Raw genomic sequence first — 144,179 nt, forward strand, 5'->3', positions numbered from 1 at the left:
AGATTTCTAGCTATTTTTACATGCTAATTTTGACTCCTCTGCTTGCTAGGGTCTTTATACTAGATAAAGTATACTAGTATAGTATACTAGTCTTTATACTAGTCTTTATACTAGATAAAGTATACTAGTATACTTTATACTAGTATAAAGATGGTCTTTATACTAGTAGGAAAAGGGTTAATGAAGGAAAAAAGGTAATGACTCAAAGAGGGAAGGTCTATAACAAATGTATTGATATAATATATAGAAGATAAAAAATAAGAATTAGGGTCGTCAGCAATTTCTCAATTTCAATATCTTTCTAGTTCAATGAACCCCATTAGATCAGTATGTGGGAGACTACACTCGCAGTACCCCTCTGTTGTTGTTTTCATTATTATTATTATTATTATTATTATTATTTATTTATTTATTTATTTATTTATTGTTATCCCTAGGGAGTTACAGAAGCTCAAAATATAACTTTTAAGTCACTCACATGACAAAGCTCACTGATTATTCGCACCCCTCTCCCCTCTGCTAACCCACTGAAGTCCATAGATAATCCCTGTCAAGATCAAACACCAACAATATGAAGTAGAGAAGAGTTGAAAGGGAAGGTAGGATTCACGTTTATGAAGGAAAAAGCAATGGCAATGAATCTCTGGACTGAAAAAAAAAAAAAAAATCACAAGGAGCAGCTGTAAGCTTCTCTGTCTGAGAAGGTAAAGAGGACACAGCTGTCCACCTCCAACCTCTGGATATCATCTCCCACTCAAAGTGGGACTCTTGCTCACACATATAGAGCATGTCAACTTTGTACAGGTGAGTCTTGAAACCCTTGAAGGATGGGGGTATCCTGAGACGCTTTCATGCATTGCCACTGATTTCAACAGAATTTGGAAGTCTAAACACATACAAAAATCTGTGTGTCAAACATAAGGTTAAACAGTTCTTCCACTAGTGGTAAAAAAGGTCACTGCTCTTTGAACCCCTGATAATTAAACTTAATCTGTATTACAAGGGTATCTTGTGTTGCTTATTTTGTGCAGGCTAGCTTATACCTTCTTCCCAGTGTGAGCAGTATAATCTTCTGTAGGTGCTCCTGTGCATCTGTCTTGTCCCTCATAAGCAACTGAAGAATAGTGAGAGGAGAACATCCACTGCAGGCTTATTGTGTGTAACGGTGTATCTGCAGTGCATAAATGTGTTTAAATGGATCCCTTCTTACGATATTTGCAAAAGCTAGCAAGCAAGCAGTCATTCACTTCCTATGGAGACAAGTTTAGCCCACCCAGGAGTTGCTTTTGAACACTGCTACTGATCGTTACCTGTAGTGAGCCAGCTAGCAAAAGTATTAAACATTAATGTATTTCAGTTGTGCCTATCGACGGTGCATTTTAAATAGACTCTGCTATACTCTCCCAGTGGAAAGATTTATTTTACTTTAAGAATATATAGGACTGTGCTTTCAGTACTTTTTCTTTGTTTAACAAGAAGCTCTCTTACTGAAAACCCAGCAGACCATAAAACCAGTCAGGGGTTTTTATCCAGGATGTCTGACCCATCGCCTGACAATAATTAGTTCAGGTTAATTACAGCAAATCTGTAGATTTGCAGCCTGAAATCATCTCATCCCCTAAGCTGAACCCTCCAGAGGTTTCTTTTATGAGCTCTGCATCCTAAGGGTGGACTTAAAGTAATGAATTTGTCTCTAATAAGATTCATAGGTTTGTTCCCTAAGCAATGGTGTCAATTATAGAATCTAACACTGATGGCTTATTTTGCTGAAAATAGAGAAATTGAGAGTTTTTAATGAAGCATACAGGATTTTTAACATTTTTGTTTAACTCTTTGCTTTGTCGAAAAGAATAAAAATGCAATTATGTGAAATATCGTACCACTTTCTATGGGTTTCTGTGTGCGCTGGTAGCTAATTTCCTTCTGCTCTGTAATGGAAAAGGTTAATGTAATGACTCTGAGATTTCATTTGGAAATGTTCCAGAAGAGTGTCTGAGTATTTGCTGCACTTAATGGCAGGAAGTAATAAGTGAGGTTATGTATTGGTGAAAAATGTTTCATGTACTGAGAAGATTAATACTGGAGAGAGGCACAGGGGACACAAGCCTGAGGCTTCCTCCTCAATTCTGACACAATATAATATGTCCATACTTGGTACGTGCCCTTCTGTAGTTAGCTCTTCATCATTAACAAAGCAGACAGGAAGTCTCTGGGGGATATGTTATCAGCAGAAGAGAAGGAACCAGAGAGGAGAAGGATGCCCCTCCGTTCTACAGATGAGTGGCAGGCACCTCCAACTGGGAACACTGGACCAGACGGTACTGGTACCAGCACGGTATCTACACAGCAAGAGGACGCTGTAACACCTTTCAAGGGTTTGGCTTTATTTCAATGTTTATACTTTTTTTTTTTTTTTTTTTTTTTTTTTTTTTTTTTGTGCATTGGTATTGTTCTTACGGTTTCTGGATTTGGCTCCATCACAAATATTTCAATGTTTATACTAATTTTTGTGCATAGATATTGTACTTACGGTTTCTGAAAGATGAGTCACTATGTCACAATTTAGCAAAGTGAGAATACCCCCCACCAAAACAGAATTTATTGAAAGAAGAACTAACCCTCCGCTCTTGATAGGCTGCCGCAAGCCCTGCCCAGAGCAGGACTTGCTCTGTCCCTCAGCACTGCCAGGCTGCTGGTTTTAACTTGGAGACCCAATGAGGATAAACGGGACAGACACCAGGCAGGACAGACTGCCACTTTCACTGGTGGTCCAGCTCACATAGGGAGTGCGGACTGAGGGCTGTTTGTCTCTCTGCCTATCCCAAGTCAGTTAGTTCACCAAATTCTCACTTTTTATTGTGTGTCACTCATAATTTTACACTGAGCTCTTCTTTGAAGGCTGATTATCTAATGAAGTCTATTTCAATGCACACTTGAAACAATAAGGGCATCTATTAGGCAGAATAAAGTTTAGAAAAGGGGAAAAATGCACTGGAGATGCAGGTTTGGTGATGCTTAAGCACTGCTCAGATGTTTATAAGTGACATCCCTTTTTAAGCTGGAAAACACCGATGTACCAAGATCTAACATTTTAATGGAAAAAAATACTGTATTTAATATTTTCCCAACAGGACTGAGAAGCGGTATTAGTTGCTCAGATAACTATTTTGACCACCTCTCTGAGAACCTTTCTGTTATGAAATCATCAAGCAGGGGTATGGCCAGGAGAGGCACTTACTGGACGTAGCGCTATTAACCTGGTTAACCCAGCGTCGCAGCATATTTTGCCATGCAGCAAGAAGGACCACGGAAAGGCTCAGGTGCCCAGAATATCCGTCCTGCAATCCTGTATTGCAGTCTAACTCCCCTCACTTGGAACCTGTAACCTGCTAATTGCCTTATCCTCATTTATATGATAAGTGGTTCATTTCCTTTATTGTGATTGAATCCCCTCCCTATATTACAAGAAAACTGGAGCTGCAGAGAGTGCTTGATTGGATTTCATTGCTGTAGGCCATTTCTTAAACAGGTTACGGGTTGACAAACATAGAAGGGGGATCAATATCCATCTTTTGCCTCATTGACAAGCTAATCTTTTCAGTAAACATTTCATCAGTACCTGCCATTTGTATACACACCTGCCTCATGAGGACGGAGAAAGCTCTGCTTTATAAGGTTTAGGTAACTAATAAATGAAAAGACAAGAATATAAATGGGGCAAATCACTGAGAGAGCATTTTTTAGGAAAAATAGCCTTTCATTGCCTGCAGAATCTAGCCAAGCACGTTTTCAACCGTTCTTAATTTTAATTAGGTTGCATTACGTTCAGGCCCGGTGTCAGCTTCGGTTTCTGTAGCTCAGCTCATCCTGCGCCGAGAGGCCTGCCCCTCAGCCTCCAATCACCAGCCCTGCTACAAACGCCTTCAAAGATCCCACTTGCCCAAACTGGGGATGCTGAATGAGCTCAGAAGTTGTGAACAGGGGAACGAAACTGCCCCCCTCTGACACCCTGGGCCTGCTCACTTTTCTCCTGCTTTTTCACAGCAGCGTGGATGAGGAGGGGCCACCGCCGGCAATGAAGTCGCCTCCTCCTCTCTCATCAGAGGTAGAAGGATGGTTTTGATCAGGGTTTTACTGAAGCTGTGGCTCTGCTAATCACTTAGAAACCGTGAGTCATACTCCAAAAGAAACCAAAAGAGTTTTGTTAAGTGTTTTTGGAGACATCTTTCCTGTTTGCTTTTGTGCCACACGTTGAAGGCTCCTTCCCCCACGGCTGTGTGGGCTAGAAACTGGCATTGTCTCTTACAGAAGTGAGGGCCAAGATTATCACTATATTTAGGCTTCTCTTACGGTCCTGCATATTAGAATTACATAGTTGAATGACGAATGCTGCAAAAATTAGCAATGCTGAATTTCAGTCCAACCTGAGAGAGAGCATGAAGGCATTCACTGCAGAGTCTGGGGTGAAGGAAAGTGGACGGCAAACACAAAACTTTGGGGTCACAAACAAAGAAAGCAACATTGCTGCTGATAATTCAGCAATAGGCTTATTATAATCTTCCTGTCTTCGATGCCAAAGAAAAATAGAAACTTTCTTATTTCATTTCTTCTGCAAAGTAAAGAAGCTCTCACAGAGCACACAGCAATGCTGACCAGTCAAACCAACTTTGCAGACAGTAGAGAACATCAGAGTTGAAAACTACCCAAGATGAAACTTTGCTGACACCACTGAAGTAACATAAGAAATATTTCAGTCCTGCATTTTGCTAGGAAAAAATGAGGTGATATGATTAAGTCAGTGTCTGAGGAATGAGAATAGAGAAAAAGTGGTGTAGTGTGAAGATCAGGGAACACATACACATTTCCTTTTCTTCCCAGGTGAGTCTTTGAATAAGTTTTTTTAAAAAATAAACATTAACCAACTGCACCTCAAATGTCTGTTCTGTCATCTACATGACCTCAGGAAGAGCAAATGAAAAGGAAGAGCTCAGTTAATATTCAGCAGCCTGGGAAAGGATTCAGTGTAAGACATTTTCAGTGTGTCGGATGCCTTCTTTTTTCTGGTCTATGTAGGTCTCAGAACTTTTCTTTCAGAGCCTTTTCAATTAGCAAAAGCAGTGTTAGGATACATCTTTTATTTAATGTGCAGACTAGAATAGAAACATAATAGGGAAAAATATTCCCACAACCGTAGGTTAATTGCTAGTAAATGTTGCTCAAGCATCTTGGTTACGTTGATTAATGGCCCCGGTGAGCAGCTGAAAAAATAGCTGGGCTGTTGGAAAGATCATTAGCAATTTTAACTCTTCGGCTTTTGTGATGGGCATGAAGAAACAATCACTAACATTTATAATGGTTTCACTCAGTATAGTGGCATACTGCAATGCTAGTTACAGTTAGATAGAAACAGTCACTGTGTTTTCCTTGCATTCAATAGTATGGAAGTTTACAAGACAGAGAGAGGCAAAATTATTTATTTTATTTGTGTTCTCTTTGTAAAGCTTTTGGACACATCCTTGCTAAATATGTGGTAGATTTTATACATAAATACAATTACTCAGTTCTGCTCATTAATCCTATTATTTGAAAGAGGAGAGAAACAGAGATGATGTGTGAAAGGTAGCATACCAGCCAACAGAACTTATTTTAGCTCAGAAAGGCACAGCAATATTAAGCAGTGCCTTGTGACGGCACAAAGTTAGTAGTCCAAGGGCTGAAGGAAAGAAGGACGAGGTTTCAAGCTGCCTTTGATCTCTCAAAGCTGTAAATGCCACAGCTGCCCCAAGAGCATCCAGGAGACCACAGTGCTTGTGATAATTCATGACAATTCTTCTTACCTGGACTGCCTGCACCAGGAAGGATCTCATCATTACCCTTTGGATAGCCACCCAGCTCCACAAATAGTATCATAATTTCTTTTTTTCTAGCCTAATCCTCTCAAAAGAAGGAAAGCATCACCCTCTTAGTGAGACCTTTTACAGGCTGGAGCAGAGCCCCACAGGTGCTTAAAGCACCACACCTGGGAGGATGGGAGAATAAGCAGCCGACCCTGCTAAGACAAAAGCTCCTAGAATCGCACCTTCAGACACTGTTTCACGCAGAGTCAGCCCAGGTGTAAGGCAGATGCCAGAAATTATACTGGTGTTCCCCAAAACAATGAGCCTTGCAGCTGTCTGAGCAGTGGTGGGCAAATCAACTCCATGTTATTGAATGCTGCTTCTGACCCTAAGTTAGAGTCTTTCCCTCGGTTTGGGTACAGCTTGGGAATTGCCTCAGCCATGGCCTAGCATATAAGCACCACATAAGTCTTTGCGAAGCACCCGCAGTGCCCAGAGCCCTCTCTTCTGTGCTGGCCCAGAAGATCTTGTGCCAGCTTACCTTCGGAGACTTCGTGACCCATATAAGTATTTAAATCCCAGGAAGGGGAAATAAAACAATCCTGGACTGCAAGGGGAAAAGAGTGGCAAGAAGCTGAAGGGTATATCTGGCTGGCAATGAGACAGGTTCACTTGTAGCAGGCTCCTGGAAAGCTCATCAGGAACAATCCCTCACATTGCTTCAGAAAATATGCAACAGGAAATTACAGCCCGAAGGCACTTTGTTCACTGGCAATTTGCAACCAAGAAAGGGAGACAGAGGACAAACCAAAATAATTGAATAAAATTCTTTGAGCTTTATATGCAAGCTCTGCACTTGCCAAGGGAAACGGGCAAGCAGCCAAAAGGGACACGATATATCACTAATTATCAAATAGAGGAGAGAAACTGCTTGCTTGTTGGAGAAACATTTCATGCAAAGCTTTGTCTGTACTTCCTAGCAAAGGTGCTATTAGCCTCGGCAGGGTTCGGCAAAACCATGTTTTCAAAACGTGGCTCTGACCAGAGTGAGGCATTTGGTAATGCACCAGGGATTGAGGGAAAGGGGGAAAATCCTGCCCATGCTTCTTACACTAGGATGACTTTTCTGTTGGTGCTTCTAAGAGGACACTCCGCCTGCACACAGCAGGACACAAAGAAAGCAAGATGCTGTATATTACTTGTTTCCTGGAGGAGATATATGTGGCTGATACCCTATGTAGTGATTTGCCACAAGCATGAACCCTTTGTTAGCAATACCCCACCAACTCCTGCAGGGCATTTCTTTCCCAAAGCTGCACCGTCTGAGGCACATTTGGTGTAAACTCTGGGCTCACCGAGGACAGGAGAGAACATAAACCTGCTCACAGGTCCAATCACTTTACCTAACTCTATTTTTAAAGTTACATGGGCTCAGCTAAATCCCTTACAAATTACATTTTCAGTCAAATTCATACAGCTCAAAAAAAAAAAAAAAAAAAAAAAAAAAAAAAAAAAAGTCTTTATTTCACACACCGCTGTAATTATCTTTAATATATTCAATAACGGAGCCATGGGCTTAAGAATATTAACAATTACGCTTAGAGGAAAAACTAGCGCCGCATAAATTGCATTACACTGTACGGAAGTCGGCGGCATCCCAGCCCCAAAAAAAGGATGCTCAGCCGCCTGTCTGTGCGTTTTTCAACCCAGATCGGCTGGAAAGCGAAGAGCAACGCTGCCACCTACCGCACATAAGCCAGGACACTTCGGTCACCTGCCGGGGCTTCAACCCCAGCCGGGTTTTCCTATTTTCTACTGGGATTTTGATCGCAGTTTTCGAGAGAGCAAAACTGCTCCACCTGCCGCAGTCTTGTGTTCAGGCTAAAGCAGGGACAAAGACTGCAAGCATCCATCCTTTCAAAAGGCTTCTGCAGCTGTTCATCAAAAACAAAGAGAGACTGACAAAATGTGCACGGTGTCGGGGTGAAGCAGAAGTGGAGGAAAAACCTCGACAAAACCTGCCAGAGGATCAGCACGGACCCTGCCTGTGTGGCCATGGCTGCCCCTGCTTGGCCCGCGTCTTTGCACACTCCAAGACAATGTGGGCAGCAGCTGGACCCCCATTCTGGCTCGTCAGTACATGAGCAATAAGGGGAGCTCTGCCAGTTCACAACCTTTTGGGACACAGAGCTTATTCTGAATTTTGGGGACCTCTCAGCAGAGCCTTGCCCATGCAGACTGCCCCAGGCACACCATCCAGAGGGCAGATCAGCAGGCTCTTGCTCTCTGCAGACCTCTTTGCAGCTTTTCCTAGTTTTCTGTTAAATAAGGTCTCAGATCCTTGTCTGCATACTATCCGTACAGCCCATGTCTGCTTTTTTCTGTATTATTTCTTTCCAGTTCACCCGTCAGTGCAAGTCCACCTGCTCCTGCGTGGGCTCCTCTCCACAGGCTGCAGCTCCGGCCCGGGGCCTGCTCCTGCGGGGGCTCTCCATGGGCCGCAGCCTCCTCCAGGCCACATCCACCTGCTCCACCGGGGGCTCCTCCACGGGGGGCTGCAGCGTGGAGATCTGCTCCATGTGGGACCCATGGGCTGCAGGGGGACAGCCTGCTCCACCAGGGGCCTCTCCACAGGCCTCAGGGGAACTGCTGCTGCGTGCCTGGGGCACCTCCTGCCCTCCTTCTCCACTGACCTTGATGTCTGCAGGGCTGTTCTCACTCCTTTCTCCCAGCTGCTGCTCCCAGAAGTTTTTATTTTGTTTTGTTTTGTTTTGTTTTTTCCCTGTCTTAAATATGCTCTCACAGAAGCACAAACAACATCACTTATTGGCCCGGCTCTGGCCAGCAGCGGGGCCCTTATCTAGCATGGGGCAGCTTCTGGATTCTTCTCACAGAAGCCACCCCCTATGGCCTCTCTGCTACCAAAACCTCGCCATGTAAACTCACTACAATAGTAAGCTAGAAGGGCCACTCCTCCCTGAAGGAGCAAAGAAAATCTGAAGTGCATGGGGAGGACCACAGCAGAGATCATTGCTCAGCCCCCCCAGGCTACTGCTGGGGCTGTGTGGGGGTCCCCACCCTCAGAGCATGCCTCTGGAGAGATGGCAGAGGGAGGCCAAACCCAGGCACTGCTTGAGACTCTGAGCCCCCCTTGGTTTCAGTATTACATGCACTTAACCACGGGCATCCTTAATGGCTTGAAGATGCAGATTATCTTCCGGATTGTGACTTGCTTTAGGCTGCTCGTATAGAAAAGCTCAGGCCTGGTGCAAATCTTACCTTGTTTTCCCACCACGAGAAGAAGTGAAATCCCATAGTCTGGTGCACAGAGCTTTAGTCAGTAGAAATTAACCCATGCTTTCCCCCAGAGAAGCAAACTGAGAGCTGAACGGCACTAAAACTCAATCCTGTTATGGTTTGGAAAAGGTGGTACAAAGATGCAACAGCTCATGGTGGAGCTGGAAGTATAGACAGTTATTCTGGTCCTTAGGCTGTATGAAGGAAAGAGAAATAACGATGCCACTTTCACATTTCATTTTCCTACCATAGAAAAATTGTAGCACCCTAATCCCTGACTTTCTCCTGTGTTCTCTCTAGCAATGCAGCTTTCTGAGGCTGGGAAAAGGGGGAGGAGGTGGCTTTGACTCACTGACTTTCTTTGTGCCATCCCAAGCCCTTTTTCCACTCTGCTTGCCATCAAACAGCCTCCAGGTGGCATCCTACAGATGGCCCTTTCCTCATCAAGCCTCTGGTTGAGAGGGTATAGCAATGTCATGTATTCTGACACAAAACCAGCAGCACTGATGTTTGTAACCAGTAGACCAGGAGGCTTTGCTCACTTTCTCATGTTTCTAATACAACTTTTTTTTTTTTTTTTTTTTTTTTTTTTCCCAAAACAACTACCAGAGACAGGAGCAAACTAAATGGTAGTGAACACACTGTTTTCTTTAAAGCTTTTTTTTTTTTTTTTTCTTGTACAAGATGTCTTACACCTCAGCTGTCTGATTTTTATTTATTTATTTTTCCAATCAGCTGCTCGGATGTTGTAGTGATGCTGAAAAGACAGGTCAAATTAGCATTAAAACTGGTCAAATGAAAAAAGTATCTTTAAATACTGAATTAGACAAAAGAAAAAAAGGCTAACAAAGTAAGAGATATTCACAAAAGCTAAAAGGTATTCTTAGGGCACTGTCTGACCCTGTGCAAAGGTGTGCAGTTCAGCAGTCCACCAGCCTGACACAACTCCTCTGCAGTCCACACCACCAAGTTAAACACTTTGCTAGAAGCAAATCCACCTGAAAAACTAAAGCCAGAGAGAAGTAGAGTGCCTGAGCTCATAAAAAGGAAAGCGTTTCCAAGTGGAGTTTGTAAGACTTCAGCCAAGTGCTCACTTTTTTTTTTGCTCATGTTCTTATTATTATTCATGTGATGAGGCTTTTTGTCTTTCTTCTTTGGGTAGGCTGATTTTATCTAGACCTTTTTGTTCCCAGCTGATCTTTGAATCAGCTTTTCCATAAAAAAAAATATAGATATGGACCAACCTATACACACAGCTACTATGAAATAATTACATTATGCCTAGAGCTCAAATCAGGATTTGAACAGAAAAACTATGCAATGATTCAGACCTTAAAAGTCTTCTAGACAATTCTAACAATAAAAATGCAATCACAAAATATAACTGGCATGCATGGTTTCAACCTCTACTGTGGAAGAGATTTGAAACCTCAGCTGGTAATTTGGCTTCATATGCTACAAGATGAAATCACTTTACCTGTTTCAGGTGGCTAAACAATTGTTACATCCTTGCAGAGCCCAAGTCAGTTTACAAAAATGATTATAGGAGCACATGCTACAAGCAAGGCAGGCTTCATTACTTTATCTCAGAGAACTACACGGGAGTACCAGTGGTCTGCAAGGCCTCTCAGGGTGGAATACAAACAAAAATGTGTCACCCAAATCTTCACTCTGCCTCTGCCTGTGTCCCCGTGCTGTTGCAGAGCCCTCCTGCTTCCAGTACTGCAGTGCTCAGTCCTCTTGCAGTGCTTGTCCAGCCATGAAGTTTGCAGCTTCGTTTCCAAGTCCTTTTCCTCCCCTTCCTTCAGGAGGTTCACATCATCCTTGTTACCTATGCTTTCAGAAGTGATGTTCTGGGGAATTATTTTGTACCATAACAAACTTGGTCAGCTTCAGGTAAAAACAAGTCTGTGGTCTTCTAACAGTATTTCTACCACTTCACAATGTCATCTTCCAGTTTTTGGAGGGGGGATTTCCTGTTTTTTAGGAAGATGAAGGATTGAAGTTGTCAAATTAAAATGTGTAAGGCAGGCTTCCCTTTTGTCACTTTTTGAAGACCAATCCCATTTCTTGCCTACGTGCTTTTTTACTATTTAAACCAGAAGACTGGAAATGAAATGTCAGACAATGTAGAATTCTTCTTCCTCCTCCTTCTGCAAAAAAACAAAAACAAAACAAAACAAAAAAACCATAGAAACCATCTCTAGGCCTCTCAAAACAGATATTTTTGACTGGTATCAGAGCTGTCAGTTCAGACTTTCTCTTCATTCCCGGGGGAAAAGTGGTTTCTATGTGTACTTGAACACCTTGTTCTGCCTTTACATGATAGTAGATAACCTTTCCCACCTCCCAGTCACCACAGCTCTCCAGGACGTCTCTCCAGGACGTGGTGGAGAGTAGAGCCACACACCTACACTTACATTGGGTCTTTCCGTACAGATTGCTGGTAAATCAGGTTTCAGAGTACTTTTCCCAAAAATTCTATGGCTTTTGGATGAGCAACATAAGCAACATTACCTTTTTCTTTGCATTTGGACTCCTATCTATGCCGTGACTTACTGAGCAGATAGTTCATTCAGACAAGGCATCAACATCATAAGCTTGGCTCATGAAGAACTAAATTGACAGACTGTTGTTGTTGTTGTTTTTTTCGTTGTTGTTGTTTGTGGGTGTTTTTGATTTTTTTTTTAAATTTTATTTTTAATTACTATACTTGTGCTTACTTGCATGAAAACTCTGTAGGGTGTATGAAGCGTGTATTGGGTCTATTTGAGTGGCTTGTGTTCCTTCCAAGTCAGATTCTCTCTGACACCACCACACCACGGTCTTTCTAAAAAGCTCGGAAAGCTCACTTTCTACTATCATTCTAAATAAAGATAATGACTAAGTTGGTTTTGTTTTGTCCTCTCTTTACCTACATTACCAGTTCTGACATTAAAAATCTGCTGCGTGGCAGCACAGAAAAATTCTGACTTGATTCACTCAAATAGATACATGCATCAACTATTCAAGTAATTATAAAGCCAATAGCAGCAATGTTATTACAAAAAAAAAAAATAAAGCATTTTTATACCATTAATTTATTTAACATTTCTCAAATGAAGGTTGAAGATGGGAAAGCCTCAAGACAACAGTTACTTAAATAGACACGTATATGTGGAAGTAAAATGACTGTTCTTTACTGAGAACATGGCAACTGAGAGAGGGAATGGCAGAAATTGAACAAAATACAAAGTAGGATTTCAACAGAGAAAAATGTATGACTCTTGAGCTTTGGATTCAAGTCTTAGTGCAAACTTTCTGTAAAGAGGTGATGGCCATTTTTTATCTGCTTTATGATTTGTCATTTCTTTGAACGTCTCTCTTTTTTCTTTCCTGCACTAGACTACTTGCTGTTTTTTGTTTGTTTGTTTGTTTATTTGCATGTCATTACATAAGTAATAAAGTCATATGTTAACATCCTGGAAATAAAATCTAAAGATTATCCAACGAAGATTCAGGTAACAGCAAAGACTTCAGTAATTCATATTCAAAAATATTTAATTTTCAGATGTTCATTGTATGTGTTAAATTCTTGGTTACAGCAAAAAGTTTATAATATACAGCATCACAGTGACATATAATCAAGCCGTAACAGTGCAGTTTATTACAACTGTGTAAACAAAAAGTATTTCTGCAATGGCACTCTTCATGAACCAAATTCTGGGATACAGAATCTCAGAAGAAGTCAAATGAAACATTTACATAGCAAAGAAAACCCCAAATTAAAGTAGAATATATGAATCTGGCCAAAGTGTCCAATCCACATTTTTAAAGAAAAAAAAGTGTCCTTAGAATTTTTGTTTGCTTTCTTTTAAAGAAATTAAATATGCTTTTTTTTTCAAGGCATCTATCCAGCATGACATATTTCTGCTGTTATTGAATGATATGAACTAAGAGCAAATGTTTCTTAATTATGATTTGGGAATGTTATTGTCTGTATAGTATGATACCTGCAAAAGATATTCCCTAGGAAATAAAAATTAGTTACTGAGAAATAAAATCCTAGATGCTCTCCAAAAGAAAATTATTTTATGCATCTAAGAAAAAAGGCACTACCTTGCTTTTCTGTAAGGGAAGTAAACAATTTGATTATAAGACAATGTACATACTGTAAACTGTAGGATGGGTTTGAGCTTGAAATATACTTCATCTGAAACAAATTTTAAATATTAGCACCTAAAATATAAAGCTAGGATTTAAACACTTCTAGTAGCTTTCTGGTCACACATTAGTTACAGCTTGCTTGATGGATACAATTTTGCCAGCAATATTTTAGTGTTCTCTGAGATCCTTTTAATGAAAACATACAGGTCTGAATTGCCCTACATTTTATACATGTACTTTTCATATGGGAGGCTTTGCATATGTTCCATCTCATGTGCAGAGAGCTGACTCCACAGTAGCAGGAAGTACAGAGAGAGCAAAGAATTTACAGTTATTAATGAATACTGGAAAACTTGAAATACATGATATAATTACAAGCTGGTATCTTCAGTTTACACAAAGCTACAAATTTGCTTGTTAAGAAAAAGACATTCAACATGTGCTTACTCACATGCTGATGCAGAGTTCATGCAAAATATTAAAAAAAAAAGGTAAAAAGAAAAACTTATAAACTGTTACCCTTCAGAAATACTGCGTATACTTCATCCTCAGATAAACTGCAGCCCCCTCAGAAACAACAGGGACCTAATGTGTAGATTGACTCAAGCAACATGTAATTGCTTCCTCTGTAATGAGAGGTGAACAGCAGTATCAAACAGGAAATGTCATTGAATTGTACTTCATTTCAAACACTGTTAAGTCCAAACCTAGGTTCATTTGTCGCTAAACAATACACTACCTTTTTTTTTTTTAAAAAAAAAAAAAGTTATTTTCTTGGAGGAAGGACATTTTCTTCATAGTAGCCTGGATTTACCACATTTCCAGCTGGATCGTACCTAGCTACCACAAATGTAGAACCATCACTAGCAGATGCTTTTCCGACTCCCATCTTTTTTGTGTTCTTCCAAACCATTGCTGTGAAGTGGCCTGAAGAAAGAGAGAAATACATGCAGACATTTTAGGTGCTAAATCTATACTATTCCTTTAAACGTGTGGAGGAGAGTGGGGAGAAAGAGACTACGAAACTGTTTTTTTCTCTAACAGGAGAGAAAACTGAAGGTGTGAAAAACAAAACAAAACGAAACAAAACCTCTACATCTAGCATTTTGTCTTGAAAAAGCCTGCTTTCATCTGGTTCCACTCTAGTGTTCCCAGTTCCATATCCTATTCCCAAACAAGAATACCTTGTAAGAGAATCATGAAAGACATAGTTTGATGAATATCTGACATAAAACTCCACAAAGACATCATGTTTTTTTACTTCCTGCAGTATGAACAGCAGTTCTACCACCTCATCTTCCCTCATCCTGCCTGCATGCGCAACTGTTGAAACTAGTACTGTCTTTTGTGGCTTCTTGTGCCTAGCTCTACTAGTCACCCCCAAGCTGTGTTATCAGTCATTCCCCCTGTACATGGACGAGTACCATGGGCGAAAACCAAGATTTTCTTCATCTCAGACAAGCTTGGGCATATCTCTTACTTAATTCAAGGGACAATGTTCATTCAACACCGGATTGTCAATATGCAATCAATGACCTGTGGCTGCTCTCCAAACTATAGCTGAAGTAATCTCTGTGATTGCAGTGATGCAGCTTGGTAGAAGATGTGTCAATGTAAACAACAGCACAGTACATTTAGTAAGACATCTACATGATTCCAATTCAGTGGCATTTACAAATTAATTTGCCTTAAAAATAAGTTGCTTTTTAAGAACTTTGAAGTTGGAGGAAAAATACAATATATTAAAAAAAAAAACAAAAAAAACAGATTTCGCTTACTTCCTTATTTCTCACAGTTTTCTTTTACCCTTCTGTCAGTTTCTAACATAAAAAACAGGGGAAATTCTAATATTTTTTTTTCCTAAGAATAAGGTAGATTTTTGAAAAATATCAAAACAAGCAAAGCAGCCAATTTCTTAAAATAAAAGCTTTGCTTTTGAAGAGAAAGTGCTCAGTCTGAACTTACCTGTCCCTGAAGAAAAACCTGGGTTTTGAAAGCTGTAATTTTTTATTTCACTGTACCATCTGTCAGCCACATCCTTCCCTGAAACACAAAAGAAATGTGGAATCATGACAGGTCACATAAACACAAGAAAGTAGCTCACTTACAGCATGACCAGCAAGATCTTCTGTTAATAGCTGGTGAGAACTGTGCAACTGAAGGCACGAGTTCTGGAAACATGAAGAAACAGCCTTTACTGAAGCAAAGTTTTTGAAATACAGGTAACACGGTAGCACATGTTACTTACCAAGTATATATTGTTTTGCACCAGCTGTTGCTATACGGTTAATAATTAGTCCAATGTTTTTTGTGAACCATCTCCTGCCATCAGTTACTTGAGTTCGTCTCAGCTTGTAGACACAAACACAGTCCATCAGTTTCTTCATTGAAGTGCTAGGGACTATGTGGCCAGCACAGTCTGTCTCAAAGCTCAGGCAGGCAAGTCATGAGACAGCTGCAGAACAGCTCATCCCAGTCCAGGGAGATCTCTGTCGTGAGGTGCTCCTCAGGTAGGATGGAGCTGACGAATCACAGATTGGTTTGGGTTGGAAAGGACCTTAAAGACCACACAGTTCCAACCCCCTGCCATGTGCAGGGAGACCTCCCACCAGACCAGGTTGCCCAAGGCCCCATCCAGCCTGGCCTTGAACACCTCCAGGGATGGGGCATCCACAGCTCCTCTGGGAAACCTGTTCCACTGTCTCAGCATCCTCAGAGCAAAGAATTTCTTCCTTGTAGGTGATCTAAATCTGCCGTTTTTTTTTTTTACTTTAAAGCCACTACCCCTTGTCCTATCCCTACACTCCCTGACAAAGAGTCCCTCCCCAGATTTCCTGTAGGCCCCCTGTAGGTACTGGAAGGCTGCTGGAAGACTGTAAGGTCTCCCCGGAGCCTTCTCTTCTCCAGGCTGAACAACCCCAACTCTCTCAGCCCGTCTTCACAGAAGAGGTGCTCTAGCTCTCTGGTCATCCTCGTGGAAGGAAGAAGGAAGTGAAAAGAATGAAGAGCACTATACTACCACCAATTCTTGGCTGCAGTTAAAACTTTACAGGGTAGAAGTTAGAAAAACCTACAGACAACAGAGACCAGTGTGGCGTAGCATTTGGATCTGGTGGGCTAAGAAATCTGTTTTGCCCTTAACAAAATGTTTAACTGTCTGGCAATTTAACACATTGGGTTTTAATACATTTTTTTTTTCTGCCCACAACTGTCTGTAACTTTAAGCCTGGAAGGTAGTGAAGGCACACCTCCCCTATATTAGATGAGTGCTCCTGTCATTAGGTTTCTACATACAACTTTCAGCAGACACTCCCTCTTGGGACACATTTGAAAAGACTTCAGTGAAAACCTTGCCAGGTTTTCTGAGCAAAAAAAGGAGGCCTTTGACCTGTGGATCCAGGCGTTTGAAGAGTTCCAAGCCCTTAGAGCTCCAAGCAAACCAAAGAAAAATGACTCTCCTGACATCCCTTAGTTTTCTGTGTTTTCATCAGCATTTAATATTTTGAATTTCTAAATGCATTTATTCTTAATGGTTTTTACTCAGCACTTGAGCCATGGGGGATTTCCACTTTGAGGTGCTCTAACTCAGGGTACTACAGGCAGACACATTAAAAATACATGTTTAGGAGCTGGTACTGCATGGAAATCCTTATGTCCAGCACTGGCACGTGTCCTCAGAGGTATTCACTGACCACGGTTATTTAGGGATCACAACTATGGTCAGTGGCATAGCACTGTCTATAGGTCTCTAATTGTGACATTTGCTCAAGAAACAATCCTCCCTTGTTTTGTGCTGAAACATTATGGAATTCGATAGACAAGAGCAGATTCTGATAATCCACAATGAATCTGGTCAAACTGACAGCACAGAGGGCAGAAGCTCAGAGCATAACTTGCAGATGCCGTGCACTCAAAGGTCAGACATTACTTCTTTTCCATTACTGTTTCTTAGGAAATTCTTGTGTCAAACATGGAGGGGGGGAAGAAGGGACAGGTTTTTCCTTGAGCTACCTCAATAATGAAATTTCTGCTTAGCATTCCAGGAAGTATGACACAAAGACAGTTCATCTCGTAACTGCCAAAGATGTTAAGACTACTGCCATGAAGAATGCTGGTCCCTGGTGGACTACTGGCTGCAGAACCACAATGACTCATGTTCTGCTATTTTACAGCAAAAAGTCATGCGCTTGCACTGTTTAAGAAGTCAGGCATTGAGTTGTTAACCTCTTTAGACTTCAGATGCTTATGAGTGCAATCTGCTAAACTGATGGCGTCGTTAACCTGGCAATCTGGCTGTCAGAGCTGTCACTGAAAAGAAAATATTGAATGAACTGCCATCTCTGAAAGCTTTGTGGAAGCACGATGAGCTTATCCATACCACACAGCTTGTTAGGAATGGCGTCCTCTTACTAAGTCTATTTACATTTTCTACATAAAAATGTAGCAAAACCTCTCTTGATTCCTAAAGTAAATGTTTTGGAAATAATAACAGGTTCCTACTTTCTCTGTTCTTCCTGCACCAAACAACAAATCCTGTAGACCTGTTTTATGGCTGAAGTCTCTAATGCAAATAAAATATCTGTTCATCTGTTACTCACACTAAAGCTAAAATGAAGGCTGAAAAACTTGCAAAGACCAATCAATGTGCAATTCAAGGGGAAAATAAAAAACACACAGGATAAAAAACAAACAATCATCCTGTCCCACACCAGACTTCACAGCTATGAAAAATGTAGATGTGTTTGTGGCAAGCTGGGTGAAACAGAAGCACAGAGTGTGACAGCAGACATATCAGACCCTATAAAGCATATGCACTTTGTACATACAAGTGCTTAAATAACTACACTACATAAATGAATTTTTACAGATGTAGCACTGCATTTCCACTGCTATCAGCCCTTCACTCCATCCATTAATACAGAGCAAAAAGAGTAGGTCAAGAGAAAGTCAACACCACGCTCTCTACTGTAGCTCTAAGAAGTGTATCTAGTTTCCATGCAACAAGAACTGAAACTCAGCATAACAGAAAGGTTGCAAGACACATGAAAGTTCTGATTTAGTACCTCTCCATGTTTTTTGTCTGCCTTTTTTTTTTTTTTTTTAATGTAAAGAATACCATCGTGTGAAAATCTGGTAATGCCTTAATTCAAGGAAGATGGCAGTGACATCAGGTAAGAATACCCCAGTCCTGCACATGAAAGATAATGAGCACAGTTATGCAAGACAAGTTATGATGTGTTAATTCTCAGCCTTAGCAGTTAAGCTTGCAACTAACTTACTGCAGGCAGGCAGTGAAAGTCTAGAGGCTGATAGTGAAGGATCGGGTTATCATTGCACAGTATTGCAGTCATCCTTGAATGAAAGAGTCATTGCATCAGAGGCTGTGAGAAATTAAAGACTGACTTGTTCCTGGCAAGAGGGAGGGTGACCAAAAGACTAGGCAACATGTGTAAGACTCTGCCCTGAAATCAAGCTGAAGACATGGCTCAGAAGTGAAGGGGATGAACTGTATTTGTCAGATTCTGCAGGAGATGGGGGGTACCTGTGTGAAAGTTCCTACCATATGAGAAGACAGGCAGGTACCTATTGATTAAATGTACTTTTCTTCTGATTTTTTGTCCCCTGGGGAGCAGTAAGCAATAATCCACCTTTGAAAATGACTGCTGATACACAGGTCACTATGGGAAAACTGCCATGAGCCCAGTGGTGAAAATGAACAGAAAGAGAACACAGGGGAGCAGAGCGCTCAGCCTAGCCCCTTGGATAGTAACTTGCATCCTCAGACATGCTGGTTTGGAGAACTGACCCCACTATTTCCATTTCAAGTTATTACAAGATACGTGATGCAGTTATATTCAGTGCCCATTGATTGACCTTGCATTTGAATGTTTCATTGAAAACAACTCCCATTTCTTCGCCCCCCAAACATGGGCTGATGATTGTTTGAAATGCGTTTCAAGAAGGAAAAAAAAAAAACACAAAAGAAATCACACTCCCACCCATCATTGCAGATTATAGCAGAAATGACAGAAGTTTAATTCTATCAAAAACATCCAGATCTGTCCTACAGTCAGTGCTGCAGCTTCTCTTCCGTTGCTCCACTTGCAGAACCAATGAGTATATTGCTCTTTCTTTAAATATCCTTCCTGTTTTCATCGCTGTTAACCACATTTACAGTTTCAACACTTTTTCAATGGAAATGGGGCTCAACTCCACCCTTCTCCTAATGATAGCCAACTGATGACCTGCTCAGATAGACTTACCAGCTGCTCATTTTGGAACAGGCTGAGTCTCGCTCTGATGAGTTTTGTCAGTACCATGACTCTCTGGGCACAGCTACATCACACAAAGTTTGGTGCAAAGATCCTTGAATTTGTACCCAAGTATAGTTCTGATCAATACTAGGTACAGAATAAGCATAGTAGTGTTCATTTAGCATTTACCCAAGCTAAGAGCCAGTAATATGGCCGATCTGTCTGCTCCCCAAGCTGCCCCAGGTGGTTGGGGTCACACATAGGACTAACAGTCCTGGTGTAAGTTCCACATAAGGAGAGAGAGAGAAAAAGGGACCACCCCATGCAAACAGGCTGCTGGTCAATATTCTTGCCTGGCCATGCCCTGCACATTATCAGAGCAAGCTGTCTTGTTGCCTTATTAAATTTCATTTATATCTGTTTTTCTGGGTGAGGAGTTGTATTCTATGTGCATGTGTATGGGAGTCAAGTGCCAACAACTGGTAAAAGACCAAGGGCAGAGGGGACCGTGTATCTGTGGTGCCAGCAACTGGAGCAAGTGCAGCTGCAGGTGTGCAAGCACTAGCACTAGAGGACTAGCTGGTGTGTAGTTGAAGTGGCCTGGAAGGCACATCCTTGTGGAGCAGTCACTGCAGAAGCATGTGGCCGCCACGGGGACAAGAGGACTCCGGGGAGCTGTGGGTGCACGGGTGAGATGGGCTGTACCAGCTGCTGGAGGGGGACTGCAGCCTCAGGGGTTTGTATGTCAGGGTACCAGCAACTGAGGAGACTGGGATCCAGGGGCAGTTACTGGGCAGACTAGGTGTCTGAGCCCAGCTGCTGCAGGGACACAAATGAGTTTGATTTCCTTTACTGGAATATATATATTTCAAATATATTATTTTATGCTAGCAAAAATATATTGTTTTATTGTATATATATATTAAACAATCCGTTCTTAGAATAGATATTTTATATGCATGTATAATTTTTATATATATATATTCCTATATATATCTACATAAATATTATAGTGGACACTATATATTATAGTGGACCTTCATCATGATCAGCCAGAAAGGGGGACAGGACAAGACCACTGGTGCTGTACATGTAAATCTGACTGCACCTATCTGTGTGGGTCTGTGTGGCCACCTGCATACATACGTGCATGCTGTGTGTGTGTCTGTGTGTGCACACCTGGGAACACGCTCTCATCCTCACTACCAGTTGGAATTAAGGCACAAGGCTGTGGCAGCCCAACAACTGCATTCGGCTTCATTAACATTTAATTGCTCTGGGGCCAGCCTTACTGTCTCTTGTTATACCAAAGAAACCTTAAATCTTCAAGACAACTCACAGAGTAAGTTGTTAAAAACATTCTAATAAAATTACAGCATACAGGTCACATTCAAGATCTATTTAAAAACCAGGTACCCCAAACCTCATATCTTTCATTTATCATTTTTCTAGGTTTCGTTACCACAATCTCCCTTCCACCAGTCTGAGTGGAAAGCAGGAGAGGTGAGTTTAAGTTTCTCTCAGAAGTAAAATAACTATCTAGATGGGAATCTAGATACTAGATAAACAGTTTTAGGGAGTAGTCCTCTACTCCCAGCATTCCTCATGAGGGTCCGTTTATTAGTAGTACTGTATAAGCCTGGTGTTGGAGAGCAATAGAGAGCCACAGATGCCTCAAGGTATGCTCAGAAACATTTCTGAGTCAGAGCATGCACCTGCAGGGCTAGTGCAGAAGGTACCTGCACTGCTCTGCACACTAGACCAAATCTGTCCCCAAACCTGGGTTCCTCCCATCACTGCATGATATCACCCAAACCTGTTAATTTCTCTTACGAACTCCCCCATCAGCTGTAGTGTTTTCAGGGGCAGCACATCACACTCTTCATGGCACTGTTCACCCCAACCGGAATTTAATAATTCAGTGCCTGCCTTCAGCCTGCCGGTACGCGAGCAATGGCGCGAGGCATCCTAAGAAGCCTGACACACTACAGCTGCCAAGGCAGGCTGTGGTCTCTCGCATCAGTGGCAGATGACAGCTCACTTACTTGAACATAGATAAAGAGAAGCCTGCCACGGAGCAGTTCCTGCAGGACTTGGAGGGAGGAAACAGCTGTCAACTATTTCTTGGATTACAGGGATAAACATATTTCCAGCTACAGCTTTAGGCTATGTAACTCCAAAATCCTGAATACAATGTCAGAGATTCTTGTGCCAGGAGAGGGTCAGACTAGAATGCCCTTATGATGTAAATCTTAAATCTTTTCTGAAACAGGATATACATCTTCTGGCATTATTACAGAACTCCTTAAGAGTCAAAACAAACAATAGGATCGCTTTTTTTTTTTTTTTTTTTTTTTTAAATACAATACACAGTATGCTGTAGGTTTATTGAGTTTTGCTTTATCTGGGAAGGAAACTGGAAGACACAGACTCCCTTTGTTAAGCCCTTGAATAGATGCCTAATACAAATTTCAGCCTCACTGAGCAGGCTACAAATTAACTATCCAAAGGGAACTATATGAGAAAAAGACGAAGAATGAACCAGCACCACAGAGATGAAGACTAAGCCCAGAGAGGGGAACAACTTTCTTTGAAGAACTAGTTTTCTCATTCTGATACTCTGAATGATCCTGCTACATAGGAAATGGAGAACAGAACAAAAGAGGATGTAGCTTCATTTTCTTAGCAAGGCACTCAACCCCACGGATAACAAATAGCAATAAAATTGTTCAAAATTGGCAAGTTATGCATGGAAACAGTGCATAGAAGAAAACAAATGCGATCCAGAAAAGGACTGGCATTATAAAATTTATGGAAGGATTCGTGTATTTTTCTTCCAGCTCTCTGAAAGTGAATCCTGTTTCTTTAACCTTGGGGGAAGAAGCACAGGCCATTAACGCAAACAAGAAGGAAGAAGTAAGCTCAGCCAGTGAGTCATAGGCACTGTGCAAATTTTGCCATACATCTGTGTTTTCCCATGCTATTCTGAAGTCTTGCCTCAGACTCTCGCAATGGACAGAATGCCAAATGTTAGTAGATCCAGTTGTATTTTTCCACCCCGCTTTTCTTTTTCAATATGAAAACATATCCACTAGGGCCTACAGCTAGCACTTGCAAAGGAACCTAGTGGTTCCTTTTTTTTTTTTTTGGAACTTTTAAACCCAGGGACCTGGGTCTGAAACTCAGTTCCTAAAATTGCCAGGCCCTTAAAATGGGACCTACAGTCTGCAGAAATGAGCTTCAATCTCCTCTAGACTGTGCTGGGAATTCCAGGGGCGGATGGGAAAAAAGAAGGCAAGTGGTGACTTTTAATACACACCACCTGCTCTCTCGGCAGGCAGGGGCGTTAACCCTGCACACTGGAGGAGGAAAGAGGGAAGAGCCTGCTGAATGCAACTCTAAGTGCTCACCACAGGCTGCCAGCACGGCCAAATCTCAGCTCCTAGGGCACCCAAACCGAAAGCTGTCAATTGTGTGTTACGTTTATGATCAGAAAATACATGGAGCACTTTGTCTTCAGAAAGAAAGGCAGGGAAAAAGGTTCAGAGCCTGTTTACTGACAGAGCAGAAGAGACCAGATGCTGCTGCCTGATACACTTGCCTCTCCCTCTCTGGCTTCCTCTCACCTTTTTGCCCCCACGAACAGGAACTGCTGTGTTGTATGCAATTGCCACATTTCCATCTTCCTCACCACAGCTGGCCTGTGGTCAGCCCTTTCTTAGGCGAGGGCAAACTAAGGATAAAGGTGAAGAACAGGGCACTGACAGCTTCCCTCTCTCCTGCCAGGGACAGAGAAGTAGCACTCCAAGTAACGCCATGTCTGGGACAAACAGAGAAGCCTAGCCACCAAGCCCTACATCCAAAGGGACATAGAGCACTACAGGAGTTCATTACCCCTTTGGTGCCTATGTGTGTTTCTTGCTCTCCACACACGCAGGTGACTGCACACCAGCATCCTGTCCCCAATGCAGCATGGGCTGGGCTGCGGTGGCTGCTTTTTCAGAGCAGAGGAAATGGGGGTGCCTTTGCAACCAGCTCATTCATGCCCTGAGCCCAAAGTACATGAAACAGGCCATTTATCTAGTGTCTGTGAGACAGCAAGAGAAGAAGAAAGTTTACCTGGTTGATCATAGGATGCCCATGCCAGGTTTTCTCCGCATTTTCCATTAGCAGACTCGGAGCTGTGTTTGAGGACCCTCGTGGTAGCCAGCTCTTCCGCATACCTAGCAAAGGAATCCACACATCATGTCACAGACCACAGCCAAGTTGCTTCAAGAGAAAGGGTGATGGTGATTAATTCACTCTAGATCAGGCAGTTGGAAGCATGAGACTTGTGTCTGAAATCATCACCCTATGCTTCATTACAGTCAGAGATAAACAGACACCTGCTGAGGGTGACTCATCCTAAAACGCGGATCCAATAGTCAATTTATTTAGCCTGCCTCAATTCTTGGGACTGAAAGTAGTAGAAAATAGGCCATTTTCAACACAAGCAGAGAAACAGAGCAAATTAACCAGAGATAGACCAGATAATTACCAACAAAGATACAAGATATATCCAAAAGAAAAGGTGAGGCTCTTCCTCGAATTTAAGATTATGCACAATCTGTCTTGACAAATATGAGATTTCTGATATTTCATGTCTGCTATTCAGAACAAAACATTTCTGGTTCTTGCCACCAACCAATTACACCAGTTTCCGAACATGCTTTTAATCCTTATAAGTAAGTTACAGGCAGCAAACAAACAAAGGTTTCCTACTGCTGCTCGCCCCAGTGAGGAAAGTCAGCTGAGACCGGAGAGGATTGTGAGGAATTCCAGAAGGACCTAAAAATACCCAGGAAGGGCAACAGCACACTTAGAGATAAATGTGGAGCAATGCCTGGTTGGCAGAAATAATCTGAACTATTCATATAAATTGATTCGTTCAAACCATCGGTAAAAGTTTGAAGAGACAAGAAGTGTGGCTGACAAGTCAGTGAAATCTCTTCCTCATTGTGAGGCACCATGAAAAATGGGAACAAAGCAAGCCTCTGAAGAACAGGAAGAAAAACTCAGAAGATTACATAGGTATGCAGATGCGTCACTGGTATTCTCCAGAAATACTGCATCTAGTTATCGCGGTGTCTCAAAAACTGGAAAAAGGACAGAATTAGATTTTGATTGCTGCCAGAGGGCACATCAACAAGCCATGTACATGGTGCGCTGTACAGCACATCACCTGGTAGGGATTTCTGGTCTGGGCATGAGGGGACTGTAGCATTTGCATGACAGAGCGTGACACTATGCTGAGACAATAAATTGGGTTCTGGAAACACTACAGCTTCTCTGGCTCCCGGCCAGCCAGCATGGAGAACTCTGCAGAGTTATGGTAGAAAGCCTAATGGGAGATGAGACGTCACATTTGCAGTGATCAAGCTGACCAGTCTTTAGCTATTATGTGAAGACATTTATATTCTGAATAGTTTAGTCATCATTTTCCCCTTCAAGTATTTCCTTTGTATTGTGAAGATCTATTCCTCAGCCTGAAAAAAAAAAATAAATGATGACCAGGTGATGTCCAGAGGTCCCTTCCAACTTCAACTGTTCTGTGATTACATGAAAACTACTTTGACCAAATGTTGCTCCAAAGGGAAAGGAAATAATCTGGTTTTCACATCTACAGCAAAGACGAAAAGCGGTAGTGGACTAAAATTTCTGCAAGGAAGTCTTAAATCAGACAGTAGGAGGGTGGATCCGCTGTATGTTAACTGTACATTAGGGAGTTTGTACAGTCCTCAGCACTGGAGAAGAGGTAAGGTGTGTCCCTCCTGACAGACTAGGGAACAATGTTATACTGACTTTGCTTTTGTGGAAGGAAGACAGACAATTTGATCTGAAATTACTTCTCTTTGATTTCATCGGTCTCAGACCAGTCATCAGTTCCTACCATGAAAGACTTCTTTTCTGCACTATTTCAGCAGCAGCAGAGGTTCTTTTGCAGATAACAGTGCATCATCTGACAGAGATGGTGGTGAAGCATGTTTTAGGCAACTACCCTCTGCAAAGGAGACACACGAGTGTAGGCAGATGCAGCCCATGTCTCAAAGAGGGTGCAAGGAAGATTCACACACTTGTGGCCAAAGAAGTGCCTGTGTGACTAGCCAGTGTTATGTGATAGAGAAAGAAAGGAAGAAAAGATTTGGGTAGGGAGACAAAAAGAGTAGGGTCCTTCACTTCCCACCCAGTAAGCTTTCATTGAATATCAGCATATCAAAAGGCAAGTATTTTTGCAGTATGCACAGGCAAGCCTAGCCAGTAAAAGTGACAAATCTCATTAAAGAAAAGAAAGGACTGAACTCACTGTTGGGCTCCTCTGTTTAACTTCTTGCAGAGTTTTAATGGGGGGACTCCGTGTTTCTTCCTGTAGTCATTGTGTGCTTTCAAGACCTCTTCAGCAAATTGTTTGGAAGCTGAAATCACATCAAAAAATTGGAAAGGTCTGTCAAATACAGACATCAGTGAAGACAGAAAAACATACCCTGTAGACTAAGATGCTGGAGAAGGTTGGACTGAAAAACAGGAGCATACCATGCTCATTACCTACGAGTAGGATGAAACGAACCATTAATGCCTTCTGTCCAGGAACTCTAAGAGACACTCCCAGTGGGATGGTACAGATACACTAAATGTTGAAGAAAAACATGAACCTCATTCCCTTCTGCAACAGCAAGGTGATTTAAAGTTAGTTTGACTGACTCTCATTTCAAGATCTCTATGCACTGCATGGCCATTGCAAAGAAATCGGAGTAAGCAAGGATTAAGTCCTTTCAGGAGATACACTAAATATGCAAATTATTATCTCTGTATGCAAGAATTTTTTGTATCAGTCAAGACACTCCCAAAATAAAATGGAGATATTAAAATGTGTAGAAGTATGCAAAGGCTTTGAAACACACAGCATTCTTTGTAGGCACTACATAGCACAAATTCACAGAACACTCCAGATACACCTGTGTTTGGCTCAGGATGAATAATTGTCACAAACAGCAGGTGGTAACGAAGGAAATGACTGCTGGGGAGGATTTTTCTTTTTTTTTTTTAATCCCCTGTGCTAGACTGTATTTGGTAAATATCTGAATTCTGAATTTATTACAAAGCTTTAAAAAAAACAAAAACATTTTCGTACCGTTGGTAAGCCTGGGAATTTCAGCAGCAGCAGGCAGAGGACAAGTGCTAACTCACAGCAGCAAACCAGGTGTGATTCACTTTGATGGCAGTGTTCTCTCTCTTTTTTTTTTCGTGTGGTTTGTGTTTTTTTTTTTTTTTGCCTTTCTGATTTTTTTTTAAGTTTCAGGAAAAAAAAAATATCTAATAATCTTCCCTGGAATTGGTCATCTGGTGGAATTTCCTGCATCAAGAGAGATTTGGAACCTGAAGTAGGGTATCAGGACAGACAGAGAAGTATTTTTTCACTTTTATGTACTGCTGAAGCTTCCGAACAGACCAAGAGATATTTTAGTATTCACTCCATTTTTACTGTAATACAGGTTTCTACATTTATTAATGCAATTTGTGACATAATTTCTGACATATTTAGTATCAGCTTTATAATTCTATATTCTATAAATCTTAATAATCATAATTGTAAGTCCTAATTAGATAATAAGTCCTAATTAGAAGGACTCCCATCATTTTCCTTGTAAGATATTTTCAAAGCCCAGATAGATCTCATGACTAGAAAGTTATTCCTGTTATTAACCTTAGTTTTCTCAAGTTTCCCTCATTGCTCGATTTTAACAACTATAATCACCCATCCCCTCCTTTATTAGCTTGTACTCTGTTCTCTTGTTTGTAGTGATGCACTCTCCCACAGTGTAGCTGTCAGTGTGCATATACTGCTCTTGCAATGCTTTTCTAAGGTAATTATCCAACCCACACTCACACTTTTAGCTGTTGCCAGAGTTCTCGCTAGTTTTAAAAACAGCTTCAAGATAATATGGTGACCTAAGGTAATCTCAATGTCCAAATGCACATAGAAAGCCATTACTGTCTCACTCAGTGCCTTTTAACTTTTGAACAGAATATGGAATTGAGTTGGTCCATTTCTCTGGACCAAAGTGGTGCTGTGGGCATAGACCTAATATATTCTGCATCAACATGTTTTCGGGCTAGACTTTTTTTTTTGGTAAAAAAGTTTGTTGGCATAAGACAGCTGAGAATTCAGCAATAGGAATCTTGTTGAGTGAGATGAGGTCTGCCCACCACATTCCTCCTCTTAGGTCTGCCTTCACTTTTGTGTCACAAATTGCATACCCTCAAATAAAACAGGCACACCCACTTCAGTGTGTAAGCACCCACACACCCCTTGCTAACAAAACTCTTCCATCATCCTTATTGCCACTGCTCACAGCTCGCTGATGCTATTGAGCCAGGATCTTAAACCTCTTATCTGCTGCATCATGGCCTATTTCTAACGCATCTACCACAGGTTACTGAGGAAAGCAAGCCTACAGTTGACTTAACTTCACTGGTGCAGGGGTCTGTCCTTCTAGCAGGGACATTTTAAGATAGCCCACAAATCAGAGAATTTGAAATGCACAGCACTGGAAGTTGCATCCCATGCATCACAGTTACATCCAGGCTGCCTTTTTTTTCTGCACAAAACCATCTTTGAGTTTGTGGCTGTTATTGCCTAGACTTAATTTCTCATTTGCTCAGCATTAAATAGCAGATAAACAATCTGACCTGCAAGTATGAATGGTTTTATTCAAGTGATTTGTTTTTGATTACAATAAAAAATTTCAAACTCTAGGAAAAAAAAAGCTTGAAATTAACTGAAATGCAGCCTTTTTCAAATGTCAGTCCATCTACTAACAGACATTGCACAATCCAGCTCTGTGCTAACATTTTGATCTACAAAAGACCAACAAGACATGGAAAAAAAAAAAGACAGTTTCTTCCAGCTATAGCAGACACCACTCTGCAGTGCCTAGGGGCCTTTCCCTTCCCTTCCCTTCCCTTCCCTAAAGGTGGCTGCTATATAAACACTTATCTACAGTGACTCAAGCTCATGTGCTAACCACCTCCCTCTCTCCACTGCCTCTCCTCTGTGCTCTGAAGCGTGGAGAGGGACGCCCAACTGCCAAATACATTTCAGATTTGTTCTGGAAGACATGTTAAGTTTTTCCATTTTAATCAATGTTCCATACACTGAGAAGCCAGATATTAAAAGTGAGAGTTAACGGGAGTTTTCAGGCTCCCACCCAAATGCGAATAGCTTCCCAAGCAGCTCTGGAGATGTATTTTTTTTCCCTTCACATAGGCAGCTTAAGCTGCTAGAAAAAAATATTTCCTACTGCCAGGAAGTTGTTTTTGGACATGAATCATTACACGGTTTAATAGATAAAACAATTAAAGCTATTAGCTACAGTTGTTTGTTTCTCGTTATTCAAATATTTACCTCTGTTTTAGATTCCCCTGGAGCATTGCCTAAGATATGACAGCACATGACAACGAATTTACAGGCTATGATGTAGTATAGACCACCTTGTAGTATAGCACACCTTGCAGGCTTTTTGGACTTTCAGGTTCATTGATCTACTTTGTTTGAAAAAGTATGCAGAGGGATCTAGGTTGACTTTTCCCATCAGATTTATTTCCCCGAGTATTATATTTCACCATTCTTTTCCTTCCTCCAAGCAGTGCCAACCTACTCAACCTCTCTCAGGTGAAGTGCTCTTCATGCCTGAATCCTTCCTGCCTCTTCTCTTAACCTTGTCTTCTCCTGCTCTGCTCTCCCCTTTGTTTGGCCACCAGAACAGAAGCAAGTTATCTGAACATGTCCTCCGTGATATTGGCTGCTCTATATCACCTCTGCAGCCATCAGCTGGACCTACTCCACTGGTCTTGCAAGATGACATGGGGAAAAGTTAACAGTAAAATATTTCACAAAATACAAACACAAAACTGCTCCACCCAATACCTACACAACAGATATTCTGTGGGTAGCCCTTATGTCACAATTCAGGGCCCACAGCATTATGCCAAGCATACACTTGAGTAGTAAAAAAGACACGTTTTTAATGGCTAAGTATCCACCGCAGTGATTCAAGAAAGAGCATGGTGTCAATTTCTAGAAGTATCATCGTCTTCTCAGTGCTCTTTGCCCTATTGTTTATGGGTTAATCTTCACCGGCAATTTTGTACTTTGCATAGATACTAAGTTTTTCTTTTTGCCTTCAGATAATTAACACATAACAGAGTCAACAAGAAATGGACCTCCTATAGAATCCTCCCCAGAAGCATACCAAAATGCCTATCTCAATATATCTTTGAACCATGACATAGACCTCACCCTTTCACTCTGTGTGTGCACTGCAGGTAAACAAAGATAGTGACCTCAACTTTCAGTTTTGCCCCAAAATAACTAATTAGAAGGGTAGTCATGTAGCAGCTAGAACTACGTTTCTGAAGGCAGATGAAAAAAACGCTTCAAAGAACCCACTCTTTTGGGAAGAGGTAAATGCAAAGAAACTGATACCAACAACTTTGGTGATGTGACTCATATTGCCCAGAATACTGCACATTATTTCAACACTCCTTCCTGCCCAGAGCACAGGGAGGAACATTAATGATCCAGGCAGAAAGAAGTCAAGTGTCAGAATACATGGAGTACACACAAAGTGGACAAAAAAAAACAAAAACAAAAAAACATAAAATGTAACTGTTTACAGACCAAGTATATCTCATCTTTAAGAATGAAATCTATTCAGTCCCCCTTGACTGTACAGAACTGCTCTACTCTGACAGAAGAAATGGAGTGTGGAAAGATGGTGCAGCAAATACAGTTTTTAATATGCTCAACAGCTTTGTGAGAAAATTTCTTAGGAGTTTTAGGAACTACAAAGTTTTTATATGAAGAATTCCTTTATTACCCACCCAGATAACTAAGGATAACTCTATTTTGACAAACTTCTCAAAGTATATTAACAGATTGGAAGCAAACAAACAAAATTCTTAAGTAAAAGCCACCTCAGCCAATGACCACATTCTCACCTAGACCTAAGAGACCTGGTATACTTATTATCAGAAATTTGTCCTCACTTGAAACCATTCTCTAGAAATGAGCCACAGCTGAGTCTTTCACACAACAAGCACACTGCTTCTCAATGGAGAAATGATGGCTATTTAATTAACATCAGAAAGGTTAAATGAAGACAATTGCACCTCTGTTGCATTTTGACTGTGGTTTGATTTGAGGACACAGATGCTCCATAGTGGTTTTATGCTGGTTCACCTCTGCAAAGCCATGAAGACCAAATATTTCATGTCTCTTACTGCATGTGTTTGACTGCACCTTCTTGCTCCCCATCTGGGATAAAAGTGTTTCCACAGACTGGTCCTTAAAGCTATTCCTAAATACATCATTCGGGAGCATGGATCTGACATGCCAATTCATACATCACTTCCAACCAAAAAAAAACTGACATCCTCCTGTGCCAAACTCCCCTGTACTCTAACAAAACTGTCTGATTGCTTGGAAACACATAGAGGAAATGAAATCATATATACGTTTTGAAGGGAAGGAAAGAAAATGATACCATATTCAAAAACCATTATATCCTGGGTGGGGTTTCTTTGTTTTCTTTTATACCTTTGAACCAAGGATACAATAAAGAGGCAACACCTCCATCCCATACAATGGGCCTTTATGGGGGATACCATAGTTGTTGGTACCCTATTTCCCTTCCAACCTGAATTATCCTATTTCGAGTTAGCAGAGAAAATACTGCTTAAGGGCTTGCAAAGAACTGGGGTTTATAATTAGACACAAGTTTGAATGAGAGTAGTTTCCTGGAACTTCATTGTGTTTAATCAGTCTGCTCAAAATAGCTTTCCCCTCAGTTCAGGAGATCCCACTTCAGGGAGAAGATTCTCTGATGCCCCTCAGCACTCAGTTATGTCTTAAATTTTGCTACACCCCTGCCTATCACTGGGATGAGCTTCAGGACAACAGTAAGATGCTCGAGTAAATTGAATCTGATGGACACACTCCCCACTCATTTTATTATCCAGGTTTCCTCTACAGCAAACTGGCAGCTTAATAACCTTGCATTACCTGTGCTGTGTGATGTAACACATTGCTCCCCCTCTCCCCCATTCCCAATTTGAGGTATATTGCCTGAGAATATGAAATCACTGCTGTAATAATGTTTCAATGACATTAGTCATGTCACTGTTTGATTGCAAATCCTATTCTTGCCATAATAGACAGTGCTGATTACTTCCTCACTTAAGGCCTTTTATAAACTGTTAGGCAATTGACTCTACTGATTAAAAAGGAACACCTGGTAAACGGGAAACTTCACAGCACAGAGAAGCAGTGGAGCCTTCTGAGATATTTAAAAAAAATAACGAAGCTAATCAGTCTTGAACACCGACAAAACAAAGCTCTCTTTCATTTTTTGTGGGGGAGAGTGACGCGGGAGGAGAAGTGCTTTGCTTGGAGCCCCTCTCCCCTCCAAATAACGAGACCAGCAAACCTTTCAACAACCAAGTAGCTGCAATAATGGAGTGGTCATCACGCCTAAGACTGTAAATGACTGCTCATCAAACCTAGAGAAGCCAGTGTTGGCTTTGCATGAGAGATAATCAGAGAGCATTATTTTTACCACTATTCTGCTATAGAGGACCACTAATATTGTAATCATGACACACATGCACAACCCTTGATAGACAGTTAGTGAGTAAACTGCTAACCCTTTAAAAAGGCTGAGACCCTCTCATTAATAAGGCCTTATATTCTTAAATCTAATTGGACATAATTCCTAGGGTACACATGGTTTGAAAACCAAAGCCCCAAGCAACCTACTGATCACACTATGCAGGAGGAGGAAGTGAAGCAATCTTATTCATTTCTTCTCTTCTTCTCTCCCCGACGTCCTATTTATTGAGAGTTATTAATTACAGTACTTTCTGAAGAAATAAGGTGTGATTGTATTCACTAGTGAGCAATACCAGAAATCAGACTTCCCTACTACCTAATCTGAGCTTCAGCCACTGGGTTTGCATGACTGCAACATGATACCCAGCTCCTCAGCAATAAACAACACTCTTAAGCCCCTAACTCATTTGAACGTGCTACATGAGAGTAGTTTGTGAGAAGATACCCGCCATGGTCATAAGTCCTCATACAGCTGTGATACAGAAGATATAGAAGAACAGTTGTGGTCTGAACACCAAGAAACACGTTTTCATTGTGCAGGGATGGAGCACTGGCACAGGCTGCCCAGAGAGGCTGTGGGGTCTCCTCCTTGGAGATCTCCAAAAGCTGCCTGGACGTGGCCCTCACAATGTGAATTAGAAGATCGCTTCCAAACCCCTGCACTACAACGGTGGCATTGCAAACCTTCAGAAGGACAGTTAACTTAACCACTTCATACAGCTCTGTAACAAATATAATTAAAGCTGAGACCAGGCAAAGCCCACACGATTTCTGTTGAACGCCAAGGTTCACTTTGGTAACTTCAGTTCAGTCAACACAGAATAATACTAATTAATATTTGTGGTGGCCTTAACTAGGTCCATGTTGTCTTCCCTCAAAACACCCACAGCCACTGCCATCTCTTACAGGCTCATGCCTGCTTGCACGTGGGCCAGTTCTGAATGAGAATTGTCAGCCACAGGCTTGGCCTTGCCTCCTCCTCCTCACAGGGCCACACAGCCTGACTCAGACACAGTTTCTGTTCAGACCTTCAAAGACTGGCCAGAACTTGCTTATGTCTGTCTGTAAAAACACAACGTTGATATGCTTCTGCTAATCTTTTGGAGAACAGAATGGCCTTTACCAAAACAGCTATCTGAAATATTCTGCTGGCCTGTGGAGATAGGCAATGAACGACTCAGCAGTTACAATCAAGAGACTCATTTTCTCTTACTTTTGGTTCCCGTACACAGGGCAGCAACCAAGGCAAATTCAAATTCAAACAAGATAGAAACTAACAGTTGTAGTGTTTAAAGAAAATGAGGTCTTATGTTGAATGTTTTCACTGATTTTCAGTAATAAAAGTTTTCTTCATGCTTAATTATTTTTGAGAATGATTTCTTGAGGGATCCAGGAAGGAGGGTTGATGCTTTTTGATGTGCAGCAGCATGGCATGGGAAACCTCGGTAGGTATCTTTGTTAATAGAGACCATCCTATTCTGTCTCATTCCTTGTGAGCCACTTCATGCTTGTTTTGGTGCTTATCTGCCTTGAACACCAGGAGCTAAGGCGACTAATCTAGCAGCAAACAGGAGTAACCACTCTTACAAGGGATGGCTGCTGCGCCACTGGCCAGTTGTCGGCCTTCTCCTCTGCCTAAACTACGATTATAAAAATTAGGCCCTGAATATTGTTTGCTAAAGCTTGATGCCTTCCTGGCAGAGTTTCCTCTATTTCTCATTCACCGAACTTGAACTGAGTAATTAGCATCATCTACACACAAAAACTGGAGAAGTATGACTTTTTAAATTGAATCAGGTTGATTTTTGAAGGGCCCTTTTCCTACTACTCCTCCAATTCAGCTGGGATGTAAAAAGAAACAGCCAGTAACTTGCATTAATCACAAGTTCTGCAAATGCCCCAGTGTTACCAAACATGCATGCTTGGTTACTTGCAGTTTAGGCATTTATTTCCTCCATCCCCACGGGTCCTGCAAAACCAGCCAACACAAAATGCATCGTCATTTTGTCAGTCTGCAAGTATCACATTTCTCAGAAAGCAAACAGGTCATTTCTCTAGGATACTTGAGGTTTTGTTAAGAGCTGCTGCAGCTGTCTCCTCCCGAGATGCTGAGTGCAAGCTTTCCCTTCAGATCAACCGAACACCCCTTTTTTACCCTGCTCCAAATATGCATCTTCAAAGCTAAAAAACAGCACATGCTTCTTGGGAAGCCTAAAGGCAATGAGGAAAAACTGCACTGAGTTTGATTCATATCTCTCTTCTTGTTATTGGAACCCCTTTGTGGCCCTTGCTTATTGTTTCACTGACTCAACGCGCGGCACAGTGGGTAACTCCCAGCCACCCCTTTGGAGACCCACCCACATTTGCAGTGGCAGGAGGGGGGGAAGGAAAGAAAATAAGGAAACCAAACACTGTAAAAAAGATACCCAATATTTACTGAGCCCATTCTTCTCTTTGTCTGAGTGTCCTGCACCCCGCAGCCAGGAGTCAAAGAGCACTTGATTCCCTCCCCATCACCTCTGCTGGGATTTCAGAGGGCGAAGGGGGCGAGATCCCTTTCCCGGAGGGGAAATGGAAGAAATGAGACTTTCCACAGCCTCTCTCTGCCACCTCCCCAGCCATCCCAGTGCGGAGGAGTGGCTCTGGCAGCCAGCTGCCTTCCTGAGCAGGGCTGGCAGCTGCTGCTGTGGATAACCCCTCCGGGCCGATGGCTGCTCCGGGACCCCAGCCTCCGCGCACAGCTGCACGGGGGTCAGAGCTGTGCCGTGACGAGGCTCGTAGCAGCACGCCAACAAAAAGAGCAGCCAGCTCACCATCGGCTCATTTCCTGCTGAAAACGCTCACCAATATTTTTTGGGAGGGGGTTGAGATCTCACGGGAGGGGAGCCTGCACCACCTGCTAGCCCAAATGCTGTGTAAAAAGAGAAGACCAGTGGGAGGACAGAGGGGGGTCCCCGTGTTTTGCTTCAGTGTTTGCAAAAGTTGTCTCCATGGGAAGCATTTTTCTGAGTCTGATGGGGAAGTTTCAGTATGCACTTGGTTTTAGCAGCCCGCAGCTTCCAAGGAAGCTGAGTCAGAGGTACTGATGTCTTCCAGCGCTCAGTCTTATTAAGTGAAGCAAAAACACTGCTACGTCTGTAATCTGGCTGCAATACTTACAAAGAATTATCAAAATTCCTGCAAGGAACTGAGATTATAAGCAGCAGGATTTATCTGCCTGGGGACACTTAGGATCTCAAGATAAATTCACCAAAGATACAAAGGTAAAGAAACTGCTCTGAAGACATTTATTCTAAAATAGAGAGCCCCCAGTTTATGTGAATTAGGGGTGCTCTAATTCACAAATCATGAATTATTCACTAAATTTATGCTTTCAGGTAATCTCTGCTGTAGTCTTTCTGATCCAGGAGAGGAGCATGCACTCTTTGGATGTCACCAAGAGGTCAGACCGGTCCCAAGCTGTTATGTTTCCACACATCCCAGTACAGAGAAACCTGCCCACATCTCCTAAGCCTGCTGTGTGTCCTCAGTAGTACCACGGCTGGAAGACGCAATGTTTTACCCAAAACACAGAGGACGCTGTACTCTTCCTAATAGCTGCTTTCACCCATTCAAAGGCAAACAACACCGAACAATCTCAGACAGGAATTTAGAGACTTCATGGCGGTGAAAAGGGCAGATTTAGTCAATGAACCAATTGTCAGGACAGGACCTCTGATTGTGGTCCATCCAAAAAATACCTCATACAGTTCAAAGGCAGCAACCCGGACCCAGCTTGCCATTGATTTGAAAAAGCATGACACAAGTGAGAAAAAAAAAGTTAAAATGTACTTAGATCTTAAGCTCTATTTGTATAACTTCTCGGAGAAGGAAACAATACCCAAGCCTCTGTGAAAGGAATTTCTGGTCTGCCTTTGCTCCTAATTTTGAAACAGAGAACTGGTGTGCAGGGCTAATAGCTAAAGACAGCAATTGCCTTACAACTGTATTAGCAATTTGCAGAGACTGGGCATTAAAATTAAGAGATTATAATCTGTTTGGGGTTGTGAGGGGCACATCAAGTCTCTACTGTCTTTGCCCAACCAACTTTGCTAACGTAGCACAGGGATGCTAGGCGTATCTGGCACTTGTACCTTTTATGCCACTAGCAAGGAACTTCTGAACGTGGTACTTCTGAGCGACTTGAGTTATTTAAAAGGTTGTAAGGTAATTTTACTAATCCTAACCCAATTGAAAACACGCAGACTGCAGGCCATGGGGCCAAGCCTGCACACTGGCAGCTATGTGGTGCTAAGCCTGGGCTGGCTGTCAGACTGCCGCCACATGCCGGGCAGTAAGAGCAAGCCCTGCAACAGCCACGTTTTCAGAGGGCTCAGACTTCATATGGCTGCTGACCTTTAAAAAGGAAAAAGAAAGAAACCTCAACACACCCATGCTGGGGCCCATCAGAGTGTTACCCTCACACTGATTTTCCTCAAGTTTCCCTGTGTTTTTAGGTGAATTTTCTGAGATTTTTTTTAGTGGATTTTACCGAGCATGTCCCACACGTACTCTTTATGAAAGGACAGGTAGATAACATGCCACCAGGCTCTGACTAGTTACAGAAATAACATCCTAACCACAAGAACAAGAATAAACCGTCCAGTTTCATAGCAGTTTCAAAAGATCAGCACAGATTTCCAGGCTCTAGGCATGTCTCTGTTCGAGGGGAACTGCTCGCGGCTCTAACGGGACAAGGGCGGACCAAGCCCTGGGGCGTGAACTCTCCCTTTTTAAGGTCTCCAGCTTCTAAGGCAGCTTCAGAGGGGTTTTCTCCAACACAGAACGCAGGACCCAGGCCCACAGACAGCGATGAGCAAGTGATAATGCAACCAACAGCCAGCAGAAACAAAAAATCTTCACAAAAATCTGCACAGCTGGGGAAGAACTTTTGAGCCCAGCCAGCCTACACTTGGTTAAAGTGTAAGCAGAGCTTAAATCTAAATCCTCCTGAAAGAAATGGCAATGAAAAGCTTCTCTCTCCAAGCCAGCAAGTCTGTGGACTGTCTGCAGCACAGGAAGTTTTGTCAGGCAGCTACACACAAAGCATTATTAATGCTATCAGGCTTATAATACAACCTCTACATTTTGCAGGTTTGGTGGGGTTGCTTTTTCTTTTTTCTTTTTTTTTTTTTAATGTAACGGTCCTGTTTCACCGTGTCATAGAGAATGCTCCTCCCAGCCTGCAACACGCACAAATGAAAGCAGCCTGCTCAGAGAAAAGCCACTAATGCTTCGGGAACGCTTTCGGAGCACAAAACCGAGCCATGCCATTGTAAGAACATGCAGCCAACTGCACAGAAGCATTTCCTCACCTGATTTTCCCATGATCAAGTTGTGTGATGTGTTTTGTTTTTTGTTTTTTTATTTCACCTGATGTCTCCTCTCTTGATGGAGTTTTTCTGCTCGGCGCCGGGGATGAAGGGCTCGTAATTTCAATGCAACTTCACTCTGCTGCGACTTCTGCTGGAGGAGCTCTGCTGAAATAACCCGTTACCGCCCCTCTCGCAGTGCTCGGGGAAGCCTGCCCCTGCCTTATAAGGAACAGGGACACTGCTTTTTTTTTTTTTTCTTAAAAAGATTCTGTTTAGGGTCAGGAGCTGCGTAGCCTCCACAGTAACCATGCAGCTCAAAAACACCATATGGTTTCACATACCGATTCAGTTTAGTAATAGGGACTATTTCCTGATAAGAGTATGCTGTGGAAAAAAAAAAATAATCTGCTGACAAATAATTATGCTGGCATAACAGGCATAACCCACGGGGTTAATTCATACAGCTGATTACTCGTTAAAGTTTTACTAAGTTATTGCATGTAAAGTTAAAATAGGCAAGTGACACGGGACTTTAACTACATTTTATGACTATGAAAAGAACTCTCTGCACTGCTAAAACAATGTGTAGAAGATATTAGTAAGATGCAGCATAGGATTCTTCAGGGTAAGCAGGAATCGTGATGCTGGTTTATTTATTTCTGTGAAAAGAGTTTGATGTTCGTATGCCTTATTTCATCTGTGCAAGCACACTACAGGCTGTACCACTGATACCTTCATATTACATCTAAACGTCTCACGCTAATCTGACAAATATTAACTATCATTTCAACTGCTGGGTGTGGAGATGTTACTTTGATTTATTTATTTATTTTTTAATTCAGAAGTGCTGCATCTCTCCAAGTAATAAGTCAGTTATGTGCTTCCTACTTCCTTCTTTTCTTCGTTACAGAAAAACGTCAGGTCAATAGTTCCTTTTTTCTTTTTTTTTTTTTTTTCTCTTTACAATACCTTTCAAAAATTGGAGGTTTTACCTCAAAAAAAAAGGAATAAAATGATTGTTTTTATTTTATTTTCAAATAAAATAAATAGCAGGAGCAGATGAGGAAGACATCGTCCCTTCACCAACATATCCCTCTTAAGATTGCTTCACTGGTGATGCTGCAGCACGTGCCAAGCGTGTGTCATTATCTACAAGCTGACCTGATCGCTAGGAAGAGATATGGGGGTGAATGATCACCAGCTGGAGGAGAAAACTGCAGGCTGCAAGGTCAAAGCCATCTTCACAACTGCCTGACATCTCCTGAAGCTGGTGGCAAGCTCGAGCAGAGTGAAGACGTCAGAGAAGGTGAACAAGGAAATCTCTTCTGCTCCTCCTGCCATGAGAGCGGCAGTCACTGGCTGAGGCGGGGGCACTGCAGGAGGCACTAGCAGAGCCCTCTACACAGAGATGTAAAGGGATTTGTTGGATTTGTTTGCAGAAGTCAGCAAACTGTGGGCCAGTCTGTGAACCCCAGCCTCTAAAAATGCTCTGCTAAACCTGAAACGCTGCATTGTTCTACCCCTAGGATGGACATCAACACTCGGTAATATTCTGTGCCATCCCACAGCCTTGACAAATAGAAGGGAACTCAAATTTGCATAGCTGTGAGTCTCTGGTATTTAAAATTTTCATTTATATCCTCATAATTGGCTGTTATATTTTATGCTGTCCATGTTTTAAGTCTTCATAATATCCAGCTGCATTACAAAGCAATGTGCACTCATGACCCAGATGGCATAAAGATCTCCAAAAGTTAGCACAGTCACCTGCATTTGTTTTTCAGAATATGCTGTGCAATCATAACTTGGGAAAGAGGGTTCCTCCATTCTGGCAAAAATCCAATGCTACCTACAGGCAAAACTGGTGCTTTTTCTGTCCAGAAAGGATAGAAATCACTGCTTGGACATGAAGTGTTTAAAGAATCAGTACAAAACAAGTGGGGTGACTCATCAGAGGCTAGAAAGCAATGTAAGCTGAGATACAAACAACAAAGAGGAAGTGGGGAGCAGGGCTTTTTAGCATTTTAACATGACCTGTTGAAATTTCCAGACTAAAAATTATTGCTGACCTTATCAGATGGCAATTTGGAGGAAGTATGTACACTAATAACTAAGAATGTAATCAAATCTTTGAAAATAATGGCAGTGATTAAATAAAAGCCACTGCCAGGGAGAATTGCCAACTGTAAATCATTAATATCCCCATGCCAGTTTCAGGTAGTATCAAACATACTGAAATCTGAGTGGAAATAAATGGGATTTCCCATTTGCTTGATGATGTATCAGAACAACCCCAACTGTGTTCTTGTTTAATTACTGAATGATTCCTTTATACAAAGAAAATAGTATGTTGGCATTGGTATTATCCACTATTGGCCACTAGGAACTATTTTCCAGAACCAGAAATACCCGGACACAATCAGACACAGGTCCAGCATTCTGGCTCCTATAGCAACACCTCCTAGATGTTTCTGGAAAAGATGCGGAGAAAAAGCATAATGTGGATTGAGTCATTTTTAATTGTTCCCTCTTTTTGCTAAAAGGAAAAAGTGTGGGGGCACACTTCCCAGAGGTGTGCACACACATCTCAGGAACACAGCCGAGGACCCATCTCCACTGTGGAGTTCAGCCTGAGGATTTCAGGGTGCAAATGATGAGGAAACAGGCGTCCAGCCTGTGCAGGTCCCCAGCTGCTTGTAGGCACGTTCAGACACAGCAAGGAAGGCCTGAGATGAACCTTTTTATCTGTTCATGCTCTGATGGGTCCGGCTGATGCAAATGCCAGTCATTGTTAATGCTGTGAATCATTAATTCAGTGCATGAATTGGTACGAGTTAGGTACAATTAGGTGTTTGCACAGATGGGGACAGACATATGATGATGTTGTCATGTGTAAGCCCTGCCAAGATGTGTGTGCCTCTCAGTCTTCTATTAACACAACACCAAGCAGTTTCTCAGCAAGTCAAGCCATGCATACAAAAAGCTTGTGAGCAGTACTAAATATAACAAATATGTTCTCCCCAGAGAGTCTGAACAAGGGATTCTAAGGGCCAGCAGTATTCGTATCAATATGAAGACATCACCTGTGAATAACATCATATATGGTGACAAGAACCACAAGTGAACACTAGAATAATGCACCAGCCTACCAATGAAAATAGAAAAATGCATATTGAGGTAAAAGGAAAATGGGGCAAAAATGATGGTAGAGGATTGGAAAACATCCTTCCTGTCCCAGTTTTGCCAGACTTTACTTATGAAACCCAAACTGGTGCTGCCATTTCAACTGAACTGAACACAGTGATCCAGGCTGTGTGGCAGGTCACAAAAAATCAACTTCAGCACAGCTGGAGGCGTTATTTTTCTTGCAAGGAGAGATGTTCACCTCTGTTTTCTAGTTTGGCCACGGTTCTGAAGAGAATGGAAAGAAATGAGCAGAAAAGAGCAACAGCACAAAAGCAAAGCCATTACTCTTTTCTCAGCACTGTGCTGTTATCGGGTGGCTGCATCCATAAAACCCTCACAGAAAACTGGAGACTCACTGCAGAGTAGTCAGTCACTTTAATATCTTCCTACACATAGCAAGACAAAAGCAGTGCATGATTAATCACCAACAACAGTCTTAAGGGCTGGATTCAAAGCAAAGGTTTTGGAGACAAAATGTGGGAATACCATTGTCCATTGGGGAGTGTGGCACAGGCACTGCCTTCCTCTAGGATTTTAGCACCAGCCATGGCTGATATTCTTCAGGCTCAATCCTTGACCATCTAGATGTCTGTGAGCATGACTGCACACAAATCTCACCAGAGCCAGGCAGTGAAATGCCCAGTTCAGCCCCAGAATATTACAGAATCACAGAATGGTTGAGTTACCAACTTGAGGAAAACACTCACCATTGTAGTTTTCAACTAGCTCCAGGCAGGAGGAGAAAGAGGATATAGCACAACCTCTGTAAGAAATGTCACTTCCCACCTCTGCAGATGCTTGGTGTCCTTCCCCTGCACAGTGCCACGGAGAAGGACATGGAGGCCTGCTGCTCTGTGAGGGGAGAGCAGGGGAGAGCTCATCCTCAGGGAGCGGGATACAGAGGGGTTATGGTGCAGAGACAGAGGAGATGGTGCCCTGAAAGAGCTCTGGCACCAGAACTGGTCTGAAGACATTCAGAAGGAAGAGGGTTTCTGTCAGTACTGCAAAGCGTTACCTCTCCCCTCCAAGGCTCATGTGGCCTGCACAGTGCCTGGAAGGTGCTTTATGGGCTTTCTGCTTCATCACTGTACCTCAGGGTAGGTTAAACTGAACTCGTTTTTAGGACTGCTGCTCTGTGACTGGGACAAAAGCCAAGTGTCAGCCCCGGTGAGCACAAACGCACATAGGGATCAGTCGACTAGGCTGGCTGCTGGCCTCCTGTAACAGTCCGTCCGTATGTATATACACAGAGCCACAACAAACGCACAGTCAGCACTCACAGCCAGCCCACTGACTTCACAGCATCTGTGCTTTTGCCTCCTTGTCTTGGTTTTGCCACCTACTCCCTTTCATATCAGATCCACTTACACAGTAACCTTTGTTTTGGCAAAACCGTCATTCTACCAACTGGAATCACCTGCTTAACGTCCATATATTTAGCTGTTACATTAAAAGACCCTTGTATTCGAACCACTTTATGAGTCAGAAAGTCAATTTGAGCAGTTACTCATGAATGAGGTCATGCAATTATGACGGGTCCTGAAAACATCGGTTTAAATGTTCAGAAGCAGATAAGAAGGTACATCCAATACTGGGCAGAGGAAGAGGAGAAACAAACAACAGAGCAGAGAATGTTATTGTGGTACTGTTTAAACCTTTGATTTGCTTGTGCTTCGAATTACATGGACAGTGCTGGTTTACTTATCTCAAAAGGATAGAGCAGAAGTGGAAAAAAGATCAGAGATAGGCAACAAAGGGCGTGGAAGCTCCATACACAAACCCACCAAACTAGGCTTCTTCGGCTGGGGAAGAGGTCATGCGAAGTTAGACATTTGTGAGATGATCAACACAGATGGGTACTAATTGTTCATTGTGTCCTCCAATACAAAGATTAGAGGATATTAAAGGAAGCATTCCAAAAATTAATATGGGATTTCCCCTATTATTATTAATTGTAGTATTTCATAATGTATGTTTAATGGATAAATAATAATTTATAACTATTAGGTGTTATTAATTACATTATTAGGTGTATTATGAGTATTTACCACTCCCAGTGAAAAAAGTGTGTTCTTATGTTCAGACACAATTTCATTTGTTTTTATTTTTTTCCCTTTGCATCTTGCCCTACCAGTGGACACTGCTGCAGTGTCTCTCTTCTTCACTCCCTCACATCTGGAATTTATATACAGTGATAAGGTCGCCCCGATCCTTCTGTTCCCCAGACTGAACAGTCCCAGCTCCCTCAGCCTCTCCTTATAAAATGCTCCAAAATCTTTCTGGTCCTGCACTGGACTCACTCCAATATATCCGCATCATTTTTGTACTGGGGAGCCCAGCAAAAACTTACCATGAGGCAAAGAAGGCACTGAATACCTTGTCTTGTCCTATGTCCCGTGTCACCAGGTCTCCGCTGCATTCAGCAGTAGACCCACGCTCTCCCCGGTCTTCCTTGTGCTGTTGATGCACCCGTAGAGTCCCTTCTTGTTACCCTTCACATCCCTTGCAGATTCATGTTCAGGCCAGTGCTGTCAGTGATGGTTCCATGGTGCCAGTGCCAGAGCGGTACGGAGCCAGGCCCTGACTGGATCACCATTTAGCCCTGCTTTCCGTCACCTCCATCTGTTGCTGACACTCCTTCCTTCTCATAATTTCGTCCAACTCACCGAGCAGGGCGCTCACCATCACCTCACTGCTTCGTGCAAAGAGCTTGCAGTTGCACTGCGCACCCACTGCGCGCTAACCACATCCCAGATGATTTTCCTGTGGCAACGCTTTCCTGGCATGCCTGCCTTGTGCTCCCCGTCCCTTGGCTGCAGAAACACAGCTAAATCCAGGAAAAGTCAGGCTAATAAATCCCGGAGGAAAACACGACATGAGATAGTTGTTTCATGACACTATTTAGACCATTTTTTAATCGTTTTTCCTGCTGCTACCTCCCCTCCTCCCCTCCCCAAAGAGCTCATGCTGCTGTGGGACTGGCAGCTGCAGGCCCTGAGGAAAAAAAAAGAAAAAAAAAGGTAATAAAGCTCCTAAACTGCAAACAAGTAGCAAAACCACGTGTGTATTTCAGGTCTGCTCTGGATTTTCATTTGCACTGCCCCAGCTCAGGGACCTTGCCCTCGGCTGTTTATGCTTTCGGACCCTCTGGCCCACAGCTTTACCTCTTGGCATTTGCCTGGGCTGCTCTACTCAGTACGCTGTTTTCTGCTTTGTCCACTTCTACAGAATGGTCTTACCATTCTATTTTTTTTTTCTTGTTTTCATGTGAATCAGGCTGAACTAGCTTTTCTGCCAGTTTGCAGCTCTCTGCAAACCTTTCACGTGGACTCATGTTCAGAGAAACATTTCAGGTGCACATCGGTTGTTGTGCGCTCTGATTTACAGTCACAGTATTGTGGGGATTTTGGCTACTACTTTTTTTCTTCTTTTTCTTATACTTTTCTTATCCCTTCCTTTCCCCTTCCTTCCCCTTTTCTTTTTTCTTCATTTATATATCCTATTTTCCATATATCCTTTTCATATAGTATTCAAGCTCCTGTATAGATAACGTTTCACTGAAGACACGATTATTTGTCATTTTAATGTCTTTTTATTCTATTAAATAATCCATTAAATAATGTACAGCCAGTATTAAGAGTTGACCAAAATTAAAAGATGTTTTTAGTCTTTAATGTGAATTTTAGACAGGATACTATGGTTTTCCTATGTATCCATTCTTCTTCTATAAAGACATTATTTCAGTTTTTCAAACTGTAGCACTGTGTTTTTTTGTTATGTTTTTTCCATTTCTTCTTCTGTGCTTGTCAGTTGGCAATTTTAATGCATTGATCATAATGCATAATTTGAATACTACTTATACTCTTTGTATTGCAAAACCATAAAAATGACTAACATTAAAAGTTTGTGAGGAGATACCCTCAAGCAAGAAGCTAAAGAAAACGCCGTACCTCGCCGAGATGGGCTGGAGGCTGCAGCACCGCCTGGAGGCCGGACTAACACCCATCAGCTTAGAGCCGAACCAGCAGCAGCACGGCACCGCGCACTCAGACGTCACAGCAGAGCCTGCCGCATTCAATGAACTCCTCGATCCCCTCTGCGCTTCTACAAGCCTGTGGGTCCCTGCAGCCGAAGACTTCTCATTCCTGATGACTTAGCTGCAGTGGCTAGAGAGATTACCGACCACCAGCCTCTTTGACCATAGCCAAACCCAACAGGGATCTTGGTTTTTCAAGGCAGGGCACATGGGAAATTCTTGGTAGCAGTTCCAAGACTAGATTTTTTTTTTTCTTCCACAAAAAATGAGAAAGTATAGAAGTGTCATAATTTATTTATTTTTCTTGTAAGGTAACCTGGAGACATTTACAAATTTCAGACGCAAAGTTCTCTTCATAGACGTAGATGCAAGTTGTCTTCTTTCTAATTCTGGAAGGTGTTTTCACACAGGATCGCTTTCTGAATCTCAGGATCTGAGCATTTGGATACAGTTCCTGTGCATGACAGAATCCAAATTAAACTTCCTACTAATTTCTTACCATTGTAGGTAAAACTACTTAAGCTTGAAGGTTATTGTCAGCAGAAGCCATGAACTGCTATCAGTTTTGATAACATCGGTGTAATCCAATGCATCTTTAAATTCAATTTATTAATTGTTCAGATAAATCATCAAATCTGTTTCTTTTCATGGCAGTAACGTGCATCCTTCTATAACTTCCCGAGACTTTATAGCACCTGCAGTGGCGTTGCTCAAGTGTGGAACAAAATGTGCATGTCCAAAGATAATGAATTACCAGTGTCAGTCTTTATCTGCCTTCTTCGGGCACAGTTTATCATATAAGTAAATATTTAGTTAAGGCAGATTGTGTTGATTGTTGTCCAAAAGCTATGAGAAATGTGGAGCTCTGACATTCAACCCATCCCGGGTACCTCGTGAATGCAGCTTTTATTATATCTGAAGTGCCTCTTACAGCATGCAGATATATTTTAACAAGCCACCGTACTACTTTCAAATAGAAACCCAAAACATACCTAACTATAAAGATATAAAAACTTTTAGCATTCTCTCTTCTGGGATAGCTTAATGTTTTGTGTTAGGGAGGAAAAGTAAGATTTGTGTGTAGACTATTCTGTTGCTATTTAACATCAGCTTGTTTCATACACTTGATAACCAACTTTTAGCAACTCAGCTCATTAAACGTGTTGCTTTTCATCAGTGCTATATGAAGAACTCTTCATGTTAAAAATAGGTAACATATTGCTATTGTTATGGGCTTCAGATCTTGAAACCCAAGCAACAGGAGAAAGATAAACAGTGTACAGAAAATTATAAATATCAAGCTTAATTCATAACATAGCTAATACTGGTTTCACACTAATACAAGGTAACAATGGCAGACAGAATAAAGGATTTGCAACTATAAACTTTCTTTACTGAGTGTGAGCTCTTGGTATTTTTTTTACATTATTCCTGCGTGATGAGAGTTACCATGAGCAGAGGCAGGCAAGGTAGTACGCATCAGCCCACTCAATACCAGAGTGAACATGTGGATCTTGTTAGCATTATAAGAATGCATCAATTTAATAAACTTTCTAATACCGTGTTCTCAGATCAGCTGTGACCTTTTTATTCTGTACAATATATGTAAAAAAGCCAGTTTATGTATCATCAATACTTTTATAGAATCACAGAATGGTTTGTGTTGGAAGGGACCTTAAAGACCACACAGTTCTAACCCCCCTGCCATAGGCAGGGACACCTCCCACCAGACCAGGTTGCCCAGGGCCTCATCCAACCTGGGAGCATTGTATGTTATAGCATTTCTTTAATAAATCTTCGATGCTCTGTCCATTATTGTCACGATTAAAAATATTCTGGAGCATTTACAACATACAACTATATGAATCATAGGAATTCCATTTGTTTATGGCACTCTTTGAAAATAAGTTATGTTTTCCATTGAACTGTTTTAACATAAAAGCCCACTTCAGAATACGTGAGTTTTTCCTCCTTACAATTGTCAATGAATTCATTCAGCTCCATTCAGTAATGGGAAAAGTTATTTGAGCAGTTGATCCATTAGTTAGAAAGCTGTTCTAAAATTAAGGGCTTTTGTACCATCAGTATCAGTGTGCTTAAGAGTATTTGGTGTGCTTAAGAATATTTGACTGTAGCCTTATGTTGTTACACTAAGTTATAGGCGTGACATTTCATTAGATTTCACTGAGAAGGGCTAATAAGCCTTTATTATTCTGACATAAATGGAAAGGTACCCTGCCTTTTGGGAATACAACTGTTGCCGCAGCAGAACATCTAGAGTGAAACGCTTAGGTACTGATGAAAGTAAGGAGTGTATGATGGTCCTCTTCATAAAAATATGTCCGCTCTTTCCTGTGTGTTTCCATGTAAGTGTATGTTCTAGACTCTGTGTTAAAATTCAGGTATTGGTTTTATATTAAAACTGTTTTTAGATCCTAATGATTTTGACTTCGTTCACTATCTTTAACACTTTTACTACATGGCACCTCAGATATTCTGTTTAGAACCTGGTCCCCTGCTGTTGCTGGGACCCAAGACCACACGGTTTTGAAAACAGTACCTATTATCACATCTAGGTATCTTTTTCTTTGCTTGCAACATAAAACCGATAGGCATTACGTTGCTTCCCTCACGCATTCCTTATTCTTCTGAAAGGTGAATTTTGGGTACTTGCTGTAAGTTACACTGGCAATAGAACAGTGGTGGTTTTTAAGAATGTAACAAGTAATGATTAACAACTGCTAGATATTACAGGGGGCTGTCAGCAAAATTGTTCTCAGAAATAACTGTGCAGTTCAATACCCTCATGTGTGATGCAAGAATACAGCAGGTGTTACATAGCCATTAGTTTATTGACATTTTACTCCCACTCCAGTCAGCACAAGCAGCCCCAGTCACTGCACAGAGGTTTGAAAGGGAGAAGTGTAAGGTCAGGTCAGGTGTCCTACAGAGGCTCAGCCCAGGGATGGCTCTGCCTCAGTTTACATACCTTTCTTTTTGACAGCAGATTATATATATCATGCCCACCTGGTTCCACATCAAACAACACAATGCCGCGGTAATTAGAAGGTATGGCCACAGTGACCTGTTGGACATCAGCAGGGGCAGGATGTTGTGTTGTGAACCGGGACAGGATCGCATGCGCCAAGCCACGTCCTTGACTCCTCGCCAATCTTCTGAGTCCTCCCCTTGCCACCTGCACATCCTGATGCGGTGCACTTGTCTACACACAGTGCAGGGACCAAGTTCCAAAACTTACAGTGATTTTATGCATAGAGCTTTTCTTTCACCTCAGTCAGTATATTAAAAAAAAAAAGACATCCTTGAGGTACAGCTATTTACATTTGCAGCAGCACAGATATTGAAGTGTTAAAAGATACATCATATAAAAGTATGTTTCCTATTATTTCCCTAAAAAAAACCACAAACCTGCTGCAGAAGTTCATTCCCCAGTATAATCTGAAAATGTATACTGTGTTTTAGGAAGACTTTTCAAATAATATTCACAAACAAAGATTACCTGAAAACACTGCCTTAAGGAAGACAATGAGAATCAGAATGGCAATATGCCATTAATAACGCTCAGAAATGCAGCTGTTTTGAGGTTAGCATTTCTTTTGTTCACTTGGCTTTCTCTATTCTGGCTGATCGATTCCAATCCCGAAACAAAAATTGTCAATAAGGTGCTTCATTAAGACATGGAAAATAGTCTTCGGTCTTGAAGAGGACTGGAGGTTCATAGAGGGTCTGTTGTCGCGAGGAAGACGATTTCTGCAAATTAGATAGAAGTTTATTTTTTGCCTCCTTAAAAATCCAAGTTTCAGAACAAAACCTACAAAGCTAAAATGCAAAGCAAAAGGAGTTTTAATGGCATATCCCCTTCCTCAGGTGAACTTTAAACCGCAGCTCAGATGGGTCTAGCATATTCTTTATGTTACCGAAGAAAACTGGCTTTGGCTTTTGCCATTCTATCACCTGAACAGACTCAGTCTTGGAAAAGTGTAAATACGCCAGCTTTGCAGGAGACAAACACATAAGGGTCAAGTCATTGTAATCTTTGTCCGCCCAAACCCACAAACCTTTACCTTTCTTCCTCCAGCCTTTTGAGTTCTCCTCAGCCACTCCCTTTATGTTAACTCTAGCCTGCGTTCTCATTTACTTAGTTAAAAAAGTCTTTACTTGGAAACAAACCCAGCAAATGTTTCTTTCAAGAAGGTCGCTGCTCCTTCCGAGCTTCTTCATCAAGTATATATGTTAGAATATATGTGCTATGACATACCGCTAAAATAATACAGTAGTAAATTGGGAGTTTTTTCAGAAGTGTATACATTCCTTCTAAATATTATTTGTACATTGTTTTGCTACACCAAATGTCTCCTGTAAGTAGAAAACAGCAGGGACCACTACTGACTAACAATTGTGCAATATTACTAAAAAAAGTGCATTCCTGCACTTAAATAATATTGCACTGCAACACAGAGCCATTGTATGATTTCAATATGTGCTCTTCAACAGAAGGCTTGAAGTCAAGATTTCATTCATTAAAAATTCCTATGGACTCATGAAGAGATTTTGATAAGTCGTTTTGCAGAGCTCTCAGTCGGTTTGTCTGCAGAGTTCTGAAGGCACTTTTTTGCCTGTCTGAAGTGGGGAAATTAGAAAATCTTCACCAATAATAAAGTGAAAAGCAAACCAGTAGTATACCTGGACTTTGGGATGCACCAAATGAGGATGTAACTAAGCGTACCCATGAAACAGTTAACTGGATTTTATCCACTATTCAGTTAAAGTGTATACTTGTACTCAATATGAAAACATTACCTATTATCCTGTTTATATGCAAATCGATTAACAAGAAGTTTGAATTTTACAAATCGTTGATTTAGGGTATTTAAATTATATTTGTCTATAACTTTATGATGTCACTAATTTCTCTGTAACAAGCTTTGTTTTGCCATTCATACAGCAATAGCATATACGGAAAAAAAAAATATAGAAACCAAGGTTAAAGCTATAAATAGGAGATATTATCAAAGTTTTCTATATCAGAAACTTTGCCAAATGTAAAAACAATCTTTGAAATCAAACTTCCCTTTTAAAATAACATTTCCTATCCTGTACTGGTCTACAAGAAAACACCTTGTAAGCAAGAAAAACTAGCGTCCCAGGTGTTCTGCAGCTCACGACTCTGATTTAAGATGCACTGTATTTGTATGTGTGCAGGGAGGGGCTAATTTAAATCTGGTGAAGAAATTCATAGGCAGGCACAGCACCCACAGTCGCCTAAGAACACATACAAATTTTTGCAGCTGCTTAGCAGACATTTTTACCTTTTGAGAGAGTCTACATCCTTACTGATATTAGAAGCCTTAGAGTACTGTACTTTACATTGCCTGGTATTCACAAGGGAAGAACTTGGGGCAAAATCTGAAAGTGAGATTACAAATACACGGCTTAAGAAATACAAAATATACCCTTTCCGTAAAGAAACGGACATTCAAATGGGAAGAGTGTGAGGGGACGTGATCTAATGAAAAATTTTGCAGGAAACTGTGAACTAACAGCTACGGTGAAAATCATGACATCGGTACAGCCTTCTTTTCCAAAGGGCGTGTGTATTGTGTAAGCTAGTTAAACACCGGGCATGAGGAGAAATCTCTATATGCATTTTCGTTCATGCGGAAATGTGTTTACTAATGAAAATAAATATTCTACTATGTGATACTCAGCTCACTGTGCAACAGTCACCTAGCTTTTATTTACTTTATCAATTAATACCAGTCAGTTCTGAGTGTTGATTATATTCCTATCCATTCCCAAACCACAAAACCATTGGATATGACAGGTTCTGCTTGCTGACTCTTTCAAAGACTCTACCCTATTAATTGTGGAAAAAATTAAGCTGACGAAGCCTTCCTACGCAACAGCAAGAAAACACTATTAGAACTCTCAGACTTCTCAATTGCAGATTTTAATTTTATGGAAAATACTGTTGAATATTTTTCAAGGCTGAAGTTTAAGGCCACTAGGCTCCTAGCTACAACTGCCATAGTTTTTGTTTCCGTAATTGACCTATAAATAACAGCTTTGAGCGTTGTTGTTTGTTTGTTTTTAAGGGGGTGAGGGGGCTGTTTTTCTAAAAGAAGGAAAAAAGTAACATCACCCTGAACTTACACACACACACACAAAAAATGGAAGAAATTGAAGTTAACTAACTTGAAGATGACATAGAAAATAGCAGTGAAAAATAGTTTTCCTGAACCAAGTCTTAACCAGACAATACGTATTCTTTTTAGATCTATTTTTCTCTGCTACCACACAGTTACAATACGCAGGAACACAAATACTTCAACAGTCACAAACACCTTCCTCTCCCCCTCCGCAAACCCACTTTATTTCAGCATTCTCCCCAGCATTATGAGATGGAGACCTGAGCTAGTACAGCAATACTGGGTGCTGACAAAATGCAAGGAGGAGCACTTGTGTGTGGTGTATTAGCAGGTGATGCAAAGAAGCATCAGGTATTCATACAAGGGCCAGAAGATTATTTTTTTTTAATCCAAAAGTTATTTTAAAACTAGTGCACAGTGTCATTTTTTAAGACTGGATATGGCATCTCCTTGAAACATACTAGAGAAAGCACTTCAAGTCATCTGAAGTGGAAAAACAGTCCACACATAGTCATGAGGAAAGGTAGAGAAAATCACACGCCTTTTACCAAGTTTTAAGAAGGTGGTAACACAATTACTGAACTGTGTAGATTATATATAAATAGAACCTTTATTTTAAAAAATATTGTGTAGCACATTTTTTGCTTCCTTTTTTTTTTTTAATACAATATTTTGTCAATGATTATATTAATGCAGTATACTCCTTTAACAGTCTGTACAGGCTCTTCCTAGTCGCCTTCCATACTATCAGATATGCTTTAATAAAGGCTTGTTCATTCTTTACTTGTTTTGTGCCCTTCATGTTCCCTTCTACACATATACAAACTAACTTTGGAATGCAACTCAAATCCTTGTAAGAATTTGTGATTTTTGAGTGTGTTTTTTTTTTTTTAATTAAGTCTGAGAACTTCACAATAGCGTTAATAAAGTACGTAAGGTTTACATTTAAATACAGTTATATGTGTAACAAATTTACTGTTATTTTAATAATGCTCTCTGGTAAACAGAACTAAGCTGGACACATGATAACAAAAGCTTACTTACGTTAAGGAAGGATGGCATGCTGATTGTGTGCAAGATTTTCTTGAATGTGCTTGGAAATGCTCCGAGGTCCGTTTCTGCCTTTATGACCCGTTCTTCCATTCCAGCCACACAGTTTCCAATCATCTTCACAAAAGCCTATTTGAAAATAAATAGATAAATAAGCACAACTTTTTCACTAATAGATAGAAACAGGATTTTGTATTACACAACAGCGGTAACAGTACTATTACTAAAATGAAAAGTAAAAACAAAACAAAACAACTCCATACTTTATTTCCTTCCACCTACAAGTCCAAATTATTGGTAAAAAATATTTATGAGACACTCAGTAGCCTGCAAAAACAGGTTAAAGCTAACAAAACAGTTATTGTTCCTCTTCCTATTTGTTTTTCACATAAATAATTTAGACTTATTAGGATTTAGATTTTTATCTGCCTTTCTAACCAGAAGTGGGATCAAGAATCTAGATTGCTTAGAATTTTGAAGCTTTACCAGAAATCAATAGTTCCCTCCTTCTTTTAGTCTAAAAATAGCTTTCAAGAGAGTAACCGTGAAAGACGCTATCAAAAAACAAAAAGAAGAAAAAGTGGTACTATTGCTTTCTGAAAAGAGGACAGTTGCCTTGCTTCAAGCAGTAACTTTAGGAACAAAAAGACATTTTGTTTTAGATTGTCAGCAGTCTCTGGAAATTCCTCATAAATTGCGTTCTCTTCGTCAATGCTGAGGTAAGAGATCTGGACTGGACACAGAAGAGCAAAAGGGATCTGAGTCCACTCCATGTTCACGCACACACACACACGATTATAGCGTAACATTGATTCTTCCCCCCTGCTGAGAAAGAGAATGCACGTAGAAGATGGCAAGCACATACCTCTAGGTTGTCAATCTTCTTGTATACTTGTCTCATTTCTGTAGCTTTTGCGTAAATTTCAGGTATGCTTTCATTGATGACTTGGGAGGAATCGCTTCTAATCTAAAGATGATTCCAACAGATAATACAGAAAGAGATTAATAGAACAAAATATTAAGTACTAATTTCATTTCTGAAACTAGAATTGTGTTCCAATTACACAAATTAACACTAATAAATTAAAAATACTCAATCAAAACTAATTAACTAACTTCTTTGTATAGTTTAGCAAGTACCTTTGAACAAAATTTATTTTGCAGAGGCTAACATTTAATTTTATAGTTATATTAAACACAGGCTGCTATAATATTATCAGAACTAAGACATAAGACATACTGGAGAATCAAACGTATTAAACTGAAGGTGTGACGTCAATTTTACTACTTGCGCATTTCCTCATCTTTACCAAAATAAAAAAAAAGCAAGATTTTTTTGGCCTGACTTTTATTGATATAATAAAAAACATACGTAGGTTGCCCTTAGATTACTGCTGCAGGACCACGTGTATTGTGCTTTCAAAGGTGGCCTGTAAATCAATGACAGCTTACATGGGCGTTTCATGGAGTTCCCCCTTCTCCTCTCATGAGGACGTGAAAACAAAGCTGTCTTTCTGACAAAATGGTAAGAACGGGTCTGCCCTAAACCTGTATCTAGTTCTGGGAGTCCGGCAATTCCAGCGAGATGCTTTAATCATTAAAGCCACGTAGAATGTCTGTATGTGTATTAAAGGGCGATGAGTATCGTATCATCCTTTTAAATGTCTGTCGCTGTGCTATCCAAAAATGAGATTCCATGTATGTGCATGTACAAACGTACACAAATGCAATTATGCAGCTCTATACCTATATGTGACTATCACTTTGCTTCTACATGGAGACTCAGTAGTTTTCAGCCATGAATTATCGACCAAAATGAGTTCTCTCTCCAGTGTACTATCATGGAAGCTCAGTAGTTCTCATCCATGAATTATCGATCAAAACGAGTTTCCTTTTCAGCGTATTATCGTACAGGAACCCGCAGGCCAGGACCAAAGGCCGCTGCCCCCCTCCGCCCCATTTCAAAACACAACCCCCTACCAAAACACACCGACTTCAAAACCGGACCGACGCGCCCCTTACACGCACCATGTCCAGCATCCCCACGAACTCATCCACCCTGGTCAGCAGGTCGTCCAGGCTCTTCTCCAGGCTCTCCACCTGCGAAAACACATTTTAAGCGCCGCGGCGGTACAAGAAAAGCGGGTGGCCGGGCACACGGCTACGTCCCGCCTGGCCCAGAAAGAAACAAAAAAGAGGCGTCGGGACGATGCAACGGGTCGAGCCCCCCCACAAAATAAATAGATAAATAAAATAAAGACGCTGCGGGTCGCGGCCGCTCACCTGCTCGCTGAAGGCGCTGCGGTCGACGAGCAGGTAGGCGGCGTACGCGGCGGCGGTGGCGCTGAGCGACGCCTCCAGGGCGTCCCCCTCCTCGTCCTCCTGCTCGCCGAGCCCGGAGGCGTTGCTGTGGCTCTGGGAGACGTGCCCGCTGTCCCCGCTGTCCCCTCTGGGGCAGGGCCCAGCCCCAGCCCCGTCGCCGTCCCCCGATGCGGCCGCCATGCCGCCGCTGCCCGGCCCCTCAGCCGGCGCCGCCATTACGTGAGGGAGGAGGCGCCGCCATCACGTGAGGGCGGGCGCAGGCGCTCTCCCGGGGGGCCGTGCCCGCGCCTGGCGCCGCCCGCCCTCCCTCACCACAGCGGGGGGCGGTGGGTGCCCAGGGCGGGGGCTTCTCGCGCTTGGCTCTAAACCCTCAGCCACCCGCTTGCTTAATCTTAGAACCACAGAACGGTTTGGGCAGGAAGGGACCTTAAAGACCATCTAATTCCACCCCCCCTGCCATGGGCAGGGACGCCTCGCACTGCGCCCAAAGGTTCCCCGATTTCTGCTTGAACTTCTCCCACCTGATTTCTCCAGGTACAGCAGTGCCAGGCGGTGGGCAGGGCGAGGAGGTGACAGACCAAAAACGGGAAGGAGTTAATCTAATCCTAAAGAGAGAACTAATGTGTGTGTATATATTATATATACGGGACTTTTCAGAATTGTGCATGCAAAAATAAAAGATTTTTTTTTTTTAACCTGATGCAAACAAGGGCAGTAAGTTTGCAAGCCTTAAGAGTTATGGTGCAAAGTGTTAGCTCCAAAGTTGGTTCTGTCAATCACAGAATCACAGAATCGTCTAGGTTGGAAGAGACCTCCAAGATCATCTAGTCCAACCTCTGTCCTAACACTAACAAGCCCTCCACTAAGCCATATCACTAAGCTCAACATCTAAACGTCTCTTAAAGACCTCCAGGGATGGCGACTCAACCACCTCCCTGGGCAGCCCATTCCAATGCCTAACAACCCTTTCAGTAAAGAAGTTCTTCCTAATATCCAACCTAAACCTCTCCTGGCGCAACTTTAGCCCATTCCCCCTCGTCCTGTCACCGGGCACGTGGGAGAACAGACCAACCCCCACCTCGCTACAGCCTCCTTTAAGGTACCCATAATAGAGGGCGATGAGGTCTCCCCTGAGCCTCCTCTTCTCCAGGCTAAACAACCCCAGCTCCCTCAGCCGCTCCTCGTAAGACTTGTTCTCCAGACCCCTCACCAGCTTCGTTGCCCTTCTCTGGACTCTCTCGAGCACCTCCATGTCCTTCTTGTAGCGAGGGGCCCAAAACTGAACACAGTACTCGAGGTGCGGCCTCACCAGAGCCGAGTACAGGGGCACAATCACCTCCCTAGACCTGCTGGCCACACTGCTTCTTATGCAAGCCAGGATGCTGTTGGCCTTCTTGGCCACCTGAGCACACTGCTGGCTCATATTCAGCTGCCTATCAACCAGTACTCCCAGGTCCTTCTCGGCCAGGCAGCTTTCCAACCACTCATCTCCCAGCCTGTAGCACTGCTCGGGGTTGTTGCGCCCCAGGTGCAGGACCTGGCACTTGGCCTTGTTGAACTTCATACAGTTGGCCTCAGCCCATCGGTCCAGCCTATCCAGATCCTCCTGCAGGGCCTTCCTTCCCTCGGGCAGATCGACACACGCACCTAACTTGGTGTCATCTGCAAACTTACTGAGGGTGCACTCGATCCCCTCGTCCAGGTCATCGATAAAGATATTAAAGAGGACTGGCCCCAGCACTGAGCCCTGGGGGACTCCACTAGTGACCGGCCTCCAACTGGATTTGGCTCCATTCACCACAACTCTTTGGGCCCAGCCATCCAGCCAGTTTTTAACCCAACAAAGCGTACACCAGTCCAAGCCACGAGCAGCCAGTTTCTTGAGGAGAATGTTGTGGGAAACGGAGTCAAAAGCCTTACAGAAGTCAAGGTAGACCACATCCACAGCCTTCCCCTCATCCACCAAGCGCGTCACTTGGTCATAGAAGGAGGTCAGGTTCGTCAAGCAGGACCTACCTTTCATAAACCCATGCTGACTGGGTCTGATCGCCTGGTTGCCCTTCAAGTGCCGCGTGACAACATTCAAGATAATCTGCTCCATGAGCTTCCCTGGCACTGAGGTCAAACTAACAGGCCTATAGTTCCCCGGGTCTACCCTCCGGCCCTTTTGTAGATGGACGTCACATTTGCTAGCCGCCAGTCGACTGGGACCTCCCCTGATAGCCAGGACTGCCAATAAATGATGGAAAGCGGCTTGGCCAGCTCCTCCGCCAGTTTGCTCAGTACCCTCGGGTGGATCCCATCCGGCCCCATCGACTTGCGTACTTGCGTACAATGATCTCCCCTTCTCAACTTGTGACTGAAAGCTGGGGTAAAATGCTTTTATTCGTCCCCCTTAGAGCTCTGAGGTGTGAAATGCAACTCGTGTTTCCCCTTTCCTAGGATGAAGCCTTGTCTGCTTCATTTGGACAGCCACATAGCCTTCTTCCAAGCAAGACGCTGCAGCATATCAAGACAGTGTTATCTTCAGCTTATTCTGAAGTTTCTGAAGCTCTGGAAGTACCTGAAGTACTCAAAGAAGACAAGAGACCTGAAGAAATCATGCTATGAAGAGCAGAGCAAGTTACTTGGTTCCCATACAAATCCATGTAGCAGTACCCTTTAATAAAGGCAGTATGGGGAGGAAATTTTCACTCTTCTGCCTGTTACCTGTGCTAAGTCTTTACTGGTACAGAAAAAGGCATCACCGAAATGTTTAGGTAGTTTGAGAGTTGCCAAAAAAACATGTCTCGTTTCAACAAGGAGGTGAGATACTTCTGCAGAAAGATGTGCTTCAGGATAGGGGAAAGGATATAGCATAGATGTAAGATTAGTGCACGTTTTATTGCAGACAGGTCACAATTTCATCAGTTAAATAAGGCAAAATGAGTAACTTCAGCCAGACAAATCCACTTATTTAAAGAAGTTGTCTTAAATAAGATGTAACACACTCCTCTTGATAAGATGGTCTGATTGACTGAAGCATATCCAGCTCTTTTTTTTTTTTTTTTTTTTTTTACTGCACCAATATAGTCAGATTTTTTTAAAAAATGAAAACCTTTGGTAAAGTACAAACATTTTTAAGACGAACAGGATCAATATTCTTATTGTGCTGGGAAAAATAAGTATAGCTGCTGTGACACCTAGAAGAGAATTAGAGTAAGTGAAAGTATTTTAAAATAAACTTTTAAAGCAAATCTAAAAGAAACACACTAAGTTCAGCATCCAAAACATTTAACAATGAGCAGAAGACTGGCTGTTCCACAGGTATTCTAAATCAGCGATAATGAATTAGTCCAAACATCCTTTGTCCAGCCATTACAAATTCCAAAATGGAATGTAATTTTTTTCAAACCAAGACTTCTGAATTTTCATATCCATACAATATTTAAGAAATGCCTAGTTCACCATATAAAAAAGCTTTAATGTACTACAAAGTTAAAAACAAAAAGAAAGTGACACAAGCTAAAAGTAGAAAAATACATTGTAAAACATTTATATTTTGTTCCTTACACTGATCAAGATATAACAAAATATTTTAGATTTGACCGCTTTAATAAATCCATGGCATTTTCAGAAGTGAATGGTTATCGACTCAGCAGTCGCTGGTTACCCCTTAACCAGCATCCAGTAGAGATGTCCAGCCATCACAAACACCCAGTATACTCTAAGTTTCTAGAAATCATGTGTAGACATTAAGCTTTATGATTACTAGAAGAGTCCAAAAATAATGGAACTACTCTAAGGTTAGGTTTGAAAGGCAGTCAACATCCCTCGTTTGTATAGCAATTGGCCAATCTTTTGTAAGGAAAGACCTTGTGGGATTTTGGTTGCCCCAAACATGTAGCAAGAACCTGTTTCTGTGGTGAAGGGGACAGTCCTAGCATACTCTTCCACTTTTGCCTTCTCGCATGTATCCCTAAAATTCATATGAACCATAATATTGAAAAAAACAGAGCATGAAAAAAAAAACCAACTGAAAAAGAGGTATTATCTAATAAATATCGAAAAAGAAAAGGAATACATTTTACACATAATGGTGCTGAACCTGGTTTGAAGCCCTCAGTATCACGGTTTTCTGTTCCAGGACAGGACAAAATCGTGTTGCAGGCAGGCCTGCCTCTGACCAGCAGGTGGTGCTGATCTCAAAGCAATAACGTCAACGTCCTCCAACCTCCCCACCCTAGACTTTTTAAAAATACATATATACTTTCATTTGGAAAATGGATTTGCAGCATCTCCCTACTGCTGTTACCACCAGAGCAGGAAACCGCTCCTTTTATAGAACGTGTCTGGATTAGACATAACGTTGCAAATATGGTATAAACAAATTAGTGGAAGGTCTGTCTGTGATGCTAAAAGAACGGATAGCTATTAAGAAGCGCTCTTTTTAAACTCCTATTAGAGGAAAAACAGATTCCACTTCAAATAGACATGTCTGTTATTACTATTAAAACCTAATTCATATACATGCATGTATAAATACATCCACCCATGCATTCAAACCCAAGTACGTAGCACTGCCAGTGGTGGCCTATAAGACTGCTTAGATTTATAAAAACTAAAACTAATTTGCCTTCTCACTTTAGGGCTGGGATGTAGACCAGGTTTTACACCCTGGTATTCTCCTGACAAATTCTGCAGTGCGTGACAGTCTTATGTCTTAACTCCAGATGCCATGTTTCCTAGACAGCAACAATTTTCTGCACCTCTGAGGTCTATGAGAATATCAGCTCTCTGTTTTGTGCATAACATATTGCAAGAGTTAATTGTCCTCATTGGCACTTAAGACTGAAAAGAGAGTTGCAGGAATTGCTACTAAAGTGTAATGACTGTCCCGTCCTCCTCGATGCCTCCTCTGGGGATAACCAGACTGTGCCGGGGATCAGTTTTTAAGGAACTGAGTAATTTGTGGATGTTGCCATTGCTTTCTCGGCCAGAGTTGTTGTTGAGCACCAGGTCCCTTTGAAGTCTGTGGCTAAGGCTGCTGCCGTTGATTCGAGAGAGGCTACTGGAAGTAAGGCTGTGCAGTTTAGGAATGTGCTGTGGCTCCAGACCGCCCTCGATGACAATGTCAGCCTCTTCGTCACTCTCCATTTCATCAGGGTGGAAGTTCTGCAGCACGTGGGATGTAGGCAAGCTATGGTGACTAGCAGTGCTGTCTGTAGACTGGCCAGAGCTACCAGACATCCTACTGCTTCGAATAATATTGTTCCTCTGGTTTGCTGGCTTGACCGTGATAATAAGATTATGGCTGTTGGCAATCATCATGTCTGTGACTTGGTCGAGAGTCTTTCCTGCTACTTCAATGCCGTTAACTTCCAGGACTTCGTCGTTGACAGCCAGCAAGCCCGTGCTCTCCGCTAATCCTCCAGGAACCATACGAGAGATGAAGATGCCGGGTACTTTTTCCAGTCCGTGAGGAGTAACCCTTACGCTGGTGCCATCGCGAATGTAAAATCCTAAGGGTTTCTCACACCCGTGTCGATACAGCCTCACTCTCCTGTGTGTTTCGGGAAGAATGTCCACATCGATTATGGAAGACACCGGTCTAAAGTCATGAGGCATGCTAATGTTAATGTGAGGGCGCCGGCGGAGATTGTCATTGCGGAGAGTCACCAGAGCCTTCTTCTTCCTTGATAGCGTGTTGGTCCCAAAATTACTGTAGTCCACTTCATCTGAAAGAGAAATAGCAACACCATATCAATCAAACACAGAATAATTCAATCTACAGGGTGTTTTCCACTTAAGTCTGGTTCAGTGAAGCCACATTCCTAATAATACGGAAGAAAGCAAATGAATTCTTCTGCTTACCCTAACCTTTGTTTCATTCTATGTCCATCAGCACACCATTCAGAATGAATTAGCTGTTTTTAATAAATTACCCACATTTCTTCCACATTTTGAGGGAAGAGACTTTTGATTCCATACTCCCGTACAGAATGCAATTACTTGCAGCTGCAGGCTTGATACACCATCTTATATGACACCAGATTTTCAGAGTTAGATTGTAATTTTATACATGTCAAATGTGCAAAAAAAAAAGTGTTATACACATTCCTAACCTAGAAGTCTGAATCAAAGAATATTTCAATAACCAACACAGGCTTAACTGATAGCAGACCTTAGGTACAAACAAGAAAGCAGGGTATGAGAGAGTAGTTGGATGTGTGTTTTTAGCCTACCCTGTTTCACTAAGGGATTTAGGTTAATATGTGTCTCTCAGTACTGCACTCTTCTCCTTGGAATATTTTAATTTATTTCACATGAATTTCATAGAAGTAAAACGTGCTGAAGTGCCAAGTTCCAAAAAGTTTTGTGGAAGTGGCGTGGTAGAAATAAAAGCAGGGAGAAAGAGACTGCTCTGTTGCCTCGCCCATACGCTAAGGATTGAAAGAAGAAACTCAAGTTGCACTTTGCATGAAAAACACTTAAAACAGTTATGAAGTAGCTAGTGTACAAAATGTGTCACTGCAGTTCACATTAAAAATACTGTGCATATTTTAAACATGAAGCATGCACTAGCTGGAAAAACATTTCACCAGGAGTTTAAACATGCTAACACTTTTCAGATAAAAATGAAGACTTTCAGTTTATTCTGCTGTTGAAGAAAGCAGTAAAATACAGAAGTACTATCAGCTTACAAAAGTGCCGCTAAGAAATTTCTCTCCTTCAAGTTAACCCTGCATAACGATGTTTGAGAAAGTCAAATAATCTCTCTATCCGATAAAGGTTGAAAAAAACGTGTTAGCAAAAAACAAGCCTATAATTAATTACATTCTTCTTGCAAGGTCTCATCTTCAAGTCAGCTTTCAAGGCGTATCACTGACAGTTCTCAATTAAGCAGCATCACGTTGCACCCTCTTACAGAACGCCGAAAAAAAGGGCTAAACCACAGCCTGATCTAACCGAGCCTGCTTTCAGCAGGGTGTTGGATTGACTGGCCTCTAGAGGTCCCTTCCAGACGAAATCATTCTGTGATCCTACAATAGTCCTTTGGGATGGAAAAATTGTTTAAAGACTGCAGAAGGACCATCTCTGCATTCTCCCGGAACTTCTTTGCATTGGCTACACCAATGTTGAAGACACCAGAAGGCCTCTAGAAGGTCATCCTGAAGGAAAAGCTTCTTGGATGAGTTTGTAGTGTTCAGGGACACACCTACCTCTCCCCTCTGCTATAAAGATTGTTCAGAGCTCTACCAAGTGTGCGGGCCCTGCTGTGCTCCCTGTGTCCTTGCAGCTAACCCTCATCAGCGTAGCACCAATTCTTTTGAACGTCCAACCCACCTACAGCAGCCAGAGCCAGGCATTATTCCTACCCCCTCGCCAACAGGGCCACCATCCACATTCATCTGAAGGTGAAACTTCAATTAAGTTTTGACGGACGATTTTGAAGGCTGGCAACAAACATTTTTTCTTACAAAGTATGGGTCCGCCTGAGATGTCTTTCATCACCGTTGCCTCCAACACTGCACCCTACATTCTCACAGCTCACTGACAGGTTTCTGTGACAAGGCTATGAAAACAACTTAGGGGCTCACATTTAGAACTGAAATTCTTCTTCACCTGAAATATATATTGCACTGTTGAACAGTAGCTCTGTACCTTGAAAACTGAGGCAGCCTTTGCCCTAAGACTTTTAGCTTAAGATGGTAAAATTAAAATTACATGTGAATTTGCGTTTCAGACTGTCTCTTGCAGTAATAGAAAACTAAACTCAAAACAAAAGCTGCAAGTGTTTAAGGCTCAGCAAATTAGATCAGCGAGTGCAGTTCATTGCACTGCAAGTAAAAAGCCCTAGTAATCTGTCTCTCCCCTGAAAGTACCTAGGTAGCTCTTCTCTCCCATTCGGTTTATGTTAGACTATTAATACTGGATGACTCTTAAGACTGACTTGCAAACGTTTTATCAAATAGTTCACCTGGAAAGGTTTTGTTGTCAGGTTTGTTCCCCTTAAACTAACAAGAACTATCCAGCGTGTTGATTCTCACAGCACGCAAGTTTGTCGTGACAAAGAATGAATGTCACGGGTAAGCCGGAGAGGCATGATGGTCCTCCTGACACACACAGGTGGGTCATCTCTGAAGCAGCTTCCTTTGGCTGAACAATCACGAGGGCAATGGCACAAAACAGGTCCTTGTTTTGCTTCTGTGACCTCCTCACCTGCGCTCAGCCCACTAATCTGTCTCCCCAGATGACTGCCAGCATTCCTAACCTCTGAGCAGCTTCAAAACAGCCAACTCCTTTAATAAGAAAGAGCCCAGCTTACCACAAAAATGTTATCTTTTTCCTCCAAACACGAACCAGGCAGAAGCAGAGATTGCAAGTCATATGGACTAATTTCAGCGTTGGACCACTGACCATTTTTTGGATTCAGTTTTTTCAGGTCTGGAGCAGATTAAAAAAATATGTTTATGTCCTGTTGATGATTGGATTTTTTTTTGTTGTTTTTAAAACATCGTCAGTCATTAGTTTCCAGCTCTGATCCTAAACAGGATTACATATAAAAAGATGAAGTCCCAGTTTTAACAGGTAGAACTGTTAAAACCTACTATCAGTTGGAGAAATGGTAGCTAACGTGGAGAGCTTTTAAGAAAACATACCAATTGTTTTCTAGAAGTTTAAGTACGGAATGCATGCTCCCTGACAGTACAGGTATTATTGCATTACTTGCATTCAAGATGACCTGCTGGAACAAAACTGCCCCTCTCCATGCTGTAAAGCCAAGCATCTCTACCGAAGTTTAACATCAGCTGTTGCTGTGCCAGCAGAAAGTCGTCAATCCCAAGCACAACGAAAGAAAAATGTCCTTGCTCACCAGGGAACTGGGAGAAGTCAGCCAGCATCACTGCCTTCTAACAGCTACGGGGTGGTCACACAGTGGTCTATCACCTTTTTCTAGTCATGAACCATTCAGGTGGTATGTGTAAGACCGAAATGGAACCGTATCATAGCACAATTTACAGTGACACACTTCTAATGAAGGTCAGTTACTAGGTTTTGAGTTTCCTTGCCACGTAGGATTCCAGGCAGGAGTGCCATTTTCCCTAATAAAATGGTCTGTTTGATCTCAGTGAAGACAAGTATAAACTATATGAACCAGACAGAGCTCGTTTTTCATGTTTCACTTGTTGCAATATCAAATTCTCCTGCTGCTGCAGAGCAAAAAGCCTACACAAATCTGTAGGCATACTGGCAGGAGATGTGCCATCAAATGGCGCATCTAAACAGAAAGAACTTAAAGCCTTCCATTTTACAGGGTGTCATGTATTCTTGTGTCTTGAATGAGGTCAGAGTAAAAACAGAAAAAAAAAAAACAGAAGAGTTAGCCTTTTAGTTGCTGAATATGGTCTTCGTTTCTTAGAACGGGGCAGACTGCATGGAGCACTTCCCCATATAAAATGCAGTGCTTTCACACCAAGATGTGCTATGAACTGGATGGATAATCATGGATAACTACCGAACTCTGGAAGACTTGGACCTGAATTTTACTTATGTCCGTAATTTGCTTCCTACTGAAAATACTGTTCCTGTAGGAAGAAGCAAACAAGAACATTTACCACAATTGGAGGAATCCTCAGCCCTCCGGTTCTGTCATACATGAAACCACAACCCAAGGCTGCACAAAAAAATACCTCCACTTCTTCTGGAGGATGATTCCACCTCTTCTCCCTAAAAGCTTCATTTTTCAGTACATTTTATTTTCTGACAGTAAGTTATATAAAACCTTAAGTATTCCGGCTGCATCCTTCCTGTTTAATATTTGTGCTTTTTTATTTCCCCCCTTTTCTTTCAAATAGTTGTCACTACCTACTTACCCATCAGAACCTTTCTGTTAGAGAAGATACATGCTACAGCTGTCTTCATTTCTTGATACCAGTGGGTTTTTTTTGTTTTGTTTTAATTGGTGGAACTACCTCCACTTGTCCAGCAGCAGTAAAACCCATTAAAGGAGGTTTTCACTTCCAGGCACGGATGTTTTACTACCAGAATTTCTTTTAAAAACATATCTACAGAGTTATAGATGCTAACATCTTTGAGGAAAATACCCTTCAACAATTCAGTAGTCAGTCTGTGACCTTCCAAAATACATGATACCTTCCTGGTGGGCATCGTGAATCCTGTCGTTAAGTCACAGAGCACACCACAGCACAGCATACCTAAAGGACTATTCATAAGGGAAAGCAAACTGCTCAGAGCATCTGGTTGCAGCCAAAAGAGTATTGTGTTTCTTTAATTTACATGAAACAAGAAATTATAGACCTTCTGAAAAAGCCACCAGGAGCACCACTCCCATTGCTTGGACAGCTGCTTTTCATAGGAATTGCCTGCCAGATGAAATACCAAAGCTTAGCCAGATAAGATTGTATAAACAAGCTAAATTCCACAGAGAAGCAGACTGCCAGGCTCCTATAGGAACAGTTCATTTCAGCCTCTACTTTTTCAGTGTACATGCACTCATGGCTTATTATTTCCTCTGGGAACTGTGGAACATTAGTTGACAGCTCTGGAAAGTACTTCAAAGACAAAATTACTTCCACTAGGGAGAGCAGCACTTCAGGCAGCTTGGGAAGGAGGCCAATGAGTCATTAATAGTGAAGGGTAACCCCTCAATCCAGCAGATCTCTATTACTGAGCATTCAAATTAGCAGCATAAAACCGTTTCGAGGGAACGTGTCATGTTTAACCCTTCTACCTTTCTATGTCTCTGCTACAAACACCCTCTGTACTTTACACGAGTTGCTTTCGGTGTCTCCTTCCTCAGAAAGACCAAAACCAGAAGCGTTTGCGAAAGCCATCGGATAACAAATCAGCTGGCAGTCTCTCGTTTGCGACCTGCAAGGCTGACCGCGTGCAGCGGGAGTTAGGAGGAAACAGATACGAAGTGAACTATGGCTTGGGGCGGGGGGACGGAGGGGGTCCTCGTGCCAACATCACTCAGCGAGGAGCGTTTAATGGGGGGGAAAAATAAGGGTATCTGAATGCTAACGTTGCGTTTTGTGTGTTACGGGAGTATTGAAAAAAATCTAGCTGCCGCCAGCAACCTCTGGGTGGTGAGCCAATCCAAAACACACACTGCAGGTAAAACAGTTGTAGCTGGCATGCCGTTAGAAGTCGAGGAACAGAAGCATGCCGTGTATGCACACACACACACACACACACACTCATTCCTCTCTCTACCACTGTATCACAAGGAACCAGACATAATCTCATCACCCTTCAGAAGACAAACTATAAACTGTAACGTTTAGGTAATCTATGACAATCAGCAGTGCTTCGGAAGCACAAACAAGATCAAAAGGGACACGTTCACATTAACATGAGAGCATGTTATCTTAATGCATGAGTTTCTAAAACAAAGCCTTCCAAGGACTTCGCAGACTGTAAACTCAATGACACTTCTGAAAACAAATTTCACCAAATAACTTTGCTAGAAAGAAAATTAGAGAACATCCTAGCCTAGTATAGGTCCTACTAAATAAAGTAAGGTGCAGTTTTTCAAAAGGCAATCTTCTACTGTGATTCAGTACTAAAAAGATAAATTTGCTTTCCTACGGAGGAAGCATTCGTTATCTGATCAGGATTAAAATCTGAGGAACACAAATGTGTCTCTCTTCCCAATTTGTTTATAAGCTCCGAATATTCTGCTCTCTTTCAAGAAGGTGAACGTTATTTGTTCCTGGATCTTACCTGTTACAGCAAGCAAAAAAAAACCATTGCATTAGGTTTGGGCTCTCTTTACAGCGTCAGACGTGTGAGAAACATTTTTAGGCCGCTTGCCTGAAGGATGAGGACAGCCCCTTGGGAATTTGATCTGCACTGCTGGTGTGGCCTCCTGCACTTCCCTCTGCTTGTCATCAGAGGCCACTGTTCCCTTGCTGAACCTCCTTCCTCCTCAGGAGGAGGCTCCCTATTTTTGACTAGCTGCACAGCTCCAAAGGAGCAGGAGCTGTTCCTTGACCTACGAGCTTGCCCCATGACACAAGAGAGACCTCAGGAGGATGAGGATGCTACCAAATGTAAGCAAGTGTCCAGGCCTGTACCTCCCAGAGCGATCCTCACCCTCAGAACATTCAAACCCAGCAGACAGCTCCCTTAGGCAGCCAAAAACCAGCTCTCAGACTCCGAATTTTACGTGTAGTTAGTTGTGAAGTGTTCTGGGTACACACACACACACGCTGATAATCAATACTGGTCAGCCACTTGTTTGTGAGGATTTGTTGTGAGGATTTTAAGTTGTTTCGTCAAGTCTGCTGTCTTCATGTCCGAGATGCATTCTCCTCAGGTAAGACATTTATCTTTACCAGAGTGACTTATTTGGGTCACCTTTTCCTTCTTGGGGCAATGTCCCCAGTACAAATCTTCATTTAAAGGGGAAAAAGCATCAGGGTCTTCTATTTAAGCTTCACGTGCAACTTCCACTCTAAAATGCGACAGAAAGGGCCCCTCTCGCCTTGTTTCCTTCCACAAACCACATTATGTCAGGGATACATTATCGCAGCGATAGAAATTTGCAGGTTTTGAGCTGCGGCCTTGTCGTCCTTTTATTTTTTCAAGTATTAGTTAACATTTCCCTTTCCCTGCAGGGGGGCTGGGTGGGAAATGGCGTTTCCCTTGTGCATCTCAGCCACCATCGCGTTCGTCCCAAGGCAGCGGGGAGGACACACGGTGCTGCTGTGGAGGTGTTATCCGTGGGGCTTCCCTCACTGGGCACCTGTAAGCACTTTTCCTACTCGCCAGAGCCTGACAGATTTCGCCTTGTATCCCTGTGCACCCAGTAACACCCAGCGGCCACAAAAAAACTGTTTTCACTCAGCTGGTGCTATCAGAGTGAGAGAGCTATTGATCCTTTTCTAAGATGCTCAGGGAAAAATATCACCCCAAAAAAACAACCACCACCACTCTCCAGCCTGTAATTACATACAGTATCTTTGGCCAGTCAGCATTAAGAACCGTACCATTTAAAGTTATTAAAACGCCACCCTTTAATTATTTTATTTCACTCAATTTCTGACCTGTAACAAACACACAATTTCTCCTCTATTCACTCCGAAGATTGGGCAACTCACAGCTCTACCACTTGCTCCCTACACAGGCAACAAAGGGAATCTGTTCTTTCCAAAAGAAAATGTCAACATGTCATACAAAGTGAAACGCAATGAAGGAAAATGACAGACCAAACTACAACAACTCTTACCAAGCTCAGCAGATACAGTAAAAATCCTATTAATGACAAAAAAACACAGTGGATATTTTTTGCTGTGAGTACTGAATATAACTGTTTTGGTATGAGAAAAAATAGTTACTTTTTGTACAAGTCTAAAGTTCGGAAGATAAGAAAGGTAAACAGATCAAACCAAAGAGCAAATCTGGGTGAATACCATTCTGTTTTTCACAGGGTGATATTTGCAAAAGCACTGCAAGTAATGAAAAAAAATTCACCTAAGGATCATATTCATTCAGAATATGAACTTTATACCTCTGACAAGAAAAAAGACAACATGTTTCACAGTAGTCTCAGAAGAAGCTGCAAACAGAGCTTGGAAAGGTACCACACTAAGGGGCACAAAATAAAGCTAGTATATTTGTACTATTTACACAGCCATGGGTCCAAGGGAAAGCTTTGGGGGAGCTGCAGTACTGAACCTGCTGAGAACCACCACCTTGTCGACACAGACCCTAAAACGGAGCCTGTTCCTCCTTTTGGGAGTACCCTGGCTGGCAGTGAAGGCCACTTCAGGGCTGTGTTGCACAGGCAGCAGAGGGAGGTCACACAGGGAAGGCAGGACCTGTGGCACCCAGCTGATACAGCCTGCAGCTTGCCCAAGGGAAACCGAATTTAGCATCGCATTTGGCTCTCCCTCCTGCTGCTTTCTGCCACATACCCTAGTGCTCTCCTCCTCTTCAGTCCAGAGTGACCCTCCCTCCACAGCTAAAAGCAAAACTGACAGCAAGCAAGGTTGTCTGCTGTCCTGCATGCAGGTAGCTGCCGATCACATTTCTGCAGCATACGAGTGCTTTTTCTGTTCAGAAGGAAAAATCACCCATTATCTTCAGAGGCACTATACCTGCAGACCTCCCTGGTGACCGTGGCTCAGCTACTAAATTCACCGGGCTTTACCTCCTTCCCTGCCCCCCCGTGATTCTTTCCTACCTATGACTCTTGCTACTTTCAATCAAAAATGCAGCGTTGCCAGGACGAGCCCCTTAAAAAAACCGAGGTATCTCACAGCCATGGCAATGGGGTCATTCAACTGTCGCAAGCATTAGATCTGTGAGATCCAAGGGTACTACCGAAAAGAATGACTGCAGCACAGAAAACGGCCTCTTTCTCATGCATTCTTTTGCTGAGTAACACCTTATTCATCCCAAGCTAGTTCAGACAGGCAAGCTAGGAAGCCTGCCTAACCTTTTCGGTTACACTTCTGAATTCCCATCAAAAATAACTGGAAAAAAAACCCAAACTGTGGAGAAGTTCATATGCAATGAAGATTTAAGACTCGGAGGAATAAACGGCAGTCTTTTGCAGTCATTATCCTGATGGTTTTCAGAAGTTGTCAGCACATCTTGATGGAGAAGAGCACGTTTTTACACAGCTCAAATTCTTCTAGGATGCGTTTCTCTTTTTTAAAAAAAACAAAATGGACACATCATGTTTTTATAGCTTAACTGTGGTGGTGTGATAATACCACGTACATCCTGCACTGGAGGGGAGGCAGAGAAAAACACATACCGTGCTTTACAAAGCGCTTTTATGGTTCCTGCCTCCGAGTCAGCAGGCTGTCGACAAAGTCCAGATTCTGCCGCTTATCGCGGAATTGAGAAGGTTTCAAAACACGCGTGGCACACGAAATTTATTACAACACTTGCCCATCAAGTCGTGACCTCTGGGAGCCCAGCCTCGCCTGCCCTGCTCTGGCCTCCACCTGCAGCCTCCTGACCAGCGGCACTTACCTGGGCGAGGGTGGCATGCTACTGCCTTGTTTCCTTAGAGGCCTTAGGACCCCGGGGCAACAGGGTCAAGGCAGTTTCCTCACCCTTCTTCCTCAAAATAGAAATGAAGCCTTCCTCGTACTCAACTTGCATGTCCTCTCCAAAATAAATTTGTTACTTTTAACGTTAGATTAGCCGCGTCCCATCCTGACCATCACCAGAACGCAAGCAGCACAGAACTCTCATCCTTTGGTGTCAGTAAAAAATGACCATTTTATTTAAAAGCAGCTTAAAGAATCAGTGTGATTCCAGCAGGAGGATCAGCTGTGTGGAGCTATTGGCTAAATGACTGCTCCAACTTTATTTTTATAATGCTGTATCCCTTTCTCCATGACAGGCCAGGGTTCCAAGCCCAACCATGTACACTCACCAATTAAAGGCTGCAGCTTGGGCAAACTTCACAGCTGAGGGGACTCTTTAAAAGCAAAGCAGAACAGGGAACTGTTGAATCATCCCAATGCCAGCGGGCATCAGCAGAACCTGCCTGCTTGAGGGGTCCAGCCCTCAGGCCACCACTAACCTGACTGTGAAGCTTCTCTTCTTCCAGAATATCAAGCACTGGTCTGTAAAATTGGAGAGCAAGCAATAAAATAAAACAAATACAGAGAGGTTTATACCACTTTAAAACTTTGCTTCTTTCTCCAAACAATTTTTGAGATGCCGCATCATTATTTAAGCGTGGTAGTGGATGCGGTACTTTTTCCTTTAAAAAGGAGTTTCTTCCTACGAGCACATGACACAAACAAGGGAGTGGCAGGCAGGAAGCGATTGTTCAAAAATTAAAGAATTAGATCAGCTTCCACAGTATCAGAACACAACACGAAGCACGGCAAGTGAAGCTGACATTTACTGGTTCAAAGGCACGGAAACGTTTTCTGTAGTTACCAAACCCAACTCGGGGCTCATGTTTCGCCCCCTTAATGAAGATCGGTGTTGGCAGCTGCTAGCATCGACACGCCTGCAGAGGAGCACAGGTTACTCCTTGCATTTCATCAGCAGAGCCCTACCACCCGCTGCAGTACAGACCTCCTGCTTCTAGCCAGGCACGTTTGTGGAAGAGAAGCGCAGCTCTGCCAGCAGCAGCAGCAGCAGCAAGCTGCTCCGGGTCTGGCTGGCACGGATGCTCCAGAAGCGCCGAGCAAGCGCAGGCAGTGACCCGCTCTCCGCTAGAAATGCCATCTCCTGTTGCTACAAACAGAGAGCAGGTTGCCAGCGCCACGCTCGGGTACGCTGCCCGGTACTCCTGCCACTGGGAATTCCCTTCACCAGCTCAGTTTTCCTGTTACACAGGAGATAACACTGAGTCACTGCCACGTTTGCTGGCTAAATATCGCTGGGGTGGGGGAGCAGGCATATATCTAAAAGAAGATACGCTATTCTCAGCCTGATCCCTCTGGGTGAAGTGCACGGGCAGTGCTGGGCTTTTTTCCTGTGCCTGAAAAAAATTAAGTTGTGGCCAGACCAGACATGCAGCTCTTTAGTTAGTGTGCACCGAATGATTTACCACCACTGTAAATTCCAGAAAAGTCACCTCAAGGAAAGGCATCCCACACAAGAAGCCTAATTACAAAAAGCACTTCTAATCGGTGGATCCTGAAGAGCTAAAAATAAAAACGCACTGTTCACGAGAGACCTTGCTCCCATTGCGCTGGTTAAGCTAAAAACCTGGAGAATACATCAGAGGTTACGCAAAGCCGAGCGGCTTTAAAGGAAGGAGGAGGGATTTGTACTGTTCAAAGGCAGGAAAGAACAGATGCAGTACGTTAGGGCTTATTTTCATTACACTACATAACTCGTTTCCAAGAATGCTTTCAGCAGAAGTATCCCCCAGTACAATAAGCCGACTCGGGCAAGCTTCAGTACAAGCTGTGTCCTTGCCCAGAGACACTGAGCTGCTACCAGTAACTTCAGCTCACCACTTACTTCTCGCCTCTAATCGTGACACCTTCCTCTGCCCTCAGCCCCCTCTGGGTTACTAACTGCGAGCAGACAGATCTCATCTTCACCCTCCATATAAAAGAAGAATGAATAAAACCCCTCTGTTTTCTCCTGACAAGAGCCCAGTGTTCCTTTTCAAGTCTTTCCTCACCTCACTCTCTTAAATTGCTAGACAGCATCAGGAATTGGCAAGCCCTTTAATAATAAGATCAGGCAGTATTACTAAATCCATACTAAATTCCCACAGCAGGAGCCAAGCGGTGACCAAGACCATTTTTATTTGATGATGCATCTCATCTTCAGGAAAAAAAACAGTTCCAGGGACATGGAGAGTGAAGACAAATAGTTACATAAAAGAAAAACACTGGCTCACAGGTTGATCAACGCACGTTTTTGCTGAGGTGCTCCTGGGCGGATGGCAGGGAGGATAGAGGGAGGCATACAAATGCTCAGCACTAAGTTGTGCTGTATTTCAGTATGCATTCATTAACACACTGGCTAATGAAACACCTTATTCGAAGTCTATCAACTCTACAAAGTTTTGTGGCTGCACTGTAGAGACTGACATTAAGAACCAACGTTTGCTTTGGGCTCGTGTTCAGCCCACTGAACACGCTTAAAAAGACAGCCAAAGACGCGCAATGCAGAACCTTTGTGTTTTGTACAGTACTCACGGACACAGCAGCAATGCAGCACACCTCCTGCACAAAAATCAGAGCACTTCTCCCATTCGGAGGAGCGGATGGAGCACCCAGGAGACAGGCTGAACAGGTTTCGGAGCTAATGGCACCTGCCCTTGGCTTAGCAGCTAACACCACATTAATCCAGGGAGCTACAGTGGGGGAAAAAATTTATATGACACAGAGGTATGAAAAAAAAAAGATACCTGGGCTTCTTTTCCCTTCACCCATCCTGATCGTATTTATCAGCTGCTCAGCTCCAGGTTTTCCTTCTGGGTGGATGCAGTGTAACATCCAGACCCCCAGGCTGGAACTAAACAAGACAACTCACCTTGGTTTTGTCTGTATCAGTTCATTTTACACGAGTCAAGCCCTTGGCCACAGCAAGTCAAATGACAGGTTAGTTGAAAGGAATAATGTCAGTGCTTTAGCCTCTACCTTTTAATGCACATTGCTGAAAGTTTAAGAAAGGAAATGGGGAAAAAGAAAAAAAGGCAGTAGCTATGAATCACCTGCTTGTCTGGGCAAGGAAGAAACCTGGAAAATCCTGATCCTAACAGTAACTGAAATATACTGAAGGGGTGGCAAGGCACTCAGGAGCAGCTGGGCATTGTGGATATCAAAAAGCCAGTCCATGGAAGTGAGAGTTTTGCTTGTAACGTCTCTCTCCTGGGAAAGCACCACCGTCCTGTTTGCTTTTATGCCTCTCATGTCAGATCAGTCAAAGGCCAACGTAAAGTTCCCGTGCCAGATTTCACATCAGCTGCTTGCCCAAACAACCGGGGAAGCCGTTTTAGCTGAGCTCTGCTCTTTAGCTAGCTTCAGACGGTTGCGTTAATTAAAAAGCCTTGCTCTGGTGTTACGCAGCCCACAGGAAGCGAGGAGGAGATTCCTAGCTCTGTAATAATGGCAGGCAATAGCTCCCAGCGCTCTCACCGCGGCGACGTACAGAGCGAGCGCGGCTCTCTCGACTTGGCAGGCTGTGGGAGGATGCTGCCTGTGTAGGAGACTCGTCACGTTGTGCAGCGTCAGCCCGAGCTCCTGCACAATGGGAGCTTTCTGCAGGACAGCAACGTAAAAACCTCCCCAGAACTAGAGCCCTCTGAGCGAGTTTCCCAAATGAGATCCACTCCATCAACAAGAGGCAGCTGCTGGCTGGTGAGTTACCGGGTACGGGATGTGTCACCTTTGGGCTCGCCCCAACAAAGACAAACGCCTAACCTAGCAAGTAGGCAAAAACATCCCTATTGTCATCCCCGAGCTCAGATTTAAGAAATTCCACCCTGGAATCACTACAAGAAGTGAGTCACTCTATATACCTTGGCAGTAGCTCGCAAGGCAACAGGGAATATCCAGAAGGAAATAATGTCACCAACTGGAGAGGCAGCAGCTATGTTTACCAGCTCAAACAAGTTTGTGTCTCAGTACTTATAGTTAAGCATGGCCAACAGCAAATCTCCGGCTCAGAGGCCGTAAAACCTTCAATTCAGAAGTCATTTACAAGTAAATATGCCTGAAAACTAGGCATTTTCAAAAGCTGTCCCAACTGCTGGAGAAAAACACTACCTCAGGATCAGCACTGAGCTTCTTTCGAACTCTCTTATTGCCCTTTACTCATCTCCTCAAGGTCTCTGGCAGAGAGGGAGGCTCAGACTCTGGGGACGTGTTGGGAGCGAGGCCAGGCCTGCTGCCTCCTCGGATCCTCTCTGTGCACGGGGAAGAGCTGGCCGAAGGAAGCCTTCACGAACAGGAGCCGGAGGGTGGCACTGGGCACCCACAGGGACCAGAAGCAGAGCAGCTGAGCAGGCAGGAGCAGGGTGGGGAGCTGCCAACCTGAGCAGCTTCGACAGCCTCGGGAGGACTTTGCTTTCTGGAGCTAAAGCTGGCTGTTGGCAAGAATTTCCAAGGTGCGAGCGAGCTAGCTGGAAAGAAGGGGGGAGAAACAAACAAACAAACAAACACCCAGACCCCTTCTCTACACTGGTGAAACCACAAACCAAGTTTTGAAGGAGGTATCAATAAATGAGGCAGTGAATAATTAAAAGGACTGCTTATGTGTCAGGCAAGATGCTTGATACTGTACCAGATGACAACTCCTCACCACGTAAAGCTAAGAACAAACTGAGGAATTAAGGGCTTTCAGCACATCCGTGTAATGCATAACCTCTAGCAACTTGTCTATTTGCTACCTGTCTGGTGAGAAGTGCTAAAGGAGCACGGTGCGCTTAGGGAAGTCTTCCTTACTTCACTTCAAAGAAAAACTCTAATATGCCTTACATTTTGAGCTCAAAGTTTGCTTTCCAGAATGGCTAATGGACACGCATTAACTTCACCTTTGAAGCAGACATGAAGGGGACGGCCCAGAACCAGACCTTTGGCACGCACGGTGGAGTTAGGACAAGTGTCAGACAGAAGGCTGGCTACGAAGCTGTGAGAATACCACCGAGCAGCCACTTGAGAGAAAGTTTATTAATGGAGCAGGGTCCTCAAGCTGGTTTTCCTCTGCCTACTTCTAACAGATCTATTATCCCCAGAGGATTTATTCTTTCGAGAGCATGCAAACTGCCTTCGTTACCAAAAATGCTTTATAAATGGTAAAAGCTGGACATTTGCATGAGGACCACACGCAACGACTGCATGTCTTTAAACAACCGACTTGCAAAAAAAATGAGGACACAAACCCTATCTACTATATTGATTCAGAAAGCAGGAGACATATCCTGTCACTTTCTTTTGCCCCATCTTAAGTTGTCTGTCCTCAGTTCATTTTAAAACTCTGTAAGCATCCTTCCTAGCCTTTTTAATTCTATTCTTGCAAGTCTCTAGGTTGTTTTCCTTAAGGCCTCAATAGAAGAAGATAACCATCAGCCCACAGTCCTCCCTTTCTCTTCTGGAATTTATAGATGCCTTAAGAGGGCATTAAAATAAGGTAGAACAGCTTGACTAAGACACTTCAATCCTCGTGTCCCCTCCTTCACAGTGTACAGTCCGTGCTTTATCTGTTGATAATGGTTAACAGGCAGAAACAAAGGTGGCTTATGTTTTTAACACCCCAACCCCAAAAAACACAAAATAAAAGACTTGCAAGAGTCTCTCTTTCTTTTAATAAAACACTAGGTCTCTGCTGCATACATCATAGATCATTTACAAATGACCTTATTTTCTCAGTAGACAGAAAATGTGTCTTCGCAAACACAAGTCATCATTACGAAACCTGTTTTGTTCCCACGAGGAAACAGCTTTCTTAAATTAGCTTTAAAATTCCCACTTCCAGCATTTCAGTGCACAGGACAGCACTTAGATAGTGTCCCGAGCTGGCATTTGCAGTTATTGCAGATTGTGCTAATTGCTCGTGCAGATATTACAGCTGTCAGCACACACATATCACCAACCACAATTATTTGCAGACTCTTCAAATAAAGCCTGCCCTTGTACAATAGTGCTCTCACTATCCCCATTTGAAGAAATCATTCCTATTACAATGGAAACAAATGGATTTAAGGGACCATCTCCCTAAAAAACATTTACAATAGACGTAAAATAAAATAAAATGACTGTTTTGGGCTTCTTCCCTCCTCCATCAATATTTGCACTCTTTGCATTTCTAATGGGCCATAAAAACTGTTTCTCTATCCCATGTGCTCTGTACCAGCAACACGGTCAACAGATTCCAGCTCTAAAATTTACAGACTATGTTATAACCTGTCAACACCTCCGATGTATAAAAAAACAATCCGGATTGCACCCCTTAGATAATTTCCATCAGAGGAAGTCATGCTGTCAGCAGGGTGGAGAAAATGGAGGAATTCCTGTTTACTCCTAGACTTGAAAACTTGCTTGGGAGGGGACTTCCAATTAAAAGCTAACACCTGAAATACCCCACCACTTTTTGAGTCATTAACTCATGTTTATCTAGCAGGCTAACCTGAAGTTTGTTGATTAAGAACCATTGCAGAAGCTGAGCAGCAACTAATGTGAGAGGAATGGAACGAGCAGGAAGACGTTGCTCAATGTTTGCTTAGGGTAGGAAGTGATATCAGAGGAAAGATGTGGTCCTGTCCTCTCAGAAGACACCCCTGCAAAAAGGTGTATGCTGTTACTGCACTCCCAAACGTCATGTCAGGCCTCTGATTGCTGTACAGATCCTGATACTGAGCTGCCAGGAATGCAGAGACTGCAGCTTACAAAAGCCACAAGCTGTCTTGATTTTGTGATGTACCATGTTTTAGACAGGGTTTACTATTCCTAAGGGCCCCCTGTCCTTCCAGCCATGTCACTGAGCTGTTTGTTAGCTGGCTCCGCTGCAAGGAGGCCATACCTGACATCCTAGAGCACGCACACGTGGCTTCCAGATGCTGTTACCAGCCCTGCCCTATTGCCAGCCAATTTACCACTGCAGAACGAGGCGAGGGCAAGCATGAGCTAGGCACACTGTGGGCACACTCCCACCCCCAAATACAAGCCGGGCACCCACCCAGCGCTGGGAGAGATCAACACACCCACTCGGATTGCCACGGCACCTTTCATGGGCAAGGGCCGTAAAGCCCTCAGAGCAGTAATTGGCTCATTAAAGAGCTGTACTGCACTCACAGACCAGGTTTGAGTCCTGGTTGTGCCCGGACAGCCATTTCATGCAGATAACAGAGCTGTGCCAAACCCACCCAACAGGCTGGGTTTGCACCTTCTAACACTGCCGGCTTCCCATGGACATACCTGATCTTTGCTAAACAAGCTCCACCCTCCGCTCTTTCATCCTGACAAGCGACTACGTTGTCCAAAAGGAGCTTGCTTATCAGCCTGGAGCATCCCAGCGCTGCTGATCATACTGATGCAAGCAGCCCTTCAGCGGCTGGCTCCACACACCACAGAAAAGTTGAAGGAAAAAATAATAAACACCAATAAAAACCAGGGCCATGGGTAGGTGAACCACCTGGGGTACCAAATATTTTGCCAGCTACTGACCTGATTCACCCTGCTAATACAGCTGCCCTTTCTGTTCTAGTCTCTTTCCACAGACATCCTCTTGTGTCCACTTTTTTTGGTCCACTCCATCTTCAAACTCTAAATACAGAGATTCAAGCTTGGGGAATACCTGCAAAGGACTAGTATATATGTATATGTATGTGTATACAAAAAGATGGAGCTCACAGCTTTCAAAGTTTAGGATCCATATCAGATTCGGGATAAAACACCTTCTTAAATGCCTTCCTCCCCACAGAAAACAGGCAGAACAGAGTCCCTGGTTCCCTTTTCAAAAAAAAAACAAAAAACAAAAAACAAAAACCACTGAAGTACTTAAATTTCAGTCTCTGATATACAAGATTTTCTAGCCTAAACTGAAATAATTTGTGTTACACCCCCAAGAGAGGAATGGATCACGCCTTTTCATTTATTTCAGCCCGTTGTGGTCTAGGAGACAGCCACACAGTATCAAACATTTCACACTTTCCAAATCTAGGCAAAAAAGGCCTAGGGAATTAAAAACAAAAACCAACAAAAAAAATTAATCTGGATTTAATTCAAAAAGCAACTTTGCCTTGACTGAACTTTATTGTCGGTCTTGCTTGCGAAGAGGCAGCTGAAGGAAGGCCCACCTCAGCTTTATGTTTCACTTTGACCACAAAGAAACTTTTGGTATGAAATCTTTGCTGCTTCTAACACCAAGGACAGAAAAAGCAGTATGGAAAACACACCTGAGACACAGCAGGAAAGAACTATCGATGCACTTAAGTTCTGAAGAAGAGACACAAAGCAGATGTGTGAATTACAAGGACCACATCCAGCCTGCCGGCAGTTTTGCTGGAGGGCAGATCCTATCCACGAGCGATTCAGGCATGCATCTCCATGCCCTGTGCTGCAAGTTTGGCTTCCAGACTGAAACCTTCACACATCCAGTTACCTGCCCTACCCGAGCGTGAATTTGGGTAGACTTCTGGTCAATTCTTTGTGGCCGAATCAGCCAGTCCCTGACACTATGTGCTCAGGGCTGCGGCGAGCCATGCCACTGCATGACCCTAGCTTGATCTCAGCATTGCTGCAGCAATGCGAACCCACTGCTATATCTTTCTCCAGTGAGGCTGGTGGTTTCTGTGGCCAAGTAAAATCCTCCTCGGGAGCCTCTGAGCAATTGGAAGTCACTGCTAGTTCCTGTAGGTCACTGACTATGGCTTTTTGCCTCTCCCTGTGGTAGCTTAGAGGTTTGGGATTCATCCGGTTAATGAAACAACAGTAAGGCTACCAGCAGTGCCACAGACCAATATTAACAACATTATTTTCATCCTAACCTGTCTTTAACTACAGGATACCAAACACATTAAGAAGCACTTTTCAGTTCTCCAAGCTAAATACGGACAAGTTTCCAGGCCGAGCCAACTGAGCCAGACCTCTCTCAAAATTACTAATGAAATTATAAAGCCCCCAGTTCACTGTCCTCCTGCTCCCTTCCTAAGAAGTTTCTGGGAGTACAAAATAAAAAAATAAAAGCACAGAAATAGCCTGGGAATACACGATTATTTCATGCAGGTTATGTGCCTGGATAGTCAGAGGGCCAAGTTTATAGCAGAAAGCTACGAATTCAGGACCAACAAGTTATAGCACAGGCTGAAAATATTGGTCCGCAGAGGTAAACGTGGTCCTAGCTCAACAGCCTGGGCCTCGCCTGCTCCAAGAGCCCAATTCTGCAGACTTTGCTTTGGAAAGGGTTCTGTTAAATAAGGACGAATGCATGAGATCGCCCTGTATCAACTATTAATATTCGGTATGCCTTTAGAGTAATCAACCATCTCACGGATGCTATCACCTGACAATACGGGCACCACATCTAAAGGACCGACTGACGAAAGGCAGGAAATCGAGTCACAACTTTTGCTTTGGAGATAAGGGACTCAAGGAGAAACACTTGAAGGATCATTAACAAAAATCCCAATGATAGTGAGGTAGCAATTGGCTGTCCATCTACCCTGGCTTCAGAATAAACCTTTTAAGCTTCTCTTTCAATCCCAAAGGAGCCCAAGATCAAAAGGACGGCGAAGAAGCTCTGCCCTCATCAAGCTCCTCCTGGGAAAAGAAACATACACGTACACACACACGTCAGGGCACAGATAATGAAAAGCTCTGCGGAGTAAGTCTTGAAGCCAGGCCATGTGGCTAACATCAGAGGGACGGTAAACTCCACGTGAGTGCATCTGCATAGAAAAAAAGCTTTAAAGGTAAAACCGCTGACTGCGTGACGTGCACAGCTTCTAATGTTACTGAACGGCAACTTGCTTCAAAAGGTTGGCTGCTGTCTCTACGGCTGCTCACAGCCTTCTAGTCTCGGGCTAAAGGGAAGCAAGCCTGTGGATTTAGCCCTTGCAGATACAACCTGAAGGATCCACACACAGGCAATAGCACAGATTCTGCTGTAAGTGTGGGAGACCTTCCCCTTGCCCCATCTGCAGAGAACTGAAAGCCAGTTACTCAGACAGGAGCAGAGGGACCTGGAGAGGGGACAGTACCACAGCTCACTTGGGCAATCTGGTCAAATTTTGAAGTGGCATCTTCTAAAGAAAGGAAAGGCTCACGTCTGACATCGAGTGAGATTTGGAGTTAAAAAAAAAAAAAAAGGGAAAAAAAAAAACAGGGTTATTTGTCCTAGGGGGATCTGACAGAAGCTTAAAGTAATGTCCCAGCCAGCATCACTGATGGAAGCCAGCAGAGCCACGGTGTTGTGCCAGAAGATGAGAGCAGCACTAAGTGCTCCTGTGGAGGGAGCAGAAAACATCTGTTGATCCCACTAAAACTATAGCTACTTAAGTAAAAGAAAACAAGTCTTCTCCAGAAAAATCAGGTGCAAGAAACTGCTTGTTCTAGTCTGTAGAGTACTAGAAAAGTTGGCCACAGGGGAAGGAAGTTAAGAAAACAAGAATGACAGATCATGATGTAGAAAAAGCGCTCTCCGACCTGCACTGAAGGAAGCTGAAATTCATTCTTTGAGAGAGGAAGGAGTGGAAACCATAGCTAAAAGCTGAGAGCCTCTATAAATAGGCCTGAGTAAAATTTCTCAATCATCCCGTGTCAGTCTGAGATGTGCTTTTCTTGATGCAGATCGCAGGAAGCAGATGAAGTTCACAATTCACAACACATGGACACACCTTGCTAATTTATTTCTATCCTCCTCTTTTTCTGCCGAAGATTGGATTCAGGCAGAAAATCCCATCCCAACCTATCTGATGACAAAACCTCTTCTTTTTTCCTCCCCTAGAAAAAGGAAACCTTAGTCTTCATCTCCAAATGATACATCAACAGCTAGTTTGCAAGGCATCTGTCTGCTGTGACTTGAGCTGCAGGGCCACATCGTCAGCTGTCACGTATCACAGCCAGTGCACTGAAGCCAGTGGGGCTGCACCCTGATCTGCTTCATAAGCTTCACAGTTTAAGCATCAGCTGATGTGCTGTCAAGCTGCAGAAAAAAAATATTACCTATTTTTCAGAGATCTATCTATTTTCTATTGAGACAGCGGATCCTGGCTTTTGTTTGTGGTCAAGTCTTCAACGTCAAGGTCTAGTCTTGCGATCTTCTTCCTAATTTGTCCCTCAGCATGCATTAAGGGAGTGGTGGGACTTTCATTAAGCCAGGTCTGAACTACAGCACTCGGATTCACAGTGGAATTCCACTAGGCTGCAGTTTGATGATGGCATTTCACAATGCAATTAATCTCACTGGATTTCACAATTCTTTCTCCCTTCTCCCTCCAATAGCTTCTTAAACATTAGAGACATTCACTTCCAAGCAACACTTAATCAAGCTCACCCACTCCATGAAAATGGGTTACTTGAGGAAACCGGGATGGCCCAGAACTCTGCAAGCCACCTTCCTTTTTACCTTTAGGGAAAGTATCTCAGGGCTCTGCAGTGCTGTTGTTTTAATCAGATCTGGAGGCTTGCAAAGACAGAGCCCACCTGAGCTGTCCAGAATTTGCTGCTAGCCACCCCTTGCAACTTTACAGTGTTTTACTCTTTGCAGAAGTGGTGCCAGGATCCCCAGCACTGCCTAGCAGCAGTCCCCATAATGAAGATTTACTCTTGGCAACACGCAGACAGGTAGATATCACAAGGCCTGAAGTCTGTGCATGTTCAAGGAATGGCACTTTGTAAGCTCTTTAGCCTATAGGTACAAATCTATCACATCGCATCTGGGCGGCTTCTGTACGAAGACTAAGAATAGCTTAAAAGTGAAGGAAATACATCACCCCTCTTAGGTACTGCTGCAACACAGGGGAATAGCCTGAAACCAGGAAAAGACATGGCATCTCCAACCCAGCAATGTGCTATGCAAAATAATCTCTGATCCTACCCTACAGCCATTCCTCGTCTGTTCCCCACGCTTCTCTCAGCCACTTAAATCACCTGACTTGTACCGCTCCACTTCTACAGGAAAGCACAGAAGCACTACTAAAGGCAGCAGGGACAGGAGACTGGGCCAGCAGCTGTGCCGCACCCAGCAGAGGTCTGTGCAGGGATCGAGAGCTGGGACCACGGAGAAAAAAGTCTCTAAAAGTCTGCGCAGCAACGTCAGGTGTTGGGAGGAGGGCTAAGGGGGTGGTGTTGGTAAAGGATGATCTCATGCAGCTATCAAGAAAAACAGGAGGGAGGGAGAGGAAAGACAGCACACCTGACAGACATGTCGAGAGGTGTCTGAACACGAACAGGGCTGGCCCAAAACCACACTGCAGCCTCCTGGGAGCAGTGGAAGTAAAAGCAGTTCTGCAACTGGAGGCACTTGGCTTATCGATTGCTCGTGTATGTTACTGAACCCCTGAAGAAAAAAATGCAGAAGACAAGAATCAAAGGATGACTCAGACAGGCTCCCAGTCTCAGCAGAGGCAAGCTGATATGCGCAGAAAGGACAACACAGAAGAGGTGCCAACACCAGGTTTGGGAAAAGCCGAGGCATACAAAATGCCCGTAAGCCATGCTGCTGCCTGGAACGATTCCTATCTCCCTTCGCATAACCAGTGCCTTTATATTCCCACTTACATCAGACTCTCCCAAAGCATCCTTTCTTCTTCAGCAGTAGTGACTGCGAGGCTACAGCATACGAAACGAGCAGCTGCTGGAGGAAGGAAGCACCGAGCCTTCAGCTGACTTACAAATCATGCAACTCAGTCAAAAGACAAGAATTCGCATTCTCCGTGAAAGGCGAGAAGAAGAATTAGACGCATACAGGCACGCTGAACTATCACATTAGTTTACCGTGCACCTTCGAATCCGCTTTTTCCCCAGAGTGGATAACAATCCACGCAGGGGGTAACAATCCAGAGTAGGTGGTCAACTTACTTCCCAGGGAAGGAAGCAAGCCTACTAAGTTACAGACTTAATCCCGCGAAAAATCAACACCGCCTTGCGAAAACATATTCCAGCCTAAGCTTGTTTAGGTAATTAAGACAAAAGATCTTCCACCCTACCTTTGCTATAAGGTATTCCAGTACAACTGTACCCAACACTTAGCCTCAAAACATGCCCGTTCAAGTCTGGGATTCAACCCACTTAAAAATTCTTCTGTATAATTTGAAAAATTGAACATGCACTTCATTAACAGCTGGCTGATTAGCATTAATCAGCCATTTTGCTCCTCTCCCACCATCCTTGTAGCCGGGGGCTGACAGCACTTACTCTAAAAGTCTCTAATTTTATAAAACTTTGTCCCGTGATAAATACGGACGTGACTTAGGACTCCCAACGGGCCTTTCCTAACTCAGCTCCACCAGACTGACCTACCTCCAGCAGCGTGCCTGTGCAATCCCAGCCATGTTACTCCACAAGCACACACTCCAGCTCTTTTTTCTGGCCCAGACTGCTCTGTCCTCACCAAAGCACGATTTCTCACGCATTACAAGTCCAACACTTGCACAGAAGAACGTCTGTAAAGATGGAGCTGCAGCTTTGTCAGTACTCAGTGGTGCAGGAAGCTTAAAAAAAGCATGCAAGCAGCTAAACTGGTGTGGTGCTTGTTGTAGTTCAGTCCTGTTTGCACCTGTAATTCTCAGCCAACTCTCCAGACAAGCCCAGAACGCCTAGTAGCAGCAAAAGCCTCTCTCACACAGCTCCCCTTCAGCAGCAGCAGCGCTAGAAGCACAGAGTAAGGTATCTGCAAGCCTTCGGGTTTGGAAGGAAATCCACTGAGCGCATGTGTCCAGTCCCCCACCGCCACAACGCTGGAGCGGTCCCCCAAAGCCCATTAGATCCTTTCATCTACTTTACATCCTCGGAGGCTCACTCAGACAGTTTTTCTTATGCCAAAACAAGCCTTCAGCTCCTTCACCTCTTTCCACAGTCTCACCTCACCCATCAGTGCTCCATATATCGATACCTGTACAACTCCTCATTACACGGCTCTCTCAACAGGAGCTGTGTCTTTGGACCGGTACAGCCAGGTCTCTGCCATCTAACGAGCTCCCTTTTTCTGTTTTTCAGTCTCTGGATGAGAAAACCCTGAAGAACAAGGCATCTCGAAGCATCTGCCTGCAAGAGGCTGCATTTGAGCGCCGACATCCCATTATTTCACCTATGGCAGAGTCAGGAGTTTACAGCAAGAATACGAATGGGCATGTGTGCTCTGACAAGTCGGGGCTTGAAAACATGAGTGGAGGGCAATGGCGAGCAGGAAGAAAAAGAACGGTAAAGTACAGAAAATATAAATGTTGTCTCAATTAGATTTAAAACTTCATCTTGCGCTTTCACAGGAACTAACAGAAGATAATTAAGTCCTTTACTGTGTTTCTTAGGACCTTTTCTGGAGGTAGGGCATGAGGAGAAGAAGGGGAGTAAAGAAACAAACACCTCCAAAAAAGCCCCCAGGCCTTAGCATCCATTTCTCCCCCTTGGCTCTCCTGATATCTCTTGGCACGCCAGACCTGATCATGAAAGGCTCCAAGACTCTGCTCGAGCAGTTTCAAGCGTGCCAAATGAGCGCTGCCACCCCTCACCCGGTCTGCCCTCCCACACCCCAGGTGGAAATATTCCTTGTACAAGCCACACCTGGGGAAGGAGCAGAGCTCACGCAACTATCACATTTTCGGAAGGTAGTAATGCCTTCCATCCACTCACTCACTTCTCAGTGGATCCCCAGCAAGGAGGGTCTGCTGCCACTCCAGGCACAGGAGGAACGCGAGTCACAGCTTCCCACCTTTCTTCTACTGCAGGCAGTGGCGAGAAGACATTTCACCACACCTGCCACTGGCAGCAGAAGCTTCCCTGAAGTCTCTCTCAGGAAGCCCCTTACTCCGTGGGGAAGCGGGGAAGAAATCTGCTGTCCTGTACAGGCAGGCTCCCATGAGACCTCTGCCACAGCCAGCTTGCATCATGCCAGCAAAGACACGTGAAGAACTTAGAGCTGCTTGAGGAGCCCACCGTGTGGCCACACACACCTGTGGAAGTCACAGCTTGACCAAATGTGCTGAGGAGACTTTCATAATGTCAGCAAACCCAGTGCCATTAACGTCAGAGGGAGAGCAGTGGGAACACCCGCTGCTCGAGGTCAGACCCGCGAGCAAGCGAGGTTCCAGCAAACAGCTTTTCAAAGGCGCAGCCAGGATATAATCAAGTCCTACAGCAAGGACAGGAGCCCATTCATTTGGGATGTCTCAAGTACCCAAACCTGTTCAATTCCTACTCCACCATCACGTTGCAAAAGCATTTTCAGCGAAGCCAGAAGTAAGATAAAAGCTAATAAGGAATTCTCCCTTCTTCATACTTGGTAGGATAGGGGAAAGTTGCTCTCCTCATTCAGCAGAGGGCTGTCCGGGGCAAAAGGGGCATTATTGCCAAAACCAGCAACGCAAACATCAGCACAGCTAAACTGGCCTCATCTCCTGCCTTGTCTCATCCCCTTGTGCCATGGCACAAGCACAGAGAAAGGCGAGCTATCTTACAACTAACTGAACCAGAGATGAGCACCAGGGATAGATTTCCTTGAGGAGTCTCATTAGCAGAGCAACTAGAGCCCGACCTCCTCCCCCTTTACTACAAAAACTCATTATTACAAAACTCCACTTGCAAGCGATTTCAGGGAGACTGGGAGAAGGGCACACTTAATAACAGAGCATGACTGGAAGGGCTTTCCTGGACTTGAAAAAAGAAAGTCAGTAAAGCGTATGTTTTCATTTAAGAAACAAAACTTAGTCATGGTTTTAATAAAAATCCAACCCTTATTTGTTCTGGAGGAGGAGGAAGGAGATTAATGGGCTGCTCCCCTCGCCTCCCCAATTCTGACTCCATCTCATTGCTCCTGGCAACAACAAACAAAGTTCAGCTCACCCCTAGGAAAAGGGTTTGCTCCTAAAGCGGGTGGGAAACCCAGGCACGTGTTGGGTGGAGGGAGGAAAACCACTTGGAGATTCTTGCTTTGCTTCAAAGATTAATCTCATGTTTTAAGTTTGGACCAGAAGCAGCTCAGCAAGATAGGGATTTTGTTTTTAAAGGGCAATTAGAGCCTTCCTCCTCCATTTGTTCTTTCTTTAGAAGAATTTTTTCTATTGTCTTGGTATTTTGGAAAGGAAAAGCCCCACTGCGATTGTTTTATGGCAATTTTGAAATGCAGCAGCCCCAGAACATTCAGCCCTAGGTTTGTGTTTTTGGTTTTCTTTTAGGTGCTCGGCCTGGGCCGTGCACACATGAACTCATTTGCCCGACAGCTCAGCTACTGGTCACTTATCTAAGAAGAAAATCACTGATAACTGCAAACCAAGATAAACACCACAGTGTGCACAATGCGAGAACTTTTAAAAACAATATGCTCTTTTAAAGAGAGCCCACACAGTAATGACCCTTTCCTTTTCCACCTTAGTCACTGCCTCTGCCATAGTCATAGCCTGGCATCAGCCTGTTCTAGCTCGTTTTACTCCTGTGCAGCATATAAAAATATTTTTCTTGTAGAGCACGCACAACTTAACAAGTTACCCTGGAAAGCACGCTGCCAGATTTGTACGCGAGAAGCACCCGGACAAACGACCATTACCTGCTCTATTGAAACGGCATCTGAAAAGCGATCTTCAAAGTCCTTTAATGTCTTATCTCGAGAAAACTTGCCAGTGCAGAATGAATCGCAGTCGTGTTGCCTGCTAGCTAAGGTCAAGAGTTCTGCAACACGCTGCCATGCTGATTGTTATCAGACGTGAGAAAGGCAGAACTCCTCACGTGTGCCAGAAGCCACCCCACAACACCTGGGGTAAAAGCTGGCATATACCAGGTGAGTGAGCAAGGAAGATAAGTTTTCTAACCGTAAGCAGTTCCCTGGGGACATCTCGGGCTCCTGAAAAATCTTCCTGTCCGTGAGGTGCTTGATTTCTCTGCAGCAAGTTTGCAATTTAATTTCAGGGTCTGAATGAGCAAACTTTGGTTAGCCCTGGTCAAGACACACCAGGACAGAGCCCACTGCATTGTTTAAGGCAACATTCTTACTTATCCTATTTGGCAGTCATCAAAAACAAAACCAAAACTCCCTGGGATTTTAGCCTCAGTTTAGGGAAGAAAAAGAAAAAAAGAAAAAAAACGTATTTGATTCTAGATTTCCCACAGTGATTAGCAGAGTTTTTAAAAGTCCCCTGGTAAGACATGAGAGCTGTACTTATCCAATCGATTTCACGCCACAACACTGACAGTAAGAAGCCTTCCTGCCAACAGCTGGGTCTCACTAATCCTTCCATCCAACCTGCTGAAACATGATTTTGCACCCAAGGCCACATGCAAAAACATCTGGCTCAGGAGCAGAAACAGAGATGCTGTTAAGCAGGACGAGCTCCACACCTTTCCCTTTCCATCCCCATAAATGAACACAAACAACGTCTGATGCCAGATCTCACGGGCTTGAAGATGGAGGTAGGAAATACTTCCTTCAAAGGAGGGGTAGAAGCATCTGCTATAAAACCCAATGCAGATGGCCACAAGGTTGTAATGCAAAGTAACCTTAATTTAGGATTAATTTAAGCCTTAACCCAGAGATTCACGTGTTGTTGAGGTCTCTTCTGCTTCCTAAAGTAAATTGAGAGTCTGCTGTGAATTCCTTAAACTGTACGATAGCTGATTTAAATACAAAGATCAAGGAGGGGAACGGGAGCTTCCAACATGACTGAACTCCAGCAGAAAACATTTTAAGAACTTAATGCAAACTGGGTGGGACAACTAAAAGTCTAAAACCAAGCAGGTTCAAGGCACTCCAGCCCTTTCCTGCTAAAATGTGCCATGTTTAAATGAAGTAAGTATTCATGCTTCGATCCAGGGAGGATTTCCTTTTCTAGGACAGAGTAGCATATGATTTCCTTCCCTGAAATAAGGGCAGCAAAACTAGGTCTTCTGAACTTAACTTGGTCCAGCAACGCTGGCATAGAGTGCAGGTCAAACAACAAAAGAAAAATCAATTTAAAAAAAAAAAAACAAGTGTAACATGATAGTTCACTCGGAGACTACCTTTGTGCTAGGACTCAGGAAATGGATGGCAGAAGTTTTATTATAACTAGAGGGGGAGCATTTTTCTTTAATAATCTCTACAACCAAAGTTACTCAGGTGTGTCTCCAGCAGACCTAGTCTCAGACACATTGCATAGTCAAAAGATGAAGTCATCGCCAGCGCAAAAACCAGTCTAGCCACCAAAGACAGAGGCTTTTCTCCCACTCAGCTACTTCACAGCGCCTGAACGGAGCAGAGGACGGCCAACAACCACTGCAAGCAGCAAGACCCCTAGGGAGAGGTGAGATAAAGAACACAAGTTAGGAATTCAGTAATGGGAGAGCCCTGTGAAAAAACATGTCACCGAGCTGTGCGACTGCACCACGTCACCAATGTGCCCAAGGGCTGAAGGAGCGCGGACACACATCCGCCTTGGAGCTGCAGAACAAGACGGCCGGCGAGCCTGTAATGCATTGCTCTCTCCTACGTCAGGAATGCCTGCGCATCCCAGCCACACGGACACAGATAATTAATGGCTGGTTAATACTCAGAATTGCTTCCCGAGCTTGCCAAGAAAGCCAAGCACGCAGTCTTATGAGTGTATGAGAGATGAGAACCATTTACGATGCTGCACCCTTAATTTGGATAAGGTTTTCGTACTGACTATTCACATAAGACAAAAACGCTCCCTCCTCTCCCATCTTCGGAAATTTCAAACAAGGGTGGGTGGGGAGGAGAGGAAGTAATACACTCTCCTTTCTTCCCATCTCCTGAAAAAAGGGGGGAAAAAAGGGATTTACAGCTTTGCGGTTGCAGCTTTAACAGCAAGCAAATACTTACACAGTTGGTGTTGGGAACTGTTTCTGGGAGTTCATAATCTAAGGGCAACAGCATTGCACAAGTTTACTTGCATTTTCCAACTTGCCATTCATTTGTTACATGAGGCAAACAGTACATTTGGACTTCAGAGGGCCAGAATAACACACATACTTAGATCAAGCATGTTTGAAAACAAAGTCACCCAGACACATGGAGGGCAAAGGGTCAGGAGATCCGTCTCCAAGAACACAGCAGAGTTCACCATGGGAGCTCTGCTGTTTATCTAAACTGGGCTGTTTTGGAACAAAAATTGCCAGTGGGACTGAATAGAGGAAAAAGAAGCTGACTTGTTATTTTGCTTCACCTGCTCGCATACAGGTAAGAAATTTGCTCAGACTGAAACTGTCAAACTTCAGCATACAATGGATGTACCACACTAACTCCTCCTGCACCTCACTGACATAAAGGAAGCACTGCCCATGAGGAAAGCTAGCATTTTGCTCCTGGTGGCTCCAATCTTTCTCACACTACCCTCTCTTACCCGTGTCTGGAAAAAAGCAAGCCTCTTTCCCACCCCCCTCCCCCACTTCACATTTTATTTTCTCTTACACACCTTTCAAACCACTTAAATCTGGGCAAAACGCTCTAAGGTTGCAGCAAAAGCATACACTTACTGTGAAAGGTGTGCACACATTTCTAAGTAACTCTGTGGGAGCACACAGCAGCTGAGGAAACCTGCCACATACCACTTGTATAGGAGTCGGATATGCATGGACCTCGAGAGACCATTTAGTGCAATTCTCCACAGTGAGACACAAACTAATTATCTCCCAGAAGGGAGAGCAGCGAGATGATGAGAAAAGGGCCCCTGGCAACTTTCCATGACAGCGTGAAAGGCAGCTATTTAAAAATACATATACATAACATACATCACCAAACCCGCTGTCAGAGAGCGTAAAGGCCTGTCACACATCTCCAGTGGAAAGCATGCTGTGCCTGCAGCCATGGAGGGCTGAGGTTTGCCATCACAGCCTCTGGCCGGGGCAGTCTGTGCTGCTGCACCACCACGCTGGAGCTGGCCCCAGGTGGGCCAACCCATCAGGGCTCTCCGTAAGGCAACGGTAGTGAGGGTGCCGACACCAGAGTTAAAGCTGGCAAGGTTTTTGCTTCAGACGAGGCCTGGTCTCCTGCCACGGCACATTGGGTGGGCTTTGGGTAAGCAGCTTCTGGTTTTATGCAGAAGGAATCACGCTTGCGTGCTCTGACACTTCGCAAGTGCCCTCCTGACCCCAACCAAGGCACAAGGACAGACGTATCTAACAACTCCCAGCAGTTATACCCTGCAACAGCGTCAGACCTTTCTTCCTGCCTCAATTTGTCCATTTAATATGGGGAAAAGCCAAAGGAAAAGTTTCATAAGCCTCTTCCTCTCACTGTTCACCTCTGGACTTTTCCAAGCCTCTCTTTCCTGAGACAAAGTGTCAGCAGCCACGAAAGGACACAACACATTGAATAGAGGCTCCCCCTCTGCCAGATTGCTTTTCAGACACCCACGTGCTGATTTTATTGATGAATGCACCCCACCACGTCAGTCTTTGCAGCACTTTTTTCCAAGATGTTCTCTAGGTCTGTCAGTGACAATGCGGGACCAAACTACTGACCCGAGCAGCAGCTTTCACAGCAGTGGCCTGCCCCTCAATACAGGGGCTCAAAGGTAAAGGAGGAAGAGGACACCACAGGGAGATGTCCACCACCAAGGGGACAGCCTGGAGAGCAGGAGCCATGGCGAGGACACTGGCACGAGGGGTCCAGCCGAGGCCTCTTCCTGGTGGAGCGTGAGGGGACATGGCTGCCCAGCCGCCCCGCAAAAGCAGGCCTTATTGCCTTACATTGCTGTGCAGGGCCACAGGAGAAGAAAAGCTGTGTGCTTTCTTAGGTCTCAGGGTCTAAAAGCACAGTTTGGCCCTTCATTGCAAACTCCCTTTCAAAAAGGGATGCAACTTGTGGGAAGCTCTGGCAGAGAATGCAGATTCCTCCCCCTTCCCCCCCCTCCGGCTTTTATATGCCTCTAAGAGCTGCAAGCATTAGTCAAAACACTCCCGAGACTTTTATTTGCAGTCTCAGCTTAACAGACCCATACACCTTCTCCTTCCCACATGCCCATCCTCCCCAGTTTTCCATAAGTCCACCTTTGGCAGCGTGAAGGCAGGCAGGGACCATGCTTCTGGCACAAACTACAACATGGCAGATCTGCAGCAACCCCCCACACAGCACAGGAGGGTGGCTGGGAAAGGGGAGAGCAAGGCACAAGGGGAACTGTGTGCTTTCCTTCTGACTGCTAATACTGAGTGGGAGTGTTTTTGTTCATTTCAAGGGCACAAAAACAATAAATTCTTATTAGCATGCATACTGTAATTCAAAGGCTTACGAGCTTTAGTGCAACAGCGAAGCGCAAGACATTTCCAAGCAAAGAACTGCTGTAGAAAACTGGGGTCTAAGTAGAAAAGCTTCAGCAAATAAGTTTTCTTCCTTTTCAGAGGGAGTTCTACCTCAACACACTGGCATTTCACCTCCTCCCTCCTTCACCCCAGTCGCTGATGCTCTTCTGGCATGTCTCAAGGCTGATGGCAACTACCTGTACCATTGTCCCCAGGTGGTCAGAAAAGTGACCCTGGAGGGCATGCATTTGCTAGCTGTCACCTGAAGACCCCATGTGGTGCACAGATATCTGTATTAACACCGCTAAAGAACCATTCATAGTACATATGCCAAAGAAATTTAGGTGTAGTATGCGGTGAGTACCTGCTTATAGTATCTGTGAGTATCTGATGCTAGCCCTGGGTAATTCCCCTCTTCTGCCTCCTCCCCCAAAAAAGGGCATAGAATAGGAAAAAAAATATATATATACATATATAAAATATTTATACACACACACAGAGCTCTGTTAGCTTACCCCTGGAGCACCAAGGCCCAGGGCTATCCCGTCCACTGCAGACGCACCCACCCTGCTCCAGACACCAGGCACAGGAATCTGAGCTTGGCACCATGCTAACACAACTATGTGGCTTCTGGAGCAAAAGTGGTTCATGTCCTGCCAAGAGAGCACAGAGGGAGCCAAAATGCAATTGCCTGTACCAGTATCTGTGCAGCCAGGCCCGCAGATACTCCGCTTGGGTTTTCAGGTCTAAGATTTTCCTTGGTAACTGGGAGAAGTAGAAGGCTTGCAGGCCCACATCAGCAGTCAACCACGGGCTCTAGAAACAAGACCTTTGTGAATAAAAGCGTACGGCATTGCCAGAGCTAAATAAAGCTAATGAAGCTTTACCTAACTGGGAGCATGTCACTACATTATAGTTTCTCGGGAATCACTGTTTTGTTTCTTCTTTGAAGCTATGAGCAACAACACGTGCCACAATGCTGTCTCCCAGAGCCTGGCTGAAGGATATATCCTCTGCTACTTTAATTTTATACTCCTTGAATTTTTCCTTGAAAGTCTCCACCCCCAAGGCTGCATTCCCATCTATCCGCCCCCAAGCACTCGGACTAAATTAAGCCAAAAAAATCAAAGCCAGCTGATTATTTATTAAACAAACAGGATACATTTTGTCTTCCGTGGAATCGAACACTCCTGGTCACTGAAGACTTTAAGCTTTACTTTGGTGGGGTGGGGGGGAAGGAAGGAAGCGGTGTTTCACTTCAGGAGAGCACACTGAGAAGTCATTATTTTACCTAAAAGCCATCTGCCTACAAAATGAAACTGTACAAGCACCTAAGACTTCACGAGCTACAACCAAGCATCAATAACAACACCCGTATTTCAGTGATAACAGCAGGCTTTGATCAAGTTTCATGAGACTAGCCCCCCCTTGAAACCATTTTCAACTCAACTCCTGTCAAACCCATCTCCTACATCTGCCGATTGAAGGAAGAGGCAGAAATTAGAGTTGCTGGGGGGTGAAGGGAGGGAGCTAGGGCACTTTGTTTCTGTGCCAAATGCTCTACCAGCATGCACAGAGGTCCCCACCAAACAGGGGCCAGCAACACGTGCAAATGAAAGAACACCACAGTTATGTAGATGGAAAGGCATCCCTAATTTTTTCCAGAGAAGTTCTGGACACTTTGTTTCCTGTGAAAAAAAAAAAAAGAAAAAAAAAAAAAGAAAAAAAAAAAAAAAAAAAAGAAAAACACAAGCATTTGTCTAGAGACCTCCTAATCAGGAAACAGACAAGTCAGGTATTTCTAGAATGCTAATGAACGTACCAAGCGGAACAGCGTTTATCTGCTGTCTGCCACAGCTGGCATCATGGACTTGAGAATCTGAACTCCCTCCTGCTTTTATTCAAGTCAGAATTTGGAGAAAGATCTTTTGCATGAAAACTAAACAATACGCAAAGTCAGTTCCCAAATGGATACAGAAAGCCACATGTGGAGCTACAGGAAGACAGAGCTTAGAAACCACTTGCATCAGGAATTGTTTTCTTCTTTTGGTTGAGGGAAAGAGAAAACATATCCAAGACAAGAATGTGCAATAAAATCAGATTAAGGAATGTTAGTCACTCCTGGCTTCCCCTCAAAACAGAAGTCAAAGACTTTCCGCCATTCATTCACAAGACGTCTAAACACTGAGTTTGCTGAAAGGGGAGGGAAAAAAAAAAAGGATAAGAGTGAAAGGATGCAAAAAAAAAGTCACGGTTGCTCTTCTCAGCCTACTAATAAGCTCCCCGAAGTGCTTTTTCTTCGTCCAGATGCTAAATGCCAAAGCAATCCCTGCAGCATCAGCAGGCGCTGTGGTCAGGGCTGGGTCCCTGCCAGTCAAGAGTGCAAATACAGTATTAAATGCATTCATACTTTCCCACTGAGACGAAGACTCAAAAGCCTAACCACTGCTCCATCCTCTGTGCTGCCTCTTCCCAGTTTAACCTCCTGATGTTGCTCCTAAACAAAAATATCCTGACTGCTTACATCCATGTTTATACAAGGAAGAGGTTCAGGGTCACGGGCTGGAATAGCAGAGAAGAACAGGCACATTGCTGCAAACGTGTCCACTGTTTTTCGGATTTGGCTTAGGTACTCAGTGGCTCCGCTGTTGCAATTCAGCATCCACTTACACAAACACCAGTGCGGTCGTTGGAGAAAGGAGGACTGTAATTGAAACCACCAAAAATAACCACTGGCATACAACACCTGTTATTTAGCACAGACCCCCTTCAGCGGTTTTCATGGTCATGATTCAGCAGACACAGTGGCAACACTCCAATATAAGGTCTCTCTCTCCTTTCTGAGGAAGGACCACAGAGCTGCACAGAGCACTTTAGGAGAGGACCTCAAGCCCCAGATTTAACCAATTCACCAGCACGTTACATCCCAGCCACTGGAGAAAATGCAGACTAGTGAAAATCCAGAGAATTTTGTTAAGCCTTTGTGAAGTCTCTCCCAGGGAGCCCTTTCCCTGCAAGTAAAGTGGATCTAGGCTGCTATTCCCACTAGTTGATGCGTCAAGTGACTTCCTTATGAAATGCTTGCTTAAGACCACGGTTGTTATTTGAGGTGCTGGTATCTCACCTGCCACACAAATAAAGGTACATAAGACAACACACCCAGAACTTAGCTCCTCTCTTTACCTACATCATGACGTGGCTGGCAGAAAATCAGCTTTTCTTTGACTTTTTTTTAAGTATGTCACGCTAGTACTGGAGCTGTCTACACATCTTCTGCTGAGATAATACAGCTGGACACAACACCTCCCAGCAGAAGCTAGTGAATGTGCAAAAAAGCTTGCGTGTTTTTTTGTTTGTTTGTTGTGTTTTTAAATGAATGAAGATCGTTTAAAATGAAAGTTCTTCACCTCAAAGAGGGACTGGCTGAAAAACTTACTGAATGGCTATGGACAGTGACGTTTGTCTCCAATTTTACCCCACAGAGCAACAGGGGGTAATGCATTTACCCTAGACTTCTTGTGCATATTTCTCTATTAAAGAAGGCAGAAATCTAGTTTCCAGAGTCAAAATATTACTCCTTTCCTTCCTATAAATCTGTATTTAAATTTCCTGCACAAGGTAGCATATTCAGCATTTCTAGAGAGATGCACACAGAGATGACCATGAGAAAGACAGCCGTGGTTGTAGACTTCCCTTTAAACACAATCTTTTGCCTTGAAAACACAGACAACCACATTATGTCTGAAGAAAAGAAGCTGTTTACCAGCTCCCAGTTTACACATCCATTGGGCAAGTGCTCTTTAGAGGAGCTTGCACAGACATTATCTTGCAATGGTCAGGTCAAATCCTCTGAGCTGTCACACAACTGCCTTCATAAATGAGGATTCAGAATCCTCTAAATAAAGCTGGCAGAACTATTTTGCTCCTTTGGGTTTTTATAGGGTTTGAATTGAACCAGGCACCACAATCTTAAAAGATAAGGAGACTCATTGGATCTGAAGTGTCTTTAAGACCCCAAAAATATCACAAAAAAAAAAAGTTTATCAGGCCAGTGCAAAAGTTGTTCACCTACCTTTCAGTGGGATGATAAGAAGTTAAGCATGTAACTTGCCCATCATAAAAGAGAAAATAGGGGGAAAAAAAAGAAAGAAAAAGAAAGTCTACCTGCCTCAGGCTGTTGGGAAGGCAGAATTCTGCATGTTGCAAAAGCTGGCATGCATTATCGCAGAGGTGACCACGTTACGAGGAGCGGCTAGTGGCAGTGACTGTGCCACCAGTGGCAGGCACACACACCACTCGTATGAGCTGGTAACTTGGTAATCATCAGAGTCACACCTTTGTTTTAAAATTATTCGTGTTTTAACCACATAAAAACGTATTGTGGCAAACGATCTAGGAAGCTAGATTACAAAGAGCATGTGAATTTGGAACTCGAATTTGGAACTCGAGTCCTTACTGAGCTCCTTTTTAAAAGTGTGAGAGATTTTGCTATTTTGTCAGTTCTCTCCCCATCTTGCCTATAGATATTTGTCATTTCCTGTGCATTCTCTCTTCCTCTTCTTTTTCATTTTTTTTTAAACTGTCTGCTTGTGGGTAGGTAAGGTCTGGAAGAAGCCTCAGTATTATGAAAAGTACAGTCTCATAACCATTAGATTTCCACCTGTAAACTAAGGAAGCAGCCAAGCGCAGAGAGATTGAATAAAAACAGTTGCATGGTGACAAGACCTCCTGAACTCTTCATCGCTGCTGCTCTGAACCAAGTGTGCCACTTCTGGCACCTGTACATTGGACTAGCTCACAGGGCTATCTGCATGCACTGTAGACCGGCACCATGTTCAAGAGGAGAGGGATTCCTTCACTGCACGGAACAATATCCATGACGTTCTGGGCAGTGTCAAAGCTAGTATCATAAGCAAATCCTCTGTTTTTCCCTGAAACAGTACAACCGCTCTGAGTCAGGTACCATGTCTCAGCAAGAACACAGGAAGCAAAATCTGAGTAACAGACTTCACCACCACACGGCACAGAGCATGAACATGCTGAGCTCCGCAAGGCACGCGGGGCTGCATAAGCTGACACAGCCTGGCCATGTAGAAGGGATCTGAGGTCGGGCCAGAGCCGCTGGGCACCCTACAGATGAGTCTGTGGATCTAGGAATCTCCACACATCTAGAAATACCTCTAACAGCATTCCCTGCCGCAGTGAGTCCTCCTCAGCAGGGATATAACTCCCCCTTTGCTATTTCTATGCACAAGCAGCTCTCCAGCAACACCCACTGCCAACGCAGGCAGCATTTGTCATGCCAGGAGGTCTCTGAGGCAGAGACACCTGGTTTTCCAGAACTGCTTAGCCCATACCAGTTGCAAGAGAGCCACCATGGCAGCGTACCATTTGGCAAGTGCTAGCGAGCAAGGTAGCTAACCGGGTTTAAGTGAGCAAGGAAAATTTTCTCTCGGTTGCTGCCAACGCACACAGAGAAGCACCTTCCTCACACCTCTTTCAGCTCTCTTGGGATGTCCACATGGAACTGATGGAAAGGCTGAGGCAGACACAATAACATTTCTGAAGACAGATGGAGCTAGTAACTCTGATCCTCCAAGATAAGCACACACACCCATAAACCAGACCAACAGGACTCCGGAGCGTGCTACCCACACACCGTGTGACACTCATCAGGGCAGAAAGGCACCCGCACCGCACTGCAGCTCCGGTACTTCCTCATGATGCAACACGGCTCTGGGAACTCGGGATGCAACTCGTGAGAAGAAGGGTGTGGGACACAGCCGCCACTTACCGACTGAGGTACAGCGCTGGGAAAAAACAAGCAAACAAAAGACAACACAAACAAAAATCCCAACCCACACACTCAGGAAGATATTGCTGCACAGCTTTACTCCAGGCATCCAGAGGTAGGACTTGCAAATTAGTTGCAGGGATGCTCAAATGCCATCTCTGCGCTGTCTGGGGTTCGACGCTGGTGGAAGCCCACGGTTAGACAGGTTTTTGTGCACACCAGCAACATCCCTCCTGTTGCTTGCCAACACTACACGCTTCCCAGCGATGATGCAGGTGACACATACCCTTGCTGAGGGTCATCTGAGCAAAGGAAGACACGTCTGTTGCAGCAAGCTGTTTCCTGTGACCTGCAGCCCATGAGCTGGCTCCTGTGGCCAGCTGCTTCTGGGAACGTTTCAGGGAGGGGACGTGGGTTTTGGGGCACGGCCAAACCTCTTTGCCCGCAGCAGCATATGCTAAGCCACAATGGATAGCCAGCCAAGGCTTCTTTCTCTCAGTGCTCCCCCTCTGCTCTCCATCCCCCTCTGGATGACATGGCAAGCCTGAGATGAGCTTAAATACCACCCCCATCTCACTCCCCCACCTCAGAGTGCTCTGCAGCACAGAGATCAGCGCCCAGCGATGTATGGCGACAGCCTCTAGCACAGAACCTGGGTAATGCCCCAGTTACTGCATTTCTTTATTACACTGCATGTCTGTCCCCTGTCAAGTGATTCAAATGTGTGTGTGGCAGGAGGACGTATGCGATGGCACGGTAGGAAAGAACAAGAGGGTAGGTTTTGGGTGCTTTTGTTTTTGTTTGTTTTTCCTAAGGTCATATGCTGTCAGTAAGTTTCTTGCTCTTCCCCCCATGCTCTGAACTAGCTGCCTAACACATCCTCTTCCAAAAACGTCCATGCTTTAGGGGGTGCTAGAAGACACACTGCTCTCCCCTCCTCTCCTTACTCCATTGCTATGTCACGTGGGGAGACACCAATTCAGGACATTCTGCCCCAAGAAATGGCATAGATCTTGTGAGTGCAAAGCAATGTCTGAGAGCTACCAAAACAGCAGCTTACATGTACACATCAGATACCTCTGAGGTACAGTGAAGACAGCATGCAAGGCCTTCAACATACAAGTTGCTTGAACTTCCATTCCAGATGGAGCATGCCAGTAACGGATCCCTGTAACCAGTAGAAGGCAGCCAAATAGATGGGGGAAGGACGAAGTAAATCCTGAGTAAAGCAAAATATAACACAGGGCAGTGCTCTTCTAGGGGACAGGCTGGGAGCCCTCAGAACAGCCTGAAGACAGGTTTAATGCAAGAAAAGTGAAGGTCCCAAACTCTACGGTTTGACAAGAGCTGCCAGGTAATGCTGTCACATAACCTTTGAAGCCCTCTCTGTTTTTTGAAATCGGCCAAAAAACGGGGAAGGGGAAATTTTGCAATACTCTCACCAGCACCTTTGCTTTCAACAGCAAAAGACACGAGACCTGAACAGGAGAGTGAAGTTAAACACAAAGTTTCCTGTTTTTCATCATGATGGCCCAGTGCAAGGACAGATACCTTGAAGAGGTCACAAAGGCACCAGCCACACCACTACTGAAGTCAACTAAAACAAAGAAGAATCTGATGTGCCTCTAGGCTTGTCCTATTTACACAAGAAGAGGTGTTAGGCAGACCTAATGGAAATCATGACCAGAATTAGCTCAGTTACCCTTGCAAATGTAAAGCTCACTAGCAGGTCATCAGCACTCTTTGCGCCTCCGTTATTATCTAGGGGCAACCCTTAGGACACAACCTTTGAGGTACAACAGTCTGATAAAAGAAGACATGATGTGGTTACCCACACGGAAAAGTAACTCCCTCGTGAAGCAACCTAAGGGATGAAGAAGCAGCCTTTCAACCACAGCATTGTAGGATCCAAGCTAGTGTAACACTGGAAACGAGAATCTCACATTTTGTGAGAGGCATAGGTCAAATCCACCATAAAGAGGTCTTCTGTAGCTGTAAAGATGATTCAAGCTTGAGGAGAGAGCATGTCCCAAGAGCTTGACGCATGTTAAGTTGGTTCCTTGTAAGCTACCCTCTCACCTCTAACATTCAGCCAGAAGTGAGTACAGAAAATCAATGATTACATTGCATAAGTTCCCAGTGCACTTTGAAGTGAGCAAAAAGTAATGCAGGCACAAGAAGACTGTCACATCTCCTGTCGATACTCTGTCTCAGCTAATATATATATAATATGTATATATAACATATATAATACAATATATATATATATATATATATTTAGCTCCACATCGTACTTCAAGTGTGTTACAGATATCCTTTAGAGAGGTAAAAAAAGGTATGTTAGAATTTTTGCAGTTTCATAAAATGCAAGCTTTGGGAACTCCTTCGTTTTTCTTTGTTGCAAGCAAAGAAGACGCCCAACCCCCTGGACTTGTAGGATCTATTATAGAGCATTCATTCAGATTCTTACAGTTTGGAGGGAATTCTTTCTGAAACTCCATGACTTTCTGGTCAAGAGTGTGTTTTTTTCTCCCCTTCACTCATGCCAACTGCATTTAAAATGAGACTGTAGTGAGTACACAAAGACTTGAAGATGACATTATTCTGTAAATAAAACCACTGCATCCGCTGGATACACACTAAAAGTACCAGATTGCCTGGCAGAATGAAAACAAAGCAGTAAGGCATTATCCAGGCTAACAAAGCGAACAGACCGGTTGTCATCAGTGTTCAACCAGATGTCAGAAGTGACAGACCTCCTCTTATCACACCTCCCTGGTACCTGTGGAGGACTAGAACAGGTTTAAGCCTTCTCAAATCCTCAGCTGGTACCTCCACTTCAACAGAAACAGCTGTGGTCACCTGCAGTGGAGGAGGCGGCAGAAACTCAGTCTCAGAGCCCACTGCTGCTGGAGGCTAGGAGAGACTTTTCATGACTTCTTTGTGCTCGGACACTGCCTTCCACCGACTCTGCTGGATCCCAACTCTCCGACTTCCACAGTGACCAGGCACTACAATATTTCTTATTCGTTAGTGAAATAAACATGGAGAAGTGTTCTCCTTCAAAGTTTCACGCTGCTTATTTTCAAATCCCCAACTTCTCTATTATTTCTAATCCAAACAGAGAATAAATTCATTTAAGATCCTGACTGCAGGCAGTTTTTCCTCACTAATTCTTATTTCCTTACCTGCTCTGTCACTGCCACTCCACTGCTATTAACACTCTCCCAGCTTTCTTCTAATGCTTGGAATACCAGGCACCAGCACCTGTGTGTTTTTGCCCAAAAAACACACTGGCCTTGCAGAACAATTCAAAACTAAGACAAGGAGCAGAAAGCAGAGAGCTGAAAGAAAGAAAAAAACAGTAAGGGGGAGAAACCAGAGAGACAGTAGAAATACTGGAAAATGAAGGAGGGAGAAAGGAGGAGGAGACGAGTGGTGTGGAAGTTGTTCATATGAAGTTTTTAGAGGTTACTTAGTGTCAGTATACAGCAGGGGACTGAAGAGCAAGAACAACAGTGAAGTTTTCTAGGTTAATAGTTTCCTCAATATTCCCACAGGATTCTTTGCTACTCTAAACATAGCACAGAGGAAAAAATAAGATTCAAACAGATCTTCATTAGGGACAGGCTCAAGAAAGAGGTCTTTCAACTGTCCCCACACCGCCTTCCCTCTTGGAACTGAGTATCCTGAGTTCTTGTGCAGTATTATTAAAGCCGACAGTCACGTTTGGGAAGCGCAACCCTAACAACACAGGCAGTGAGAAGACAAAAGAGGAGCTTTCACTTTTAAAAAGCATATATTTTTAAGGTTTTTAGAGTTATATTTTCAGTTAGTAGGCATTGAAAAAACTAACTTAACTACGAACAGCTAGCAGAAGCATCCAACATTGCACACTTGCTTTCAGTGCAAGAGTACACCCATTAAGTTGTCAGGAGCCCTTTAGAGTACTTAAGAAATTCAACAGAAAGCCTATTCCCAAAGGCCTGAATCTTGAGTTAACTTATGCATTTGTATCGTGCTATCTATCCTCCCTCGCCACATGAAAGTGGCGCGCGAGGTCTCTTCAGGTGAAATCCACAACATGTGTCAAGAGGAGATTGTCAAGTGCCTTTCATTATTATCTGCACACTGTACTTGTTTCCATCATTTAAGAACGGAAATGACAGCTAGGCAGCACAGGAAAAAACCTGAGCCATGTGCAGGAAACAGAATCTTGTATTTTGACTGCTAAGGTAGGGAAATATAAATAGTGGAAAATTCCCTCGCAGAGACCTTAACGGGAGAGGATCGGTTGTCAAGCCTTCCTCTCCGCTGTTTTTGTATGGACAAGCCACCTGTTAGAGCAGCTTCACTATCTTACATTAAAAGGGCCAGACCAAAGAAGAAAATAAGATTATAACAGTACAAACAAGATAATAATTTTACTGGAGACTGTCTTTATGTAGACATAATTGGGAATAACTGGGGGAGTCCTTCTGTCTTGTTTTTCCAAGTACCATCACAGCAGCAATCTACAACTGTAAGACAACACGCGGGAGTGAGGAATGAAAGAAAAGAATGGTTATTTACTTGTTCTCACGTGGCTCACCAGTGAAAGCCAAGCGTGGAGTTAAGTAGAGTCTCTTATTAAAAGCTGCACGAGCTTCCCCTGTAAATGAGTTCCGTTAGTCTAAATTCAGCTGAGCTTGTGGTGCCAGCGCCAGCTAAATGCAATTTAAATGCAATCAGCTGTAGCAGTTATAGTATAATTTTTATTTATTAATGTTTTCATTATTAAGTTACTAAACTTTGCAACTAAATGCAAGCCCCATGTAGCTTTAATACAGAAGTACCACAAGTTTTTTCTGCCAAATACAGCGCAGCAGCATTTTCGCAAGGCTTTTGCTCCATCCCTAGTGTATGGTGCAGCTACTAACATTTATACAGTGCCCAGTGAAGACTTCACTGTAAAACAACAGTTTCAGATTTACTCTAGAAACCCAATTTGCAGGCAACACTATTTCCACGTGCTCTCCTCGCCTATCACCTATAATTCTTGCTTACCAACTCTTCTGGCTGCAATTAAAATAACTGCAGATGAAAACCAAATATCCGCATGCTCTAAAAAGGGAGTTTTCAAGAAGGAGAGAAGCAGCCTTGTGCTGGCTCTGCTCAGCGACCAGGTATTACTACCCATGCCAAAAACAAAATCCAAGGCTGTTTTGTGTTTATGTCTGACAAGCCAGATAAAACGTAATGTTTTCAAAGATGCTTAATAAAGTAGTTGAAAGATTACCCAGTCTCATCATTTGCACATGAAAGGTGGGGCAATGGAGCTACAGTAATTTGTTGCCAGACTTCAGTGAAACAAACAGCTGCATTTTACTTATCTTCAGATATCAAAGGACTCGAGTGGGACAAAGATTACTTGGCTTAACAAGTATTCAAAGACCCCTCCAGCTCAAACACAGAGATGTTTCTGAGAAAAACCATGAAAGGATTTAAGCCTAGCAGCAATTCCTATTATATTAGCATGAAATCTACCACCATTCCCTAATCTCGTCAAAGCTAAGGCAAGATGCCTTTTCCTCCTTCTTCAATGCAGCAGCCTTGCCTGTTTCCAAAGTCTGCAAGCAAAGTGCTTCCTCCCAGGAAGCTGAGGCTTCATGGCAACATCAATCAGTTGTCCTGCCCATCCCATGCTGATGCCTCACAAGAACAACTGGTTTTCTGCCAAAGAGCTCTCTCAGAGAGCTCAGACACTGGATCACACCCATGCCAGGGCAGAGGAGACATGGTGGCAGCCCTAGGACAGTCTGGAGAGCAGCTGAGCTGCATCTTCTACTGCATCAATGAACTACACCAAGTGCCAGAGCAGTGGCTTCTCCTCCCTCCTCCTCTACAAGAGCATATAAGTCTCAAGTCACCTCCTCTGCACCCTTAGCTTTAATTTTATTCCCTCGGATTTGTAAAAGAACATTTTGAAAATCTGCACAGCCCAACCAAGAGCAAGAACAGAAGCAGTTCAGGATTCCCCTCAACATGTGCTGCTACCTGCTTTATTATTTAATATATCAGGTGCCTCTGAGAGCAGTAAAATCACCCTGCTCTTGTTCAGGACAGCCTTTTGAGGTGATAAAGTTAACGCCTGTGCTGTAAAATAAACAGGAAGGTTACTAAAGAACCAAAAAGATGTGAAAGACTTCAACTTTTCCTCTGGAAGTCTAAGCCGAGAGTTAAGGGTTTTAGATAGCTGAAAATAGGTTTAATTTTAGTTGCTGCCTCAAAGCCAGTTCTCATGTTTAACACATGTGGTTAGACAGCCAACCACCATTCCTGAGGATTATCTGCTTAGAGTATGAAAGACAATAAAACAACCCACCATCAGTTTTTCAGTCAGACCTGGGCACGATTCCCATTAGCACATTTTTGTTTTAAAACTCACTGTTATTGCTATGATTTTATAAAACGAGAAAGCTAAGCACAGATGTTGGTACCTCAAGCAGAACAGAACTTTGCCAGGTAAAAAAAAACTGCAGAGCTATTTATCTGCTTCTGCACATAAAGGTGAAACTTTCTGATGCATGGTACAGCAGTTTAAACACATTATAGTCACTGCACGCTGCAGAGGAAAATTAGCTTCTTCCAAACTCATTAAAACAAGCCAAATTCAAGGCCAGATCCAAAAGCCAGCCTGGTAAACGCACATTTCTCCCTGTTGATTTTGGACTGAGCTTTAAGTGAGAACTGATGGTAGACAGCAGCGCTAACCACTCAAGGAGAAAAGCAAGGTCTGGTGTTCAATGTGCTGGTTTACTGTTACAGTAATAGGCTATTAAAATATAACTACAGAAGAACAGACACCAAATAGCGAGTCTCTAAAGATGGTACTTAATGGCTTTTTACACACTATCAGTTTTCCAGACTGCAAAATACAAGACAATAAAGGTACTACAAGACATCAGCCTTCTCTAGCTTCAGGCCACCTCAATTAACAGCTGCAGTTCATTTGTGGCATTAACTAAATTATTATGTTAGGCCTTGTTCTGGTTAGCTTTATAGAGTGTTTTAGGTTTAGTTGCTCTGTCAGAATGCTCTTCAGCTTCTTAAGGCTTTTTTTTTCTTTTATGTTCCTGTAGGAAGCCTGATATTCGAAAACATGCAGAAATACAGATCCAGCATCTGACACTCCAGCACTTCACCCGTCCCCTACCTGTAGGATACTTATGTAACCATTCAAACCTTTAGGAAGCTTTAAAATTAATTTTATTAATGGAAAGAGTGTGAATTTGATCTAGATTCTGTTTTAGGCTTAATAAAGCTCCCCAACATCCGTAGTTTACTGTTGTGTTTATGGAAGTTGCTTAAGAACTATAGTAATACACCTGCTGATTCAGACTATCAGCAGCTGTACACATGCAACAGCCACAAGCACAATCTCAGTCCCCACACACAATACCTCCCGGAGTTCCTAACCTTACTAGGTTAAACACACCATAGCAGATAATTTGAGCAAAAGAGGGGAAATCTTGGAATCTGTTGTCTCGTAGACCTTCACTTAAATCCTGATGCCCTGCTTGCAAAGTCTGAGGAGTCGCTTCAGGCAGGTTTATGGCGAGGGAGTCATTACACTTCTGCTGTTGGTCACTCCATTCTGTTCCAAAACAGCCTGGTTTGAACACACTCTGCCTCTAGGAGACAGGCATTAAAACAAGATTCGATAGTAATGTCATTCCATTTAATCATACAAGGAAAAATGCAATGCAGTCACAGTATGTAATACTGACCCATTTGGGTTTTTTAGTTCTTTGTTTCTACTTGAATTCACAGCTTACACGTTTTTGTTTTTTTTTAATTTTTGCTGTATTCACAATACTGCGTCTCTCAAGAGCTACAGTTTAAAACAGACAAAGAACAAATGAAGTCTTGAAAAACTGATGAAGAACTGCATCAACAGATAAGCCTTTCCTTCATGCAGGTCTTGGCTAGAGTACAAGAGTTCAGTTATTGTGGAGTAAGTCAAACACATCCATAATTCCTTGCATTGTTCTAAGGTCGTTGGTACATCCGTCCCTTCCCCACCAGCAGGCATCTTCCATGCCGGGTTCTGGATACGTTTGACATCAGTCACAGCCAAGTGAGTAAATTCTTGGGCTGGAAGCATCAGCTGATATAAATCGCTATTGTGCTAATGAAGTCACGAGCCACATCAGTTTAAAACAGCTGAGGACACAGCCCATACTGTAGCCTGGGAAAGCAAGTCAAAAGAAAACTGGCTTGTTTTTCTTTTTATAGCCTGGTTGTCTAATTAGGATTTTTATCTGCATTGTAATTTGGTGTTGGAGGGGAGGGGGAAGGAAGAGCAACACATATTTTCAGCAGATGGATCACTATGAGCTATAAAAACTTGACACAGCTGAGTGTACTCAAATGTAACCGTCAGATGTCCTAGAGACCTCAAGACCCTAAAAAGCATCTGCAGTAATTGTCACAGGCACACTGGGAACAGCAATCCAGTTCTTAATAAAAAGGCTGGCTTTATAAGCACTGACATTTCCCTGCCTTAAGAGAGAACAGCTACTGTGATCCTGAAAATGTTGGGGCTCAGGTGTGGGGAAAAAAAAATGAGGACACAGACTAAAACAGCTATCCCATACCTGGACACCAGCCTGGCACGCACATAGCTAGCCTCAGGACAAATGAGGGAAGTGCTTTTGAATTTAAGTGCAAGACTAAGCTCAGATTTAAAAGAAAAAAAAAGGCAAACAAAAATCAAACTAGCAAACTGTTGCTTGATTATTGTCACCAGTTTTGTCCCTCTGGTAACAAACAGTTAAGCTGGTTTATCATCGTTATATAACCCACTTCACAAGAGAAAGGATAACCCAGCTATAAACTGTGAAAACAGACAAAATGACTAATCACGCAGTTGATAAACAGTCCGCTCAGCTAGAAAAAGACCTGAACTTCAACTACTCAGTTGTTCCACGTCTACGTACTTCTGCCCAGTTTCCTCCCTACTCAACAGCACTGCGGGAACAACCTCTGGCAGTCACCTCCTAGGACTTCTCCTGCCGAAGAACAGCGATCCACGACCCAACAAGCTGTACAGCCCATGCTCTGCAGTCTCCATTAAAGTCAGGGGACCGGTCTCATATTTTACTGGCATCCCTGTCAACTTAATTTCCCGCCTCCGCAGCCCGAGTTTAGGGTGTGAGCCGAAGCACAGCGGACACACCGCATTCCCCAGGGTGGCACAATGGTTTCCTGCTTGCTGGGAAAGGGGCTGGTCACCTTGTTCTCCAGCAGAAGGGCCAGCGTTGCTCCAGCACCTCTGTCTGAAGAAAGGGAAAACTGTGTGCGCGCGCATGGGAGGGTTATGATGGAGCAAAGGAGGAAGAGACAAACAACATTTCAGGAACTCCTGCTGTTTTGGAAGGGAACGATTTCTCAAAGTCTCTTCTCATAAAAGGAAATGTATGAGGTGGTTTGGAAGCATCCACAAGCACGAGTCTCAAGCATTAGCCACAAGAGCCCCATGTTAAAGGTGCCATTAGTCAAAGGGACAGGCCAGAATTTACTGTTCCCTTCAGCTTTAGAGGCAGCACAAGAGAACACGTGTTGGGAAAGCTTTCAGGCATTGCCACGTGTGGGGAGGCACAGACTGGTCTTCCCTTTTATGCGAGCTTCCTTTTGTGTGACCATGATTCCTTCCACTGAAGAGCAAGTAAAAGAAAAGATTTTTAAGGAATGAAACACTGCACTTTTCCATTAAGGTTACAAGTTAGAAACCTCCCTGACTAGCATACAATTTCCTGCTGAAGAAGAGGAGGGAGCATCTTTCCCACATTTAACCAACAGTATTCTCTTACTCGCCTACTTGTGTGACCAGCAGTTCGGTGGCAAATCCTCTCCCAGTGCCACTAGGAATATTCAAGGCTTCTAGCGGTCTGCTCGGAGCACGGACTGCTGCGTTTGGAACAGGACTGATCCAGAGACACATGAATAAACTTGAACTGATGCAGGCATGACAGTCATGCAAGCAATTTCTCATGACCTGACCCACCACAAACACTCACAAGCCCTAACAGGCGTTGCAGGAAGGAGATGTAATAGGACTTGTCATCCAACTCGGTGTTTCCTGCACCAGAAAGGAGAGCTAACAACCGAAGTCCTCTTTCACAGACGTTCCCACTCCTCTGACAGACACACAAACAAAAGAAACTGGTCTGGATCCACTTCTCCACTGCCCCCTCAAGCATTTATTTTCATCCAAAAGAAGGAGGCAGACAACATGTTCTGGATGGGGAGGGCCACACAGCTCTGTCTGTATCTGATGACACAGAATCAAACCACATGCTATACAAGCTCATATCAGGGAGCAGGCTGGAGCCTCTTGCTAAATCCTCATCAATACAAAAACCCACAGAGCAAAGAGCCCAGCCCCAAAAAGCTACATGACTGTTCAAAGCCATAGGTCAAGTCCCATTTCTGACTCTGCTACTGGCCAGATTTTAATTCCAAACCCTGTGCTATAAATCACTACATGACTGAAAACACTGTGGAGGCAGTGTTAACACAGTGCTGGGTTCCTCTGGGATTTAAGGAGTTTTGCAGGAAGACAACTCATTATAAAAAGCAACCCTCCTCTGAAGCAACTGTCAGACAGAGCCTTTAGGGGGAAGGTAGGGTATACTTCCAGATATCTGCAATAAAAGCATGACGAGAACAACACAGCCACTTAAATCTGAAGTCACCTTCACATTCAGGCAATTCTGCCCAACACTCGGTTGATGATTTCAGAAAGGGAAGAATCAGCACTTCTTTATTTAAGGACAGAGGAGAAATCATCATCTGTTTGCCTGCCAGGTCAGAGTCAAACAAGAACCCATTTGTGACATTATTATTATTATTATTTTTAAATAACTACATATCTGTGTGCATTGATATACTATACAGCCATGAATCATTTAGATATGACACTGATTATAACAGATAGATAGATAGATAGTATTTCTAAATATGAACTAGTAGTACAACACTAGGATCCCCTCCCTCCTCACAGCTCCCTCGAACAGGCAGAGCAGTGAGGTTGTCATGCTCGGGTGATGACAGAGCACGGGCAGCACAAGGCACATTCCCCTAGGAAAAGAAGGGTCTCACGGTGACAAGCAGCATGCTATCCCTCAAATGCCTTACAGGCAGCAATGCTGTACCTCTACTGGCCCTGAAGTCATGTCATTTCTGCATGTTGTAATGAGGTGTGTGAAAGAACAGCCTGTGACCCTGAGAAGAAGAGCGGAAGGGGTCCCACATTCCTCTTGCGTCATCTCAGCCTCTATACAAGGGCCACAGATCCGCTCTTCACCTTGTCCCACCAATGGTCAAGGCGCTGAAATGAAAACTGCGTCTTACCTTGCCTTTGTATAAAAACCCTGAGCAGCGGATGAGCACTTGAAACGGCCTTGAAGAAGTTGTCATCGTTGTTAATAGGGAGGAGGTCTCCATGCACATCAGCATATCCAATCATCACTTCCAGGTTGGCTATGTGATGAATGTGAAGAATTAGTTTATAGAAGTCTTCAAACTTTCCCGGCTTGTAGCGGTCCAGGGAGAACCTTCTGAACTCTGCCCCAAACTGTAAGAGAAAACAACAAAGTGTCTGCTTTCACACATCTTCACAGCCCAACGCTCTAGTTTGACATTTGGTCGTGGTATACATCTCTTTCTACGAGAAATACAGGCATATATCAGTGCCTTCAAGCCTACAAAAACCCTTTTAAGTCCTCCCATTAGAATAAAACCGTGGCTACCAAGACACCACCCTGCTTGACAATAGGTATGCTCACATGTGCCACCTTAATATTTAAAGAATATGCTTCCTTTTAAGTTTCCATCTCAGAGGATTTGCAGGATTTAGCTTTGAAGCTCCATCATTCACTACCATCATCTTGGGCATCCACAGAACTATTCTTTGAAGCAGAAGTGTTCACCCTACTGCTTTCAAAAGAAATTACTCAGCTATTCAAACAACCTTAATAAAAATTCTTTACACGTTTTCTATCAATACCACTGGGATCCCAACCACAAGACCTTTAAAGAAGTGTGGTATGCGAGTGCACAGACTGCTATTAGCGAATTACACTCCCTCTACATGCCCCCAGAATTTCCTGGTATCCATGTAGGATGAGGGAAGTTCTTATTTTAAATGAGTTTTTACAGGTTTAAATCTTCTGTCACTGCACCAGTTTTTATTCCTGAAGCTTCTTCCTAAGTGACTGTTAAAAAAAAGGAGGGGGGTGGCATAAGATAATTGAAAATGTTTTATTTAAAATAACTTAATGTATTTAAGTAAGGACATGATTGCAGAAAAGACTTCAGTTAGCCTTATTTCTCATATCAGAAACCAAGTATGCTATTAAGAGCAGGAGGAAACCATTAGATTCTCCAATCATGAGAATGAAGTGAAACTTCATTCAACTTTTTTTAGGCATCTAAAAGAAATCAGACAGTTAAACTATGTAGTTTAAATCATCCTTCTGGTACATTTCTTTCCATAGCTTATATTGTTTAGTGCTAGTAATCTACTGTTCACCAGCTGAAGCTCTACATCATGCTAACTCATTCCCGAAAGCAAGGAACCATATCCGTAAATCCACAAACAAGGCAGGCTGCGACTAGGACCTCATGGAAGTTCTCATCTGCAAAGTCAGTCAATACCAGGGCAAGAAACCACAGAGAAAACAAACAAAAACAATTAAAGAAAACTGAGACTTCTCTGTAGATAAAGTTTTTCCTCAAAATGGAGAGTAATTCACTTAGAGGTTCACAGTTGTTAAATCAACTTACATATGCAAGCCACTCTTCTGCTGAGACCAACAAAAGTCTGAATCATCGCCATAATCATCTTCGAGCAAAAAAAAAAAAAAAACCAAAGCCTTACTGGCTTTGGGTGCAAGCATGTTCTCAGATTACTTCCGCGGTTATGAAAATCCCACTCTTCAGCATCAAAGCCTAGTTGTGATCGTCTGAAAGCTTGTTTAGTCAAATTATGCCGCTTGTTTGTAATATTAACTGCTGGTTCCAGTTTGGATTTCAATTCAGAATGCCCATCCAAACGCACAAAAGCCGAACAACCCACAGCTGGTTCCAATGGAGGAAAAACAGTCCCTCTTTGTCCTCCACCCCCTGCTCCTCTCCAAAAAAAATCTGAGTGACAACTTTTTAAACCAAAAGAAAGCTGACGTATTTCTGTTTGAAAAGTATCTTAAAGCTTGCTTTCTCGTGGATTCAAAAGAGAAGAAGCCATCTTCCCATGACGAGTGTAGCACCTACATGGCAAACCCAAGAGGCAGCAACATGATCTCTGGAGGCTTTGCTGAGGCTGCACCTCCTGTTCGGCACACCTCAGCGGGAACGTGGGGTTCCTTTAGCCACCACAGCATCGTGCCAGGCTATGTGCTTGGCCGCTAGCCCCGGTAAATGCTCGTTTGTAGAGGCTCACTCAGAACCATTAGCGGGCACGGTGCTCACAAGGAAGCAGATGCTGTGGAGACTCACCCCAGCCGGTACAACAGCGAGCCTATGATGCCACCCAGGCCCATAGGGCCTGCTGACACCGGTGTAGAGGCCAGGCCTGCCAGCATAAGCCCTGCAGGCACGGCCTCAGGCACGCTTGAGACGATGGTATCAGGGGAAGGTGACGACGTGTGGGTGTGGGTAACAGTCCACCGGTGGGATCCATCTGCAGGCTTGGGGCACTGAGGTCTGATGTGAACGCTGTGTAGTCAGACCCCCTCGTTCAGCCTCGGGAAAGCCCACGGACAGCCTTCCATCACGTAGGAACAGGACAGCGATAAACAAGCGCATTTCTTTCACGTGTGCCTTCGCAGGATGCAAGGGAGCTGGGCAGCGATCCCGCAGGGGAAGGGAAGGAAAACACAGAGCCCCTTCAAAAGGGATTTAAGCAGATAGCTCAGATGATGCTGCGTTGTTTAAAGGCTAGTACTGCTGTAGCCGTGGTTTAGCTGATGAGTTTACCCTGGGCATATACACAGGCAGCAACCATTGTCAGTGGGGCTTTTCAGAACAGGAAAAAAACGCCTCAGCGGTGACCGTTCATTCATCATCCCTAATGAGGCTGATAGAGAGTATCGCAGTAATAATAGGTTTTGCAGTGCCACACGGCTCGGGGACCGGGTGCTCTGCATTGTATTCAGCCGGGATTTCAAGATAACACCCACCACGTATCTTCCAGAAACTACAAATTCTGAGGGCTTTGCAAAGACAGCCAAGATGACTGTCTGCTTTCCTAAGCTACAAACAAAGTTCATCCTTAGCGTATCACTCCAAAGAAAGAGACACAAGGACTGGCGTCTGCCAGCAGTCTCTGCCAGAACAATACTGTATGACACTGTTTGACCAACTAATAGCTTTAACAAGCAGATTAGTTCTCCATCATGAAGTAAATCATTTTGACCTATTTATCTAACGCAAATACGGCACCCACTTATTGCAGGAGTCAGAGGACAGGAGGGTCTGAGGAAACTTAAGTGAATTTAGTCTGACAGAGCTAATTATGACTGAAAGGAAAAGAAATTCAGAAAGAAATGTAAATTTTGCTTCGCAAAGAATACACTCTGTTCCAAGTTCCTCCGAAGTATCTGCCAGCCACTACACTCGCTGTCTGCAACTAAATGACCAAAAGCATCCAAACAAAATGCCATAACAGCAAGCAGGAGCCCCGAGCAAAAACAGAGGCCAAGAAAATAATTACGAGAGAAGGCAACGTGTTCTGATAAGTTGCTCTAAAGAAGAAGAAAGTCACTGCTAGCTGGGCAAAGCTTACACAGGCTGACCAACAGCATCCAACTTTTCTTTTTTTTTTTTAAACTGGGGTGCAGCAGCGAGGGCAGAAGAGAGGATGGGGTAGAGGAGGGAGCAGGATTTTGAGGTTTATTTGGAGGGTTGCTATTCTGTAGGAATGAAATGGAAGAGTTCTCTGCAAGCAAAACAGACCTTTTATTCTTTTTTAAAAAAGGTAAGTTTCAAAAATGTTACAGGGTGAAAAATAGAAGTGCTATGTTTATGAGGTGCCATCCCTCTAGCTCATTGCTAGCTTCAAGTTTAGGCTATTGTAATAAGAAAACATCAAAGAGCAACATTTAGCAATAAACATGAATTACATTAGCCACCTACTTCTCCCATGGAGTATCGGGGACAGAAAGAAAAACAAACACTCTCAGCCTTGCAGACTGTAATTTCTGCTTACCTGCGAGCTTTTCAGAATGAGGAAGACCTGATCAGGGCTGCTTTATTGCTGAGAAGGAGCAGAGGCAAAGAAATAGGAGCAAAGACAAAAGGTAAATGGTTTTGTACGGGGTGTTTTCAGCTGGGACTTGAGCTCTGCTGCAACATCTCTGTCTGAACCTTTCTGTTCCCCTTCTCCCCTCTCCATGTCTTCCCCAGCTCACCCAGCTCTCCTTCGTGCTGCTCCGTCCCACAGCGGCTGTCTCTAGTGGCAAGTCCTCACAGCAACCCCATCACAGACACTTTCCGCCACCATCTCCCTCATTATTTTTGCCCCAATTGGCATCATTCCAGCCACAGTACCTCAGTTGTCACAGTACCCCAACACGATTCAGGCCTCTCTGCCTTTCATTTGCACGACTGTCTTTGCAACCCCTTCAACCTTCCCCAGGGGTCTGCAAGGCCTGGGCAAAAATTTCTGTCCACGCTGCTCTTGGATCAACTTCTCCTCACGAGATGTGCCTCCCCTCCCTTGTCGTCCCTTACGGATCTCTTCACAGAAACTCAACTATTCAAGGGCAACTTGAACAGAACTAAGGTTACCCTTTTCCCTGCCTCACCTACGTTCTTGACCACTGGGCACGAGGACATTACACAGCTTCCCCTGGCACCTGTGACTTCAGCATCACCCTTCCGTACACCCATGGCACATCCCATTAGCATGAGGGGGAAAGGAACATTTGTCCCCTTGCCACCCAGTGGGACAAAGGAGCACGGATTCAGGAGGCCTGGTATTACACACTGCCAACAGCACACAAACCCACGAGCCTAAAGGGCAGCCCTGCACTAGTACAGGTCTCTAGCCAGAGCAAGCCCTTTGCTGACCATTTTCTGAGATGCATCCACACGGTTACAAGACACGTGTAACACTTTGCTGGCTGCAAACTCAACTTTACGACCCTTTTAGTTTCTGCCAGAGCTTTCACACGAGCCCGGGGCCAACCGGAGCCGCAGAGAAGGGATCTGATGCGCAGGCACACCTGGCCAGACCTGCCGGGGGACCAGGAGCCGCCTGCACGGGGAGGAAGGGAGAGGGATGGCCCCAGGCTGGGTGGCCCTGGGGCTGGTGCACCGCGCCCTGCCCCTGACATTCCTGCCTCAATTAGCTTCAGGAATTTCCAATGGGAGCGGGACTAACTGCGCTGGGAGATTTTGCCTGCCCTCAGAGGGAGGGAATGGCTCAGAAGGTACATTTCATCGTTAACTTCTGGCCTGCATTGTAAATGTAGTTAGGGACAAGCAATCCATCCATGGAAGTGCTTCTTTGCTACTAAAAGCCCAGATTAAGCACCCACAAAGCCTCTTACAGAGGCGTGATAAGGGACTACTGAGGACAGCACTATTAACTGCCCCCTGAAGAACTCCTTAGAGGTGGCTGGTCCTGCAGGCTTCCGGACTGCAAAGTCTCCACAGGTATTTTAACCTCCGAGAGGAGACATTCCTTTCTGACTCCAGCTGTAAACAGCTTTTCAGCTTCACAGGGCACCTCAGCAAATTAAAGGCCCCTTCTTCTGTGCCCTTTAGGGCTGTTTCAGTGTGCCCGGGCTAAAATTCAGAAGCCGACTCCAAAAGACAGACTTGTTGGATGAAATTTTGAGCAGATTAGAAACTCACAAGCCACTAGGATAAGTGTGGCTACGAAAGCAAGGGCGAGAAGCTGGAGGTGGGATCCAGCAGAGGACAGTGTGACAAGGGCTAGCCTTCTGGCCAGTGCCAGCCACCTGCATAACACAGCTGGCACCACCTGAGCCTGATGTATAGTAACCTACCACGCTGTGGTCACTTTCTCTCAAATGAATTCAATGACAGACCTCCGGTTACCAGTGTGACCACTTCAGAAAGTCACCCTGCCATGAAAAGCAAAGAGCTGTAATAACAGAGGAACCAGCAGCTCAGCAGATGCTAGTTAGTACGTCGGGATAATCACGGTACCTGCCATCAGCAGCTCAGCAAACAGGGAGGGAACGGAGCAAGCACAAGACTTCTCAAGAGGTTAATGTTTACAGCCCAAGATCTTCCTCTTGACAAGTTTTGCAAAAATCCAGACTGACTCAAGTTGATATTGCTGTGGCATACTGTCTTCATTTGAGAGGGGAAGCATTGCGGTTTTCTCAGTCCGTGCCACATTTGGTTTGCATATAATCAACTGTTCTGAAGCTCAAAACCAGCGGTTAAAATCAGCTGGTCACAGGGCTTTTCTCTGCAATTATTTTCATTGTGTTCTAGGTATGACAAGTATGATCCTAACTTGGAAGAAACTAAAGTACTGCTTAAAAACTTAAAGTAGACTACATCTTTTTAAACCTAGAGGATGTCAAAACAGAGCGATGCCTCTTCAGCAGTTTTGAAGAGTGCAACACATGGAAAACATTTCTTGAACTCCAGAAGGCCTGCATGACTTTCAGGGTTAGAGTGAAATCACACAAAGTACAAGAGGCTGGAAAAGACGATTTGTAGACTTCCCTCACTTGGTTAACACCGGACAGAGGAGAAGTAGACCTTTACAATCTCTTTATAGGGGACTGGTACAGGCAAGTTTGCTCTTACCACTACTGATAAAACACCGCTTGGTGTTATAAATTTCAAATATGCAAGGTAAGAGCTGAAGTGTCATGTGTATGTGCAATATCGCTAAGGTTATCTGAACTGCATCAGCGACTTCTGGAGGGGAAAAAAAAGGCACTGCAGGTTAAAACAGCTATTTTTACTGTAACAGCCAGAGGTACACTTCTGATACGAAGCAAGATGACATGCACACCAGACAAGGCACCCACAAGGTGTTTGGCTGTTACTCCAACCCAGCACGTGGGAAGAGACTTGCTGAAGGATCACCTTACTCATGCACGTGTCCAAGACCCAAAGACACCATTTTATCTGAAGGCACTTCTAAAAGCACAGAGCACAGCTGACCCCAAGCACGCCCTCTGTCTTCGAGGACCATATCACTATCATATCTATACTCTGGACCCATTCAGCTGAACACCGCCATTTACTGGAACAGAGAAGAAACAGGATGGGAGGAGAGAGCAAAAGAAATATGGTTATAGTTAACTGGATATATTTATCTTAATAGGTTTGTTTATAGTAAAAAGATGTTAGTCACATTGTTAACTTGTAAATCAGTTGTTAATACAAGAAAATATGACACTATTAATATGACAGAAACGTCACAATCTACCACCAAGTATCCAAAACAGAACTTGAGTCAGGTAGCTGTGCTTTTATAATCCTCAGCTATTACTGAAAGTTTTCATTCTTTAAACGGGTTTAGCAACTAAACAAGAGGGTTTATTTAAAGGACTGTTTTTGGAGGGAACCAAGAGTCCCTTTGAAAATCTGAAAACACATTCATACTGGTATATATACACCTTACAGGGAATAATGTAGTAGGAGAAGGAAAAAATAATAATTCTACACTGCTTTTAAGCCAGAAACATAACACTATCAGCTTTAAAATGCAAAAACACTCTCCCACAACCAAGTCAGAGAGCTACCATTTAAAGGCCTGAGGGAATCTTATACCTCTACCATTCCAGAACATCCAAGTGACTGGAAAACAAATGTACACTTCAGCTGACAGACACCCTCCTATTTGAAAAGCTATACGTGCAATTTAGAAAATCATCTCTCTATTTTTCACTTGATCGGAGGAGGGTGAGATAAAATTGACTGCATGGAACTAATTAAAGAGGAAGTCTCAGCATTAACGTATAGTAATTCCCATTTTATAAGTTTTTGTTCTTCTGGTAGGTTACTCATGGAAAGAGAGGCCTTCAACCTCTCTGCAAAGCTAGAGAGAGAAAAATGAAAATAGGGTTGCAATCCCATGCCAACTTGCAAGATTCTTAGTAAAACAAACAAAAATCCCCACACACTGCTTGCTCTGGAGATCTTGGTAAAGAGGAGAGAAAGAGTCATCTGGAAACTTTTTTCAGAGATCAGAGGTAATTTCTTCAAAGGGAACAGACACTCACTCCTCTTGTCACCAGGCTGAGGAAGGGAGCCACGGAGCACTAGACACATGAGAATACACAGTTTTTTTAAGCCAGCAAGATAATGTGTCTTCAGATCCTGCCTAAAAGGGCTGAAACACGTATTCTGAGTTATGCAGACAACACCTAGATAACAACCGAGCTTCTAATTTACTCTGTTGAGAAAGACTCAAGAAGAGAAAAGGGATAAGATATAATTACGATTCAATTATTATTTTCCTATGACATGTGCCAATTTCTAAGCAGGTTTCTCTTTCTCCTTCCGCTCTCCCATCCAGCAATAAGCTCTTAAGTGTTTTGATTATAAGGCCAGCTTTCAGGGGAGGAGACAGGCAGGGAGAAAGCACAGGGCCTGAAGGAAGATGACTTCTTAAAGCAGAAGACTATTGCAATTACAATTACTGCCATGTTTGAGAACAAATGTGCACGGAGGGCTCGTGCTCCAACTTCACCTTCAGTACCTACTGCAGCACAGCGACCAGGAGACTTGTGAAGCACCTTCCGTTTGCCCAGAGAAAAAAGTTGACCTGACATACACCAAGAAGCACTACACAGAGCCACAAAACTAGTCGTTTGGCAAAGATCTGTAGCCAGGGAACACATCACTCTGAACATTCCTGCTGGAAGAATCACAAGGCATCAAAATATCTATGGACACAGGCATCGGGAACAGCCATATCCTTTGGGGCCCCATTTCCAGCTGGGGTGATGGGTCAGGCTTGGTCCAGGAGAGGTACAAGTCAGTTCGGACCAGCTGTAATCCCATCACCCACGAAGCTCACACGTTCACGCCGTGCAAGAAATGATAAATCCGATAAATCAGAGTTGGCTGCCAGGATGCTCCTTCCCTTTTTATTCATTTACATTTTACAGTAATCCCCTGACACGCATCAGAAATCATGAGATTTAAGGATACTGGGGACTGCCAAAGAAGTGTCTCATCTGGGCTGGTACTGAGAACCTCACAATCTCTTTCCTTCCAGTAACTAAGGGCACTTTCAAGAACTTTCCTTTGGAGGAGAGAAATAAAATTCAGGTACAGCTAATCCTCAACTAGCCTGGAAAAAGTTCAGCCAGTTTTCACAGGCGCCACATCTGACTGGTGACCAACGCACTACACTAGCTGGCTGGCTGCTTACCCTTACAGGGGGAACCACCCGGCTACCGTAAGATGGGCAAGCCCGTCAAAAACATAAATAATTTTAGAAGTCACGTTTTCAGGCCATCACCCACCGGACTGCCCACTGATACCTTCTCACGGGGTTCCCTTATGTCTGACACAAGCCTGTGCAGAAGGGAAGGGACTGCTCCAAAGCTGCACCCTCTCACCTTGAGGGGGTCCTCGGCCCTTCGGGGGCTCCCCAAGCCCCCAGACGCCAATCCTCCGGCCCCAGGGGCTGCCCAGCGTGGCTCTGGGGCCGGGCTTGGCCGCGGGTGGGTGCCCAGCCAGCCGCGAGCTCTGGGACTCAACTTTCTCGTTCTGGGGCAGGCCGGGACAGGCCTGGCGCTTACAAAACAGTGGCAGCCCAGGGCTGGGGAGGCTGGCTACCGAAAGCGGCACGACGGTTTGTAGGGTTTATTTCTGATTTTATTTTTTATTTTTTTTTTATTTTTTTTTTCTCCTGTTTGTTTGTTTGTTTCCCCGGGTCCATCCGATCTGTAAAAGCGGTCGCCGTTTCCAGGGGCTTGCACCAAGACCATCGGTGCGGGGCGAGGTGGCTGTAGGGTCACCAGCCCCACCAGGGCACGACGCTCCTACAGGTACGGTGCCTTTGCGTGGCCCCTTGCCATCAGCTTTCCCCTGGACCCCCTTAAACCCCCTAAAACCAGCCCCCGTCGACCTCCCCGCACCTGGAGCCCACCCTCCATTTCGAAGCTCGCTCCCAGCTTGGGGCTGGAGACCCCAGTGGGGGCACCCCAAAAGCTGGGGACGCCCCCTTCCCACCCGGCCGGCCACGTTTGGGGTTTTTTCCCCCTCCGGGAGAACGGCGGCTGTAAAACAGGGCTGCCCACCACGGCGGTGCCGAGGTAGCACGGGGCGGGCGCTTTCCCGACCGCCCGGGCACGCCGAGCGCCGGGGGTGCGGGCGGTGAAACAAAAGATCGAGCGGCGGCGGTTGTGGCGCCCGCCCGCCCCGCTCCCGTCCCCGCTGCCGCCGCCGCGGCGGCGGCGGCGGCGCTCACCTTGCTCTTCACTTCCACCGCGCTGCACTCCAGGTAGCGCAGAGTCTGGGACTTGTTGAAGCTCCGGTTCATCTTCCCGACGCCGCGGCCGCACCGCGATCGCCTCCCGGGGCCGCCGCCGCCGCCGCCGCCGCCAGCCCCGAGCCCTCCCGCCCCGCGCGCGCGGCCGGCGGACAACGGCGGGGCGGGCGGCGAGGGCTGCTAGGCCACGCCCCTGAGCCGATAGGCCACGCCCCTGGCTTCTTAGCCCCGCCCCTGAAGACTTGGCCCCGCCCCCATGTCCCCCCCCCCGCCCCCCAAGTGGCTGTGCCCCCGTCAGGGGCTGCGGCTCCCTCAAAATGGCAGCCGCGAGGAGGGGTGGACCCAGTTGCTGTGGGGTTGGACTTTGTAGTTTCAATAAATAAAATAAAGTTTTGACAATTTTTCAATAAATTTTAACGTCAATTGAAGTAAATTTTGGTGCTTATTAAGTTTATTTGGATATTTTATGCTCCTTCATGAGAGCGCAAAAGCTTCTTTACCATCCCTTCCAGATTAATAAACACCTTTCAAACTAATAATGCCTACCAAGCTGTCTGTGACCACAGGGGGAATCCCAAAAAGTGAACCAAAAAACACAAATATTCGTGATGACATACATAAAAGCCATGCTGGGTTCATAACGAATAAAGACCCATTTTCCAAAGCACGACACAGAGAACTGAGGGGACTTCCACTCGCCCTGCCCCGTCGATTTCCACCGCATGAATACGCGGCTCTCTCCTCATCTGCCCTGTCTTTGAAGCTACTTCAACAAAATTCCCTCTCTGTTGCTTTTTCTCAGCTGATCGCTTTTTCCTCCTGAAAGAAAATGCGTCTACGAGCCTGAGTAACATTTTAATTTCAATTATTTTTTGTTCAGATCTCCGTGACTTCAAACATAAAATGAACAGACTTTTGAAATACAAGTGTCTTAGTAAAATGAAATCCAATTTGAGTTAAATACCCATTAGTATGTAAAATTAAGATGAGCAGTTTTTCCTCAGTCTGGTCCAGAGAATGACTGGTCTCTGGATAGCTCACTGGTGAGGCTAAAGTAGGTGGGTAGAAGGCCAGAGTATGAAAACCTGACTGTATGCTTTAATTAGTAGAAAAACACAATAATGGTATAAGTTAACAGAATATATTAGGTTTGATCCAAGCTTCAGTTCAGTCTATTTCTTAAAATTTGCTGAGACACACAGTTTTTTTTTACTTTTCCAAATTACTTTCAGGCTTAAACCCTTACCTCCCGAGCAGAGCTCAGGCCCGATGAGGACAGCTTCAGAAACAAGCGGTGACTTCGTCTCCACAGATGAGCAGGAACCCAAAAACGTGTGTGCTCTGGGGCTGCCCGGCCCCGCATCACGGTGGGAGCTGCTGCTCCTACCAGCTGTTTTCCTCCTTGAACTCCTGCCACGTTTCAGCCACCGAGATGGTTTTAATTTAACTGCTGTTACTCAGGCACCCTTTTTTTTTTTTTTTTTTTTTTTTTGTCATCACCAGCCAAAGGCATCACGTTCCCTTAACTATTTCTTTAAATCTTCATCTGTTTTGGTAACCAGTAATTTGTTTGCCCTGTTTCTGACCTAAAGGGATTAAATTGTGTTTTTCGGTGTGCAAGGGGCTTCACTGACTCGCTGCATGCCTCATCAATGCTAACAACAGTCATCTACGTGCTCTGAGAGGTAAAAAATACCCCAGGCTCACATCTGAGGATTCACCTCCCCCCCTCTCCCTGCACTGTATTTGCAGGAGTTATGAACAGCAAGTCCTGAGGGCTTGGGGGAACTGCTGCAGTGCCAGACTGGTTCTGGTTTCTCTAAATGCGAAGCAAACCCCAGCACAGCACAAAGTGGAGAAGAGTGGGGATGAAAACTGTTGCTTTTTGTGCGTGGAGCGGCATTCCTGCCACAGCAGGGATGGCTTTTACTTTATCGGCTGCAGAGGACGATGGCGGGGGACATCATGGCACAGGAGGCTGCCCATGGGACAGCGATGGCCACACCAGGATGGGAGACCACTGCTGTTCCACTGTCCCTGCCCTCTTGGTGGAACGTCTTCTTTTTCTTCCCTTTTAAGAACTTTTGCCTTCAGGCCTTCCAGAGCCATGTGTTCATTTAATAGGAAAAAGAGCAAAGAGAGGTGGCTGTTTGCTCTCAGGGGTGGGGAAACCCCACACTTCTTCTCTACCAGAACGGTGAAGCATCAAGGAAACCTCTTGCATGACTTTGCTATAAAATAAGCCGAGGAAACCTTTTGCATGAGGTTTGAGTGTTATTACATACTCCAAGATGAGAGGTCAGAGCTGTAGCTGAGGAGACTTCACCTGCTGAGCTGCACTGCAGCACCCACCAGTGAGGGTGGAGATGGATGTTTGCCTTTACAGCTCCCAGCATTTCTCCGGGACGCTGCTCTGCGCTACCAACATGTTTTCCTTTCTTTGCATATCCTGAACACTAATCCCCAATTGTTTGTAATCTCACAAATTAATAATTGATTTAAAGACACTACTTATCACAGGCCTGGTGTGCAGGAGTGTCTGCCTGATTCTCTTCCCCCAAGATAACGCTATGCTTTACTTTGTCCCTTCTTATAGTTGGTCCTACTTCTCCAGTAAATTAAAGCATAATTATAAGTTGGCAAGCACAGGATACATCTTCTAATTAGTCCTGTACTATCAAATAATTTATGTAGATGACATCATCTTTATCTTCCCAAGCACCTTGCCTCTGTGAAGCTGTGATTTAAGTTAGAATAGGCTGTAAAAACACAATGATACTGGAGTAACTTTTCTGCTGTATTTTGCTAAAGGACATAAGCTGACCAGATCTTCATAAATTAAATAAATTGAAGGAAAAGCAGCACTGTTAATTTTAAAATTTAATGCCAGTACGAGAAAACTGCTAAGGATGCAATTCCTTCTGCTTATGGTCCAAGTGCTTATCTAACTTGCTTGGTGGACAGAGAAACCGGCCCTGTGGCATCCTTCTGTAATTCTTCTCAGTCACAAACTGTGTTTATTCTATTTTGGGTAACCGTTTAACTCATAGGAATGCTGTCTGGCATAATTTTTAGTCCTGGAAGCTGAAGCTGGGTTTTGGTAACAAGGTAGGAGAGTACAACCTTAGCTCAGTCTCAGTTCCTCATAAAATCACAGAGGTTTTCAGCCTGGCATGGGATGCAGTTAGCTGGAAGGAACAACCAAAATCTTAATGAGAGTATAATTTCTGAAAACTTCCATTTGGAAAATGACTTAAAGGTAAAGAAACAAATAAATAAACTAACCCTATATTCCTGAATTTCATCTTTAAGAAATGTATAAGGTATCATGTCTGGCTATTAGGTCAAGCCTTCTCAGAAGTAGTTAGAGGTATCACCCGACAGTAAGGAAAAATAACAAGGAACTGTTGTAGCTATGGGAGTCCTACAGCATACAAATTTTGACTTTCGCTTACTGATTTGAATCCCTAAAATATGTAACTGCAGCTGAAAACTTCTTACCAAAAAAATATTACCAGATGACTTTTTAAGTCTGTTCTTTGCAAGATTTCTTTGGCAGAGCTGCCTGAGCAGTTACCGTGTTAAGATAAAGACAGACATTGAAAGATTAGGTTCCTGATTATTAAAAATGATTAAAAAAAAACAATTAGAGGGAGAGGTCACACATATTCACACATCAAAATCCATCCAATGTTTGCCAGACCAATGCACATAGCTATACCAGGCAGGAACCACCTGATCTTGTCAGAACTAGTGAAGCAGATCCTGCATGGAAAGGCATCATGAAGCTCTTAATCATTTGGGACTGGACATAATCTCTTCCTCACCCACCTGATTTGCAGAGAGATTTGCCAAGAAGCGGCTTACTACATTAGAGATTTCTTCCAGCCTGCATTCATGCCCTGTAAACGCTGAAGTTTTGAAATGTTTGTGCACAATCGATCCTTTCCAGAGCTTTCAGCAACAGCACACAGTCCCATGTGAGGAGTCCTTCAAAGCAGCTGCTTAGAAATGCATGAAGCATGAGGCACATTTTATCCTTCTTCCCACAGGCTGAGGGCCAGATGTTCAGTGGGTGCAAAGCAGCAGAGCCTCGCTGCGATTTTTTGGGGCTGGGACGAATTATACCAGCCAAGAATCCATCCATAAGCCTTTCGTCCAAGTGACTTTCCCTGACCTCTGTGGATAAAGAGCCCGATTTTGTAATCTCTTGTCCTAACCTTCATCCTGCACTACCATCCGCTGCGAGGCGAAAAGGGATGTGAAATATTAAGGACTGCTGGGTCACGATGCTGAAGAGGGAAATCTCACAGAACATCCCTGAAACTGTTTCTCCAGCCCAGTTTGCTGAACTCATCACAGGCTGTCAGCTGTGAGGCATTTACCTACTTTCCTTGCTGTGTTTCTGCTGTTAGCCATGCATTTAGGCTCTTTGTATCTGTTTTCCTCCAAAGCAGGCTCCCCTTTGCACCTTCTTAATAAAAAAGAAGAAGAAGAAGAAGAAGAAGAAGAAGATGTCTCTGCAGAAGTGATGTTCCTATGCTTTTTCTTTTTTCCTTCATAATTCATGTTTTCCTGAAGCATGAATGAGGATTACTTGCGGGGGTATGGCTTTCAGAATCAGGCCTTTTGGCCAGTTTGGTGGTATAATGGGAGGAAAAACTCTTTCCCAGAACCAAACAATTTTATTGCATTCCAGAATCATGTGCAAAACAGTGATCCCATCTGTTCAACAGCATTCCCCCTAAGTACGGGTCTGCCTCTAGCTCACCAGGGTGAGCAGTTCAACAAAGAAGCCTCAGTTTTCCATGGCAAGTTTTTTTCTTCAAAATACAAGACATCAGTAAAAAAGGCTTCATAATAATTCACACGTTTGTCAAGGTGTATTTTCTTAGGTATTATTTTGACTGGTACAGCAGCTACAGAGCAGTATGGTGCTACAGCACTTGCTCCTAAACTTAGATGTCTTTGAGATCAATTTTGCCAATTCCTCTAAATCCACCATAAATTAATATACTATAAAAATATTAATCTCAAAATCAAAATTTGACTGAAACAGACTTCCTAGTTTTTTCCCCTGATAGCTTGAAGACTTCTAAACAAAAGGTGCTTGCATTCAGCACTGTAGGTATAGGCCAGTTTACCAGAGAGACTTTACAATAAGAAGATTGAAATAGAGAGAATTTAATTTATGAGATTCCTCCAAACTGAGGGCTGGTGCCTCGGATTTTTATCATCACTATCATCACCAGCAAGTTATGCTTAACAAAGACTTCTGGGAACTCGAGGCAAAGGTTTTTCGTTGCTTAATTCTGCTTATCTGAATTTCAGTGTGTCTGTTTTGGGTCACCCTAAAGCCCTTTTCATGACATCTCCATCTTATTTCTCAAGATCCCCTCAACAGCTCTGGAAAGTCTAAAGTTTTGCTCTTTTTTACTTCCAGAAACTGATCTGAAAAATGAAACACAATTTCAGCGGATGCTTGCCAGTGGAAAGAGATCACTATTTGGCTGGGAAGCTATAGCACCTTTGCCTGCCCTTGCTGGTGTGCATACTTTGCCTAGAGGCAAGGAGCAAACGCTCACCAAGCCTGTTTTGCCCCAGAACTCGCTGTTGGCAGCCCTTTCCCCACAGTTAGAGGAGCCAGGGAATACTTGTGTGGCTCTTGAAGGACCCAGCTCACAGGTGGGTGGCAAGAGGGCTGGAAGGGTGATGTCTTCCAAGACAGGGGATGAAGTTTTCTCCTTTCCTGTGAAGGTTTGGAGGGAGAGTAAGATATCTAGTAAGATTTGATAAACTGACTAATGACTTATATAGGTACAGGAGCACGAGGGAGTGCATCCATTGCAAGGCAATGGCTGGCTCTTGAGCTCTTGAACAGGGGCAGCCTGGTCTGGAGACATTTCTTGGTCACCACGGTAGGGAGAAATGTGGGCAATGTTGAAACTCCTCATGTTTTTCATCTTCATAAGAAAATCCTCTTAAGATTCAGCAGGGGCATAGGACATGGTTTTCCTAATTTTGTCAACAAGAGGTAAAAATCTTCTGCCAGGTGAGCAGGCACCTAGTGGTTAAGGCAGAAGGACCTGGACAGGGTTTGGGCTTCAGGACAGGGTAGTGGGTGTGAGCTGGTCCTTCAGCTTCTTCATTTGTAAATCAGAATGAAAAAAAAATACTTCTATCTCTGCATCACAAGGCTAGCACGGGGCTTAATTAACTTGTGCTTATGACACCTTGCCGGAAAGGTGTTAAGATAATTAGAAACATAACTCTTACATCTGTTCGGGCCTACTCCAGTGGGGCCGCAACCCATAATTAAGATTTCTAGCAGATGTCATAATGCAAATGGTGACTCCTAACAAGTGGAAGTACAGTAACGAGGCACACAACTGATTCTCCTCCCTCCTAGAAGATGCACACTCTGCTCCAGCCTTCACTGCTGTCCCTAGGCCCTCACATCTCATGCCAGCTTCAAAGGACAGTGCTGCTCGGATCAGTATTGAAGGGGGAAGGGATTTTTTTACTGAAATGTGGTGTTTTGTGATAAACATCTAGCCTCTGTGAAGCATACTAATCCAGTCCTTACCTTGTACGCTCACCACAGGCAACTGCAGAAAGAAGCACTCGCCATTGGAAAGGATATTTTATTGATGCTGTTAAGGGGGAGAGTGACATCATTTAATTTTTTTTTTGGAACAATGGCCTTTTTCCCATAACTGCCTTGGCTTTTGTTCACTCTACACTGGCGCCACATGACTGGCTAGGATCTGACGTTATTCTTGATGTTGGGTGCCAAAAGAAAACAGTCTCCGGAGACCGGGTGATGGTGAGGAGTCAGCAAAATGCTGACTGGTTTTGGTTGCTGTTTACTTGTGTGTGTGTCAGAGGAGGAATGACGGTATTTGGTCTTGACCTGCTCCATATTTCAGACTGGTAATTGGTTAGGAAAACTCCTACCTGCAGAGCAGGGATCCAGCTTGCTGCGATCTGAAGCGCTGGAGGTGGTAATGCTGGCAGGCAGGAGGGAGCCCAGCCTGGGTGCTCTTGGTAAGGGCTGGAGACTCACTTGGCTGGAGCCAGGCACTGATGTGCTCAGGTCCTGCTGAAGGACTGAACAACACAGGACTCTATAAACAACAGCTCCCCTCATCAAAGCACAGATCAGTCCTTTGCATGAAGGTGAACCTTGGCTTTCCTGCCGTTTCCCTGGTGTTGCCCCATTTCCTCTGCTTTTCTTCATTCCTCCTCCTCACCCTGATGGTTGTTTCTTCCAGTGCAACCCCTGGAGATTTTTTCTGTCAAGGCTGGGTCTAGCTGGGGTTCACATCTGTGATAGGTCTCCTACCCCATTCAGGTGTCTGTGCCCAGCATGACCTGCGAGGAGCTAAGCATGCCTAACTCAGGGAGGGCTTTCTACAAATTTAACCATTCAAAACTGAGAAGCTTGTGCAAACTAGGACTGCTCAGAGGCTAAGGGTTTGGAAAAAAAAAAAAAGAGATGCATGCCAGTGGGGATGCCAGAAGTCTCCTCCTCAACAAAACACTGCACAATTATCTGCAAAAATACAGTCTTTTTCGCAAATCCCACTGTCATAAGTAATTTCCAAAAGAAAGGGCACATAATTTATTTTCTTCAAATATGGATAAGAGGTACATTCCCTAGCCTCCTCCTTGGCAATGGATAAGCTGTTTTGCCTGAGTCAAAAAATGAAAAAGAAAAAAATACCAAACAACCCCCTCCAAACCACAAAAATCCCCAAATGAAATCAACTCCTAGCAAGACTAAACTAGCTTGAGGTAGGCACCCGGGAAAGATTTCAGCTCGAACACTTACTTTTGGCAGTGCTGTAAGAAAGTGAAGACAAGATCTTATGCCAGCAAAGGCCAGGAGCAGGAGGCAGGCTGTTAACTGCAGCTGTCCTGGACACTCAGTGTCCCATTTCAGGTGCATTGGCAGGGTTTTGCAGGTGGTCTCTGTTAGTTTCTGCTGGCAAGCTTGCACTTAATAAATAAATAAATAAATACATATTTTTAATGCAAAGCAGTATGAAATATGTAATGCTGCAAGGATGACATAAGGCAGTTTGGGTAATTACCCTGCAGAGACATAGTGCCTGTTTTCTAAAGCAGCCATCTCCTGGGGGACATTGGTTCAGCATCCAGCAGCAGTTGAAAAGACAAATTGACTCTTGGGTTTATTAGGCGGGGAAGAGCGAAGCTCCACTAACATCGTTGTATAAACCCCCAGGGAACATCTATCTGGAATATCAGGTGCGTGGTTCCAGTCCCATCTCTCAAAGATGGCACAGCAGAACAAGAAAAGGTGCAGAAAGGGCACCAAAAGTGGTCGGAGGTATGATCCAGGTTCTGTACCACCCATGGAAAATATAGAGGAGAAGCTGGAGAGGTTATATAGTTGTTAAGTCAGTCAAGAAGGTGAACAAGGGGTAATAATTAACGCTTTATCATGATACGAGAACTGGGAAGCATAAGATGGAGTTTTCAATACAAGTACAAAGTATCCTTCATTTGGATTCTACTGTTCTCTTTTCATAAAAAAGGTGTGAGATCTGGTGTAATGTGCAGCATGCTTTAAGTAACATTGTAAAGTTGCCTCAAAACCACTTCATAGGCAAACGATAATTCTTAGAAAATTGTGCCAGCTAAGAATTAATGGTGATAAAACCTACATTTTTCTTCCTTGGGAGTCTCATGGGAAAAGTCTGGTTTTGCTATTCCAAATTATTTTCAGAAAATGCGCTACCAAGTGTAGGTGTTCTGGAAATAGAAGAAATGAAGGAGTATGTGACAGGCATAAATATAAAACAAGAACAGTGAACTCTGCGTCACTGAGCTCGTCATGTGTGACTTGAATGCTCCTGAGAAGATAAGCACTACCCTACAACCTGTTAGCTTTTAAGGCAGCTGCCAGGTTGCAGGAGCAAACCTCCCCATTCAAATCAGCTTCAAGGTGAATGACTGAAGAAAGTTCCTGGAAAAAAAATTAAAAAAACAAAAACTCTAAAGGTATCTTTTCCCTTTAATACACTGCCAAATGTTTTCTTACAACAGGAAGAGTTAGTTCACACGGACTAGTGAGCCAGGATTTGGGCCTCAGACATAGGAATAGGAAAGTTAAAATGTATGAAATTACACTGCTAACAAGCCTAAGACAATTGGCAAGTCATTATCTCCTGTCAAAGAAGCTGGAAAAGCAGTGTGAAGCAGGAGAGCCTCCACTGCCTGCAGGACAATTTCGTCTACTAATGAACCTGTGTGTAGAAAGAACATCAAATTCAGACGAAGAGTCCTTCTCTCTCTCTCTCTCTCTCTCTTTTTTTTTTTCATTACAGGAATTTGTGCTTCAGACACTTCTCCCTGACTGCTTCAGATTTCACCCAGTTTCACCCTTTTGAACAGAGGACCTCAGACCTGTGTCCCAGTGGGGATGGGTACCAGCGTGGCCCCTTGCATTTTCCTTGGCATTCCCCACAGTTGCTCTTCTCCACATTCAGTGTGGGCAATTTCAACTCACCTCATTCTTTCCCCAGCTGGGAATAACTCAGCTTTGTGATATGAGTATGCTTCCCAGAAAAGGAAGCCATAGGCATTTCCCCCTCGCCCGTTTCATTCACGGTATGTGTTAACAACTTTCGTATCAAAAGCATTGGGCTTCCAGTTTTGGACTGAGCTCTTCTGTTATGAGTAGCGCACCTGTGTTGGCATTTTGTTCATGACTGACTGCAACCTGTCATTCAGCTCTTTCATGTCATCCTCAGCATCAGTGGTAGGACGTCAGACCGGACCCTATTCACCTCCTCAGGTTTCACTCTGAGCTCTCAAAGCCAGGCCCCACTCCATGAGAAGACTTCCTCCTGCATTTAAGATCATATCACCTCAGACTTCACCTTCTCTTCTCCATCTGCATTTGCACACCATTTTGTCACTGCCTGAATCCAAGATTTTCGTTCCTTCAGGTCACAGGCCACTTTCCAAATGCTTTCTGTTTGTTCTGCCAAGTCCTAGTAATTCCTGACCATTTTTCCCATGTCCCTACCTGTTGGGGCAGTGTGGTATAGAACATTCCCAATTCTGTTTTTAAGGGGAAGGGAAAGCTCTCCTGTGGTTAACATGTTGCCGTATTTTAGCATATTTATATTAGCCTATATTAGGTCTACCAAGGAGTGATTAACTCTCAGTGCAACTTCCATTACTGTCAGAAGAGCTGCTAAGAAGATGGGCAGCCTGCATTTCCCAGCAGAGAACCAGAAAGATAACCTGGGCTCCCAGTGAGGATGAGGGAGCTCTTGACAGGCAGTAGAGCCTGCTCTGGAAGTACACCCAGTTTTATATACAACAGGATTAAAAATTTCACTGACCTTTGTCAAATATCTGCCTACTGATTCTACCTTTGACAGAACAGAGAAAGCTCATGTGGAATAGTTGTTCATTCATTTCCAGTGATAAAGAGGGAAGAACTCTTCATTTCCCAGAGCTGACCAAAAAAAAAAAAAAAAAAAAAAGAAGCTGACAAGTGAGGGAAGAAAATATGAAGATGAAATAGAAAAAATAATCTTCCATCCAAATAAAATACACAGGCATAGTATATTTTTTCCTATAAGAAACTTGATGCGAAACATGCTATCGTTGCTGGGATATGGGGAAGGAAGCCTTCTAAGCTTTCTGCCCTCTCATCTCAGCTTGGTTCCAGCAGGTAGGCAGAGCTGAAGCAGCCTTGCATGGCTCACAGAGGATGAATTAGCCTGTCTTATATCTGATGTTTCCCAACTGGGGCCTGAATTGTGATCACGGGATGGCACCCCTGTATTCAGGGAGGCAAAGCAGCCACACAGCTGTGATCCCAGCTGTGTACCCCTGAAGTCAATTGAACTTTGGGTCCTGAGTTCAGGAAAAGGTTTTATGGATCGCCTGGGAATGGTGTATGCTCAGCTCTTCATAAAAAGGGCTCTTTTATCAAGAACGCTCAAAGTGAGCGGAGGCCCACGATGTGCAGATTGTAGTCAATGCTTTAATCAGATTATCTGAAAGACAGAGCATGGGGATGAGGTTTATGCAGTTCACGTATTTTGCAGATGACACCAAGTTTGTGGTGCCTGGCCATGAACACCCAGCGCTAGGACCAAGGAGGATGAGGCTGGGACTCAGGGTAGGAGACACAGACTGAGCTTCAACACAGGCTGCAGGAAGGAGAGGCACAGGCAGATGCTAATTTGCCAGTATGGGCACCCAGCCACGAACAATGCCAGCGACCATTCCCAGGAGACAGCTCTCGATTATTCTGTTGTTAAACAATTTTGTTCCAATTGCCGAACAATTGCAAAGCATTGCTAAACTGTTCACATAGCTCCTGGCACGGGTTTTGTTGAGGCCACAGAGCATCTGCCAAAGAGGTCCTGGGCCAGGGACCTTCCCTGGGAGGCAGTTTGGGTAAGGGCACACTCTGTGGTGGGTGGGAGAGGTTCAGTACAGGGATGTGGGGTGCTGAGTGCCAGGATTTGTTTTCTTTTTCTTTTGCTATTGAATTAAAACATTCACGTAGACAATTCCTTTGGGTCGTGGACATTTGTTTCTGGTAGATTAACGTGGATGTTGCTGTATTTGTCCTGCTGGTACTTGAGAAACTGAAAGCAGAAATGAGCAGAGAACAAAGGGAAACAGCTGAGCTCGTTTTTGCTGTCCAAAGCGAGTAAAACAAAAGCAAATAAATAACACAGATAATGCAACCGATGACTATAAGACTGAAAGGATCATTCGAAAACTTTGAATAGAACTAGCTACCCTCTCAGTCTATCTGCTGTTCTTGTTTAACTGTCGTTGAAACAACAGCGTGCCAAGAAATATAAACTGCAAACACAGCATTTTAATAAACATCAAGTGAAATAAAACAAGCCAGAACAGATCTGTTGGCTCTCGCAGTTTTTTGTTTGCAAGATGGGGAAGCTGGAGGTGGGGGCATGGAGGGAGGACATTATTTCTTGCACATGTTTGCCTGCTGCTGATTAACAGGGGCGATGCTAAAAACTCTCTGTGACTTGTTACAGGCTATAATCTTCAAATTTAGGGCCTTGTACTGCTCTCAATCTATTCACACAAGCCCTGTTAAGGAGTGCAGAGAGCCCTGAGGAGAGTTTGTGTAGTAGGCTTTAATGGAGTCTTAGAAGCAAAAACCTCCTTAATTGTGCCCAAACCATCTTTTCTCACATTTTGCAGGACGACCTTGGGTACTTATGTATTCTCCAATCGGGTAATCTGCTTAAAACGGATCTAATTGATCGAGTTGGCTAGTCAGATGTAACAACCATGGTGTAGAAACGCCAAGAGCCTCCCCAATGTGAAGCAAGTGGTCTGACACCCTTCCCTCCCTCAAATGACAGCCGCACGCCCGTCACTGTCCCTGACATTTGCTCCATGCCTCGCTAGCCCCTTGCTAACAGCAGCGATGCTGGGGTACCAGGACCCTGGGGCTGAGCTCCACTCCCCACCCCACGCCACCCCAGCCCCATCCACTGCCTCCCTCCTGAGCAAGCTCCCGCCCAACGTTGGAGAAAATTAATGCTAAAGAGAAAATGATGAAAGCATATTACCTGTAAATTGCCTGACTAATCATGTTCTCTCTCCTGGGACCTATTACACTTCCGAGCCTGCAATTTAGTCATCCTTGCGGGCGAGCTCTCCCCGTTTCCCTGTTTTGCTTGTCAGGTTCATCCAGAATATTTGCTTATTTCTTTGCTTTCCTCCAAGCTAGCAGTTCAGTCCCGCCAGGCACTCAGCTCTTCGTGCTCTCTCCGGGAAAGTAATTAAGCACATGCTTGATTTTAAGCATGTGAAACTGATGGTAATTAGGGAAAAGGTAGGCTCTACGGCACTCTCTCTCTTTTTTTTTTTTTTTTTTTTGGCTGGCAGTTTCTTAGGTAAGTGTGATGAACAGTCCTCTAGAGATACTGGTCTCTATCCATTGACTTCTGAGGAAATCCTGACAGCACGTGCCCCATTAAGAGCAGTCTGGATGTACCAGCCAAGATATAGCATATGCATCCCTTGCTTAGGGTATTTTGACTCACACGGAAGATAAGTCAAACACTATTTTTAGCAGCCTTTATTGATTCCTGTATAATTTCCCTTGCTCTTCCTGTGGAAGTTCCTTCCTTTCCAGTAACACCAGCATTTGAAGTAGCACATCAATCCTTATTATGTGTCAAACCTTACTTTTTTTTCCCAAGCCTCAGCATGATGCGGAAACTCTTAAACACAAAGTCTTCCTGTAATTTAAACACCCGGCCTTACGTGTAATTCAAATAAGACGTCGTGAGTGCTGATGAAGTTACCCCCGGGCTCAGCAGAGAGTGCAGCTTTCTGGATTATTCGTGGGAGGGTCGATACAGTGCTGCAAAGCACTTTACTTTGTCAGAGAAAGGAGGAACAGCTCAGTGATGGCTAAGTGTTAAATGAGTCTGGCTCTGCACTCGTGTGCACTGGCTCTGTAACACCCCTTTGGTGGTTCTGATTTATTCTGCCCTTCCGAAGAGTGAAGAGGAAAAGCAGATTTTCACAATGCTGTTATGCTTGCTCTCAGGAAAGCTGGCTCTCCAACCACGGGAAATTTCCTGGGGGAGCTGCTGCTTTTAAAACACATCCACCACCAAGAAGAATCGATGTTTAAATCCAGCCAGGTCAGATGAAGCATGTGCTCCCAGCCCCATCAGCAGTCTGTGCTACATTAGAGCTTTTTAGACTAAGACCTGGCTATGTATCTTTATCCATAAAGCACAGAGTGAAGCAAGTACTCTACAGCTTGGTCATCAACTGTTTTTAACTCGTGTGTTTGGTATTAGTATACCAGCTTTTGCCCCAGGATGTAGTAAACGCTGTTGGCTTTGTCTGGGACTACAGCAGACAGAAAGGACCTTGATCATTTCCACATCTTAAGCACATAGAGCAGAAGTCTCTATTGCTTCCACCAAAGGTCTTAGGGCCAGATTTTCAAGAAGCATTCGGGCCTGTAAAAATGCCAGGAAACACCCAATAGGACTTAAAAAAGAATGAGCTGGTTTCTTTGCTTTTAAGTATAAAATATTCAGCTTTAATCTGTTAATGCAAGCTGCACTCTAAGATTCCAGAGCAGAAATTGTTTTCCGTCCAGTCCAGGTGAGCCCTGTGGGGACATGTGAAATGAGAAGGCTTTGAAGTATTTAAAGGAGGCTTCAAGTACTTGTCTAAGTGCATGTGGGGACAAACTGATACGCTCAACATCACAAAACAGTTTTCTGTCCTCGTTCCTAGGCGTCCAGTTTGGGTCTCAAGTGCCAAAGCCAGATGCTTAATGAATAATTCACAGGCTGCTCATCTGCAGTGATTTATCATTTTCTTCTAAGCACTGAACAGTTTAAAGTGTTTCATGAAACTTAAGGGAAAGCTGAAGTCAACAACTGCTCTGCAGCTTGCTAAAAAATGTGGCTATCCACTTCACTCACAGCTCTGAAATGCTTTAGATTCATGTTCTTGTGCAACATGAGCCCTGGCCTCCACGGTGTGCATCAGGACTGTTAGAAATAAATTGCGAGTTACACGGGCCTGACACGGTATTTACCAAAAGACCGTATTTGCTCCCTTGAAACAGCCACCTCTCAGAAAGCCTGCCTCCTGCACAAAGGCACGTAGCCCGTGCATCCCTCCAAAGGTCAGGGAAAGCAAACCTAGAAGGTGGGTAATTGCAAAAGCGGTTCTGTGAAGGCGCTCTTATCTCCTGGACAGGAGGCGGGTGCCAAGACGCCAGGGCAGTGAGCTAAAGCAGGCTCGGGGAGGATGCGAATTCCCGGAGCCTCGCGACGCAGACGTGCCAGAGGAATTTCTGCCTCCCTGCACCGGCGGCCCGAGGGAGGAGAGCACCAGGCACAATTTGCACAAAGGTTCCCACCCGCCAAATTTTTTATTTTTTATTTTTCCAAGACTGGGAGCATAGGGAAAAAGAAGCTCTACGTTTTAAAAGGGCTTTTGGGTTACCCTGCTTTGGTATGGGCCACCCTTTTAAATCCAAAAGCAACCTTCCCGTTCTGAAATGAAATCTGATCTGGCAGACATTTCAGCGCCAGAGCCTCTTTTCTGTTGACTCCAGAGGATTTAAGGAGATTTTTTTTTTGACCAACATTGCTGTTAATTTCAAATAGGCACTTGGCCTAATATTTTTTTTTCCTGAGATTGAAGTTACCCAATTTCGCCTACTCCAGTACTTTCTGTGCATGCTCTCACTGAAGCTGTGTTCATGAAATACTTTAATGCCCTTTGTTACATGTTGGCAAAGGCTGGTGTTTTGCTCCGTAGACATATGCAAGCATGTAACTAACTCTCAGCCCATCTCTCCTTGACTTTGTTGGGACATCCAGCCTCTGCTGAGCGGAGCTTTATTGCATGCCTGAGGCAAAAGGCTTCATCCTTTGCCTGGTGATGGACTTGCACCAATGTGTCAAAGGGGCTTGGAGTCACCCATCACCAAGCACACTGCAAGCTTGTGAACCGGGCTCTGTGGGGCAGCTCCAGCTCAGGCAGCGCAGCGTGGGAAGAAAGGGTGGGCAGAAACCTAGGGAAGTGGGAAGTTTCCTACTCAGAAGAAGGTGCACTTGTTGCAGGTGATGCCTGTCCTTGTGCGTAAGGATAAAAGACAATTTTGGAGTTTCTGACACCTGGTAAAACTTACTGAGCGAATGGAGAACCCAGCACAGAGGAGCTGGGAGACCCTGAGTATCACCTGGATCCACGGAACCCTGAGCAGAAGATATCCAAGAGCTTCCAAAGCAGCAAAACTTCTCCATAAAGACCAGACGAAGACATAGCTCTTCTGAAATCACAGGTTGTGTGTAATCCCTCCACATACACTGGTATTTCCACTGTTTTATTCATAGAGAAATAACAAAAGGAGTCAGAGCTTGCCCGGAGTTAGGTGGCAAGCACTGTCTGACCAAAGTCCACATTTCTGAATTGTAAAAGGCTGTAATTGTAAAATTTCTGAATTGAGGCAGGCTGCATGTCAAAATAGATGAAATTAAATCCTCATTTGTGGTAGTGCCCTAACCCCCCCTCCCCCAGTTTTGTGTCTCCATTTCCATGTCCTGGATCCAGCTGATTTGGGATTGCAGGAGGGGAGAGCCGCGAGCAGCATTGCCCTGCCCAGCCATCACCCTGGGGGCTCGCCATGTCTCAGCTGCTGTTACTCCTTCCTTTGCCCTCCTGAATGCATTAATTGCTTTGCACGCCCAAGGACTGCTCTTTTAATCAAATGCAGTTTCATCAGCTGTGTGATATTTCTCGGCCAGCTGGAAATGCTGGATTTCTCTCGCGTTTGCCACAATGGGATGGGAGAAGGGAGCGAGCCACAAATCAAGCAGCAAAACACACGAGAGCCGAACGCGCCGTGATGCACAGCCATCTCCTGCCAAGTGGATGAAACACGAGCGCTCTGCTCCCAATTTGACGTCCCTGATTGTTAGAGTCAGGATAAAATACGGACTTAAAGCATTTGCACAACAGCCATCAGGCTGTAATGAGATTTCTATCCTGTGGTCTCTTGGATATTTTAGACTGCCAGGCCCAACAGTTTGCAGCATATGGTTTAGATTTATGCTTTACATGCATCAGACTCAGGGCATACATCTGGAAGGATGCATGTAGAGTGGATACAGGTGGGCTGTTGGGGAAAAATCTTCAGTGTCTCAAACATTAGCGTTTTCTTTTATTTATTTATTTGTTTGTTTGTTTTTTCTTTCCTGTACCCCAACTAAAAGCACACATGTAGGGTCATACCTAATTTCTGTCCCTGGAAAGGTTACAGTAACTATTAAACTACGACTTTGCCCTCCTCAGTGTTCTTAAAACAACCCACAGGAAAAATACTAGAATTAAACATAAGAAAACCTAAATGCTGGGATGTTTACTTCAAACACATGTGCCAGAATAATGTTTATCCGTGAATGAAATCCAAATATTACTATGCACCTGGAATAATAGAAAAAAACAGGAGTACTCTAGCCATGACCTCTAGCAACTGCAGATTTAAAAAGTAGAGTTTTGCAGTAAACTACCCAATCTGACAAATTTGGGATAAAGAAGGAGAAACTGTTGCTGACACATGGGGAATCCCTTTTAGCCAGTTACCTTCTGGCTTCTGCAGGAGCAGAGTCTGGTGCTAAACTGGTGCATAAACCATATAACACAGCGACAGCATGATGTTCGTCCCTTGCAGCTCCACCACTGGGGGTGTTTCAATGTTGTTTCAAGCCAAATGCATGGCTCTCGAGTCCCAGGTCTGAGCAAACAGTTGTTAGTGACTGCTGTGAATAGATCCTGAAATCTTCCTTGGACCCTCTTTCTTCCCTTTGTGAGTTACCATTGGGGAAAGCCAAGAAGGGGGAACACATGCAGCTCAGAATCTCCCTGTGGTTATTCCTGGAGCTCCTTGAGCTGCAGCTTGCTCTTACACATGATGCTAACAGTCTTTGCAGGGATGAACAAAATACCATGAGGAGGAAGCTGGTGGGTCAGCACTGGCACTGATTTTAGTACAGCTAGTAACTAGCATTTTAGTCTTTTCAGTTTTAATTTGCAAGCAGTAGACACACATAGTCCCCTCGGTGGCTCTGCAAAAGGCTTCAGAGTCCAGCACTGAGGATCTTCAAGAGTCCTAAAGTTAGCCAGAGAGGGAGACTAATCCCTCTATAATTATATGTATATAATTATATACATAATTATATATATAATTAAAATAACTAAATTCTTTATTTATTTACGAAAGGGCTTTGGAAAAGTATGTATTTGATGCTGTTGAGAAGTGGGAACCATGACAGGGATGCAAAGAAAGTAATATGAGCCCAGAGGGGAGCTGCTAGGAGTTTAGACAAAGCTGAATATTTGGATATGCATATGAGCTGAGTAAAAGGCTGTGCAGAAAGTCAGTGTGAATTAGATACTGCCAGCATCTGAGGACACAAAAGGAGGGAGCAGCACACCAAAGGTGGTGGATAAGCTGTAAGCTTATGGGATGAGCTGAATGGCACTGGTGTCTGTGGTAAGCAAGTGAGCAGGTACCGGGGCGACTCCGGGAGAATCAGTATCACACCTTGCTGTGGAACATGTTTATTCAGAAACCATTAAATGAGAGTGCAGAGTGGCTGCCCCCTGCAGATTAGCTCACTGTTTATAGATACCTCTCACATCCTTTAAAACCTTCACCTTTCTGTCTCGTTTCTCTCTTTAATCACTATAACTGACTGAGTCAGTATTTCTCCAGGTCACTGACCCAAAGACAGCATCACTACAAAGGATAATGTAGAACCTTGTGGAGGACATCGGGGCTTTGCACCACCTCTGTTCTGAGAGATCATCTGATAGCCACATCAGTATGTCAGAGAAAGTGAGCCTTAGTCAAGAAAGTGGCTGCAGATTTAATTCAGAGGATGCTCATGCCTGTGACATGGTCAGGTTGAGTGTCTATGACCTGAGGCCCCTTCCTTTGCTTATTCTTGGTGTCTTGTATCCATGGTAAAACACCTGCTATTGGTTATCTCATGACTTACTTGCATTTTCTACTATGTGGCTCTGTAATATTTTTTAGGGTGTGCATTTTCAGAATTTTGGCTCCACATGAGGATCTGGGGACTTCTATGTGTGTTTTTGTTCTGGGAATGACTTTTCTGGCCTCAGTGAACACACTGCACAGGCTTAAGGCAAGCTATAAAGCAAAGCAACAACCCCTTTCCTGGAAATGCTTTGCTTGACATGCTGTTGATAGACAACCTCCGAGGAGGCAGTAACAGCTGTCGTCTTTGAATTGAATGCCTAGGATGTTTAAAAACCTAAGTAAGTTGCTTCTATTGAGAGGTGCTGGACAGACAATGTCCCTTCTCTTGTCAGAAGGTGCTAAATATAAATTTCAGAGCCTGCCCTGAAGGCTCCAAATTTGGCCAATGTAGTTGCTGTCTCGCAGGGTCCGATCCCGCAGGCTGCTACACAAAATGGGACAAAAAGCACTCTCACAGTCCATGCTGTGTCCCTTTTGAGGGGCATGTATGACTGAGAGCAGAGCTGGGCCACCAGGCGGTGAGGGAAATGGCTTGCCTGGAGGCGATACCAGCTCACCACAGCCTCTGCCCCTACAGGGCGAGCCTCCCTCTGCCTGCTCGAAGCCCAAGACCAATTTCACGTAATTTCAGTTGATGAGCTAACCGTTCCTCATCGAGGGCCAACTGGAGTTACTCATTTTAACTCCAATTACCTCGGGCTAAAAGCACACACATGGCTGATGAGCCACATGGAGCGCTGACCAGTTTGCGTGCCTGGAGCCCGGCCTGCTGCTCCAGCACATGCCTTGGGACAAGGCTGGAACCTGCTCTCCTGGGAAGCTCCAGCATGAAACATCACGAATATTGGATATTAGGAAAAACTTCTTTACCAAAAGGGTTGTTAGGCATTGGAATGGGCTGCCCAGGGAAGTGATTGAGTCACCATCCCTGGAGGTCTTTAAAAGACATTTAGATGTTGAGCTTAGTGATATGGCTTAGTGGAGGACTTGTTAGTGTTAGGTCAGAGGCTGGACTAGGTGATCTTGGAGGTCTCTTCCAACCTAGACGATTCTGTGTGATTCTGTGTCTGTGTGATATGAATCCGGCCACGTCCCCTCCTAAACACCTCACTGCTACCTAGATTTGGATAAATACCCTTACCGAGATTTCTCACTGCTCATCCTGCAGGGCACTTTCAGGAAAAGCTTGGCTCACACGGAACACCTGCTAGCTGTACCCAAGGCCTTCCTCTGGCACCCTAATACCAAACACAATACTATTCAGCTTAAAGAGGTGCTACCAGCTGAATGAGCCCCATTTATCCCTGAACATGACTTTAAGAAGAGTGACAGAGAGGACAGCTGTGGTCTGAGACAAGCTTAGGGTGGCTCAGCAGTCAGGTTGTTGGTGGCAGCTGGGTGAAATCAACTGCTAATCCATATAGATGACATACTGATGCTTTACAAAACAAACAAACAAACAAAAAAATCTCATCAGGTGAGCTTTGTTTCCCTCTGTCTTTTCCTGCTGTAAAGTGCTATTGAACAGGACACAATCAGTGTCTGCTTTTTAGCAGGAAGCATTTGTGTAGTTTTATGTTTAGAATGGGAGTGTTTTGAGGTGGGGCCTGGGAGTTGCCTCCAAATAATTACCATTGCTTTTTTAATGAAATATATCATTTGACTCCCTCTTTAAATAACAGAACTGCCTTACATAACCAATTATTAAAGCTTGCAAGCCTTCCTCAGGCCCATAGATGGCATATTCTAACTATTTGTGCTCTGCAAAGCCAGCAGTGGGATGGTGAGCAGAACAACCTAAAAAGCAAATTAAAACTGAAATGTTTTTTTCATAGGGCAAAGGAGAACAGGAGGGTTTATTTTCCCCAAGCCCAGAGACAGAGCAGTGAGGACTGCAGAGAAGATTCAGGGAACGCCCATGGTAGAATCCCACCGGCTACTGCTGCTCTAATGATAGACAGGAAAAGCAACGCAATGGCACAAAGCATTTATGTTTTCTCAAAAACAAAAGCAGACTGAAAAATGTGGTACAAAATGTAATGCAGGTGGGAATCACAAAAAAGCACACCACAGATGAATCCTGAAGGAAAAAAAAAATCTGCTCCATGGCAGCTGTACAGCACTGCAATGGTACATGCCACGCTGGGTCAGCTTTTAAAGGCTTTTCAAATGTCACGCTGGTGGGTGGCATTCCCAGGCAAGAAGACAACAGTAGGGAAAGAGAATGGACCAGGGTTCAAGTCCATTTGCTGAGCTAGCAATCAGAAAGTCTGAATAAGATACAAGGTGGGCAAGACAAAGTATTGTCCAGCTTTGACCCTTCTGGGCATTTTGTCTTGGGCTTCCTGTACCAAAATCTAATCCAAGACATTGCATAAAACTAAAGTTGTGTCTTCCTCTCTCACCTCTTCAAGATATTTACTGACGTCGTCACCTTACACATCAAATTTCTTCCAAAGGCATCCTCTGAGCACAGCAAAATAGCAATGCCTGCAAGATCTGGCTGTTGACCAAGAGAAATTCAGGTATTGAGAATTTGTGTGAACCAGCAGGGGTAGCCAGAATCCATATAAAGGGTAAGGGAGTTTTGGATAAATAGTGAAGTCCTTTGGGACTTTGTTAAGGATGAGCATGCTGGTTTGCATGAAGAGAAGAAGAAAGAGACATTGTGCTTTTTAGAGCATTTTACAAGCAGACCAAAATATGGGCCTGCTGTGACCATCAGTGTTGAGTTCTGTTACTGAAAGGCTCGTATGAAAACACAAAGAACAACACAAGCCAGCACACCGCATCTTTCAGCAGGGACAACCCGTTAGGGAGGATGCTCAGAGCTTTTCTAATTACCTGTGTGCCAATCACAGAAGCCAAATCATTCCTAGCTCAGCAAAAACGATGCTCAAAGCTGTTACACGTTTTGCTGTACCATAGGAAGGAACAATGCTTGCTGGCATCCCTGGTGGGACAGATATCAATGCCCCCAGATACACAAGCGCAGCCCCAGCAGCACCTACAGCAGGGTGTGATCCCCCAGCAGATGGCTGGGTGGCCACAACCCAGGAGCAGACCCAGTGACAAATGTATCTGACGTTTTAAATGTACTCCATGCCACTTGCTGCTGCATAGGCTGGTTAGGCTAGAGTGTGAATAGCCCTTTGTCTCCATCCCTGAAAAAATACAGCAAAAATCAACCGACACGCTTCTTCAGAGAAGATGCTGTGTGATGTGTGGGGGGAGGGCTCAGCGGCATGTCATTTTAGTAACCCTGTGGTATGCTGATGAGTCAACTTTTGTTGAGGATTGTTGCACGTTTTTGTGGATTTTGGCACCTTCTGAACTGTAAACAGAAGAAAAAAATACTTTTCACAGGCCAAAGTTTGCAGTTGCAGGGTTAGAGGTACCTTCATAATCTAAACTGTGATCCATCTGGAAATCTGCAGCAAAGCTCACCAAAAGCTGATAAAATAAACAGTGGATGAAGAGAATTTATATTGGAAATTATCTCAATAACAGTAATAGTAAAGCAGGCCACGTGCAAGGGTGCCGAGCAGTCATCAGAAATTGTTCCAATGATCCTCAAATAACAAAGACTTATTCTTCTTTGTTTTTGCAACACATGCAATGGTGAGTTTTACAGTGTCCTTGAAACTTGCCAAGAATGGGGAAAAAAAGAAAGGAAAACTACGGAAATAGAGGGGAGTGTATTGAAAATACAGGATGACAGAGGGTAGAGAAATGCCTAATCAGCTTTGATGTGGAGCAGATGTACCCTGCATTCCACAGGCAAACACAACACCGAGGCCTCTCAGAAAACAGCGAGGAGGGAAACTCCTGGTTCTGCATAAAAGCTAATGGGAGACATCTCAGGAATTAGAATGTGCAGCAAAAATATTTCTAACAACACCCCCACACATCCCAAAATGTTCCTATCTAAGGAGGGAAGGTAAAAACGGGCAGAACTAGATTTACACTCTTGGGTACATGGCAGCATTTTTCCAAACTACTCCTGGATTCAGGCACTTTGCAAAGTGCCCTACGTTACCCTCAATCTGGGGATGTTTGCTCTGCCTCCTAGAGATAAAGCTAGTGTGTCATATTTAATACATTACATGAAAGTGTCCAATTAACATGATATGCAAATAAGGAAATTATCTAATTTTGATATATTGCACTAGCAGAAAATGCAAGACAACGGCACAAGCAGTGGCAATTTACATTATTAGTTCAATTTTTTTTTTTTTTTCTAATAACAGATGATCCTTTCAAGCTGTTAAGTCATAGGAGTACTCAGAAAGGGTTGGTGGAGGGGAAGATTCACAGATTGCTTGATATCAGCCCACACTGGAAAGCCAGTGGAGCCTTTTCCATTATTCCAGTCTGCAGAGCACAGATCTGGCCTTGCAAGAAATTAATGGCAGAAGCAACATTGACTCCAACAGAACTGGCGTTTAACCTTTTGGACCATTTGGCTTTATTAGAAGCATGTCAAAGGCATAAATTGCTGGTGAGGAAATGAGAGGCTTTTCCTTGTGGTTGTGCCTCTAGAAGCATGCTGAAGTGTATATATGTGTGTTATAAAGTGCACTTACTGAGCAATTGAGTATATGTGCGTATACAAATATACGTAAAGATAATATATTTTGAGAAAGTGTACAATACAATTTGAGAAATGCACTTTGAGGTGCATTTTCTTCCATCAGTCAGAATATTAATAATTTTTTAAAAGAGGAAAAATGCCCCACTGAATTAGATGAATAGAAAAACTCAAATCCCAAAACTTTGCATTTTTTTTTTTTTTTTTTTCCGAACAGTAGTGACCTTTTCAGAGAATGAGCTTTGTACCATGCATTATTTTTTTTCTAACACTTATATGGTTGAAAGTTAGAAGAACTCATCATCTTTCCAGTGAAAATACTCTTCCCTTACTTTGGTCTAGTCTGTTCAATATGAAGAAATAAAATTACTGAGATTAATGATGAAGCATGTTATGTTTTTTTTTTTTTTTTTTGTTGTTGTTTTTTTCTTCCTGCACTATTCAATCATTTTATTGGATGTGATAAATAACAGTTAAAATAGAAATCAAAACATAAGAGAATGATAAGAATAAGAATAGCTTCTGAGGACACATACAGGCAACCAAAATGCTCCCTACAACATTTGGGGCTCCAGCATAATGTGCTGTTGCCTTTCCAGCCCTGTATTTCAAGGAGTTCCACAGGACCTGAGGTTTTGCAAGCTGGATTTTTTGGCCAGTCAGGGCTCACAAGAGAGAAGGCTTGAAGAATCAAGCGATCAAGGACAGGGAGTCATGTGAGAAGGGCTACAAGAGCACAGTTAAGGTTTAAGCTGAAATAAAGCCTGCCTTATGGCAGCAAGCAAAGCCCTCTGTTTTATTTCATCTATGCTGGGGTATACACAGCAAGAAGTCCTTCAAAGTCCCCAGTGCCTGAATGAAATTGATTGAAGTGGAAAAAAAAAAAAAAAGTCAGGTATTAAAAGGCCTGAAAGCAAGGTAATTGCTTCCAGATGTTTTAAAATTGCTTTCAGAAATGAATAATCAAATCCTTCATAAGCAAGACACAATAGCAGAGGCACAAACAGTCACGAATATTTATGAAGAACTCTGCGGAGGGTACCTTTTCTTTCAACAGGGGCATAAAAGCCTGAACAGCCAACAGCATCCAAAATCTGTGTTTTGGACGGTGGCTTGCTGTAGGCTTTCAGATTGGCAGCCAGTTAAGTAGAAAGGATTGACATGCTAATTACAAATGAACACAGCCATGACAAGTGTTGTAGGCCACAAGTTTTTCAGACCTTAATTAAACGTGATAAGAGATACAAAGACTTGGTTTATTGAACCAACAGCATGGGGCCACCGCCTGCCACTCATCTTTGTATGTGGTCTTATAATAAACAGAAAGGTGAACTTAGAGCCTTATTTCCCTTTTGACTGATTTAGCACAGTGAATATTTTGTGTTATTTAACTTTATTTCAAAATTTGGAATTTGTTAGTTCAGCCTGGTTTTTTTTTTTTTTTTCATTTTATTTATTTATTTTATTTTTTAAGACTGAAAAAGACAGCATCTGCGTTGCACTTCATACTGTTCAAGACAGGCCATGGCACAGACCTGGATCTGATGCCTGCACCACCTCGTGCACCTCCCGCCCTTTGAGAAGCTAAGCACATACCCCAGCCTCAGCTCTAAGGAGGTACCAGGGTGCTCCACTACGAGTAAGTGTGTGACCCAAACCAGTACCTTCATCCCTGTCCTATTAGTTGCCAAAAACCCCACGGTGAGGCTGTGGTGATTATAGGCTGCCTGACTCAATAATACTTTTGGTATCCCCATTCATTTTCAACTGTTTTTAAATAGCTGGAAGGGGTCATGTTTCAGACCTACTAGCTGTGAGGAAACCTGGATCCTGGTTTACTGCAAATGTTGCCCCTATGTTGCCACAGTCAGTGTAAAGATCTGAATTGGCCAAGAGGGTGTATTTTAAAAAAAAAAAAAGGCCCTGGAATGCTTTCAAGTTCCTATATATGATTTTGAGGCACTTACTTGAACCTCAACTGAGCAGAGAGTACTCTTAACATCTACTGTTCAAGCAGTTTAACAGAACTGTTTTTCAAGCAAGCTGCACCAACTATGAACAAGGAGTTTGAAACATCAGCCATTTCCATAAGAGTGAGTACTCTACTGGTGCATAGGTTTCCACAGAAATAATGCCATGGTGTAGTAAAGGAAAGGAGAGAAAAGATATGGCCTCAGGAAAAAAACATCTAATACAGATTTTCAATGACATTAGCATAAATAGTTTTTTGTTGTTGTTTTTGTTTAATTACAGAATGGTTTGGGTTGGAAGGGACCCTAAAAATCATCCTGTTCCACCCCCCCTGCCATGGGCAGGGACACCTCCCACCAGACCAGGCTGTCCAAAGCCCCATCCAGCCTGGCCTTGAACACCTCCAGGGATGGGGCATCCACAGCTTCTCTGGGCAGCCTTCTCCAGTGCCTCACCACTCTCTGAGTGAAGAATTTCTTCCTTGTATCCAAGCTCTCTTTTAGTTTAAAGCCATTACGCTTTGACCTATCCCTACACCCCCTGACAAAGAGTCCAACTTTCCTGTAGGCTCCCTTTAGGTACTGGAAGACTGCTATAGGATCTCCATGGAGCCTTCTCTATGATTAATTCTCAGCCTTGAAGTGAACATCTGTATCTATGTGCTCTTCAGCATAGAAAGAAATCAGAAGACAACACATCCAAATTTGGTTCCTATGCTGGAAGCAACGTGGTTGGAGGACAGCTGGTGCTTCCCTGCCAAAGTGGGGCTACGAGGTGACCTGACTTCCTCTGGGGCAGATATTTGTAATTAAGACACTCTCAACAGGCAGCTGAATAGAGGATTAAAGAGATTAAACTGAGCTGAAATACAGGAGTAACAGAGAGGACAGGCCCTGCACTCACCTTGGAGCTGGTTGCTCTCCCTGTGCAGCAAGGTCAGCTAGGAGCTCCCCAGGCACACGGTGCCTGTGCACTGCACACCAACCAGCACTGCTCACCCGGTTCTTGCTGCAGTGCCCTGGGACTTTACCCCATCCAAGCCTGTCTTTTTCATCTC

General features: G+C 43.8%; 3 protein-coding genes and 1 long non-coding RNA gene across 4 annotated transcripts; all 4 read right to left on the reverse strand.

The window, feature by feature from the left end:
• Window positions 1-12,656: 12,656 nt before the first annotated feature.
• On the reverse strand, window positions 12,657-37,892 carry GLIPR2 (GLI pathogenesis related 2). Its single transcript, XM_040549437.1, has 5 exons — window positions 37,595-37,892; window positions 25,878-25,986; window positions 23,654-23,757; window positions 15,246-15,323; window positions 12,657-14,207 (listed from the first exon to the last, which is right to left on the reverse strand). Exons 1-5 carry the CDS (start codon window positions 37,605-37,607, stop codon window positions 14,047-14,049), a joined length of 465 nt encoding a protein of 154 aa, XP_040405371.1. The 5' UTR covers window positions 37,608-37,892; the 3' UTR covers window positions 12,657-14,046.
• Window positions 37,893-47,649: 9,757 nt separating this feature from the next.
• BLOC1S4 (biogenesis of lysosomal organelles complex 1 subunit 4) lies at window positions 47,650-54,609 on the reverse strand. The gene is made up of 5 exons (XM_040549439.1): window positions 54,320-54,609; window positions 54,065-54,136; window positions 52,902-53,003; window positions 52,031-52,165; window positions 47,650-48,587 (listed from the first exon to the last, which is right to left on the reverse strand). Exons 1-5 carry the CDS (start codon window positions 54,572-54,574, stop codon window positions 48,492-48,494), a joined length of 660 nt encoding a protein of 219 aa, XP_040405373.1. The 5' UTR covers window positions 54,575-54,609; the 3' UTR covers window positions 47,650-48,491.
• Window positions 54,610-57,222: 2,613 nt separating this feature from the next.
• Window positions 57,223-118,119, reverse strand: PARD6G (par-6 family cell polarity regulator gamma). The gene is made up of 3 exons (XM_040549438.1): window positions 117,951-118,119; window positions 107,882-108,104; window positions 57,223-60,075 (listed from the first exon to the last, which is right to left on the reverse strand). Exons 1-3 carry the CDS (start codon window positions 118,020-118,022, stop codon window positions 59,216-59,218), a joined length of 1,155 nt encoding a protein of 384 aa, XP_040405372.1. The 5' UTR covers window positions 118,023-118,119; the 3' UTR covers window positions 57,223-59,215.
• An 11,376-nt stretch (window positions 118,120-129,495) lies between these two features.
• LOC121065415 lies at window positions 129,496-130,670 on the reverse strand. Its single transcript, XR_005817044.1, has 2 exons — window positions 130,577-130,670; window positions 129,496-129,613 (listed from the first exon to the last, which is right to left on the reverse strand). It is a non-coding gene; the product is annotated as an uncharacterized LOC121065415 (long non-coding RNA).
• Window positions 130,671-144,179: the final 13,509 nt, after the last annotated feature.

This window comes from Cygnus olor, chromosome 2, assembly GCF_009769625.2.
Source record: "Cygnus olor isolate bCygOlo1 chromosome 2, bCygOlo1.pri.v2, whole genome shotgun sequence".
NCBI lineage: Eukaryota > Metazoa > Chordata > Aves > Anseriformes > Anatidae > Cygnus > Cygnus olor.

Coding starts and splice junctions, on each gene's coding strand:
- GLIPR2 (XM_040549437.1), bottom strand. Junction 15,324..23,653: donor GGCATCCTATGATCAACCAG/GTAAACTTTCTT, acceptor TTTGTGTTTCAG/GGAAGGATGTGGCTGACAGA. Junction 14,208..15,245: donor AGGTTTTTCTTCAGGGACAG/GTAAGTTCAGAC, acceptor CTCTTTCTTCAG/GCCACTTCACAGCAATGGTT.
- BLOC1S4 (XM_040549439.1), bottom strand. CDS start 54,574: ATGGCGGCGCCGGCTGAGGGGCCGGGCAGCGGCGGCATGGCGGCCGCA. Junction 53,004..54,064: donor TCGTGGGGATGCTGGACATG/GTGCGTGTAAGG, acceptor AATCATCTTTAG/ATTAGAAGCGATTCCTCCCA. Junction 52,166..52,901: donor AGAAGATTGACAACCTAGAG/GTATGTGCTTGC, acceptor ATTTTCAAATAG/GCTTTTGTGAAGATGATTGG.
- PARD6G (XM_040549438.1), bottom strand. CDS start 118,022: ATGAACCGGAGCTTCAACAAGTCCCAGACTCTGCGCTACCTGGAGTGC. Junction 108,105..117,950: donor CGGTGGAAGTGAAGAGCAAG/GTGAGCGCCGCC, acceptor TTTCTCTTACAG/TTTGGGGCAGAGTTCAGAAG. Junction 60,076..107,881: donor GGTTTTTATACAAAGGCAAG/GTAAGACGCAGT, acceptor TTTCTCTTTCAG/ATGAAGTGGACTACAGTAAT.